General features: G+C 49.6%; 10 protein-coding genes, 1 long non-coding RNA gene and 1 other non-coding gene across 12 annotated transcripts; 5 read left to right on the forward strand and 7 right to left on the reverse strand.

The window, feature by feature from the left end:
- The first annotated feature begins 5,213 nt into the window (after window positions 1-5,213).
- On the forward strand, window positions 5,214-27,372 carry LOC135813035 (nose resistant to fluoxetine protein 6-like). The gene is made up of 13 exons (XM_065326255.1): window positions 5,214-6,124; window positions 7,626-7,792; window positions 9,366-9,450; window positions 10,431-10,539; window positions 11,945-12,408; window positions 13,029-13,211; window positions 16,511-16,604; window positions 17,209-17,301; window positions 18,242-18,413; window positions 18,883-18,962; window positions 22,125-22,591; window positions 24,923-25,065; window positions 26,466-27,372. Exons 1-13 carry the CDS (start codon window positions 5,710-5,712, stop codon window positions 26,643-26,645), a joined length of 2,652 nt encoding a protein of 883 aa, XP_065182327.1. The 5' UTR covers window positions 5,214-5,709; the 3' UTR covers window positions 26,646-27,372.
- A 1,419-nt stretch (window positions 27,373-28,791) lies between these two features.
- On the reverse strand, window positions 28,792-32,550 carry LOC135813040 (glycerol-3-phosphate dehydrogenase, mitochondrial-like). The gene has a single exon (XM_065326261.1). It carries the CDS (start codon window positions 32,316-32,318, stop codon window positions 30,171-30,173), a length of 2,148 nt encoding a protein of 715 aa, XP_065182333.1. The 5' UTR covers window positions 32,319-32,550; the 3' UTR covers window positions 28,792-30,170.
- Window positions 32,551-34,277: 1,727 nt separating this feature from the next.
- Window positions 34,278-36,152, reverse strand: LOC135813048 (protein N-lysine methyltransferase METTL21D-like). The gene has a single exon (XM_065326270.1). It carries the CDS (start codon window positions 35,858-35,860, stop codon window positions 35,150-35,152), a length of 711 nt encoding a protein of 236 aa, XP_065182342.1. The 5' UTR covers window positions 35,861-36,152; the 3' UTR covers window positions 34,278-35,149.
- Window positions 36,153-45,828: 9,676 nt separating this feature from the next.
- Window positions 45,829-60,568, forward strand: LOC135813058 (protocadherin Fat 4-like). Its single transcript, XM_065326280.1, has 4 exons — window positions 45,829-50,201; window positions 51,353-52,749; window positions 53,418-53,985; window positions 55,004-60,568. Exons 1-4 carry the CDS (start codon window positions 47,067-47,069, stop codon window positions 60,035-60,037), a joined length of 10,134 nt encoding a protein of 3,377 aa, XP_065182352.1. The 5' UTR covers window positions 45,829-47,066; the 3' UTR covers window positions 60,038-60,568.
- A 1,254-nt stretch (window positions 60,569-61,822) lies between these two features.
- LOC135813068 (uncharacterized) lies at window positions 61,823-75,288 on the reverse strand. The gene is made up of 10 exons (XM_065326287.1): window positions 74,672-75,288; window positions 71,073-71,178; window positions 70,362-70,532; window positions 68,940-69,110; window positions 68,363-68,436; window positions 66,441-66,641; window positions 65,056-65,283; window positions 64,411-64,491; window positions 64,010-64,069; window positions 61,823-63,254 (listed from the first exon to the last, which is right to left on the reverse strand). Exons 1-10 carry the CDS (start codon window positions 74,966-74,968, stop codon window positions 63,132-63,134), a joined length of 1,512 nt encoding a protein of 503 aa, XP_065182359.1. The 5' UTR covers window positions 74,969-75,288; the 3' UTR covers window positions 61,823-63,131.
- Window positions 75,289-76,219: 931 nt separating this feature from the next.
- Window positions 76,220-83,956, reverse strand: LOC135813073 (uncharacterized). The gene is made up of 13 exons (XM_065326292.1): window positions 83,800-83,956; window positions 83,052-83,126; window positions 82,307-82,360; window positions 82,029-82,107; window positions 81,672-81,717; window positions 81,260-81,383; window positions 80,634-80,739; window positions 80,177-80,245; window positions 79,808-79,909; window positions 79,258-79,293; window positions 78,009-78,123; window positions 77,437-77,523; window positions 76,220-76,845 (listed from the first exon to the last, which is right to left on the reverse strand). Exons 1-13 carry the CDS (start codon window positions 83,925-83,927, stop codon window positions 76,721-76,723), a joined length of 1,146 nt encoding a protein of 381 aa, XP_065182364.1. The 5' UTR covers window positions 83,928-83,956; the 3' UTR covers window positions 76,220-76,720.
- Window positions 83,957-85,096: 1,140 nt separating this feature from the next.
- Window positions 85,097-87,363, reverse strand: LOC135813081 (uncharacterized). Its single transcript, XR_010552985.1, has 2 exons — window positions 87,166-87,363; window positions 85,097-85,701 (listed from the first exon to the last, which is right to left on the reverse strand). It is a non-coding gene; the product is annotated as an uncharacterized LOC135813081 (long non-coding RNA).
- Window positions 87,364-87,735: 372 nt separating this feature from the next.
- On the forward strand, window positions 87,736-88,221 carry LOC135810684 (ethylmalonyl-CoA/methylmalonyl-CoA epimerase-like). Its single transcript, XM_065324197.1, has one exon. The coding sequence runs from the start codon at window positions 87,736-87,738 to the stop codon at window positions 88,219-88,221; it is 486 nt and encodes a 161-aa protein (XP_065180269.1).
- A 58-nt stretch (window positions 88,222-88,279) lies between these two features.
- Window positions 88,280-90,743, reverse strand: LOC135813087 (V-type proton ATPase 16 kDa proteolipid subunit c). Its single transcript, XM_065326305.1, has 4 exons — window positions 90,552-90,743; window positions 90,231-90,389; window positions 89,782-89,809; window positions 88,280-89,169 (listed from the first exon to the last, which is right to left on the reverse strand). The coding sequence occupies exons 1-4, from the start codon at window positions 90,619-90,621 to the stop codon at window positions 88,959-88,961; spliced, it is 468 nt and encodes a 155-aa protein (XP_065182377.1). The 5' UTR covers window positions 90,622-90,743; the 3' UTR covers window positions 88,280-88,958.
- A 255-nt stretch (window positions 90,744-90,998) lies between these two features.
- LOC135813090 (probable phosphoglycerate kinase) lies at window positions 90,999-102,224 on the forward strand. The gene is made up of 10 exons (XM_065326309.1): window positions 90,999-91,197; window positions 91,292-91,342; window positions 93,889-94,041; window positions 94,852-94,919; window positions 95,448-95,524; window positions 96,776-97,249; window positions 97,990-98,034; window positions 99,845-100,022; window positions 100,988-101,086; window positions 101,893-102,224. Exons 1-10 carry the CDS (start codon window positions 91,136-91,138, stop codon window positions 101,931-101,933), a joined length of 1,248 nt encoding a protein of 415 aa, XP_065182381.1. The 5' UTR covers window positions 90,999-91,135; the 3' UTR covers window positions 101,934-102,224.
- Window positions 101,342-101,413, forward strand: Trnaw-cca (transfer RNA tryptophan (anticodon CCA)). The gene has a single exon. It is a non-coding gene; the product is annotated as a tRNA-Trp (tRNA).
- Window positions 102,225-103,268: 1,044 nt separating the features above from the next.
- Window positions 103,269-119,132, reverse strand: LOC135813096 (uncharacterized). The gene is made up of 18 exons (XM_065326317.1): window positions 118,430-119,132; window positions 117,294-117,342; window positions 116,381-116,556; window positions 115,135-115,258; window positions 113,694-113,804; window positions 113,178-113,263; window positions 112,736-112,792; window positions 112,257-112,347; window positions 111,662-111,960; window positions 111,030-111,110; window positions 110,281-110,383; window positions 108,347-108,964; window positions 107,674-107,900; window positions 107,174-107,302; window positions 106,059-106,273; window positions 105,185-105,225; window positions 104,554-104,656; window positions 103,269-104,058 (listed from the first exon to the last, which is right to left on the reverse strand). The coding sequence occupies exons 1-18, from the start codon at window positions 118,682-118,684 to the stop codon at window positions 103,656-103,658; spliced, it is 3,168 nt and encodes a 1,055-aa protein (XP_065182389.1). The 5' UTR covers window positions 118,685-119,132; the 3' UTR covers window positions 103,269-103,655.
- Window positions 119,133-132,384: the final 13,252 nt, after the last annotated feature.

Raw genomic sequence — 132,384 nt, forward strand, 5'->3', positions numbered from 1 at the left:
GTTGTGATAGTAGATCTTTAAACTGACCAATAGAAGAACAAGTTTTCAGACCGTATGGTAATGATAACCAATGAGAGTAGCCGGACAAACCTGCAAGAAAGCACCACTAGCACTCCCTGCTCAATACACAGTGTTTCTGGGAATTCACCCCTCATCAGTTGAGCTTGAGTAGGCTGAGGAAGATTGTGCCTGTAAAAAACCCAACTTATAAGTTATAATATACTGCTCTCCAGGCCAAACCATCACCAGGGATACAAACTTACAGAGACGCTTTGTTTCCAGCGCGACAAACACCTCGTGATGCCCAAGGTAGCAGCGTGAGTCAGAGTCGCTAATGATGAGTTGTGCTAAACAGACGTTGAGAGCCAGTATAAACAATAGCTATTCACAACGCTGTCACATCCAACAACTAGTCGCACGTCCGCGTGAGGGACAACTGTTAAACATTACGAACTTAGAAGTTGCGATTTCGGCGGTAATAGTCATGAAGTTGATTGTTCAAAGTTAGGAACACACGCTTCATACATGGCACGTGCTTGTTGCCAGGTGACGGCCAATGGGCGACCAGAATAAGCAGTCAAGATCAGGCGATCCTGACCGCTTAGCCGGTCAAGAACTTCAGTCAGCCGGTCAAGAACTTCAGTCAGCCGGTCAAGATCTGGAGTAAAACTTGCCCAACTAACTTGACTGACTCACGACTGCCATCCGGAGCACACGAGGAGCACGTCGCACCTTCCACTCGGCAAACCTGCAAGAAAGCACCACTCCCTGCTCAATACACAGTGTTTCTGGGAATTCACCCCTCATTAGGGTCCAGCGGATAATGCCGGCATTATATTCGGCATTATGAGACTATCAGAGCATCAGAGCTTTATGGAGCATTAGGAAGGAACAAGACGAGCTTTATGTGAGGTTTGAGCGGCATAACGAGTTTTATAGTGGATATAAATGTCGGGAAATATAAGGTTTTTGGCAACAATCGGCTAAAGCCGTGAGGTGCAACGCCATTTTACCTGACTATGTATGTACATTGTATGTATGTACATGTATGTATGTATAACTCATAATCACAAGGTGATCGTAGAGGCATTAATCAGCGAGAGAATTGTGAATGATGTCTCTGAATCCAACTCTATCGTGTGCTGCATGAGAGAGAGCATGCAAGGGAAGACCCGCCCAACTTTTAATGTTAGAAATCCATGATGTCGCGGGCCTTCCTCTCGGTCGAGATCCAGGAGTTGATCCTTGCAGGAAGGGCTTGGAGAAAACGTGATGTCTCGTAACATGGCCAAACCACATCAACTTAAATTTCTTGACTTCGTTCGCTAGCCGCATCCTTGCTCTGATGATGTCATTGATTTCTTCCAGGATAGATTGGTTGGTACGCCGGTCGTGGTATGTTACTCCTAAGAGTCGGCGGAAGCATTTCATCTCGAAGGATGAAATTCTTCTCATTGATGAGGCAGATAATGTCCAAGATTGGCATCCGTATAAAACAGTCGCTAGCACAATAGACCTAACAAAACGAAATTTAGTAGGCAAAGAAAGTGATGGCGATTTCCAAATGAATTGAAGCTCAATGATCTTTTGCTTCCCTAGTGCTAAGCGTCTTCTTATCTCCACATCGGACTTGCCATCCGACGTGATTACGGCACCTAAGTATTTAAACTGGGATACCTCTTCTATTCGCTCATTGCCTACTTGAATGCACCCCAGATCACCACCGCCTTCCGGTGCTGCCATTGACTTGGTCTTGGAAGCATTGATCTGCATGCCTAGTCTTGTTGCACTCGTATCCACGTGCTCGGTCAGGTCCATCAGCTCTTCCACAGACGATGCGATTAGATCTATATCATCCGCAAAACGTAGGTTGGTCACGCACATGCCGCCGATACATACTGACCCATCAAACTCCTCCAAAGCGTCAGACATGATGTACTCCAGGAATACGTTGAACAGACAAGGCGAGAGTAAACAGCCCTGCCTGACACCCACTGACGTGGTGAACCAATCGGTGATAGTGGATCCAACAACGATGGCAGCTTCAGTAGTAGCGTAAAGCGCTTCAATCAGGTCCACAGTTCTTGCTTCGATGCCATGCGCTCTCATAATCTTGAATAGTGCTTTGTGCCAAACCCTATCAAAGGCCTTACGGAAATCGATGAAGCAATGATACACAGCCTGCTGATGGTCACGGTACTTTTCAATTAACATTCTGAGGTTGAAGATTTGGTCCACTGTGCTTCTTCCCTTCCGGAACCCTGCTTGCTCATCCGCCAGCAAACCCTCCACTTGCAGCTGCAGGCGCTTCAGCAAGATCCTCAGTAGCACTTTGCTCGGATGACTGATGAGGCTCACTGTCCTATAGTTTTGGCACTGCCGAAGGTCTCCAGACTTACGGATGGGAACAAGAATGGACCTTGTCCATGATGTTGGCCATCTACCATTCATCCATGCGAGGTCACAAATCCTGTGCATAACAGCCACCAACGTATCTCCACCATGTCGCAAAAGCTCGCCAGGAATGTTATCGAACCCCGCTGATGTGTTGTTCTTGAGGGAGTTGATAGCGTATTCGACTTCGGTCCTCAGAATGGGATTGTTGTTGGCATTATCTGACATGGCTGGAGTAACGATTACGTTAAGGACTTTATCATCTACGTTCAGGTCCACGTTTTACAAAGATGCACCGTACTCACACCACCGCTGAGCTACTTCTTCCTTTTTCGTTAAAGTGGATCCGTCCGCTGCTTTGATCACCTGCATTGCTGATCCTGATTTCTTGCTGCATAGACTCTTCAGAGTTTGGTATGCTCCGTGGGGGTTGTGGTTGGCGATGTCATCTTCAATTGACTTGCATTTATTTTGTAGCCAATTCTCTTTGTCTCGTCGGATTAACCGCTTGGTCTCCCGATTCGCCACACGATACTCTTCCTGTGCCGCAGCAGAACCAAAGCGGCTCCCTCTCAATTGTCGGCGAGTATCACACTGCCTTTAAACGTCTCTAGGGCTGAACAAACGAAGCAATTGCCTTGGCGGTGCCCATATCCTCTCCAAGGCCTAACAAACGTGGAGCTAAAAAACTTCCAACCGCTCTGCTCCGCAGTACTACGAACCCTGACTACATACATGGTAGTGCCATTGCTACATAAGGTCATAAAGTCTTTATGTAGCAATGTAGTCAGGTAAATGTAGATCTACAGGTGATGAAGCATGCCCAATACACACAATGATTGTCGCAACTGAGGCTGTTACACAAAATCCGTAACGCTGATTTACGAGGAGTTCTTTTTTAGAAATCATGGAGAGCCATGGAGGAGACTAGACGTCCGCGAAGTGAATATCAAAGAGACGAAGAGGAGTTTTCCTGTTCAGTGATGCCATAGGCTCTGGCCATAGCATCTCTAGCGATACTGAAGAAAACACTGATCTATCATAGTGATAAATTTGGACCTGTATGAAGGAGCGGCTATAAACAGAAAAAGCTTGTTCCAAATACTGTAACTGCCTTTGCCGAGTCCAGCTCAGCAGGCTCGAAAAGAACTAGAATTTCTCATGGAGGCAGTACCAAGTCGATTTGAGTGCTCAGGAGCGCGTGTCTTTCCTGGTGAAGCACGTACAGTTCGTCGTGGACGATTGTAATGCAAGGCCTACAGTCAAGTGCTATCAGAAAAGAGGAGAGGATTGTGGCCAACCATTTGTCTCCACGCAACCTCAGGAGAAGAAGACAGCGCAACTTGCGGCAGAGGATGTAGAGCGGCAAAATAACTTCTGACCACGTCTTTTCAGGATTTCCGCACATGGGAGGGATCTCGATCTGAGATCGTCTCTCGACTGGCCTCACGTGAGCTGTTTCAGATGAAGACTGGCATTTTCACAGTGTGGAAACAGTGTCAGCTTGTCTGCAGGCAGGAATACCACTTCCCATGATATGCTTCCAGCATCCAAATGATCACCAGCAATAATGGTTTCACCTCTCACTACATGGCCCCATGATAAGCAAGGGAAAAGATTCGATACACCCACTATTCAGCCACAGCCCTTCATCAAAGTTGCAATGGAGAGCAGACAATGGAGAAGTGGTGGAGCTCGTGAGAGATATTGTAGCAGCTTAAGAGGCAGATCGACTAAATGCATCCTTTCCTGGAAGTTTGACAATGTACAGCCTTTCTTCCATTTTTGTTCCAAACCAAGAGCATTATAGCTAGCCTTGTTGAAGCATTATAATCAGCTCCACCACTTCTCCATTGTCGGCTCTTCGTCTCTTTGATATGCACTTCGCGGACGTTTGGTCTCCTCCATGGCTCTCCATGATTTCTAAAAAAGAACTCCTCGTAAATCAGCGTTACGGATTTTGTGTAACAGCCTCAGTTGCAACATTGGGCATGCTACATCACCTCATTTACCTGACTACATTGCTACATAGCCTGGTCATAAAGACTTTATGTAGCAATGGCATTACATGTATGTAGTCAGGTAAAATGGCGTTGCACCTCCTGGCTTTTAATAATAGCCGATTGTTGCCAAAAACCTTATATTTCCCGACATTTATATCCACTATAAAACTCGTTATGCCGCTCAAAGCTCACATAATGCTCGTCTTGTTCCTTCCTAGTGCTCCATAATGCTCTGATGCTCGGGTAGTCTCATAATGCCGAATATAATGCCGGCATTATCCGCTGGACCCTACCCAAGAGCCACTTAAAAAATAAAGCCCTCTTTGTGGTGCTCCTCCCCCCCCCCCCCCCCCTGCGCCCCAGCTTCAACCAAGCGCATGTGCAAGTTTGGTGTTATTTTGCTAACGTTCTTGTCCATGTCATTGCACTGGTTGTTTCAGGATCAAAATTGCAGTTCTTGTTGCTGAATAGTGCCCCCGCCCCCCCCCCCCCCCCATCTGTGATGGACATAATCGTCATTGAAAAAATTGTAACTTCTCGTATACCGGTATAACCGGTATATGAGCAACATCACTTGCTGGATCATGGATGATGTGTTGCTATGTAATTGTTGGGTGTTCGACTGTTCGTGAATCGCGATTATTTGCTTTTACAAGTACCCTTGTGATCACAGAAGTAGTTGATGTAATTAGTTGAGAAATGACGTAATGTCACGGGCTTTTTGATCTTGTAAATCACGCGATTCGTGATTTGTGGCATTTTGTCACATTTACGTACATATCGTCGCGTGCGTATGCACGTGAACGATGGGAACTCGTACGAGCGGGAAGTCTTTTGTTTTGTACTGAACATGAATGAGAGTTTGAATCTCCGAAAGTCCAATGTATGGCAGTTCGGAGGTAACTGGAGGCAGCTGCAGGTTGATCTACATCGTAGTTGGTCCATTGCATTGTGCCGCGTGTCCTGTCCGAAGCCAACAGACGACTCAAGTCAAGGCCACCACCCTTGCAGAGGCTTCTCCCGCTAGAGCTTAGTTCAAGTAAGTAACAGTAAGTTGCTAGCAGTTCATGGCTCGTGGCCGTGCTACGATGTCAAATGCTACGAAATTACCACATACCACTGAAGACTAAAGTGTTTCTTTCACTGATCGAAATACATTCTACACTCTATGTGCTAGCTAGAGGGATAGAGCTCTCTACGACGTGACTCCGAATAATTTGTAATCCGTAGCCAGCTAATAGTGAACTCAACTAACTCCCAGGCAGCGTCTGAGCCCGCACGCGCAGAGCTCACTGCACAGTACTACTCAGTTATGATGACGATGTCACGAGCACAGGTGACCACCTTTCTGGTTCAGGTTTTACTGCCACTGCTGGTAGTGCTACTGCTAGGGCCCATTCACTGCAGGGCTGATGTTAGTGCACAGCCTACTCCGCCGTCCGGCACAGCAGTACCTGACTATGCCAAGGCAGCGGCCCAGTATCAATCCACCCAGGACATTGTGAATCGAGTATGGCCTAAGCTGAGCCCGGAGGTCCGTAGTTACCTGGATGTGCAGCTGAGGCCCCGTTCGCAAGTGCGGCCCATGGTCACTGCGCCCGGCAGTGTGGGTATATCTGCTGCCGCTGCCAACGCGGCTACACAGGATGAGATCTCTGGTCGGTGCGTGCTGGGACTGCGGCGCATGATCAGCTTGGCCAACCTGACCAGCCCGGCTACACTGGCGTGTGAGTATGTGTGTACTGCTGCCGCCGCCGCTGCTGCTGCCGCCGCTGCTGCTGTGACCGAGGTTGCTCCTGCTGCTGCTGCCGCCGCCGCTGCTGCTGTGACCGAGGTTGCTCCTGCTGCTGCTGCTGTGACCGAGGTTGCTCCTGCTGCTGCTGCCGCTGCTGCTGCTGTGACCGAGGTTGCTCCTGCTGCTGCTGTTACTTCTACTGTTGCTTCTACTGTTGCTGTGCTGCTGCCATGGCAACGGCATGGCTGCTGCCACTGTGCATGGTGCAGCATACTGTAAGCCGACAAATTTTCGGCCCATTCGAATTTCGGCCTCCCACGGCTAAAACACATTTCGGCTGCAACAAATTGTCAGCCTGTACTGCTGCCGCCTGCATACACTGTCGCACTGAACCTTGCAAAACAAAATTTCGGCTGCAACAAATCTTCGGGCAGATATGATCAGGCCGAAAATAGGCGAAAATAAATATGCGCCGAATATTTGTTGACTCACAGTACACATGCTCTCATTGTCTTGATGGGTTGGATCAGGTACTGGTTGGTTCACTCTCATCATGGGCGTGTGTACTTGTGATAAAACCGGGGGGGGGGGGGGGGGGGGGTGCAGGGGGCATGGATCCCATTCGTACACTTCCACAGCACACGTTTGGTTCATTCGTATCATCATCCAGGGTGAATTTATTAGTGCTGAGACGGGTAGCGTTTTCTTCGGGTCCGGGTAGGTTTCCACGGGTAGCACGGGTACCCGATCGGGTAATGTTTCCATGGTAATACCACACTGCACCCCTTCCCTTACACACTGGGTGGACGAGCGGGGTATTACATGAACTTGTACACATGCACCGCACATGATGTCGTCTGCGACTTCGGGTTTCGGGTACTATTCTTCGCCCGACTACCCAAGGTCCTCACGGGTAGCGCGGGTACCCGACTACCCGTGCACACCACTAGAATTTATGCAGGGCTACCACCATTTGCCAGTATGACGAGGGCCCGCGTTGAAGCCTATGTATTCTAACTGAAGTAGCGTGGCTTGCGGTTCACTGCATAGAAACTACAAGAAGGCAACCAACACATAGCCCCACACTATGGTCAAATGGATTTCTTAAAGTTTTCTTTGAAATGAATGGTAGTATCACGAGAGTCTTGTATCCATAAAAGTGGATCATATCTCTCTCTCTCTCTCTCTTTCACGAGACACGGATAAGCAGTGCACACGGAACATTACTAGATGCCTAAGTTAGCCACCGAGTACATGTACAGTCAACTTCGCTATAATAACGACTGCGGATATAACGACAATTCGCGAATAACGACAGAATTTCCATGCCCAGAGCAAAGTCCCATCTACCTGTATACATATAATGAGACTCGGGTATAAGGACACTTCGCGAGTGAGGACACTTTTCTGATGCCCCCCCCCCCCCCCCCGATTGTCTTTATATGCAAAGTTGCCTGCATGTTGCCTCTTCTTTCACGGTTGTGTTTTGGCAGCTGCGGATGCGGCCGGTAAGCCTGCTAGCGGTCTGCTGGCATTCAACACCAAGTTCTGGGGCGACTACGGGGAATGCGAGATCTACTCCAACGTGTCCAGGTACTGCCTGGTATCGGCCAGCCTGTACGTGTTCAGTGCATTGGTGCCTGTCACGCAGTACCTTGGTGTAAGTCTGTGGGTGGGGAGGGGGGAGTGTGTGTAGGTGTGTGTGTGTGGGGGGGAGTGTGTGTGTGAGTGTGTGTGCATGTGTGTGTGTGTGTGCATGTGTGTGTGTGTGCATGTGTGTGTGTGCATGTGTGTGTGTATGTGTGAAACCAGTACATGTGCTACACAGTTTTTCTCTTTCATCTGGGACAGACTCGTGAAGCAGAACAGTTGTTTTTCTAGCACCCACACACATTTTAAAAATTATGTAGATGCACTGGTATTACAGTGCGTTACAAAAATATACACGTGGTTTCAAAAAACCGTTCGGCCAGCATCTGTACCACATAAAATCTGTGGTCACTTTGTGCACAAAAATTCCGAAATTGGGCGTTTGTTGTCCGATCGCTTAAAAAATCTATATCAGAGTAATTGGGGGAAGGACCTGAGTAATATTCCGAAAAAATTCTCAAAAACTCCAGCCAAATTTGAAATATTTCAAAAAATACCAGGCGTGTATATTTTTGAAATGCACTGTGATGTTGTCTCTGTTGTGTGCATGGTTGTGTAAGCTTGAAATGGGGGGGGGGGGGGCTCTATTTAATAGTATTTTATCCTGTCCGTGGTGTCGTGAGCAGCGTACACCCCCTAGTGTGAGTGTGTATGTTTATGGGTGTTTATGTGCCCATGTGTGTGTGTGTCTGTGTGTGTATGTGTGTTTGTGTGTGTGTGTCTGTGTCTGTGTGTGTGTGTGTGTGTGTGTGTGTGTGTCTGTGTGTGTGTGTCTGTCTGTGTGTGTGTCTGTGTGTGTGTGTGTTTGTTGCTGTGTGTGTGTGTGTGTGTGTGTGTGTACGACTCTGAGCATTGGCTCATGGAATGTTTGCTCTGTTGTGGAGAGTGATGGACCAGTTCGAGCGGCCGCCGTGAGAGGAATCGTTTCCGACGATAAGAAAATCTTTCAAATAGTTGAACATCTTGACAATGTGTGTGTTCTCTGCTCTGGTGGAGAACGGTTGTACTTTTTCGGGCTCTTGTTTCTGGCCTCCGTCCGTGCTTGTTCTCGCCGTTGTGGACGGCCTGGGGTGTCCCCAGCCGTCCAGGCCAACAGTGCCTGAGGTGGGGTATTCACCGACAGGAGACTTGGTCGGATAGTTACGATGCCGACACTCTCCTCGTCGCCCCCACCTCGGAGTCCTTCGCGAGGCTTTGCAAGCCCGCGAGTGGAGCAAACTACCGCACGAAGACGACAACTTGGAACGACTCTGAGCGTTGGCTCATGGAATGTTCGCTCTGTTGTGGAGAGTGATGGACCAGTTCTAGCGGCAGCAGTGAGAGGAATCGTTTCCGATGATAAGCCAGATCCATAGCTGCTGGAGATGGCTCTCTCGAACATGGTCCCGCTCGTCGTTCTATATTGTCGGCCCCGTAAGGGGACACGTGACCGTAATGGCAGTGTTTACCAGGACCAGGTGTGTGTGTGTGTGTGTGTGTGTGTGTCTGTGTGTCTGTGTGTGTGTGTGTGTGTGTGTGTGTGTTGCTGTGTACACGCGTGTATGTGTGCATGTATTGGTGCATGTGCCTGGTCTGCTGTTCAGTATCAGCCACATCAGTGGGGTTTCTGCGTGCCCAAGGAGTGCACAGAGCACGACGTGTCACTACTCTTTACGTACGGCACCTTCAGTAAGTCCACGATGCGGGTATGAATCCAAGTCCTGTATGCTACTCACTGTACTGTTCTCTAACTTACCAGCTGAGAGATGTAGCACCCAGTTCAGCTGGTCAGGCCATGACCGGACCTTATATCGAAAAAAGTTGACCCACGCTATTAGTGGAAACCTGGGTTTTTGTGAATACTGTTGTCCCTCTTTAGTGCAGCAGTTTATAACCGGCACCCTCTATAAACCAGCATAATTTTCAGCAACCGAAATGTCCTTTTGATGCACAGTGCAGCAGTGGATCAGATTTTCTAATCCAGCACCCTAGGCTAATCCAGCAGAATTTCCGTAGCACAACTGGTGGCGGATGACCAAGGGGCCACTGTACTGTTCATTTCAGGACCGCCGCAAGCAGTTTTTGATTGGTCCGGTAGTATCGTGGCCTTTCATACAGTTTGTGTGTGATATGGCGGGTCTACATAACCTCCACAGTACTAAGCGCATGTTGGTGGCCAAAATGTTGGTCCGGTAATAACCTGACCAACCGGACCCGTTCCGGCGGGCCTGCGTTTCTGGTGAAGTATCCCATTTGGTCGGACCACCTGAAGTCCCAGCGCTACGACCCTGACTGGTCCAATGAATCAACATTTCACTGGTCTACTGTTCTCAGTGGAAATGAATCCATTGCACATGCACCACCCACTGGTACACCAGACACTGCTCTGGCCATGTGATGCCGGACTTCCAGAATTAAAAAAATTATACCGGTAATAATACATTAATATTACGGGTCCGCTAGCAGGGCAGGTGAAGAACCACCTTTCTGGTCCAGAATGGTGTTTTCTGATAGGAAGAAGCTCTATTCTGTAAGCCGAAAAGTGCTGAAGTGACCCACATACAACTGCACAGTGCAGATTCTGTACGAAGTTGTACGCGATGGCTCTCAAGCTCGCTCGTGTGTGTGTGTGTGTGTGTATGTGCATGTGTGTAATCATGTACTCGCAGACGGGACATCGATCCCTCTGAAGGACCTGTACCGCATCCAACCCAACACTTCCGTGAGCGCGGACTGCACACTGGAGATAGAATACGAAGCCCGTCACATCGCGTCCATGTACGTACACGTAGCTCGGATACCGTCATCAATGCTGGGGCTTGTATGTATTGCATTTAGTAGTTTGTCTCTCTTTTTGTTGCATTTGATAGTATGTACTGTTGAGGCAATGAACTGAAATACTGTAATTTCACAAATTTTCGGTGTACTTAAATTTTCGGTACTTTCGGTGCGTCTGTTTCATACCTAAAATTTCAATACACCGAACAAACACTAACACACATAATCCAATAGGGAACTGCTTCTCTGTACCGAAAATCTCTGTTCACCTAACCTGGCCTGTTGCCCTCATACCGAAAATATTGAGCACCGGAAATTTCTGAAATTCGAGTACTACTAGTAAAACCAAAACCAAGTGAAACATAGTACCGACTGCATTCTTCAGTATCATGTGGTGAATTGCCCAAGGGGTTTTATTTTTTAAAAATGTCACGAAGTGCAGCCGCTACAGCTACAAGATACCGGCATTTTCTTTGAGAAAGTACGGCGCATGTAGTGTCTGTGGAGCTCGTGAGTTCCCACTTGAGGCCAGCGCAGATCTTCCGGGATAATTATGTGAGTCCAGTACTCTCTGGGTATAGTATAACTTACGTCACCCTTTGCATTGGACAAAGTACTGTACATGTATATTAATTAAAGCAGAAATATTTGTCTGGAATTTAATTTCATCCAAGGAGCTTTTGGACTAAATTAAATGCTGGACTAATGTTGATTTGTCCAGCTTTTCATTGCACTATTATGATCCATGGACGAAATTTGCAACCGGACGAACTCCCTTTCCTTGGAGTTGGACGAAATTATTGACCGACGAAATTTTCTGCCTCTGCAGTACAGTGAAACCTATCTAAGACGACCGCTCAAGGTACCTTCAAAACGTGGTCTCTGTTACCAGGTGATCTCCGTATCCAGGGTCATTTGACTGGAAATAGCATCCCTTGATCCTGGTTTCGGTGGTCTTCTAGGACAGGTGGTCGCCCTATCCAAGTGGTTGCCTTGACAGGTTTTACTCTACAGTAAAACCTGTCTGTACAGTAAAACCTGGTGTAAGCGACCTGTGGGCTTAGCGACCACCTGCTCTTAACGACCGTTTTTCCATGCACCGACAGTTCTGCACAGACACTGTGGGACCTGGTTCAAAAGGCCACCTGGCTTTAGCGACCGATTTTGCCTGCACGGCGTGGGGTGGTCGCTTAAACCAGGTTTTACTGTACTTTGTTTGTGGACGCTGTGTATCATTGTCCAGTCCTTTATCTGTAGGTATACAGTCTGCATTGGCTATACAGTACAGATTTGTATGTTCCCTGAAGGCACAGCTGAAGTTTCTTTGTACATAGTAGTGATAGTGCTGAATCTTACTGCACCTATTCTGCCTGCCTTGTGCTCGTTCGTTTTCCTTCCAAAACAGCTTCATCTGCGCTGCCCTGGGTCTGTTTGTCTTGCTCGGCACGACGATCGACTGGTTGGACGAGTCGTTAAAGGCTCCCACGCCAGAGGAGCAGGACGGGCCAGCGATAGCGTACACTCCGCCGCCCGGCGCGCCTCTCAATGCTCCTGTAGCGACTCCCACCTCCAACACCAGCACATCGACAGGCGCTCTCACAGGCTCGCGTGTGATTACAGAGTCTGGTGCCGGTAGAGAGAATCGTCACGCCAACGGTGATGTCCTGGTGGAACGTGGCACCAGTGATGGCGATGACAGGCTGTTGTTTTCCGCTGACGATGCACCAGGCGACGATGTGCCCCTGCTCAAGAGGCAAAGTGGTGATCTGATGACATACACTCCGCTGGCGGCGGCAGGGATGGTTACGAGTGGCGGGGCCTCGTCTCCGCTTGCTATCTCCATGGTGACTAGCCAGCAAACCATGCTTAGTAAGCAGTGTCATGCATGCATTGTACGTAAACATATTATATGTCCTTGTCGAATTCACATCTTTGTTCTCACGATAGCCAGTGGCAGTGGTCAATAAGAGATTGGTGTTGGTGTTGGTGGTGTTGTTGTTGTTGTTGTTGTTGCTGCTGCTGCTGTTGCTGTTGCTGTTGTTGCTGCTGCTGCTGCTGCTGCTGTTGTTGCTGCTGTTGTTGCTGCTGCTGCTGCTGCTGCTGTTGTTGCTGCTGCCGAATGTTGCTGTTGCTGTTCTCTGCCACAACATTGCCAGCGGTGTACTGTAAACCGTGAAATTATTGTGATGGTCTAATTTCTGCGAAATTCGCGACCGCGTGGAAATCGCGAAATTTAGACAGCGCGAAAAGGAGATCCATAGAAGGTGTAGCATGAATGCCACAGTAGCAAATTCTGCAATCGCAAAATTAAAACCTCGCAAACCGGCCGGATTCCGAAAACGCGAACGAAAAACCCCGCGAAAATTTCACGCTTTACAGTAAAGAAAATTACCTAGCGTGAGGGTATTGAAAAGGGAAAAATAAGAAAACAACATTTATGGCAACTTAGACTACAACCCACTGTCTTTGCTTACCACTGTGCATCACAGGTCAGGTGATGGACAATCCCCTTGCCCGCTTTCTTCTCTGCTTCTCCTTGCTGCGCAACGCACGGCGCCTGCTGGACACCAACGTGCCCAAGGGAGCCATCACCTGCATCAACGGCATACGCGTGCTCAGCATCACCTGGGTCATCCTCGGCCATACGTTTCTCATGTGTAGTAACTATCTCAGTGAGTACAGTGCCGCTCAATCTACTGTATAGCACGAAATTTTCGGACGGAATTTATTTTCGTACGATTTCGTACACGGCCTCTTTTGTACTAAAATTAATTCCGTACTAAAATTTGTTCATGTGAAATTATGTACACTATACATGCGTACTGCTTGCGAACACGTGCATTTAGCATGCAGCACTGTACGAAAATATAATCCGTACGAAAGGTCGAAATGTGGCTTTGTCCGAAAATATTTCCGTCCGAAAAATTTCCTGCTATACAGTAATTGGTCATGCAAATCCACCGACACAGTACAGAGCACATATTTGATTACGGATGTGTTTTCACACGACTGATCGGTTTCACCAAAAAAATGGATCATCAGAGTGAGGAGTGTGAATCAAAAGAACACAATTTATAGCGGACCATTTCTGGTCCATTATTTACTATACAAGCTGGTGCTAAAACGCTAGTACAGTAGCACCAAGAGAGGCTTGTGGTAAAAAATATTGTGTAATGTTGTAATCTAGTGTATACTATATTGTTGACCTGTAGGAATAAACCACATGGATGTGAGTATTATCCTAGAGTTGTAGTCTCGAGCAGGGCGCGAGATAAATACAAATATAAAAAGAGGTCAAGTAGCAATTGCGGACTCTAGTCGCGTGAGTCAAGTTTGCGCCTTGCATCATTTCGCAGCCCACTGTTCGCAGGTCTAGGACTGTGCAACGCCCGGCGTGTACTTGAGTGACGCTGTGACTGGATTTCATAGAGCAACACTGTAGTAACGTAACAGATGTGTGCAATGTGCACGCTACAAAGTACAGCTGCTCTGGGTGAAATCCGACCCAAAGTGCATATTTGGCACCCTCGACGTGCACGGCTCTTGAGTGGACACCCTGGAAGTGGTACGAATGCGGCTGGACGTGCACAGCTCTTGAGTGGCCACCCTGGAAGCGGTACGAATGCGGCTGGACGTACACATGATCCAAGTACGGTGATGTAATCCGAACTGGTCTAGGGCGTCGTCAGTTTTCCACATTGGGTCGGATTTCACCAAGCTCAACTGTACACGGTTTGTCTTATTCGGACGTTGATGCTTTGAGCTGATTTAAAAAATGCTTTGTTGTTCGCTAGACGTTGTTACGATCGGTTCAGCGAGTCACTCCGAGCTCCGCTCTTTAGACCTATGAACAGGATCGACACAGCTAGTGTGTTGCCCAGACCTTGCTTGGAGATCAGATCTACTTTCTCCCGGAGAATCTAGCATATTTTGTGGATAAGGGGTCGTCCGTAATTTTCGAAAAATACAAAAATCCGTCCTCATGCAAAATGTTCTCTGACCCCCCCCCCCCCCCCCCCCACACACACACACACATTTTCCCCTACTATTTTGATTTTTTCCAGTCAGCCGACACCAGGGAGTCTTAAAATACCGGTATTTTACGACTCCCTGGCCGACACCTATTATTCAGCCGTGAAACACGCTTTTTTATTTTTTACTGAAGACACCCAACTTCTTGTTAGAAGTAACGGGACAGTACAACGATGGAGAGCCTGAGTAGGGGCTCCAAGAAGGAACCTGTGCTGGTGAGGCAAGCACATTTACATAGGTACAATCCGCAAATTGGTTTAGACTTGTGCAGGTCTTCACAGTATTAAACCGGACAACGGCACAGCACTAGCATGAACGCAGACTTGCTGAACGCAGACTTGCTGAATGCCAATGAACGACAACAGCACACAGTACAGATGATCAAGGACTATCAGCACAAAAAAACCCATAACTATAACGTGAATACTGTCTCGGATCGCGATGCCGAATGATACCATTGAACTGACAACATGGCCCAGGCCACTGACTGCTTGGAACCTTCTTCTTGCGGCCCCTGCTGCACTTGTGGCCCGTTTCTTTTTTGTGGCGATTCAGCTGGTACACAGTGGCGAACTTCTTCCCACAGCCGTCAAAGTTGCAAACATGGTCCGGACGGGGGTCATCAGGAGCACGGCGCTTCTCTGACCTCTTGTCATGGACAAGCAGCAGATGTCGGGACTTGTCAGCCTCTGACCGAAACACATAGCGGTGACATGCTGAGCAGATGAAGTCCTCAGGCAGTTTGCCCGATAGCGATGGCACTGTGATATCCAGGACTTCCTCAGTAGCAGTGCCAGCTGTGCTGTCAACATACGTGCGGAAGAGGCCACCGTGCGTTCTAGACACAGCAGGCGTTGGAAGGTGGCCACCCATCCTCTGCTGCAGAAGAGTTGCAGCTTCAGCTGAAACAGGTCTCTTCGAGCAATGTTCGCAGGTGGGCGACTTGCACTTTACAAAGGACAAAGAGTAGCAGGTGCGCGCGCAGTGTTGCATCAGAAACTGCAATTCTGCTCTCAATGTGATCGGGTGCTCTTCCTCACGAATTCGTGTGATACCTGTGCACGAGACACCAAAACGAATACACCACATAGCACTGATAGCAGTGAAAGAAGGTAAAATAATCGAGACGATTCAGGAACACGCCATTTTGTGTATGCCATACACCCTTCTTCAGAAGTCCAAGAGTCTTTTGCAGCCTTTTCTTGACATGCAAAAGCACCTCTACACCAAACTATCAACTGCCCAGAATGCAATAAATTACCAATACGGACAATAGACATCGTCTGGACACCATTGTGGAAGAAAAGGAAAACATTCAAGCATAGATATGCCACTATTAAAACAAAAGGATGTCCTGACACAGGACCTTTGGATAAGGCCACCTATTGCACCGTCGGACAATGTACATGTATGTAGGATGTACGCAAGCATCTTCTGGAAAAACCTGAAATGTTATTATGCCTTGGCCATGTAAAATATATTGATTGTTTATCGTCAGATTTTCCCGAGAAATCGGGGCGGACGGGAGGTTTTTATTTTTATTTTTTATCATGCATTTATGGCTGTAGGGCAGGTGTTCGCAACCCCAGAGGATAATGGAAAGTGGAACAACCAACGTTACGCAGAAAAACCGAAGAAAATCAGGCAGATTATGATCAGTTTCACTTTTCAAGCCCATGGCAACTAAGTTATGGTTCAGTCTGTGGACTTGACCTTCGAAAATCTACGGCCATGCCGATTAGAGGCTGTAGACCGCAGTACATACAGTACATTTACCAGTACTAAAAAATAAAATAATTCGGCGGGGAGGGTGAAAATTTGGGGCGGGCGCGGACGATAAACAATCAATTTTTTTACTTGGCCTTAAGTACAGTGCATGCATCACTCGACATGCAGAGTGAGTTGGCTCTCCCATGGTTTTGTTTTCACCCACGCACAGCCAATCCCTACCGAGAGATGCAGATTCTGGAGCGCTTCACTTTCCAGACGGTGTCCAACGCGTTCTTCGCCGTTGACACCTTCTTCTTCCTGAGGTGAGTGCAGGACAGACAGCACGCCACAGTGAAGTGCAGTCCAGTGCAATAGTGAAACTAGTGATATGATGAAATTTAATTTTTGCCAGAGAATAATAATATCCCATGTAACTTTAGATGTGCCAATGCTGAATACTAGTAGCTGTAGCTGGTCAAATTATCCGCTTTTTTCTTGAAATAATCTACTAGTAGCCCGTGATGCTTATTATGCCTTGTCCAGAAGCTCTAGAAGGTTCAGACACTCTAGCTGTTCCAGACGCTATAGCTGATCCAGAAGCTATAGCTAGTTCAAGCACTCTAGCTGTTCCAGACGCTATAGCTGATCCAGAAGCTCTAGCTGGTCCAGAAGCTATAGCTAGACCAGACGCTCTAGTTGGTCCAGAAGCTATAGCTGGTCCAAGTTCTCCAGCTAGTCCGGATGCTCTGGTTGGTCCAGAAGCTATAGCCAATCCAGAAGCTATAGCTAGTCCAGGTCAGGGTGACCTTGTATGACACATGCTATGCACACTGTGGACCAGATAGTATGCCTGGGTAGTGTGGCGCTTCCAACTTGTGGAGCCTTCTATTCTGCTGTTCAGCTTGGTTGTGCTGTGTGTTGTTGCAGTGGACTGCTGGTCATGTACTTGTCTTTGAAGCAGCTGGACAATCATCACGGAAAGATGCCCTGGTTCAAGTTCTACTTCCATCGCGTCTGGAGGTAAGCACAGAGCCCTGAAACGGCTGAAAAGGAACTGACTGTGCATGCGTGTAACTCTAGTGTGATGATTGCCCAGTGCGTGACACTTTCAAGTTACACTGAAACAGTCGGCTGTCCCTTGTGGTTCTGAAACTCTAACCTATTTAGCTATTATGAGCTTGGCAAGCAGGGTGCTCCGTCGCTCAATGTGTGTTACGCCCTGCTTCCCAGTGCGCTTGAAAACACGAAACTTGCAGTTGCGATGAACCTTACTCTCCCTGCGGTGTATCAACTCAAGTGTAACTGTTGTACACCGTGTGTCGGCGTTCTGGAAATCTCTATTGTGCATGTGGCTTCTCTGAGAAACACATACGTCTTGAGTTCCTTGGCTCAGTTGGTGGTTATCACAGCCATCCTTACGTCGTGTGCTTCATCTCGGTGCCAGCAGTATGCACGAACAGGGGAACCTGTCTAAGGCGACCGCTCAAGGGACCTTCAACATGTGGCAGCTGTGTACAGGTGGTCTTGGGTCATTTGACTGGAAATGACATCCCTATGTCCTATGTACAGTCAAACCTCTTTAGGACGAACACCAAGGGACCGATGGTATTTGTTCGTAGTAACGGGAGTTCTTCTTATCCCTATTTTATACCCAGTGAATACACAGTGATTTATCCAATAGAGCTATGAACACTAGTTTTTCTAAAGCGAAAGTTTGTCTTATCGGTGTTCTTCTTAACGAGGTTTCACTGTAGTTAACGTGGTCCTCTAGGACAGGTGGTCCTCTAGGACAGGTGGTCCTCTAGGACAGGTGGTCCTCTAGGACAGGTGGTCCTCTAGGACAGGTGGTCGCCTTGACAGGTTTTACTGTACATAATTGCACACTGTACAAGTACATGCATACGTACGAGTTGTAGCTCCCGAACTGAGAAACCCTTGCCCTGCTTTCTCGGTGTTTCAGACTCACTCCAGCGTACATGATCGCCCTGATGATTCTGTACAACGTCTTGCCGTTCTTCGGCACGGGGCCGACCTGGCCTGGCACCGTCACCTTCGCCGACCAGTGTAAGAAGTACTGGTGGACCAACCTGCTCTACATCAACAACTTCTACCCGAAGAACTTTAACGACCAGGTACTGACCAGTTGATGTGCAGAGCACAGAGGAGTTGTTAGCGTGTGTCGGCCAGACAGCTTGCCACACCGTTCACCAAGAGTTTTAAAAAAAGAAGTGAAAACTGCAGATCAACGCTTTAATTCTTCAGAGACAATCGTCGCGTGCATGCCAACATATTGCACAATTTTTGTCAACTGTCAGCGCACGATTTGGATAATGGATATAGTATGTTGGAGGTGTTTTTCTGTCCTCGTCTTTGCTACAAGTACGCTGGAGCCTCCGTTACAGGCATTTCCTTTTGCATGTCATTGGACATGACTTCATCGTGACCTGATGGTGTTGGGTTACCAGAGAAGTATTGTAGAGGAGTTGTTGGCTTTACACGACCCTTGTTCAGTCAATGCCGACGCGTCTCTGGAGATACAGTATGGCGTTAAAGCGCACTACAATAGACACTTGTTGTTTTTTTGTGTTGCTGGTTATGCAGTGCTTCAGCTGGGCATGGTATCTGGCGAATGACATGCAGTTCTACATCATCAGCCCTCTCTTCCTCATACTCATGTACAGGTGAGGCACAAGAGTGACAAGACACACCGATACATGTACAATGCTGCTCAATTAAATCCGATTGAGTCACTCACGTACGCGCCGGACGCTGCGCAGCCCTAGACCTGCGAACACCGGGCTGTGAAATGGTGCAGGGCGCAAACTTGACTCGCGCAATTGGATTTCATTGAGCAGCACCGGACTTGTTGTACTACGGTGCTGCTCAATGAAATCCAGTCGCGTCACTCATGTACTCGCCGGGCGTTGCGCAGCCCTAGACCTGCGAGCCCTGGGATTCGAAACGGTGCAAGGCGCAAACTTCAGCGCCGCGACTAGATTTCATTGAGCAGCACTGTATATAATTATGTTTTGTTTCTTTGTTTTTTTTTTACTAGCTGTGCCGGCTATTATCCCGTGTCACGTGACTGATCACGCGAGCGATCGAGAGCTGCATTGCATGTATGGGCAGCGCAGAAAAAGCGAAGGCATACCACGTCTTGCACAAACAGCACAGCTTACTTGGTCAGCATGCGTGTTACTCAAACTGGTGGAAACGTCTTTGCAGTACGGATAGCAGGCACATATGATAGTGTATTGTACTAAAGGCCGTTTCCATCAGTTTAAAAACACACGTCGTGACTAAGGTAAAGAGACACCAAGCTTAGCGAGGTTCCTCAGCTGGCTGCATTCTCGTTGTATTTGAACTCCAGATTTTTCATTGATGCCCCGTGATGGAGTACCGTATTTTCCAGGGTATAAGCCGCACTGGAGTATACTGTACAACATGTAAATTTCGGTGTATTCAAATTTCGGTATCAGGGACCTGGTAGGTTTCAGGTGTAACTTAGAGTTAGGTGGCGAACATTCCCTTCACATACAGCACATAATATTGTGCCATTTGGATGTAATCTAAATTTAGGTGCCTTGTATTTCTACAGAAGTCACCGAATTAAAGTTACGCCGAAATCCCCCTCCCTCTCTCTCTCTCTCTCTCTCTCTCTAAGACTGTCAGGGACCTACGTAAGCTGAAGCTTGATCAACCTATATTATTTGCATTTGTTTTTTTCTGATCTTCTCTTTCTCACTTCTGTTGCATTCTCAGATGCTCTCATAAGTCTATCATTCTAGACTGTGAGCCAAGTGCATGAATTCATGATTTTCGTTCCCACTTTGGGTGTACCGCGATTTTGTTCTTTTAGCATGTGGAGAGACCTAATAGAAGATCATTTTTGATTGTTGTCAGTTTGGGAAGCTTGCAGGGAAGTCAAAATAAGCAATTACCTTAACATACCCCGTTTCCATAGCAACTACATAGCAACTGACATAGCAACATGCTATTTTGAAGGTGTTTCTTACTTTTTTCAGCAGGCAACGGCACTGGACGAAGAAATGTATATCAAGCGTCATTGCAGCTGGGTTAAAATAACTATACGAGCCAAAAATTATAGAATTACGCATAAGTGCATTGTATAAAGTACGTGCACATTTTAAATATTACTCGAAGTGACGATGCACTGGTAGGTAAGTGCACATGAAATGGTGCCGACAACCACGAAATGCATTTCAGGAATGATAATGTACAGAACAAACAGGTGGCATTCAATATACAAAGCCCAGCAGCAGCGAATTCTCCAGACAACGGTTGGAAAAGACCATCAACAACAGCCAGGAGAATCTGGTTTAATCCGGTGCAATGCTCATTTCACCCTCTACATCTCTATAATATATACATGTACAGTATGGCAGAACAATGTTAAAGAAGTTGCTGGATACAGGATTTGTATATTTGCACTCATATAACTGATCAATGTAACGTTACTTCGTAAGTACTGCTGTATTGCTTCCTAACTTATAAGTGCAAAGGGTAGAGCAATGACCGTAACCAGTAACGTTAGAGGACCACAGGGGTATACCGGCAGATACAGATCTGTAGTTTATTTGAACTATAATAATTATTATTTTGAAACATTACCCATTGTATGTACAGAACACAAGCGGAAAGATACATGCATATTCATGTTAATCATAGTCTGAAGCACTTCAGTATAAAAGATCGAAACAGTTATTAGCTCTCCGGAGATAAGGTACATTGTACGTTCTACATGTATTTCTGCTCCAACACTGATTACAAAAACCTTTAGTTTAGCTTGACTGATCAGCAGCAAGCATGCTAGCACACTGATATGATGGACATGATGATGTTCGTACTGCCACTGCGCTGCACTAGCACTGCACACAATACTATAGTCGTATAGAAACCACGAAAAAACATCGTCATGATGCGGCTGGGTTTGCACCACCGTACATTTTTGCGAGGTCAGTGGTGCAACAGAAGTCCGCTCCAGCTCTTGTGACCTTGGTTCTTGTCGATGGCGGCTATTGATTTGGCCAAAGTAGTTTCTCCCTTCTATTTGGGCATGTTCGTGCCTGATTTGGAAGTGACAACAAGCTGAATTCGTATCTAGTCGAGTAGATGAAACGAACTGGGGAAAAAAATTGCGGTACGCTCAAGGTCGGAACGAAAAAAAATTCTAACAGGATTTTTGGTGCCTGGCTCACATGCACAGTCTATTCATGGTATACCCCCTTGGCCCGCACAATCCATGTCGATTCCGAGACCGAAATGGTCGGAGGAGTGCACTGCGTCTGACCAGCACAGCTCTTGTAGCACCTACTACTCCTTTGTTGTCTTTGTCTTTGTCTCTTTTATTACCCCTATTACTTTGTAGGGATGTGCACACAGTATATAAAAAATAATAATAATAACTTGTTTTACAGTAAGCCGCCCCCAGATTTTTGTCATGGCATACAGACCTGTATTTCACGGTTCAGTTCACCATCGTAGTATAAGCCGCACTGACTTTTTGGGGGGGGGGGGGGGGGGTGAATTGCGCGTGTTTAAAGTGCGGCTTATGCACTGGAAAATCCGGTACTCTGGCAAGATTGTATTGCCTACCGCATTGCCGGAGTATAGGCCGCACTTTGAACACACAAAATTCACCCCAAACGATGATAAAATAAACGGTGATAAATAGGGTAGATGTCTGTATTTCGTGGCCCAAAAATGGGGAGTGCGGCTTAAATTCCTGAAAATATGGTATCATGTAACTGCACTCGGTATACGTGTCTAACATACTGTGTTGTGTTGTTTCACTCCGTGCACACACACACACACACGCACAGGTCCAAGCTGGCCGGCACGGTATCGATGGCGCTGACCATGATCGTCTCGTGGGTGGTGACCGCCGCCCTGTGCGCGCACTACAACTTTGCCATGGGCACCCTGGCAAAGGCGCCACCGCCGGGCCACAACACCGACTACACGTCCATCGTGTACGAGAAGCCGTACTGCCGCATCTCGCCGTACCTGGTCGGCCTCTTCCTCGGCGCCGTGCTGCGACGCGGCGACGAGTTCCCGTTCGTGCGCAGCTTCAAGCAGCTGCCTCGCGGCACCCGGCTGATTATTGCCACTGCGGGCTGGCTTTTCTCCGGTGTCTTGTTTCTGTCGACGCTCTTTGGCCTGTACCATCAGGCGCACCACAATGAGTTTCTCAGCAAGGAGGCCATGATCTTGTACGTGACGTTTGCGCGGCCTGCGTGGTCGCTGGGCCTCGCCTGGATGGTCTGGGCGTGCCACTCCGGCTACGGAAGTAAGTCCTGAGTATGTGTGACGGTATGTGTGTTGGGGGGGGGGGGGGGGGGGGTGCGTGTGTCGCTGTGTGTGTGTGTATGCATGTATGTAATATTGTGGGTGTGGATGTTTGGGGTGGGGGGTTGGGTGCGTATGGTGCATGGTACATGTTGTACATGTGTGCTGTCATGATGCACTGCAGAGTCACTGAGTGCCCTGTGACATCATGAGTTGCCAGAAATGAGAAGCCTGGCTACTGTGCTGTGCCGACGTTGTGCCCGTACACTAGAGTATCCAGTCTAGCAGTAGGCATCACAAGCTAGTAGAGTAAAACCCGTGACTAACGACCACCCATTGGGGCCAGAGAAAGCGGTCATTAGTGGCAGGTGGTCGTTGGTTAGAGGTTTGCACCGCACAACCATATATGAATTGTGAGACCGTCCGTGCCTGACGAAGTGGTCTGTAGTAGCAGGCTGGTCGCTAGTCACGGTGGTCTGTAGTAGCAGGCTGGTCGCTAGTCACGGTGGTCTGTAGTAGCAGGCTGGTCGCTAGTCACGGTGGTCTGTAGTAGCAGGCTGGTCGCTAGTCACGGTGGTCTGTAGTAGCAGGCTGGTCGCTAGTCACGGTGGTCTGTAGTAGCAGGCTGGTCGCTAGTCACGGTGGTCTGTAGTAGCAGGCTGGTCGCTAGTCACGGTGGTCTGTAGTAGCAGGCTGGTCGCTAGTCACGGTGGTCTGTAGTAGCAGGCTGGTCGCTAGTCACGGTGGTCTGTAGTAGCAGGCTGGTCGCTAGTCACGGTGGTCTGTAGTAGCAGGCTGGTCGCTAGTCACGGTGGTCTGTAGTAGCAGGCTGGTCGCTAGTCACGGTGGTCTGTAGTAGCAGGCTGGTCGCTAGTCACGGTGGTCTGTAGTAGCAGGCTGGTCGCTAGTCACGGTGGTCTGTAGTAGCAGGCTGGTCGCTAGTCACGGTGGTCTGTAGTAGCAGGCTGGTCGCTAGTCACGGTGGTCTGTAGTAGCAGGCTGGTCGCTAGTCACGGTGGTCTGTAGTAGCAGGCTGGTCGCTAGGCACGGTGGTCTGTAGTCACAGGTTTTACTGTACATGCATTGTACATAAACTTGTACCGTAAAGTACCGCCAGAGCGCCCCACCTTGATGTTACAGCCAAGGGAAGAAAATCGTATGGCAGAGTACTACTAAGTTTGTACGGTGTGAGAACCTTAGTGTACTAAGGTCACAATTGGCATGTTTTTATGTGGCGCTCGCATCCGATTGAAGGTAAACTGGGTACGGGATTGACTGCACAACGTGCAATGTGTGTACAAGGTCCGTGCCGTATGCCCTACAGACAGGAAACCACGTCCGCAAGTTGACGACGAAAGGACGAGATGGTGGGGCGCTCTGGCGGTACTTTACGCTACATGCATTGTACATGCATTGTACATGAAGCGAAAAGGTAACCCAAGTCCATTTTCCTGTAGTGCTTTGTCACACGAAACGCAACATACTGGTGCAGCGCACACTCGGAACGATCCATTTGTAGGCGCAGTTTTTGTTGTGTGAACTGAAAACACAAGAATCGAAAGAATGAGCAGAGGGTGCGCTGTCAGAGTGAGGGGGGGGGGGGGGCTGTTAGTCTGTCCTTATATCGCTACACAGCAGTCCACTGCACGTTGACGTTTCTCTTTGACTTTGCTGGTCGAATCACAAGATGACACGAACAGTCACGTACTGTAAGTCAACAAATATTCGGCGCATATTTATTTTCGCCTATTTTCGGCCAGGGCATTTTGGCTGAAAAATTGTTGCGGCTGAAATTGGTTTTGCAAGGTTCAGTGTGACAGTGTAGACCGGCAGCAGCAGTACATGCCGAAATTTTAAGGCGGCCGCAGTGCGTTCTGGCCCAGGGAGGCCGAAAACATAAAGGGTTAAAGGCGCCGAAGCCAGGGCTGAGAGGTTCCTCTGTTCTTCAGAAGGCCAAAAATACATGATATCCTAAATGACGCTAACTTAGTTGGCATGTGGAACAAGGCTAAACGTGTATTGTTACTCTGGCGTTTCATGCCCATTAGGCCAATTATCAGACGACGAATTTTCAGCCTTGTTTCATTGCAAACGCGTGTGTCACTTGGCTCTGCCTTCACGGTATCAAGCACTTGACAAGGAATAAGCAACTTAGCTTATGATGTCTATACAGTATTTCCCTGGCTAAAAATCACGTCTACTTCGAAGTAATTAGTACCTTCCACTGCTTGTGTTTATGTGTGTGCACATGTGTGTGTGTGTGTGTGTGTGTGTGTGTGTGTGTGTGTGTGTGTGTGTGTGTGTGTGTGTGTGTGTGTGTGCACGTGTGCAGATATCATTAACAGCTTGCTGTCCATGTCGTTCTGGATACCGCTGAGTCGGCTGACGTACAGCGTCTACCTTGTCCACTTCATGGCCATCCTGGTCGGGTATGGTTCTCTGCTGAAGCCATTCGCCTACACCGACACATTCATGGTATGTGTACACACGGAACCCACACACTATCACAGATGTCTGAAATCCTCAGGCTGTGTACAAGGCGAGAGTATAGTGCTTTATGTCCAGTGGACAGAGCCAGGAGTACAATACGTGCACAGCCATGACACAACCTTCGTCAGAGCCACAACACCGGGTTTTCAGGTGGTCCAGCCACTGAATGGGATACTGCACCGGAAATGAGACTTTAAATATTGCGAAAACTCAGTTTTGCACGAGTTGGGTGGGTTGGCTTTTCCAAAACGAGGTCTGGCCATGCAGGGCCGTAGCAGGCGGTCCGACAGGTCCGGCAGCTGCCGGACCACTATTCGGCCAAAAAAATGTGGGGGGGGGGGGGGGGGGGCTCACCCATGTGAGCAGCTCAGGATGTCCACCCATGATGATGATGTGTGCAATAAGTAGTATAGAGGTAGTACATAGTAGTACCGGTAGTAGACCTACAATGTACATGTCATCAGGAGTATGACCCTGCTGAAGGTCATGTGGACAGTCATGCCCGTGAATGTTCCCACTCTGTACTTCCTGAAACGTGTTCGGATTCTTTTCTTCCTCCAATTCTTTCTAGATAGGGTTTGTACCAAAGATATTCCATTGCAATATCCTTTCGCCTCCTCCAAAGGTACATTTTGGTTCTTTTATCACATGCATTTAGATACTGTTGCTATGCCTTCACAGGCTTCAACAAGTTCTGTTTGGACGGACACAACATGCTGATGCCCTTTTTCCTGACTCATGCAGAACGTCCTTCTTCCTTTTCTCGCCCTATGTCACTATGCATGGTCACGATTACATGCATGTACATGTACATGAACAATGTATGTACAATCATGTACATTTTGTACATGTACCGGCATATGTATGAGTGGGGAGGGGGGGGGGGGGGGGGGGGGAGCATCAAAGTCGGATCTTGCCGGACCAACCAAAATGGGGCTGCTACGGGCCTGCCATGTCCTGACAGCCGAACCGGGTGCTACGGCCCTGTTCTTAATCCCTTGATCGCTCTTCCTGTTTCCCTACTACGTATCAGAAACATTTGCTGTACGTTCACGCAAAGAAATCACATGACACATGTACAGGGAATTTCCCGTTCCTAATTTGGCAGTTTTCTCCCGAGTTTGAATGATGCGCAGCAGATACGCACATGCTCTTGCTCATTGTCTTTGTGTGTCCTACAACATGGAGAACCCCGTCTCCACGTAGAAGCCTGGAGCGAAAAGTCGAAAACACACGAAGCCGGTAGACTCTAACCCAGACACCGGTCTTGTTCTCTACGTGATTTCTCTACATTTCACGTGGAGCAAAACCTCTCTAATATCGGAGGCCACTCAGAATTTTCATTCTCCTCTGTACGTATTTTTGTGGTGTTCTCCTGTTTTCAGATTTTCTTCTTTCTCGGCTACGTGTTCATGTCCTTCCTGGTGGCGGCCGCCTTGTACTTAGCTGCCGAAGCTCCATTCCTCGAGCTGGAGAAGATCTTCTTCCACACTCACCGCTCGGCCACGCCACCGCGTCCAGCCACCTCTAGTCCTACTACGGCGACGCGGGTCGTGAACCAGTGAGTCTGACTGGTCGTTGCCACGGTGAAGCTGGCGATGTCCGGTAAAAGAGTTTAAAAAACGGGAATTTCCCTGATTCACTCATTGGCGACTGGCCTACATCTCAATAAGCACTGCAGTTCACACATCATCAAGTAAATATTTCTCAGAATTTTGAAGGGAATTTCCATGACCATCTATACTAATGCACAGCTGGACTGTGAGCAACCATAGCAACGGAATGTCTAGTAGTGGTATGCCCACGCGCATTTTTTTTTAAATTCTCGCGCCCATGTGTAAGCCACCGCAGCCGCTCTTGGCCTAGAACTCCTTTGGTGCTGGTGATAATGCACTGTTACTCTTAAGTCTCTTCTCCCTATTTCCCTTTCTACTCACTGAAACTGATGAGTATTCTTCCGAACTACTTTCTTTTTTAATTAAGGATAATTTATTGTCAAACAATTTTTTGAGGAAACCTTGCTAGCCATCGCCGTAAGCCTGCAGCTGCCGGCGCGGGATGTGTTTGAGTTGCTGCTGGCGAGCGTCTGCTCAAGTGCCAACCATCCAGCGTGGGCCGTCGCCGCAGAATTAACGGTGACGCTATGCTCACTCAGTTTCGCGCGTGCGTTTGATTTGCACATGATAATTATTTATTTCTTCTGAACATGGTATGAATACAGCGCTGCCAAGGACTCAGCCGCCGACTTTGGTAGTGGCTGAACGAATAATAAAATGGCAGCGGGTGATTTTATTCACTGTTTTCGTTTCTCAATGCAGTCTTGTAGTCTGACCCCGTACGGGATGTTTTCTATTTTTACAATTTGTTCTTGACAAGAAGCCCAGTGGAGATAAGACCATTTTTTTTATTGAGGGGGGGGGGGTGAGCAAGGTGAAATCGCTAACATGGAGTCTCAACACCCTGTTATGGTGAAGTGTTGGGATGTCATGGGTTTTATTTTTGGCATGTCACGATTTTTTGACTGGTCACTAATACTCACTATGACTGCCGTCGGACTGGCCGAGGCGGCGCGGCGATGCATACAGATAGGTGGAGAACCTGATCGAGATGAAGTACATGGTACCTTTCAACAGGCTCCTTGAAGCTGGAGCACATTCCAGATCATCAATCAATCAAAAGAAAAATAATCATCGCCAGGAATGCAATGATCGTGATTTTGATGTCAAATCCCCCTCGTACTTGGGTAATATCCTACATGTACATATGTATACTTATAAGAGCAAGCCGAGTGGTAAAATGTCCAAATATGGGCTAAGTGCATACAGAAACCCATATATAGAGACTTTTTGATAGCGGCAAACATACTTTGTGACGAGTATTGAATTCATGAAAGGGGTTAATATTATACTCTTGATATCATCAGGTGGGCAGAGACAAGGACGGAATGGCGTGACATTGTTGCCACAGCAACCGGAATGGGTTAAAAAAATCAGCAGCAGCAGGTATTACCATAATTCTTCATTGGAGAGGTTCTGCAAAACGAAAATGCGTACATACTTTCGTTCTACATCATGAAGTGAGAAACTTCGCATGAAATCTCGCAACTTTAGATGCGAAACTTGCAGGAAATACAAAAATGAACTGTCGTGAGATTGGAAGTGGTCGACGGGTTCCCCAGGTGCAAACTGCGAAAATATGCAGAATTCAAAGTTTTATAATAGCAATAAAAAGAACAAATTCGAATTTGTTCTTTTTATTGCTATTATAAAATTGTTGTCTCCACGTCGATTAATTCAAAGTTTGTGCAAAAATTCACACACATTATCGTAAGGCCCTTCGCGAAATTTCGTGCTCATTTTCGCTGGCAGAACCTCTGTATTACTGTACAGGATACATGACAGTTTCGAGGTTAGCACCACGCAATGCCTCAGCTCAGAGGACCTTACACAAATGTGACAATGCACACACAGACACACACCTACACGTCTGTAGACATACACATAGTCATATGCATGTGCATGCACACAATCATACACCCCACACATGCACCTACACCTACACCCCCCACCCACTCACATCCAAAAAACAGCCACAAGCAACACGCAATGCCTCAGACGAGCATACACAGAACACACGCAACTAAAGTTACCCCCCCCCCCCCCCAACCCACACATACACCCCCACACACTCACATCCAAAAACAGCCACAAGCTTATTCGAATACAGTGCGTGCTCGTATACACAAGTATCAAGGACTCGACCTCAATCTTGTCATGAAAAATCCGGTGCAGTAAAAACCAGCAATAGTTGCGAGAGGTACGGGGCTCATGGGGGCAAAAAGTAATTGAACGGTTTCGCAGTAGAAAATAAGTAAGCAAAGACGACAACGCGGAGAAGCAAACATGTTACCGTTGGCTTGCATGGGACATACAACTGTACTATGATGAGGTTACGTACACACGAGCGTATATAAATAGAGCGTGTGCATTTTGTCTGTGTGTCGATGCTAGCACGGGCACGGGATTTAATTAACCAGAGGATGAGACGGAGAGAAACTAATCCACAATACGCTCATCACAGATGAGCATACGACGTTGCCAAGGAAACATGAGTGTTAACCTACAGTGCAGCAGGGCGCACCGAAAAGCAAATAACACAAAAATAATAATAACAAAAGCGACAAAATAATATCGCAGCATGTGTGAGTGAAACATGAACAACACGTAAACGCAAACATCGACAAATACGGACAAATATGGACAGACACGGATGGACTAGCAGAGCGTTCAAGTATCAGCGGCGGTGGACATGGCGGTTTCGTGCGTCAACATTTTTACGGCACAGCGGCGGTGTAATGGCACGGTGTGTAGTGTGGTGCAAGTGTGCGTACATGCACAACGCAGCACGGAGATGTGTGTGTGTGTGTGTGATAAAATACAGCAATACAGCTGCCTATGGATACACGTGGACATATAAGGCGGTTCGGCGTGTGCAGAGGGCAGGCGCAGTAGCAGCAAGCAGAATGGGATCCACTAACTACGCTACTCTACTAAATAAGGAGTCTTCACGGCCAACAAGGCGACAATAAACTATGATTAAAACAAACAGTGTACTCACAGGACGGTATATGGGCGCAGCGAGGAACATAAGCCCCATTCCGGCCACCTGAAACTGTAACACAGACGAGTTGAACTTGAAGTCACGAATTGCTTCGAGAAGACAGTAAACCGACGGAGAGCCCTCCGTTTCAATATATAAAGTGGGATTCCTAGTATTGACCAGTAACGGAGGTGGGTGACGAAGGTGAGATAAATCTTGATCGTGCTTCTTGCCTTGGTTCGTACCCAAGGACTTCGGACATAGAGCCGGTGAAAGAGAACAAACTATAGAGACCAGATACGAAACAGAATAGAGTCGGAGTGCTGGTGACATGAGTTGAGAAGGCACTGCCATACTCGTACTATGCACTGGCCGCAGTGCAAACTCAGCAAGCGCTGGCTTGTCAGAAGCTACGGCCACCATTACCACTCCTGCTGCTACGGTTACAGTGCAGTGGGGGTGTCCTGTGTCGTGTCCGGCAGGCCGTCTAGTCAGAAGCTGCCACCGCTGCGCTCCACCTCGATGCGGCGGTACTGCTTGACGATCTGCGCCAGGCGGTTGTTGGCCACGGCACCGGTCTTGTGCGCGCTCATCAGCGCCAGGAACTCGTCAAACTCGATCAGGCTGTTGCAGTTCGTGTCGACCTCGGCGATGAGCTCGCGCAGCTGCGTGTCGCTCACCTCCTCGCCGATGTCGGCCAGCACCTTGCGCAGGTCCACGATGCTGATGTGGCCGTCGCCGTCCGTGTCCACTCGCTTGAAGATCTTCTCGTAGGCGGTGATCTCCTCGGGGCTGAAGTTGATGGGCACCTCGCGGATCTCCTTGCGCGCCTTGCCGCCCATGCTCATCAGGAAGGTCTGCGCGGACTCGAGCTGCGCCTGCTTCTGCGCCTTGTTCCACTTCAGCTCCTCGGCCATCAGGTCGACGACGCGCGGCAGCACCTCCTGCGCGGCCTGGACGTTCAGGAAGGCGATGCGCAGGCGGTTGGCGATGACGTCGATCGCGGTGAGCGCCATCTCCTGCCGCACGGCGTAGCGCACCTCGGCCTCGATGTACGGGAACTCGTTGACAAGACGCCGACCGACCACTGGCCACCGGCAGCCAGTGAGGGACGCGAGCTTGGCCACCTCCAGTGCGCGGTCGCCGTAAGACTCGCACAAGTGCTCCGACACCTCTCCGTCGAGTCCGTAGTCCTGAGCAAGACAGATGCTGAGCAGCGGCGTGTAGCCATGTCCTCCGTGCAGCGTCATGCCGTCCGTGGCGCTCTCCCGCTTCGGCTTCAGGTCCTTGCAGACCTTGACGGCACGGTCCACCGTGTCCTTGGCCATGGAGCGGTATGTGGTCCACTTGCCGCCGGCGATGGTGATGAGGCGCGAGTCGCTGACGTCGATGACGTGATTCCTGGACAGGGACGCGGTGTTCTTCGACGACGGGTCCGATACCAGCGGTCGCAGGCCGGACCAGGCGGCCAGCACATCGCCGCGACGAACATTGACGTCCGGGCTCAGGTAGTGGCGGATCTCGTTCAGAATGAACTGGATGTCCTCCTCGGCGGGCTGCGGACGGTCCGTGATCGCAGTCGCAGAGTCGGTGGTGCCGGCGATCGTCCTCCCCTGCCACGGCAGGAAGAAGATGACACGGCCGTCGCTGGTGGAGGGATCCAGGAGGCCGGTGGACGCCGGACTATAGTACGCCGGCAGGACTATGTGCACGCCGGCGGACGGCTGGCAGATCGGCGCGCGCTCCTGGTCGTCCATGCGGCGGATACTGTCGGTGAACGGGCCGGTGGCGTTCACGACGCACTTGGCGCGAATGGTGAACTCCTCGCCGGTCATTCGGTCGACGACCTGGACACCGCGGATCACCTCTTTCCCACCGTCCGTTTCGCTCTTCTCCTTGATCAGTCCATTCACTTCAACATAGTTGGCCAGTGTAGCTCCCTCGCGAGCGGCCGACAGCGCTATCGCCAAGCACATGCGCGAGTCGTTCTGCTGCCCGTCGTAATACACGATGGCGCCGCACAGCTTGTCCTTCTTCAGCATGGGGAACTTCTCCAGGGCTTTGTTCTTGCTGAGGAAATAGCTGCGCTTGATGCACTGTCTGCCTGCCACAAAATCGTACATCTTGATACCAGCGTAGTAGTATGGCACCTGCCACCATCTGTAAACAGGCAGCATAATGGGCAAGGGCTGGGACAAATGCGGGGCGATGCGCAGCAAATTCGCGCGTTCGTGCAGCGCCTCCTTCACAAGGCCATACTGCTCACGGTCCAGCTTCATGATAGCATTCTGCAAGTACCGAACGCCGCCATGGATGAGCTTCGTGCTCCTAGCTGACGTACCGGAGGCAAAGTCCTCTCGTTCCACCAGCGCAGTTTTCAAACCTCGCGACGCACAGTCCAGAGCCACACCACTGCCCGTGGCACCGCCACCGATGATCACAACATCGTACTCGTCCTTGCCGTTCAAAGCGGACAGCTCCTCAACGCGGCTTCTCGTCCGCCATGTCAACGGGTCAGGACTGACGGGGCTCGTCTGAGCCTGCGACTGCGGAGACAGCAGTCTATTCCTGTCGGAGCACAGTGTCACTCCCGCTGCCGCTGCTCCAGCCAAAGCACAGCTTGTACGGAGACCGAACATACTGAATTATTACCAATTCAGCAGACTTCTGAACATCAAGAAAAGAACCAGTGACAACACCTCGTGTCCTCATAAGATGCGGAAAAAGCAGAACAAAGAGCTAGATCTAGGCAGCGCTCCTTCGAACTGAGGAAAACCAAGAGCCAAACAGGGACACGCAGGTATTACTAGTATGGGCACAAAGGCAGCAAGACCATGCATGCACGAAGAAGGCACGAACACTTTGTCGTTTGGAAGAGCTTTCGCATTTGACCGAAGTGCCAGCTCAGCTGATCAGATCGACATGCATATCGGGCATGGTTTCGCACGTGCGGCGAACGCCAAAAGCTGCATGCATGCCATGCCATGCTTGCACGCGTGCACGTATGCGCGCGATGCATCGCGCGCTAGCTGGGGCATGCATGCCTACACGGATGTGTCTTTTGCACGTGCACCAGAAATGTTGGATACTCTTGACTCTTGTATTGTACAAAATTAATATTAAAATAAAAATTTTAAAATAGTATATACCGCGGGGTTTCCCCTGTCATGGCTGCAAGTACAGTACCGTACTAGTATTTCCTTCGGATGGAAGAAATTCCGAGAGCATTTGGAGAAATGTTCTTCCTCCGTGATCAGTGGTACTTGTCATGTCCTACACAGGCGCTAGGCTACAATAGGTTGGTTCACGTGAAGAGAACAGTCAGACATGACAGTCTAGTCTTCCAAGCATGCCAGCGCGCATGCAGCTAGCTGAGCTGAGAACAAAGAAAAGATGACAGGACAGCAGGTCTATCTCTCTAGTCTAGGCCTTGCCACGAAGGTTGTCTTGTGATTCTTGTTGTGAATCATGTTCTCCTGTTGAGTATGACCTATTTCGTCATAATCCACGGTGTTCAGCCTTGGGATTGGCGAATTTTGGCATTTTAAAATGCCACATATCATTGGGACTTTGAATTCATGAAGTGTATACGAGTAGTATTCCTGTTTTCATTCTTCTCTTTTCTTTATTTTGTGTTGAAGCTTCATAATCTTGGATTCGCATTTGACATTATTCTGTTGTAGCCACCTAAACTCAACTTCTTCGTTGTCCGGTTGGCCAAAGTAGCGGTCGCAGGGCCCGACGTAAAACCCTATACTGTCCCCACATGCTATTTTCCGCGTTATTGGCTTTCATCCGCTTTTTTGAGAAATTTTGCATAAAACCCGCGTTATCCATGGGAACTTTGATGTACAAGAAAATAGTACATGATGTTGAAAATGTACTACAAAGTCGTACCCACCCATGAGTGTGTACGACAAAGTTGTATACTTGCATGAAAATGTACGCTAAAGACTAAAGTTGTACCATGTACCAATGACAGATAACTCGTGTATAATGACCGTATATTTGCCCCACAATCCCGCATTTAAATGGCCTATTTTATTAAAGAAAAATGCACAACTGCAGACAGCTACAGCAGAGCACAGCTAGCTGAGTTTGAGTGTGATACTCGTGCCGGTATGTCGCAGCTCCGCCGCCATGTGCGTGCAACGGACCAGTGACGATGTCCTGCTGTGCTTTCCTTGGGATGAAAGATGCAAGAGGGCACATACATAATACTGGTAAGAGCAGTTGCGAATGATGGCACGAGTCACTCCCAATTCGACGAGTAAGCACCCACGATAAAGACTGACCCAGAGAGCCCTATTGGTCCCACCTACAGCACTACTTGAACAATCAGGATGCTCCGCATTCAAAGCTACCGGCCATGAGTCCACCTTCGAAGACTGGAAAAGGTCCGGGGAAAACCGAACTAAAAAGGGGTACTTATATTTGTAGTAGTAAACTTACAGCCGGGGTTTAACCGCCATTGAACCAGGGGATTGAGGCCCCAAGCAGGGGGGGGGGGGGGCAACTCAACACCATTCATGAACACTGCAGCAAAAGAGCCTGGGTCAGCGCAGCGCACCACCAGCGCCACCCGAAAACACAGCAAGGAAGCCTACAACAAATCAACTCTTTAAAACGTGACCAGAGAAGTGCTGGATCTTGTGTCACATAAGTTAGCAGACAGATACTGATTTTTTTAAACATTCGCAAATAACTGTGGGAATGCTGCACTTATATTCCTTTAAAGAAAGAAATAAGAACATGACTTCGACTATTACAAGTCACTGATAAAAAATAAATTGACGTAAATTGACTTGTAGAGTTGTGCACTGCTTGTGATGTCTGACAGCGGCGTCGGTAAAAGCCTAAAACGACTTTGATCCGTGCTGTGTATTGCCAGCGGCCTTCAATAGCACAGAAGTGACCGGAGAAGAGCGGGGTGTGCACTCTTGGCAGAACACGTGATCACCAACAAACATCTTAGTAGCAGCAACACCCTTCTTGAATGACTCGGACCCATAGAGAACACGTCCATAGTCAGATTCGCTCCGGTCCGGGAGCGCTGTGCCATGCGTTTGGTTTGATAAGACAGACGCTACTTCCAGCAAGATAAAGTGGTCCAGGCCACGTAGCAGCTTCTGCATATTGCGCTTGTAGAAAGAGTTACCTCAACGCTCAGCCAGTTACTGAGTGCAGGCATACACACGCCACCAGTGACATGCCAGCCTGCATGTGTCGATTTCATCTCAGAGCCACCGGGTAGTCCAGGAATAACGCTGGTGGGTGGTAGGATATTATTCGGTTCTGTCAGTCGAGTACCGCTTCACTGATCTCCCCACGCAGAGCAGGCTGCCTGAACTTCTAAGCCGTACTTGGGCACGAATACAGGCCACCAGCAAACGCAGTTGCTATGTCACTAGACTGTTCTCAATTGCAGGGGCACAATGCTCCAGCTCTCCATTTAAACCTCTGCTGCCGCTCACGTAGCTACATCACGCAGCTTCATCGCAACAACGTGGATCTCCGCGCAACGGTAGTCCTCTGGTGCTACCTCGAGCGGCAGCTCCTCGACGAGGAAATGCTGTTTGGCCCGCCGAAAGAACTGCTCCTTGAGCTCTACCTTATTCCCAGTTGTTCTATCCTCGTAGCACATTACTATCTGCGTATTCTGCGTGCACAGAGCATGCAGTGTTTCCAGTAACGGCCCAATGGACGCGTCATAGTAGATTACGTCTGCCATCAGGACAAGATCGATGTGTCGACGCGAACAAGTAGACTCCACGAACTGCGCTACATCACCACCCCAAGCCAGCACAGCCGCTCTGGCTGAGCCGCGGAGCTTGGACTTGTTCGCGGCACAGTTCAACTGCATTAGCTCCATGCACTCCGGTAAGTCGGTGAGGACGACCTCACATCCCAGCCGTGCAGCGGCCAATCCAACCAGGCCCGTTCCCGATCCGAGCTCCACGACAAATGTATCGCACCACGTGACGTCTTGAAAGGCTTCGGATCTAGTCAGAACCTGGCTGAGCACAATAGCAGCATCCCAAACGACGCATCCAACATCTCCGACCGACATTTGATGGATGTCCAAGCTGGCTGCCTCCAGATCACTGGCCTCCGCCAAATCCTCATCACAAAGCGCCACACGTCTTACAAACGTTTGGTCCAATAATTCTTGACTACCCATTTTTATCTTTACGTGTCTCTTCCTCGCCTACCAGGCTTCAGTGCTACATGTACAGTGATGGAGAAACCCAGGGCTCCCTGGACAAACCTAACAAATAAGCGTGTTGACCGATCGTAGATCTACGTCAACAACATACACGATAAACAACAAAAAGGAGAAGAGAATAACAATCATGGAAATTTGAATTTCGAATATTTCGTCATCGAAGATTTCCTGTGCATACTCGGGAGCACGGCCGCAGGGCGTCAGCAGGATCAGGACACGCTGTACCAATGGTCGGCGGACGGGTTGGCGTCAGCTTTTCAACTGTCTCCTTCCTTTGCGTCACTAGAAAATCCTCCGCCTTCAGGTCAGCACTGATTCTTCAGGCTATGCCTTTACATGTACCGGTACTTGTGTCATGTACTTGTGTTAGGTATTAGCAAGAGTACATAAACCACGACTCTTGGTAAGTATAATTATACTCTTGGTATTACTTCAGTAGCAAGAGTCCATATTCCCCAGGGGAATTATGGACTCTTGCTACATGTACATGACTGTACCGGTAATAGTAATTCGACTCCCTGTCTGAGGGTCCACGTTGTACTTATGACTTATGTCACAATAAACACCAAGAGGACTACTGTACTGCATAACTAATATTACTTACACCATAACTCATAAGCTACTGTAGATGCAGCCGTCGCCAAAGAAATCCGACCAATGGGCCGAAAGCAGCGTCGCGCTTCCATTTCAATTACATCATGCATGATCCAAAAAAAAACATCTGAGAACCGGCCGCACGAGCCTTGGCGCTGGTTTCGGCACGCGAGTCGCGGATGTCTTTGGCCACACCACTGTAGATGGGATGGTCAGGAGAGCAATGCCAATGCAGGGCCGTCGCAAGGTGTGTCAGGGATGGTACGGTTAGCCATTATTGTAGGTACCGGGTCGGGTGCCATTCCGAGGTCCTCCGCTCAAGTTTAGAGCCAGGGAGTCGTAAAATACCGGTATTTTACGACTCCCTGTTTAGAGCCAAAGATGATTGTCCTCAATACCGTACAAGGTACTTGTGTAGAATTGATATCAGGGAGTCGTAATTTTACGACTCCCTGATTGAAATGTAGTGAACGTAGCATGTCCGACGCCTCCGAACGTGTAGATGGCGATGCAGCTTCTGAATTGCTGCATGGCGGAGAGCTCTGGTGGAACATCTCAAACATTGAAGTCAATTTTTTTATCAAAAGACCGATAATAATTATGTGTCTTGTGTTGGATCATGGAGTCCACGGCTGGCCAGGTCAATTCTCTGTATATTTGTAGCCTCCCCCCCCCCCCCCTCTCTTGCCGGGGGGGGGGGGGGGGGGTTGTAAACGTAGTACAGTCAACCCACCCAGTATAACGATATTTAATAAAGGCCCTGTAACAACACTACCCTTGCAAGGGCACTCAGTTTTACTGTCAAACCAAATCACTCCATTGATTTTTGTGCTATACAATGTGCTACCTCTATACTGATACAGCAGGGCAGAGCTATTGGTCGGCCAATAGCTCTGAGCTCTGCTGATGAGATGGAATAAGTCGGAAGCAGGCAGCTGCCCGGAGATCGAGTAATGATATTACTATAACGATATTTCATCGCCCCTTATAGTGATACAAATGGGCTGACCAATCCACATTTTCCTATTTTATAACTATCATTAACAGTAGCCCACAAGTTATCCGTTTTCAGTGTCCAACACTAACGATTAGTGTTGGACAAAACGGATAACTTGTAAACTTATGATCCTCTTTTTTTAATTTTAACCAAGGGCCTTGGTCTCTATCTGAGTTTAGCAGTAGCCCTTGGCGGGTAATGCCGGCAGAAAATTGGCAGGATTTGGTACTTAATTAATCTGGTATGCTTCATGACTGCTTGGTATGTGGATAAAGAAATGGAGCAAAAGTTCAAGGAAGTGTCTGCCATACTTTTTTTGAAGGTTTGTATAGTTCTGCCAATTCCACTGCTTTTCGAGCAGAATCTGCCTATCGAGCATTATCCATCAAGGGTATTTGTCCCAGTCCTCTACTTTAGTCCTCTTTGTGCTCAGTCAATATAACTATTATAATAACCTACAATTCCGTGCTGCAGTATAAAGAGTGTGATAAAGCAGTAGTAAAGTAGAGTACAGTAGTTCCAGTAAGATACCCATATATAGACGGCGTAGGTGGGCTATCTTGCATGGAGTATACTCAGTATAGTGTAGAGTTCACTGAATCACTGTCCAGGAAGGTCATGCTTTGCAAGATAAGTTGCTGGGAAATGACGAAATGCAGTGAGGCGGGCAACAGTGATGATGCGGCCTTCCTGTTTCGTACGCAATGTGCATAGAATACACGTCACATGATTGTACGGTGAGCCCGTCTACCGGTACTGCATGTACTGTGCACCAGTCAAATGATATCTACAGTCGACCTACCCGTATAACGATAACCTCTATAACGACATTACCCTTATAACGATATTTTTCTGCCAAACCAAATCACTCCATTGACTTTTGTATACAATGCCCTACCCTTATAACAATATTGCTGTAACGATATTACCCCTATAACGATATCAAATGGGCTGACCAATCAATCCATTTTATAACAATATCTAGCAGGGAAGATGTAGAGCCCACTATCCAGGCAGGGCAAGCTTCACTTGCCGATAAGTCGCTGGGACATGACGAAATGCAATGGGGGCACCAGCAGGCACCTTGCTGTGTACATGATGTGCATGTATGTCAGTTTTTTATGCTATGAAGAGTGTAAAAAAATTAAACAAAATCCATGCATTATGACGTATGTGTATGAAATGAACCAGTTACCCCTATAACAATATTTCTTGGTCTGACGCAAATATCGTTATAAGGGTAGGTCGACTGTAGCTACTTTGTAGTGTCTGGATTCTGGATTTACATGTACGTCACGTGTTGACTCTTGTCACTACTGCATGGAATCAGGCCACTGATTCTACACCTCAGACAATACGAATATGTCGAGCGAACATGATGTTGGCTGCACCACCCCCTTCAGCTGGGACCCTAACTCGTAACACTTCGAACCCTATACGGCTATAGCTCTAAACCAGGCTTTCCACAACCTTGCATGTGGAGGTGAGGGCAAGTAACAGTTTCGCTTGATATCGCTGGGTCAAATTGTTTCAGTTGTGTGGTCATTATGTGAGTGCACAGAACTGGGGTCGGATTTCAAATGCCAGTAACCACTCTCACGTCCATGCCACTCTCTTACAGTGCACATGTGCAAATCACAGTGTATAGAGGACACGGGCAGTGTAAGGTTGACTTCAAGAGCGGCCATTGAACATCTGGCAACCATCTGAAACTTGAGTCTAACGACTGGAGAATGGGAGCGATATATGATATATCAGATGCCTGAGGCTTTGCGTTCTCTGGACAAGTATGTAATTGGGTTTCGTGCTATAGCAGATCAAGCCTGTCTGCGGACAGCGTACACTGCCGCACTGTCTCTTACACAGCACTGCATGTATGAAATCCGAAGTCTATGTGCAGCTGGGCTTTGAGTTATTCCCGGATGCTGCACATTCCACGCAAGGGACTCTGTGCTACTTCAGCATTGCTGGTAATCGGGCTAATGTATTAGTATGGTCTGGGGGAAGTTGAGAGGTTCTGAAGTGGGTGGCACATTCCGGCTGGACACAATTGGCATGATTTCCAACAGTGCAGGTACACCATCATACAAGCCATCAAGAGTGTTTTGACCATTGGAAGAGCAACCCAAGACTGAATCCACTCACTCACGCATCCTGGCGGGGTGTCACTGACTCAGCAATCTAGTCGTGGGACATTCCTCAACCGTCAGAGTCTACATGCACAGAACAGCAAAGATATTCAGGCCAAGTTAGTGCCGGTCAAGTGCTAACGAAACAAAACTTGTATTGGTGCAGGTAGTACATATGCCCTTGTGAGTTATTAATATTAGTTGAGCTTTTGCGGCGTGGCACACTGTGGCCCTTGTACACCAAGTATCCATATACTGTGTGGTTCCCATGTAACGTAACAACCCAAAACAACAACAACAACAACAACAACAACCACAGCAGCAGCATTGAACTGTAGCTATTCCGCAAGTCTTCAATGTTCCTGGAAGGGGTGCATACCAGTGGGGGACAAATACGGATGGTTCCAAAAGTACACAACTATTAAGCCCTTACTCTTCCCTATTTGCACGGCTGGGCATATACAGTAACATGCATCTGCAAGATAGTAAGCATGACTGTGATTATGCAGCAATCCGGACTACCCGGCCATTGTCTCCTATTGTCCGTAGCACCAAGTCGGCAATCTGCCATCATCCGCCTCTTCAATACTACAGTAGTCCCACAACCCACACTGGACAGCACTGTGGCTACATGTACATGTACATGCACATGGCTGTAGTGCATTATGCCTACTACAGTATAGCCTATCCACTGTCCACCAGTGAATGTACACTACATGCACTGGTATTATCTTTGCCAATCTCTGCATAATCACTTCTTTGTCCCGGTCTATGCATCTGAGCTCTACTGTAAATATACAAAATTTCGGCGCTGCAAAATTTCGGCACTTCACGATTTTTGACATTTCGACAGCGATTTATTTTCGGCGTGGGGTAGAGGGCATGGTATAGTGCGACAGATGCTGTGAAAAATTTCATCGGCATTTTAATTTAGGCGTTTTGGATCGGTGCCGAATATAGCCGAAATTAAATAGCTGCCGAAAATTTGTATATTTACAGTATCTATCTAGCTCTCGGCCTGAGCTCTCTGAAAAGTATGGGTGTTGGTGACGACGGTGATCTGCCATGTACGAGATGTGTGCTGCATGTTGAAGCTCACGTAGTGTCTAGGTTTTAAGGAGGTATGGTACATGGACCTGGTACATGATACCGTCAACTTTCCATCCATGCTGTGTGAGCTTTCCTCTCTCCCGGGCAATCACCTAGTGGCACACGTGGGTGCTAAATGGCATGAAACTGCATCGAATACTAGTGCTTGCACTGCAAGTGTGCAGTAACCATGGACCCTGAGTACAGTACTAGTAATACATGTACATGCATAGCTCCCACACTGGCCGGCACTGTATACTGGCATGCACCTTTTACAGTAAAACCTGGTGTAAGCGACCTCTGTGTTTAGCGACCACCTACTCTTAACTTAACGACCGTTTTTCCATGCACCGACAGCTCTACACAGACACTGTGGGACCTGGATCTAAAGACCACCTGGCTTTAACGACCGAGTTTGCCTGCACGGCGTGGGGTGGTCGCTTAAACCAGGTTTTACTGTACACTGGCAAGAATAAATACTGTAAACCGTGAAATTATTGCCATGGTCTAATTTCTGCGAAATTCGCGACCGCGTGGAAATCGCGAAATTTAGACAGCGCGAAAAGGAGATCCATGAAAGGTTTAGCAAGAATACCACAGGTTTACTGCAAGAATGCCATTCTGCAATCGCAAAATTAAAACCTCGCAAACCTGTCCGGATTCTGAAAACGCGAACTAAAAACGCCGCGAAAATTTCACGCTTTACAGTACAACCCCAGGACCGTTGTATCCCTGCATTTTAGAAAGTGGCATGCATGCAGGAATCAGTGCAGACTGTTTTTAGTGCTTGCATTTGGTACCAATGTTATAAAGTTAGTTACTGCTTGAGCCTTGACTACTACATTACATGTACATGTACATGCACTGTAGTAAAGTGCTAACCTGTACCCTACACACATGTGCTTGGCTGTAAGCAGGGAATAGCCGTGTGCTTATGCATTGTCACAGAGACCAAAGAACCGTTGAAAGGATATCATGCAGTCTACACTGTACTGAACATGAACATGACTTGTACATGTATCTGGAATCCTCCATGGAGCTGACCATTTCGCTTCTCTGGTTGCGTCTGGTCTTGGTGCTAGCGCTGATAGGCCAAACACGAAAACATTTTACAGTTTTGTACGACGTACATATCACGACATGCATGATTTAAAAAAAAGTTGTTTCCTCATGCATGTACAGATGTAGAATGACAAGACATGAGCTTCATCATTTCCCTATCGTTATTTAAAAATAATTTATGTCAAGCGCAATCAGTATTGTCATCTAAATGTACATCTATCGGACTCCCACCTGCTGGTTATCGTGACTGGAACTACATGTAACCTAATGAGTGATGTTACTACAAACAGCAACGGATGTAGAAATACTACACTACAGTGCTGGCAACTGAAATCCAGGGGGTCGGATTTCAGTTGCCAGCACCGTGCTGACAATAATTACAGGCTGTAATTATTGTTTCAGGACACTGTGACCTCGGACAGTCAGAGCGCATGCAGCCACAGCAAGTGCTCAAAAAGGACTCACCTTGTTCTTTGCCATTGTCCGATGATGCACAGCTCGCTGACGTGACCCTGGGCCTCCATACCCGTCGCGCCGGCACTTTGAGCCAATCAGAAACTACAGAACCGAATATCTGCATTCCGATCATTCCACAATGTGGCCCGTGTCCACAATTCCCGAACGCTTCAAAATGCCTTGCAAGAGGACAGATAATTGCCCCCTCAGGCACTCAGGAATGCTGCGGCCGCGGAGTGACGGCTGACTACAATGTACATTATGTACGCGACGTTTCAGGACCATTACAAGCACAATCTCGCGATGTTACTTTTGCTAGCACCGCAAAGACCGCTGGTGACGTGTTGTAGATCTACCTGTCGCCCCCACCTCGCACAGGGAGTGGTATTTAGGCAGTGGTAAGACTCGCAGTCGACGGTGACCGTGACAAGAGGCTAGCTCGTTGATATAATAGTACGGTGGCTGAGCTGCTAGTAGAACTGTTCAGAAGTTATTAGTTCAGAAATGTTCTCCGACCATCCCCCTCCTAACTCAACTCAAGTGCCCTATTACACCTGCACTTACACATTGCTAAAATCTGTTTTGAGTGTTCATCGCGACAAGCCGCAGACATTCTTCAACTAAACGAGATGCAGTTCTCGACTGTCTCTAAAATATTTTGGTTTGTAGATTTTACGGGTACATACAGATTACAGAACGCACTAGTAGTAGTATTGCTCTGTTGCACTTGCAGTACAGTATGTATCTAATATTGAGTACGATCGTACGACTCGAGGTCAATAGGAAATAAAAGCCGAGTATTTAAAAAAACCGAGGCGAAGCCGAGGTCTTTTACGAGGTCTTTTATTTCCTATACTGACCAAGTACGAAGTCAATATTAGATTTATCACGACTGACCAAAGCATGTGTTCAATCGCTAAAAAGGGGTCAAATATAAGCGGTCAATATAGCCCTAAGGAGTGAAATATGCAGGAATATTTGACTGCTTAGGTATGGGAAAAACCTATGTGAGTCAATAGACTCAATACTAAGGGAGTAATATGAGGTTTTGCAACACGATATGACGCGATACAGGCTTGGAATAACAGCGATGAGAGACTTGGTCGTGTGCGACTACATTTTGTTGTAGATCTTCCTGTAATGAGCCAGGTCTCCTGTGGACTGTAGATCTTCTGGCTGGGACAGCCTGCCGGAGCGACACCTGTGCAATGCTGCTGGCCCTGGGCCAGTGCTGGCACATACACTATGCAGTAACATTACAACGACATTCTACAAGTGCACGAAGAGTTCGTGTCTGTCGTTCGGCCAAACCAAACGACAACCCATGCTGAGTCTGAGCCAGGTCTGACACGCATGGTGCCAAGGGACAAGCGGTCGGCAGACGTTCTAAAAAAGCTTGTATCAAGAATGGATCTGACATGCTGTCACCAGCAGTAGATTCACAAACCCGCCGAAAAACTCGGAAGATCGCGTGGCTGCAATTATGTCATTGCTCTAACTACTAAACTATCGTCTCTTCCTTGTGACACCTCCCCTCCACAGTCCACGCGCACAAAACCACCACGTGGAGGCTTTGACGGGCGATCTGCCACGATCGACCACAGACATGTGGAGAATGCCTACTTGCAACGACTTTTATCACAGCGAGAACACGAGTGGAGTCACCCTGTGCACCACTCCCGGCCCTGGTGGAAAGACCATGAAGGCTTCCAAGACTGAAGTCACTAGCTGTTTGTTGTGTTGACGATAGTTCGCGCTCAAGCAGGAACTGAGCTGAACGGAGCCAGGACACACATGTACACTCGTATATTATTGTCATTCAGCCTCGGCAAACGGGAAGGAAATGCCTAGGACAGGAAAAGGACAAAAACGAGATAAAAACCTGCCTGTTCCGTGCCGTGTTCATGGTGATGATGCATTCGCATCCCTAGCCCTGTAGCCTGTAGGAGTTGACGTTTGCTTCGAAGTAGTTGTCTGTCGTTGGGGTAAAAGACTAAGTGCTCCCTGCACGTGCGCGATGCGGCTTGAGTTGGCATGAACCGTCCTCGGGGAGTGGTTTAAATACGACTCATTACGTATGCAAGGTCACATTCATCTATTGTAGTCCTGTCGATGTTGCAGGACTTGTAGTCTGTACAGCTCGCTGCTCTGACCGCCCTTTCCAGTTCCCATGGCCATATGCCCTGGCCGAATACCCTGAGTCCAAGTGAAGATTACCCACACGGCCACAGCAACAAACACGCCAGAGTAGTATTCAGCTGAGCAACATGAGTTTGGCCTGCTTCCACTTTCACAATCAACAAGAAACTGCTCATGCTCAAGTGAACGAGTTGCTATTTCGGTCGCCTTTAGCCGAGGCCACAACGAGATACGTACGCATGACCATGACCTGACGACCGTGCAAAGAAACAAGTTAGTTCCGTTCGGGCTGCAGCCTAGAGTGATCCTCCTGAGTCGCTCCCCAGTAATGTTTCCAGCCAAGCTGCCTTCACTTCACTCTTTTCACTCAGTTCAACCTTCCAAAAAATAATAGACATCCCTCCACTCCAGCCTACCACCCCCCCCCCCCCCCCACACACACACACTGCGCGTGTACATGCACACCTACAATGTACATAGGAGATCAAACATACAAGGATTACCGATCATCAGTCAGCAACTGATCGGAAACATAGTAAGACAGTAAGTACACTGTTCAAGTGCACCAACACAGGTACATGTACATGCAGACCAGTGCCAGTGGTAGCCTCTTGAACTTGAAGGTCACACAGACTAACAGCTAGGCACACAACACGCAACAGGATACGGATATGGTCAATATCCATGTCCTTCCGTCATCCGCCCAGTGGCCATAGCGGTACCTAGCTAGTGGCAGCAGTGGTTCTGGTACTTGTACTAGTACAGTGGGTAGTGATCATAAGATCTGGACCTTCATTCTCAGGCGCGCGCACTATGAAAACCCCATGGACACAGACGAATAAAAACCGTACCTACCTCTACCTCGCCATGAATGATTGTTCTTGCTGTATAATTATGCAGGGCAGGTTTTGGAGTGGAACTGGCCGTGTACTACTACTACTAGTACTAGACCATAATCATTATTGTCGATACAACTGCGCGAGCAGAACATTGACAGCAAGAGTCAATTCCTGCCACAAGTGACGCTTCCTAATTGAGCACCACTTACGCACCAATCGAACGCGCTTTCTGCCTGCAAAAGCTTCTTTGCACTGTCGTATTCTACGTTCGTGGGCAGGCCTAGCCTAGCGCTTAGCAGCTGTTTGTCCGCTCAGTTTCTACTACTACTTACAGCGATCCTTCTAGCTAGCTAGTAACGCACCCAATCGTAGTTCCGTGCTACTGCTAGCTCTCTCAAGACGCAAGCGCGAGTGGTTCTACTCTGCGGTATTTACGCTGCAGGCGATGGCTCGTCAGCAACTCGCCAGCTGAGCACAAATTTTTGATGGATGATCGACCGCTTGACCATTCAAACGTAATGACATCGGTCGGAACACAGGACGTCAAAACTCTGCGTCAGCGCAAACTGCGAGCCATCCAGCCTGGGGATCTTCAAAACTATTTTCCCCCACTTGAGTTGAGCGTGCAGTATACCACCTCCCGCTGGTCCGCGGCACGAATTTTACATTTACGTTACGACTTTCCACAGTGAATACGAGTGGTTATCTGTGAGAGGTCCTCGGTCCAGTAGCTCAGCTTTGCCCACCAGGCTGACTCCTCACGACGGCGGACAGCCATAGTACACCGCCGGATCACGGGTCGTTCAACGAGCAGACTGCTGGGAGGAACTGAAGACATTGAAGTTACGCGGGTCGGGACGCTGGGGCTCCACCGAATAGCACTGCGGCCAGCTGTGGAGCAGGAAAGCATCTTTTGTGCCACTGACATGAACGAGAAGTGAAAACGTGGTATTGCACGGCTTGCAGAGGTCTAGGGAAGAAGATCAGATCAGTTTCAGCTGGTAGCCACTGCCACTGCACACAGCTAGCGTCAGACGACACCTTGCCCGCCGACCCTGCTAACCTAAGTCCTTTTCGCACATTCGTCTCGAAGACGCTGCTACGTCGTTCCACGGTCCACCCGGATCCACCGCAGAAAGACATTTTCTGGTGAAAAGGGGTCAAGTGACGACGTCATTTCTAGGCTTTTGTAGTGACGGCACTGGAGCATCACCGAAATCAGTTGAAAGAGAGGTGAAAGTAAATTGGCAACGATAGGTCACATCGTGCCGAGTACGGATTGGCAGGGAGTAGAAACGCTGCTCAAAGAGTTCTCCCATTTGTGAAGTGGTCCGCGCAGTTGAGCATCGCAATCGGTGGTCATCAGGCACCGCCGTTTCAAAGCGCGTGGCACAGTACTCTGTCAGTGGCGTGACCGGGTTTCGAGGCTTTCAGGCGTGTTGGAAAACTGCGTCGTTCGCTTGGCGAAGTCGCTCGGGCGCAACCGTGATAGCTCTCTGCCCAAGTGTGCTGCTGTTGCTGATGCCAGCGGTGGTGGTGGTGGAGGAGGTGGTGCCCTGATACGGCTACTGCTGCAGATGCTGGAGCCTGGAGGCGAAGAAAAAAGTGCGCAAACCTTGTCACTGCCGATGCTGTTCCTTGGGCAGAATCCAGGGTGCCTCGGGCTGATGTTACTGCTGTCCTAGCGTGTGCTGCTGGTTTGTCAAGTCTCACGCTAGCTGACTACAGCTAGTGCTACGAATCAGACGAACGGTAGACTAGCACTGCCTGCCGACGGGCGCTGTAAGGGGAACTTCTCATCTGCCAGGCGTGGGCAGTCAGTCACACGTCCTCTGGACCCGACGGCCAACTCGGGCATGTTGCTGCTGCCCATCGTGGCCAGGACTCGAAGGTGGAAGGAAAAATGCTCGGGACGACGGACAACGGAAGCCGCGCGATGTACTGGCGCTGAGCTGGAGAGAGGGTACTGCTGTAGACAGGAGCGGAGGGCACGTGTATCAATGAACTTCCGTAGTAGTACTGGTAGTGGTTGCAGTAGCAGAATGGCTGCCTCATTAGCAGCAAACTGTGTTTTACTGGCAATGGTTATGACCTGTTTACTGCAGGGCGCGCATGCACAGACACAGGTCCTGTTCAGCGTCAACGAAACGGCCGTGCCAGGAGAGTGTGTGCACGACCTGACCGGTCCACAGGGCAACCTACCACTGGGCACCATCTGCCTGCAGCCACCGCAGAACATCCCGTTTGCCATTGACGCGACCAGCCTGTGCTTTGAGGTGGCGCAGGGTCGCGACCTGGACTACGAATCCCTACCGGACGGCAACAATCAGATCACGTTTCAGGCGGTGTGCACACTGCCGTCGGCCATACCGCTGGTCCTGTCCATCACCGTGACGATACTTGACGTGAACGACAACGCGCCGAGGTTCTCGCCGTCGAGCATCAACATCACGCTGAACGAGGGCTCGGTGGCGGGGACGCTGGTCACCGGGCTGAACGCCGTGGATCCGGACTCCGGCACGCTGGGCCAGGCGGGCATCGTGTACAAGCTGGACCCATTGTCCAACGTGGATAATATATTCCAGATCATCGGCTCGAGCGGCACGTCGCAGCTGGTTGTGCGGGGACCGCTGGATCACGAGGGCCCGCAGCCGAACTACACGGTCACCGTGCTGGCGGAGGACGGCGGCGGCCGGACCGGCCGCCTGACGGTGCACATCAAGGTCGGCGACGTCAACGACAATGCGCCCGTGTTTGTGCAGCGCGACTACTCGGCCTCGGTCAACGAGAGCCTGCGACTGCACACGCCGGTGCTGACGGTGCGTGCCGACGACGACGACAGCGGGCCCAACGCCAACGTCCAGTACTCCATCAGCATGAGCTCGGCGACCGACGGCAACGGCTCTCTGCTGACCATCGATCCGCACAGCGGCGCCATCAGCACCACCAGGCGTCCGCTCACGCTTGGCGTGCACACGTTCGCGCTGACGGCCACAGACGGCGCGTTCGCGGACACGGCCACTCTGACGCTGACGGTGCAGGACGTCAACGACAACCGCCCCACCTTGACGCGCAGCTGTGCACACACGCTGGTCTTCGAAGAGCCTGGTCCGGCGGTCGGCACCACGCTGTGCCAGTTCTACGTGACCGATACCGACCTGGCGCTGAACGGACTCGTCAACATTTCGCTGGCCGGCAGCAACGGCATTTTCGTGCTCAGTCTGCCGACGAGCGAGCTTGTGTCCCCGCCGGTGACTGTGCCAGTGCAGTTGGCGGCCGCGTTGGACTACGAGACGGCCACTCAGCACACCATCCAGCTGACCGTCGCGGATAACGGCAGTCCGTCGCTGAGCAGCACTCTGGACGTGCTGGTGCTGGTCAACGACTCCAACGAGTTCCCGCCGCGCTTCCAGGCCGACGGCTACCGTCTTGTGCTGGAAGAGGACACGGCCACCGACGTACCAGTGCTGACGGTATCGGCCACGGACCCGGACCGCTCCAGCAGCTCCATCACGTACAGCATCGAGTCAGTGACGAGCCTGGTTGCCGGCGGCTGGTTCCGCATGGACGCTCTCACCGGCGTCATCTACACGACGAGCACCGTGGACCGAGAGATCCTGCCCGTGTTCAACTTGACGGTGGGCGCACGCGATACCGGCCTTCAGGGCGGCGTTGCCGTCTCACTGCTTTCCACCGTCATCGTGGAGGGTTTCCTGCTGGACGTCAACGACAACGCGCCCATGTTCTTCTCGCCGAGCTACTCGGGCCGTGTGCTGGAGAACAGCACCGCTGGCACATCGGTCGCCAAAGTCGTGGCCAACGATCAGGACGACGGCGACAACGGAACGGTGGTCTTCGCGCTGCTAAACGCCGACGGCACGCCGAGCGCCGACTTCAGCGTCGACTCGTTCGGCGAGGTGACGGTGTCCGCTGGAAGCGCGCTGGATCGCGAGACGCGCGACTCGTTCAGCCTGACGTGTGTGGCGAGCGATCTCGGTCAGCCGCCGCTGAGAGCTCAAGTGCCGATCAATATAACCGTCGTCGACGTCAACGATCACCCGCCCGTACTGTACCCTCTCGTGTATCATTGTAACATACGGGAAAACATGGCGGCAGGGCAGCTATGCACGACCATCTCGGCCACTGATGACGACCTGGGGGAGAATGCCCGGGTCACGTACCGGATTCTGGGGGGCAACACTGGCAGCAGGTTCACGGTGGACGGGTCGTCGGGCGAGCTGACCAATGCATCTCCTCTGGACGCCGACACAGTTAACACGTACACACTTACAGTACAAGCCGTCGATGCAGCCGGACTGGTGTCCCTGGTCAACGCAGTGGTCAACATCAGCGTTCTGAACGAGCGCGACGTACCTCCGGCGTTCATCAATCCCGAGTATTCCTTCTCCGTTGCTGAAAACGCCACACTCGCCACCATCGTCGGCTCCGTGATGGCCGCAAGCCAAGAAGTCGGAACAAGCTCCGGTGCGATCCTGTACTCAATAGCCAGCGGCGACCCAAGCAATGAGTTCACGGTGAACCGAACAAGCGGCATCATCACCACAAACATGCCGCTCGACCGAGAACGTCAGGACTTCTACGAGCTGCAGCTGGAGGCGGAGGAGGTCGGTAGCCCGCCACTTTACACGCTGGTGACGGTCAACATCAGCATTGTCGATGTCAATGACAACCCACCGTCGTTCGGCAAGGACATGGATGCGGCGTACGTCCGAGAGTGCCACCCGGTGAACGCCGACGCAATCTACACGGCCAACGCCACCGACAGCGACTTTCACAAGGCCGGTCGCGTGCGCTACAGTCTCCTCAATACGAGCGACTCCGGCTTCGCCATCGACAAGCTGAGCGGCGAGCTAACGCTGACACAGAGCCTGGACTTTGAACAGGCACGCTACGAGACCGTGCTGATCAAGGCGGCCGATCGCGGTGCCGTGCGTCTCACAAGTACACTAACCCTGTCCATTAATGTCTTGGTAAGTTTACACACACGTCCTCCCTCTCTTACATACACCTCTTCCCTCTCTTACATACACCTCTTCCCTCTCTTTTACATACACCTCTTCCCTCTCTTTTACATACACCTCTTCCCTCTCTCTTACATACGCCTCTTCCCTCTCTTTTACATACACCTCTTCCCTCTCTCTTACATACGCCTCTTCCCTCTCTTACATACGCCTCTTCCCTCTCTTACATACACCTCTTCCCTCTCTTACACACACCTCTTCCCTCTCTTACATACGCCTCTTCCCTCTCTTACATACACCTCTTCTCTCTCTTACATACACCTCTTCCCTCTCTTACATACGCATCTTCCCTCTCTTACATACACCTCTTCTCTCTCTTACATACACCTCTTCCCTCTCTTACATACGCATCTTCCCTCTCTTACATACACCTCTTCCCTCTCTCTTACATACGCCTCTTCCCTCTCTTACATACGCCTCTTCCCTCTCTTACATACACCTCTTCCCTCTCTCTTACATACGCCTCTTCCCTCTCTTACATACGCCTCTTCCCTCTCTTACATACGCCTCTTCCCTCTCTTACATACACCTCTTCCCTCTCTCTTACATACACCTCTTCCCTCTCTCTTACATACACCTCTTCCCTCTCTTACATACACCTCTTCCTCTCTTACATACACCGCTTCCCTCTCTTACATACACCTCTTCCCTCTCTTACATACACCTCTTCCCTCTCTCTTACATACACCTCTTCCCTCTCTTCGCTACCTTATTATTGTGAAGAACCTCTCGTTTAGATTTGCGAAATGCCTCTATTCCAAATCTCAAATCAGTCCATTCATCTCTTATTAGCCTCTGGCTATTGTGAGAATATAGGTGTAAAATGACCAAGATTTCTGTACGGCTCAACACAACAATCAGGATTATGTGCCATTGGCCCGTCTTGAAAATCAAGCTTTTTTTCAAACGCGACAGGCGTATAATAATGTCCACGCACATTGCGAAATTCAGCCGCAATTTGTCGCGCAGTAAAATGTACAATACCATTTTTGCACACGTGTTTGATGCCTCGAATGAGTCGTCGAAAATGTTAACCAGTGGTATCAAGCATTGGTGTGATCTATACATATGTACTTCTTCCTGCTCTATGTTCTCTGCAGGACTGCAATGACATTGCACCTGTATTCACGCAGTCCCTTTTCACAGGCTCCGTCAACGAGGCCGAATCGCCGCCGATGAACGTGCTGAGGGTCTCGGCAACCGACGATGACTTCGCCGGCAACACAACGCTGACCTACTCGCTTCTAAGTCCGGGCAAGGTTCCGTTCGGCATCATGCCCAAGTCCGGCTACATTTACGTCAGTCAGCCGTTGGATCGGGAAAACACGTCTGTGTATAGATTCACAGTGGTCGTGTCCGATGGTCTCCTGCGGAACCAGTCCACAGTCGAGATCAGCATCACGGACACCAACGACAATGCCCCGGTGTTCAGCACGCGCAGGTACGTGTTCAGCACGCCCGAGTTCGACTACAGCCGCAATCTGCCCGCGCTGCCGGCGTACGTAGGCACGGTTAACGCCACAGACACGGACCTGGGATCCAATGCAGCCGTGCGCTACTCGCTAGCCACAAACACGTCGGATTTCACCATCGACTCCAAGTCGGGCGAGATATCGGTTCTCTCGCAGCTGGACAGAGAAGCAGAGGACATGTACTGGCTGGAGGTGGTAGCCAGGGATAAGGGCAACCCGTCACTGAACAGCACGAGCATGGTGCAGATCATCGTGACGGACGTGAACGACCACGCTCCCGTGTTCGTGCAGCCGCCGCCGTCCATGAAGGCGCTGGTCAAGATTGACGAGACGGCGCCAATCGGCATGGTCCTCTTCACCGTCAAGGCGCAGGACGCCGACGACGGCGAGAACGCTCGCGTCACGTTCCGCTGGGGCGGCCACCCGCCCGCACTGTTCTCGCTCAACGAGACGTCGGGCGTCATCAGCACCATCGCGCCGCTCGACTACGAATCCAGCCAGCTGATAACCCTGAGCATTAATGCCACCGACGGCGGGAGCCCGCAGCTGTCCAGCTTTGCGAAGATCGACATTCAGATTCGCGACATCAACGACGAGCCGCCCGTCTTCGTCAACACTAGCGGCCTGACGCTGAGCTTCGTCGAGGACCACCCGGTCAACACGGAGCTGACGCGGATCATCGCCGTCGACCGCGAGGACATGACCAACGGCAATGGCCGTGTGAGATACTCGCTGGTCAGTCAGGACGCAGCCATCACCAGTATGTTCACCGTGGATGTGAACACCGGAGCAATCTACCTGCGCCGCGCGTTCAACTACTCGTCCGTCCGCCAGTTCACGCTCATCATTCAAGCCAGCGATCAGCCGACGATCGGCACGCAGATGTCGTCGACGTACACGCTCAACCTGGACGTCCTGCAGGACAAGGACACCGGGCCGTACTTCCCCAAGCCGATCAGCACCGTCGACGTCCTGGAGAATGTCACTGTCGGGACGCGCTTCCTGAGAGTGCTTGCGTTGGACAGGTATGTAGCACCACACCGCATTCCCACATTCCACTACGTGCTTGCACTGAACTCCGCCTTCCCACATTCCATATCTGCTTGCGCTGATGCAGTCCAGTACTGTATTTTCCGGAGTGTAGGCTGCGTTTTAAACGCTAATACTATGCCCAAAAGAAGTCGGTGCGGCTTATACCACGGTGGTCAAATAAAGTACAGGGCAGATGTCTGTATTTCGCAAATCAAAAATCTGGGTGCGGCATACACTCCAGTGTGGCGTATACTCCAGCGTGGCATATACTCCAGTGCGGCTTAAACTCCGGAAAGTACTGTACTACTTGCTTTCAGTTGGTCCTTCAGAGCTCACTGCAAATAATGGATCTTTCGCTGCCATGAAAAATTAAAATGAAGTTCACATTGAAACTATGCTGGCTTGCAGCGAAGACATCACTTGCGTTTGTGACGGTGTAGGGTTTGCCAGTGCAGTGGAGCTTGTACATCTTAGAGGAGTACAAATAGGTCCATGTTTCATTGCTACTCCAGTCTTCTATGCATGCATGGGCTTTTGACGTACATGTGTGTGTGTTGCCAGAAACATTGCTGCAATCATTCGGCTAGTTAACATACGAAGTACATAATACTCTGATGAGTGTTCGTGTTGTTGTGCATTCATTCTGCTATCCTGCTTACAGAGATGCCGGTTCCAATGGCAAACTCCAATACAGGATCTTGTCGCAGGTGCCGGAGCGCCAAGTGGGCGCCGCCAGCACTCTGGCTCACTTCGCCATCAACAACTCCACCGGCTGGCTGTCCACGGTGCTTCCGCTGGACTTTGAGAGCGTGCAGCGCTTCTACCTGGACATCCAGGCCACGGATATGTCGGCCAGCATGCGCAGCGCCAACGCCTCGCTCACCATCCAGGTGGTGAACCAGAATGAGCACTCGCCCGTGTTCCCGCCCGACCAGCTGCTGCGCCTGTTCGAGGACGAGCGCCTCGACCGCGTGGTGTTCACGGCCACGGCTCAGGACCAGGACGACGGCGTCTTCGGGCAGATCGTCTACGCGTTCCGCCTGAGTGACGGGTCGCTGGCGCTGCAGGACGGCCCGTTCTCCATCAACGCCACGACCGGCCAGGTGTGGCTTAAGAGCGGTCTGGACTACGAGAGACGACGCTACTACGTCCTGCAGATTCGCGGTAGTGACACTCTCGGAGACCCCAGCGGCAAGTACAGCGAGCTCATGCTTAACGTATCTGTGCAGGTGAGTAGCACGTGTGACCGTAGTACAGTTGGTCTATGTCATTGTGCACAGACCTTTAAGCCCATTGCGCATTGCCGGTCAAAATATGGAAAGTATGGGTGATGCGTGTGAGTACACTGGGATCAGGTGTGTGTGTGTGTGTGTTTGTGTGTGTGTGTGTGTGTGTGCGCGTGTGTGTGTGCGCGTGCAAGTGTGTGTGTGTGTGCGCGTGTGTGTGTGCGCGTGCAAGTGTGTGTGTGTGTGTGTGCCGTGTGTGTGTGTGTGCATGTGTGTGCGCGTGCGCGTGTGTGTGTGTGTGTGTGTGTGGTGTGTGTGTGTGCCAGCTAGTTCACTTGGTGGATGCACTTATGCCAGATAGTGACTTGGGTCTGGTGCCATCAGGCTCGACTACTTGTCGTACCTGCCACCTTTGTTGGTTCAGTGTCCATATATTTTCTATTCGAAGTATACAATACCTGTTGATCAATGAGCTACTTCTGGCAAGATTAGGTATTATGCACTCAATGGTGCTAGTGATGTCTAAATCAGATCCACTCTGATTTAGCCACCCAAACTAGTGGCACGTATTACCTTCACTGGGGCCAGGGGTAACTGCAGCGGCAGATCCAGCGATCTCTACAGGGGGGTTCCAGTTTAGTCAAAACTGAATAGCTGATACGTGTACATACATATGGCCTCCAGTAGTACATATGCAAAAATTTAGAGGGTTCCGCGGAACGCCTGGAACCCCTCCTGGATCCGCCCCTGAACTGAGGTTGGACCCCGGGACGGATACTTTGATGGTGCCAATCCCTTTTTAAGTGAGATCATTTCCGAGTCCACCCAGCATTTGGGGGTTTCAGGGTAGTCGGCCAGAGTTGCATCTAATTTGTGGTTGTGTTTGTGAATGTGCGTGTGTGTGTGTGTGTGTGTGTGTGTGTGTGTGTGTGTGTGTGTGTGTATTCTCCCGTGCGCATGAACACGTGTGTGTCTGTTTACATGTGTGCGTGTGCACGCCTCGATTTGTCTGGCTACACAGGATGTGAACGACAACCCTCCCAAGTTCATGAACTCCATGTACCTGGTGGAGGTGGACGAGAACGAGCCCGCGGGCCACATCCTGCTGGCCGTCAAGGCAACGGACAGCGACTCTGGCAACAACAGCCGCATCACGTACACGCTGCCGCCCGGCGAGGGCATGGGCAAGTTCACGGTGGACGCGCAGACCGGCGTCGTGCGCACCACGGTGCCGCTGGACCGCGAGTCCGGCGTGGAGCGCTACGTGCTGACCATCATAGCACGTGACGCCGGCAGTCCCGTCATGACAGCCAGCGTGGACCTGATCATCACTGTCAACGACGTCAACGACTGCACGCCAAAGTTCTTCGTGCCCTCCATTCTCTACTTCATCCAGGAGAACCAGCAGAAGAAGACGATCGACACGCTGCTCGTTCGAGACTGCGATAAGGGTCCCAACGCTCGTCTTTCCTACTCCATCATCAGTGGCAACGAAGGCAACCAGTTTGATATCTCGAGCAGGGGCGGCCTGTTCGTGATCCAGAACGCACTGGATCGCGAGAATCAGACGTTCCATCAGCTGGTCATCCAGGCGTGCGACTCGCCGGTCAACAAGAGCGAGATGCGCTGCGGCGTGGCCATGATCAACATCTCCGTCACCGACGACAACGACAACTCGCCCGTCTTCGTTCAGGCGTCGTACAGCGGGGCTGTGAAGGAGAACGCCACCATTGGCCAGAGCGTGCTGCGAGTGAACGCAACGGACGACGATAGTCCTCTCTACGGACTGCTGCGTTACGAGATGACGGACCCGACCGGGCATTTTGTCATCAACTCCACATCGGGCGTGATAAGCGTCGCCAAGGAACTCAACCATGAAGACCTCTCCGTTTACACGCTCACCGTCGAAGCGGCCGACAACGACCCGCACGGCGCGCGGCGTAGCTCAGTGACCGTCACCATAGCGATCCTGGACGTGAACGACTTCACGCCCACGTTCACGCACTCGGCGTACGCCATCAACGTGTCCGACTCCATTGCCGTGGCAGCGCCCGTCTTCAACCTGACCGCGTTTGACATCGACTCTGGCGAAAACGGCCGCATCACGTATCGCCTCTCCAGGATAAGCTCGGACTTCAACATCGCGGCCAGCAGCGGGCTCGTCACTACCCGCACCGCTCTCAGCGTGGCCAAGTCCCCGTACACAATCTCCGTGATAGCGACCGACGCCGGTGTGCCGTCGCGAAGCGGCAACACAACGCTGACGGTCAATGTGCTTCCGGCGGTGCAGGCTCCGCCGCGCTTCCTGGAGGACGTCACGACCGTTCTGTACAAGGTGGGCACTATCCGCGCCACGGAGCGCATAGCCGAGGTCAGTGCCATCACCGACGACCCGACCGCCACGCTGTCGTACAGCATCGTGTCCACGCTGCCGCCGTCGTACCGCGACTCCTTTGCGCTCTCCGCCGGCACCGGGGTGCTGACGGCCGTCAAGGACGTCGCGCTCATGTCCAGCAATCGCGTGCAGGTGCTGGTGCAGGCACGCAACACAGCCACGGGCACGGTGGCAAGCAGCACGGTGCAGCTGCAGCGCGACCTGCTGCAGCACACCTTCCTCTACTTCATCTCGTCGCCGCTCGCCGACATCCCGGAGACGGCGCCGAAAGGCACGCTGGTGACGACCGTGGTGGCCAAGAGTGCGTTCATACAGAGCGTGCCTCAGTACTCCATCATCGCCGGCAACACACAGCAGGTGTTCACGATCGACGGCCAGTCCGGCTCCATACACACGCAGAAGGAGCTGGACTACGAGATGACGACGTCGTACACCATCTCCGTCATGGCAACCGACGTGGCCAACTTCTCGCGGCCGGCCATCGCCGTGATTCAAGTGGACGTGCGCAACGCCAACGACAACCCTCCGGCGTGGAGAACTCTGCCCACCGCTCCCGTCGTCATCTCGGAGAACTGGCCGCCGCACCAGTACCTGACCACTGTCCAGGCCGTGGATGTGGACATGTCGCCACTAACGTATCGCATCGTCAATCAGCCGCCGTCCCTGTTCACCGTCAGCCCTAAGGGCGAGATTCTCCTGGGCACCGTCGGCGTGGACTACGAGGCTAGCGCAAGGTACGTGCTGAATGTCACGTGCACAGACGGAATCAGCACAATCTCGGCACTGGTCGTTGTGGACGTCACTGACGACAACGACAACGCGCCCGTCTTCTTTCCCAAGCAGCTTAACAAGGTCATCGCCGAGAACGAGCCACCAGGTTTGGTCATCGCGCGCGTGCGCGCAACCGACCGAGACAGCGGCGTGAACAGCGAAGTGACGTTCCACCTACTGGACAACATCAACAACTCGCTGGCCATCAACAGCAGCACCGGTGAGGTGACACTGCTGAAGTCGATTCCGTTCAAGCGCCACGCCAACAAGTACTTTGTGACGATCGTGGCGCGCGACGGTGGCACGCCGCAGATGAACTCCACGCTGATCCTGATCCTGGACATCTCCGACATCAACGATCACAGCCCGGTGTTCGAGCAGCCAGCCGGGTACGTGTTCAACATCTCGGAGAACACTGCCACGCAGAACCTGGTGGGCAGCGTGCACGCTACTGACGACGACTCACAGAAGAACGCGCTCATCTCCTACAACCTGGTTGCGGCCAGCAAGTACTTCAGCATCAACCAGGGCAACGGCGACATCTACCTGCTGCGCACGGTCGATCACGAGGTCGACACCGACTTCACGCTCAACGTGAGCGCCAGCGACGACGGCAACAGCATCCAGCATGTCACCTACGTCCTGGTGACCATCCGCGTGCTGGACGCCAACGACAACGCGCCGCACTTCGAGAAACCCGAGTACGTGGTGCGCATGCCCATCGACCAGCCGCTGAACGTCGAGCTTGTCCGCGTCAAGGCCACAGACGCCGACGAGGGCTTCAACGCCAAGGTGTCGTACTCGATCAAGAGCGGCGACGAGAACAACATCTTCTACTTGGACTTCAACACCGGCAGCTTGTTCCTGCACCGCAATCCGCGCGACCAGATCAGCCCTGGCCAGGCCATCTCACTGGGCATACAGGCCACGGACGGCTCCTTCCTGGCCACCGCCAAGGTGACCATCATCGTCTTCTCGAGCAGCCAGACCGACCCGTTGTTCACCAGCCAACGCTACCAGGCCAGCGTGCCGGAGAACGCGCCCAAGGGGAAATCCCTGCTTCAGATCCAGGCCTTGCATCCGAACCCGCAGCTCGACATCAACTACTACTTTGCACTGAACACGTCGGCGAGCGTGCGGAGAATATTCATGCTGGACGAGATGACCGGCGAGCTTACCATCAAGGCCGCCAACGCTCTGGACTACGAGACCAACAGGAGCTACGCGTTCTGGGTGCAGGGCCGCGACCCGGACACGGCCGAGATCTCTGCGTACACGCAGGTCATCATCAATGTCACCAACATCAACGAGTACAAGCCGAGGTTTGCGCAGCGCAGCTACGAGTTCGACGAGACGCTCCCGCTGCCGGTGGGCAGCCGGGTGGGCAACGTGATCGCGACCGATGATGATCACGACCCGGTTCAGTACTACTTCAATCGGCTGAACAACAGCCAGATCGAGGACGGCCTGCTTCGCATTGACGTCGACACCGGCCTCATCACCCTGGGCAAGGAACTCTCCAAGGACGAGGTCATAGAGGCACAGGTGATAGCGTTCGACGGCCAAGGCACGGCCGTAACCAATGTCACCGTTAATCTCCAGTACGGCAACACCGGCGCCAGCGAATCCGGATCCTCCAACACCTCCACCGTGCTCATCGTGGCCGTGGTCATCGTCGTGCTGCTCCTGCTCTTCGTTCTGATCGTGGTGATCCTGGTGCTCAGAAAGCGCTCCAACCACAGCAAGGAGCTGCACCGGCTCGACTCAAACTACGGGTACGCGCCGTCGTCGTCGGGTTCCGGCGGTGGCGGGACTGCCGTGCGTCAGGACAGCCAGCGCGCACTGCTCAACAGCACGTCGACGTCCATGTCGGCGCCGGGGGAGATCGGCTCGGACTCGCCGACCGGTATGGCGGACGAGATCACCCTGCAGCGCATCAACAGCGGCACTAACAGCACGTACCTGACCAGCGCCAACGGCACGCCGTACCCAGGGCCAGGCGCGGGTTACGGTATGCCTGGCGGCGGCATCGCAGCTGCTGGCGGTTTCCCCATGATGGGCAATCATCACGAGCAGCTGCACGAGTTTGGCGAGGAGGGAGCAGGTGAGGCCTGGGGTGGTCTGGGCGGCGGCGGAGCCATGGATATGAACACAATGATCTATTCGCGCCTGGCCGAGATCGAAGCGGACGAGCACGAAGCCATCATGGACGGAGTGCGCGCGTTCAACGCCGACACGCTGTCCTACGCCGGTTCCATCGGGTCGGTGGCGCGGCTGGTGGACGAGGTGCGCGGCAACACTGGCCAGCAGCAGCCGTCACCCAACCTCCGACAACTGGCCAAGGAGCTGGGTGCACTGTCGGGCACGCCGCCCAAGCCCGTGGCGTCACCGCGTGCACAGGGCAAGCGCGTCGCGGCAAGCACGGCTCAGAAACAAACCGTCACCGCCGTCGGACCTAGTACTGTCGCTGACAACAACTTGTACACCGCGTCGCCGTCCTGGTCCGGCTCACCTGCATCACAGCTCTCCGAAGTTCTCGACCACGACCAGCAGCAGCAGCCAGCCGACAGCAATGCCAGCAGCGTGGAACCCAGACTGCATATATCCATGACGGATCTCGGCGCGCCGGAAGAGATCATACTCTCGCCCGGCAAGCCGCCCAAATCGCCGTCCAAAGGATACTGGTCGACGGGCAGCAACGAGCAGATACCAGAGAACGCCGTGGCAGCGGCGGAACCGGCCAAGAACAACGAGCAACTGGAGCAGCGGCAAGACGCCCTGGACCAGATGATCGACTTTGGCGACGATGAAGAGGACGAGCGCAGCGTGATGACCGAGGACCTGACCGACGAGATGCGCTTCAGCGACTACGAGTGCGAGGAGGTGTGAGCCGGTGCAGTGCCGTCTCCGACAGCAGCAGCACATGCGCGGTCGATGCCTGGCTGTGGGAACAGCAAGACAAGATGCTCAACAATTCCGTTCAACGATCTTGACTAGAAACAACATTTTTAAACAGTTTTCTAAATTAAAATGTTCAGTCTGCGAAATTCAGCAATGGAGCCAGCCACACTGACTTGATAAAATTGACTTTTTTGTTTAGACATGCAAGCATCTCTGTCATAGACCCCACCTGAGCATTAGAACCAACACACAGACACACACATACACACACGCACACACACGCGCGCGCGCGCGCGCACACACACATACACTTAACTAAGCAGCTTCATTGCATTTAGCGATTCTGATGTTGCAACTAACCAAATCTACTGCATCGTCCCAGTACGATCCTCTGGCTTGAGCTGACAAGAAAAAGCCCCCGCCACCCCCTTTCAGTTCCTTCCCATTCCAGGACTATTTATTTCCAAAAAACACAGTTCTCTAAGAATAATGAATAAACGAACGCAAGTATGCCATGTATCGTCATCTGTTATTACCTGGAGCGTGTGTGTGTGCATGTGTGTGTGCATGCGTGTGTGTGTGTGTGTAAGGTCACCGATCTAGTCGGCGTTCAGAGGTATTCCACTCACATGGTCCACATCCACACACCTTGAACCTTGAACGCCCATTGCCGTAGCAATGATAGCGATGGCTTCCTCACGCTGAGGCTCTAAACTCGAAATCTGCAGTATGGCGCATGCCGCTTGAGGTCACCAGGACGACGGAACACTCTGTCACAGCGGTAGTTGGGGCACGGGATGTCTGGGGCTTCCTTCTCGACCCTCTGTCGACAACACTGAAACCAGGTGGATCTCTCCTGCGCTGTGTCATACCAGTCCGCTTCAGGTAAACCGATGACAGCAAAGTCCGAGGACACAACATCCCGCCAGCGCTTCTTGGGACCATGTTGCGGGCGTTTGCAGGGCAGTTCGCCGAACAGCATCTGCTTGGGCAGCCGGGTCTCCTTCATCCGTGCAACATGACCAAGCCACCGCAAGCGGTGCTTCCTGATCACATCGGCCATGTCGACGTCCACCCCTGCCAGCTCACTCAGCGATGCTGACGACAATCCACACACACACACACACACACACACACACACACACACACACACACACACACACACACACACAGCAGCCCACTTGTTCACATTCCGAACACGACGGTACTGCAGAGCTGTACACTGCATAGCCATAGGTCGACAACTTACTTGTCAGTACAGAGCAAGGTTTAGATACCAGTACATGCACAATGCACAGAGCCCATGGCCTGGGCGCAGCAGGTACGGCCATAACCAACAGCAAACCAGAAGCACATGTACCATAAAGTACCGCCAGAGCGCCCCACCATCTCGTCCTTGCGTGGGCGTATTGTGGAGGTGGTGTCCTGTCTGTATAGTGTAGGTCATACAACACGAACTATTGTACACACATTGCACGTTGTGGAGTCAATCCGCACTCAATTTATCTTCTAGCGGACACAAGCTCCACACAAAAACCTGCTAAGTGTGACCTGGTGTACTAAGGTTCTCGCACCGTACACACTTCGCTGCACTCTGCCATACAATTTTCATTTTCCTGGCCGTGAAATCAAGGTGGGGCGCTCTGGCGATGCTTTACGGTATATGAATGATTATGTCTTTAATAATCCAGACTAGTGTGCAGTGTACGCATGCATCAGACTCAGAGGTATCTCGCACAACCAGCCAAGAAGACACAGTCATCTGTATTGAACGCTTTCGTTCCCTTCTTAACAACATACTACAGGAATTGGAATGATGAAATTACTCAGGAGACCACAACTATAAAGGTTGAGTATAATATGTCAGACAAGTTTGTTCGATGAGAAGCGCAAAGAGAGCGGAAAGAAAAGGAAAGGGATCTGACAGGGCGACACACCAGCGGTTGCAAGAAGAGAGAGAGGGAGAGAGAGAGAGAGAGAGAGAGAGAGAGAGAGAGAGAGAGAGAGAGAGAGAGAGAGAGAGAGAGAGAGAGAGAGAGAGAGAGACAGAGAGAGAGAGACAGAGAGAGATACTGTCTTGTCAAACAGATTGCAAGATCAGAATAAAAGTACACAGCAAGTATTTCTAAGTCTAAGGCTTCGATGAGTGCATCGTGCCCACTGACCATGGTGCCAGGTCAGGCTTACGTAGAACTCTGCGAGAGAAGAAGAATATAATTGATATCTGGAATAATGAAGTACACGAAGACAAAGGCACCTGACGAGCATCAGCAGAGGCGATATCCGTAGGAGCAAAGGAGCTTGGGGAAACGTTGAAGTGCACGGGGACTAGTCAGACGGTGGAGAAGCAAACGCACTGGGCGAGAAAACAAAAACAAGACTGCTGGAGGCAAACATACAGTGCCTGTAAACCGGTGGTGAATAAATCTAAGGGAAGTGTTCGTTGGTGGTCATTAATCTGGGTAATCTCGATAGCGGACAGAGTCATTGGTTTGGTGAACGAAGGCCGACGATTTGCGCACGGCCAGGAAAGAGTACAGTACAGAATGGAGGTCGGGCGCCTGGCAGATTCTCAGTGCCCGTCGGGAGAGGCGTTCACGCGGGATGACTGCGGAGACGCACGCTCGGCGCTCCTTTGTGCTGGCACTGTAGTGTGGTGGCAGTAATACTAATACATGTACATGGTACTACTAACGCTACACCGGATACATGTACAGGAAATTACTACACGGGATTCACGTACAGGATACTAAGGATACTTACAGTACAGGGTATGGTGTTAGAACATGCTGTCAACCACACAACATGTACAGGATCCTATATACACAGAACTATGTACACCGCAAGTCTCACGGATGGGAAGGAAAGTTGGATAAACGGACGGAAAATAAACGGACGGAAAATAAGCGGCCAGTCAATGACCCCAACCTAGTGTTACAACACGCATAAGTACAGCGAAGAGCTGCCCGTCTAAAGTTGGACAGCCACTGCCATATCCAAACCTTGTACGCACGCTTTACCGCACGCTCAAGGTTGGGGCGAAGAGCAGCTCGAGGACTACGCGAACGAGGGCACGGCGCGACTACGAGCCATTCAGCGTCCAGTCGTAGGCCAAATACGATACCTTGGGGTTCGCCGCCATGACTGTATCAAACTCTTGCTTGAGATCACAGGATCCCATGTTGTTGCCTACAAACTGAAGAATCTACAGTGCAAGAAAGAAAGAAAGGAAGAAAAAAAGGAAGAAGAAACATTGTTAGCGACTCACTATTTACAATTGTTAGAATCACATTTCCTGACGATCACATAGTGTAATACTCGAATTGCAAGAAAAGCTTTGTTCTGCTTTCTTCGCACTGACACCCGACTGAGTGAGAAAGGTGGTGAGGGGGTGAGAGGCAATAAAATAAACAGGGCTTGAGAGTTCTACGTCACAGCCAGGTCTGAGCCACAACAGCGCTGACGTTTGGATCCACTTGAATCTAGTTCTTGTGTGGATCCATGCATGCTTCGGTGGCATTCCTTCACAAAACAGTGGGACCTACCCGCCGCCCTCCTGGTCAGGTCTCATTTCTGGTGCAGGAAAAGTCACACCTGGATGTGACAAGAGGGACCTGCCTACCATGATCTACTGTGTTATGGTCAGAGACTCTGAGTGGATCGAACTTGACCCAGAAGTCAGTACTTGTTGCAGTCTGACATAGCTATCAATCCCTATTTCTTGCGCAGTCAAGGACCGATGGTCAGCAGGGAATGCGCTCACCGGCATACTAGTACGTGACCCTCTGCCTCTGGTATCAACAATGCATGCATCATCACACGATGTAGTCCCAAACTCCAGGGCTACAGCTCCACACCGGGCTTCACGAAAAATAAATAGCATTCGGCAGAACGCAGGGCAATGGGCGCAAAGAAAATAGTGAGCGCAACAGATCGACGCAGAGCAAAGGATCAACATACCTCCTTGGTGTTGCTGCCAAAGTCAGACTTGTACCAGGCCAGTATACGGTTCAGGCTGATCTACACGGCAACAGAACCCAGCAGACACAGACAAAATGGTGTTTAAAGGGACGTACGCATCAATTTCCCGCCACTAGGTTTTGCGGGGCAAGTCTACTACAACTGTACACACTCTGATACCAACTCTGCATAAAAGATCATAAACTTTATACGGTCTACATACTCAATCTGCAGACAGCATATAAATGTGCTAAAACGGGTTGTACATTCCAATTATCGGACAACTTGCCCCGCACAAAGGTGACGGCCATCTTCGATGCATACCTCCCACTAAATAAGCAAAGCAGTGCTGCCATCCACATAGAGCCAACGCAAACGGACATCGAACATCGGCAGCTCACCTCGTTTTTCTCGACAGAGACCTGGACCCCTCCATCTTGTAAGAAAGAGTTGGCAGCCAAAGAGAGTTCCTCGTCAAGACCCTGAACCAAAACAAGACAAAGAAGAACAGAGGCAATACATTGGACAAAGACACATGTCTGCTGTATAACAGTGCATTTATGTAGTTACATTTGACCAAAAGAATGTCACGGTTCGCATCAGCCTCGGGTAGAGGCTGAGTTTTCCGCATCCGTAGGAACGCCACCACCCTTCAAGGATCAAGGCGCAGATGCAGCTCCTTTTAAAAGCGGTGTGGGGGGGGGGGGGTAGATCAGACCCACCAAAGTAGTCGAAGACCGAGAATCCCATTCGTTGCATCCATGCTTTCCTCCAAAACCCATCATGTGTAAAGGCTTAGCACACTTGTTGCGCGACCGGTTTGGCCAATCACCGTAAGCTTTGCTGTAGAGACCTAACAAGGCCATGCACGCTAGCTGTCCGGGGATTGGGTATTTCGCTCCCTCGCCTTGTGTCCGGTTTCGGCCTTAGCGATTCGCATAGGAAAAGTTGAACTGAAATGCCACCAACAGCATCACGATCAGATTCCCAAAGGAAAAGTTGAAATGAAAATGCCAACATCAACACCACCATCATTGTCTGCTTACCAGTGCCGTGTAGGTCTTGATCGGTGGGCAGCTCTTGGCACCGCACACCAGCGCAAAGTGAATGCGATAGTCCGGCTGTTCCACGATGCTGATGCGGCGCGGGTCGGTCTTGCCGAACGGCTTTCTCAGCGCGCCCACTCCCTTCTTGTTGCCCCGGAGAATGCCGTTCTCAATGTCCTGCAGCGAGTAAACGTGACCTCCGATCGTGTAACAGCTGGTGTTGAAAAACTGCAGACAACACACAAAAAAACAGCATAAACTCTGGTGCTGAAAAACTGCAAACGCACGAAGCAGAGCACAAGCAGAGCACAAACTCAACAGTGTTGCAGTCAACTTGATGTACATGTAGAAGAGAGATGACCGGAAAATAGAACGCTGCATGGCTCATGCAGTGTGTGTGTGTGTGTGTGTGTGTGTGTGTGTGTGTGTGTGTGTGTGTGTGTGTGTGTGTGTGTGTGTGTGTGTGTGTGTGTGTGTGTGTGTGGGTGGGTGCAACTGTGCTTGAAGGGGACGGTTGCACTTTTTGTAGCTCCGTTTTATCTGAGTTTTCAGTCGTTCCTCTTACTAGTCTTAGGCCACGGGGTGGCTCTGGGTCCACCAGAGTCGCCCCTGGCGTGTTTCTGAATTTGCTGGAGCGAGAGTTCCGCGATGCGGTCGCCAGGGCAGTATCTTTTCTGTCACGACCGTTGTCGTCCTCGTCTCTCCATTCGTGGTGGTGTAGCTGACCCCCGAATGGTTTCAAACTGCAAAGCTCGGAGTACAGTGGCAGAGGCATGAGCTGTGAGTGGAGACGGTTGCTGGAGATGGATGGTGATGCATGGAGAAGAGTTACGCTGCCTGACGACGCGTGGGAAATTGTTTGATCCTGCAATTTCAGTTCGAGCGCGGTGGACTTCTAGACGATGTGTCCCCATGGCTGTTTTTCAATGCTTGACCTATTGCTGATATCCCTGCGTGGGATGTTCTTCCAGTGGAGTCCAGGTGAGACTTCGGGTGCCCACACTCCATCACCTGGTTGATTGTTTCGGAACTGCAATAATACAGGTTCAAATAATTATTGTTTCCTTTTTGTGCGTATCTCTAGCTCTTGTCATCTCTCTTTCTATACGTCGCACACCAGATGTACTACTATCGCTGTCTTTCTCCTGCTATCTCTCTCTGCTTGCTGTTTTTTTTTTTTTTTTGTTGCCACTGTCCCTCATCATACCCATGCTTGGGTGGAGGGCGGCGTGACCCGTTAGGGTAGCTGTCAATACAGTACAGTACAGTGTGTGTGTGTGTGTGTGTGTGTGTGTGCGTGCGTGCGTGCGCGTCTTCTCTCATCATTATGTAGTGGGAGATGATTGTCATCATGTGCACGACGACTGAAGCGATCTTGAACTTACTTTCTGCCTGTCCCAGGCACTCTTGGGAGGGCCACGCTCCACATTTGCGTGGATGACAAGCGCATTGTAGACGTTGATGAAGAAGGCGATCTTCTCGGCGTTGTCCGTCAGCTTGCCAATGTCCAGCCGCAGTAGCTCGGCGGTCAGCTGCTCGTACTGCGAGAACAGCTTGCTTGAAGCCAGCGATGTGTAGTCGACGTGCTACACGCACAAAACAATGGAAAATAGCATACTGCTTGCCTGCACCTTTGAAGCCATGGCTTTATAAGTTAATTTATAACTGAGAGACTGACTTTACAACCGAATATACCGTCATGGCTTTATTTATTTTATTCCAAGCAATACATGGCTGGGGTAGCCAATGACCACTTTGCGTGGCGATTGCAGGGTTTTTATAGCCAACCACGGCTAACAAGGAAAAGAGTAGGAAGTCAAAAAGAAGAGAAAAAGAAAGAAGCAAATATGGACTAAAATTGTGGTCTACTGGGGGGGGGGGGGGGGGGGGGGTGTCTTTAAAGGTGAGGACATACGCAGGGGCGTCGGAAGGTATTCCACATTGATGCGGCAGCATGAGTAGGTGGGGGTCCTTCCCCATGAAAATTTTAAGGGAAATTGGACCCAAATAGCCCATATTTCATTGCTTCAAAAGTCACGAGATGAAATTATTGGTGCGGCTTTGGCCGGACCTGCCGCACCGGTTCCGACGCCCCTGATACAGTACCAGTTTCATGCTTCACATTTTCCCCAAAACCGCTGTAAGTGCATTGCCTCTGTGAGATCAAGGGCATCAGATTCCCCTCCCCGCGGTGGCTAGCTAAGGTGAGTAGAGATCCGACACGCCACCAGACGTCAGTGAATCCACAAGGAGGACGATGTGTGCGGTTACATGCTGGTAGCACAGTGCTGGTAGCACAGTGCTGGTAGCACAGTGCTGGTAGCACAGTCCTGGCTCCAATTCCAAGCGTGCTCTGAATACTGTAAAGCGACAAACTTTCGCGGGGCGCGAAATTAGCGTTTTCATAAATTGAGCTGGTTCACGATGAGAAACTTTTGCGATTCTATCTCTTCAGTCGGATCTTGTACTGTCTACAATCAACGTATAGAGAGGTTTGCGGCGGTTTACATTCGCGAATGTGTGAAGGTCGCGAAAATAGCGAAATTTAATCTCAAGCGAAAGTCGCTCACTTTACAGTACGGAAACTGTGAAATTATTGCGATGGTCTAATTTCTGCGAAATTCGCGACAGCGTGGAAATCGCGAAATTTAGACAGCGCGAAAAGGAGATCCATGAAAGGTTTAGCAAGAATGCCACAGGTTTAGCAAGAATGCCATTCTGCAGTCGCAAAATTAAAACCTCGCAAACCTGTCCAGATTCTGAAAACGCGAACTAAAAACGCCGCGAAAATTTCACCCTTTACAGTAGTGCATCCATACAGTTGCGCTCGGTGAAATCCAACCCAAAGTGCAACGCTTGCGCCCTGGACCAGTTACGATTACATCATCGTATTTGTACATCATGTGTACGTCCAGCCGGATGCGTGGCGCTTCCAGGGCGTCAAGGGCCGCGCAAGTTGAGGGCGCCAAATACGCACTCCGGGTCGGATTCCACCGAGCGCAACTGTACATGCATGCGTACCAACAAAAGCAGCACGGAAGCCATATTGTTTCGACTAGGCCTTTCGTAGAATTACTTTTCAAGTCGAATACAGCGGTGATACGGTACGAAAGGCCTACCAGTAATCGAAACTATAATGGCCTCTGTGCTGCGTGTGTTGGTCTGCTTCCGTCCAACCAAGAATTTATTCCTACATACATACTGAATCTGCGGACAGAACTGTTTCGTCCTTTGTGTGTGTACATACATACATACATGTACAGCACACGGCATGCACCGCGTGTAGTGAGCTCACTGCGACACTTACCCGTCCATCGATTGAGAGATAGTCGTTGTAGAGCAGCACAATGGAGCTGCGCAGGACTTCGGCTACTTCCGTGGCTGTGGGTTTAAGGGTATGCACACATACAGGTACATGTACATAGTCGGTGACAAACCGAGAAACAGACAGACAGACAGACAGACAGGCAGACACACACACACACACACACACACACACACACACGTGCACATTCCAGCTTGATAAACGGCTGCAGGTAGAGACCAGGCACCAGCAGGTCTCAATCTCATGTACGTGAGTTAGAATCAAATCACGTACTATGAAAAGATCTACGATATGCGTGGCTGCTGTGATATGCCCACCCCCAGTGTATGGTCCACGTCCCATACGATCATACTGTAAGACCAGTAATGTTAACTGAAGGCCGAGTTTTCCGTATCCGTAGGAACGCCACCACCCTCTATGGATCAAGGCGCAGATGCAGCTCCTAAGCGGTGCACGCAAACACGGCCAGCAAAACGAGGGCCAATGAGAACAAGCTCTCTCCTTGAAAAAGACATCACAAACAATAGGACTTGATGAGAAAATATCGGGCTCAACGTACCAGACTGAGGTTCACACTCTGAGTGGTGCTTGGTGTTGAGTGAGTTGCTCTCGTCGTCGTCCAGTAGCCGGTAGAAGAAGTAGCCGTCCTTGAAGTCGTGGTCGTTGCACACGTGATGGCCAAACTTGCGGCTGATGAGCTTCACGCCAATCTCCAGGGCCTCGCTGCGCTCTACATAGCAAGCCCACAAGCAAAGCAAGACACGTTATCAGCCATTAACCCCTTGCACCAGCAACAGCAGCAGAAAGGACAAAAAGTACAACATTTGCTTATCGCTTCCGCTCTTTTTCTCCTTTGTTTTAGCTGTTCTATACGGGTGCCCTGCGTTCTCTTTCTACAAAGCTTTTAACACTTTGTCTGCATGTTTTCTTTGTGCTGGATGTGCTACAGATAATTATGAAGATTCCGGATAAATCAGCGAAATACAGTTGTAGCGTATCAAATTACCACTCTGAGCGAACTGATGCGTTTTTAGAAAAAAATTGATCGCCTGGCAAACAACTTGAACAACGATGTGGGCATTTGTTTGCTACATGTTCAATACCCGTGTCTCCTACTACAGTCCATTCAGAAAAAGATGGACTTCTAGCTTTTGGCCATAAATGGGTCAAACTTTGAGTTTTTTTAGAATTTTTTTCTGCAATCCCCTATGGAATCCTCTTCCAATTATGTTTCTGAAGTCTATTTGTCCAAAAAGCAAGCCATAACAAGAATAGGATATCGGCCAGGTTTTGCCCCAGAAGCATTGAATTGGAAAAAGCCATCAAAATCCAGGCCGTTTGACCCTGCCTGCAACAGTGCATTGTGGGGTTCGAACCCCAGTTCAGGTACCCTTTTTGGACTCTTTTTCAACTTTTTCAAAGTTCAAATTTCGCAGCACTGCACTGTGTACAATGAAATCACGAAAAATCGCCAAATACGGGAGCTCGCCAGAGCCAGAGCCCATCTTTTTCTGAATGGACTGTAATCGTGGCGTTTCGACCGGGTTTGAGCCAGATTGGGATACCACTGAGCACGCAACCCCAATCCAATTGTGTGGGAGAGATCGTGAATAGCAACTGAATAGAGCGATTGTCATTTGACAACCCCCCTTTCTTTCTATAATGCAGTTTCGTGATGTCCATAAATTTCTTACTGAACTAATCAACACCTGAGAAGTGTATCGAGCAGCTAATACAGACTAAAATCTGCCACGTCTTAGGGGTCGTCCATAAATATCGAACTTTTTTCACAAAACGAAATAATTTCGTTATGGGGTGGGAGGGGGTTGACCAGTTTCGTTTCAGAAAACATTGATTCATGTACATGGCCGTTGTATGTCAACATTTTTTACGTTCTGAGGGGGAGGGAGGGAGGGGTTGGGTCTAAACTAAAATAATTCGTTTGGTGAAAAAAGTTCGATATTTACGGACGGCCCCTTACCGATCTCTTTTGTAGTACAGAGCCAGTCGACAAGTTCTCTGCCGACGAAGCACTGCTTGTAGAGACGCAGGTGATAGTAGCGGTCGGCGATCAGATCCGATTTGCGGATCTCACGAACCAGCAGCGCGTACTCGTCCTGCTCGCATTGAAACTGAAAATCGGTGTAATCGTCTGCATCGTACGAGAAGCATCCATGCGCACACACGCACACTCGCACACACACACACACACGCACACACGCACACACACCGGATACTCAAAACCAGAGGGGGGGGGGGGGGGGGGGAGGGGACTACCTAAGTGCACATAGGTGTGGTGAGAAACTGCAGCTGGTGGCCAAATCAAGTAGCAAGGTGGTGTAACATGGTTCAATACTCTTCCGCAGCCTTTGGTCAATCCTTAAAAAATCAATCAGCTTTCACTTGCCAGAAGCCGAATACACACAGTCACTGGACACTTGCCCACTAATCAACAATCCATTAAAGAAATTCACAGTTTGCTTGAGACTCAGACTGAGTTTTCAGCATCCGTAGGAACGCCGCCAACCTGCAAAGATCTAAGGTGCAATCCTTAAAATGAAAATCAATCAATCAGTCTTCCCTTGCCAGGAGCCGAATACACGCAATCACTACGCACTTGTCTAGCAAACAACAATGCTAAAGAGGAACACCAATGGCCCGTGCAAGTCTATGAAGCGGGGGTCTAGCTTACCGAGAACGTCGAACTCCCGCTCCTGCCGTGGCACCTTGGGTGCAGTGTCCGGCGCCCTGTTCTCCAAGACCTCTTGCAGGAAGTCGTCGATGGACTCATTTGATATCTGCCAGCGGAAATGCATGCAAAAAGGCCACAAATCCAGATGAACCTATGGTTGCATTGTTAACTCAACTCAACGCAATGATATCTGAAGTAGACAATCATAGAGTTCTGGCAGGACTTTATGGCTGAATCAAGGCCGAGTGCATACGGCCAAGGGCGCAGGCCAAGGCGCGTAGCGCCGAGGCCTGCGCCCGCGGCCGTGCGCACGAGGCCTTGATGAAGGTGGAAAGTCCTGCCAGAACTCTATGATCGTGTTTCAGGTTTCCACTTACATCCTTTGAGCCGCGTAGACGGTATAACTATAAGCGCGATACCACATACTGACATAGAGTGGAGGTTGGGGACGTGGTGGCTAGACCTGTTGCCTTTTTTCTTTGCTCAATGCTCAAGAACAAGTAGGTTGGTCGGGGACGTGGTGGCTACACTATCACTCCTTTGCTGACACGCGATGATCTTATCAGTTTTCGCTTACATCAGTACATGAAGGCCTCGTGCGTAGATCTACTGTGCTACGCGCCTTGGCCAGCGCCCGGGCCTTGGGCCTGCCTGGCCGTACGCTCATCGGAGTCATGGTCATGTTTTCACTGGCATTCTTTGAAACTGTATATAAGCGCGACACCACCTAGGGGTGGAGGTCGGGGACGTGGTGGACGGATCTCTTGCCATTTTTTTAGAAGAAGTAGTTGCAGAATTGCCAAAGCTCATGCGTACGGCCGCGGGCGCAGGCCTCGGCGCTACGCGCCTTGGCCTGCGCCCTTGGCCTTGATTCATGGTCAGGTTTCACTTGCGAACTGTATATAAGCGCGACACCACCTAGGGGTGGAGGTCGGGGACGTGGTGGACGGATCTCTTGCCATTTTTTTAGAAGAAGTAGTTGCAGAATTGCCAAAGCTCATGCGTACGGCCGCGGGCGCAGGCCTCGGCGCTACGCGCCTTGGCCTGCGCCCTTGGCCTTGATTCATGGTCAGGTTTCACTTGCGAACTGTATATAAGCGCGACACCACCTAGGGGTGGAGGTCGGGGACGTGGTGGACGGATCTCTTGCCATTTTTTCCAATTATTTACTCCTCAGGTTAAGTCGTCCTTTGATGCTCGTACTCGTAGACTGTATATAAGCGCGATATCACCTAGGGGTGGAGGTCGGGGACGTGGTGGCAAGAACTCTTGCCATTTTTCCCTTGGCCTTGAAGAAGAAGAATGTTTTGAATTGTTTTCAGGTTGTAGCTGTTTAGTTTTGTCACTCCTTTACTGACACGCGTACAAACCTGTTGTCAACATCGCCATTAGCTTGTAGAATACTGGATTGCTTACTACATGTAGCCACCTTTGCTACCTTACATCATAGTACTTGTATGTTTATTACATCAATGAACAGAACTGGGCATGAGGTCATGTCTACAGGCATGCCCAATCTACACGATTGTAGACCTGGTTTCAACCATGTACTTACTCTACTCTCCTCCAAAGCCAAGGACGGCAAGGTCCTGAGATGAACTGAGATGGCAACGGAAAACTGACGCAGACCCCTGCACTGTAGAGCTAGGCTGACAGCGTGCGGGCCTTTATCGGCTCATCAAGGCCACCGCGGGAACGTCGCTCATTGGCTACAACCATGGAAACGGCACTGTAAAAACCTGAATATGACAATCGCTACACTGTCATTCCGTACGGGTGTGTGTGTGTAATGTGCGTGCGTGCGTGCGTGCATGTGTGTGTGTGTGTGTGTGTGTGCGTGTGCGTGTGCTTATATCAGATCCACTCTGATTTAGCCACCCACACTAGTACTAGTAGTAGCAAGTATTACCTTCACTGGGGCAGGGGTAACTGCAGTTGGATCCCGGGATGGATACCTTGATGCCGTCACTCCTTTTTCTGCACCTTGTCCTCACCCACATATTGAGGTGTGGTGAGCCCATAAGTGGGATCATTTTCAAGTCCACCCAGAGTTTTTTTGGGGGGGGGGGGGGGCGTTGGGCGGTTCCACAGCCAATTGAGTTATCTTTCCAAGATTCCTTTTGAGTCTCTCTCCCCTCTCCCGGGGAGATCCACGTGACCAGTTTTGGCAGTGAGCAACAAGTACAAGTACAAGTGTGTGTGTGTGTGTGTGTGTGTGTGTGTGTGTGTGTGTGTGTGTTTGTGTGTGTGTGTGTGTTTGTGTGTGTGTGTGTGTGTGTGTGTGTGTGTGTGTGTGTGTGGCCATTTGTGTGTGTGTATGCAAGAAGGCCACAAATCCAGGTGAACTTACATTCCTTTACGGATGCGTTGTTCATCTAACGCAACACAATAATTATCTGAAAATGAAAACCGTTAAACTGCCCTTCCGTACAGGTGTGTGCAGCTATGAGTAAAAACTCTCAAACACAAGATCTCATTCAGGACCAGACATGTCGTTTGAGTTATTGATGAATATGAAATAGCACAATGTACATGCACTGCTTTAGGTCGAATTTCACCCGGCACAGCCGTAAATGTGTTGTTACAGAAGCTACATGCATGCACAGTAAACCTGAGAAGACGACCGCTCTGATAGCCCGACCACCTGTCCCAGAGGATCACTACAACTAGGACCAAGGCATGTCATTTCCAGTCAAATGACCGTGGATAGGACGGCCACCTGTACACGGGGACCACATTTGCAAGGTCCATTGAGCAGTCACCTCAGACAGGTTTCTCTGTAGATGTTTTTCTCCTCAAGTCAAGTCTCCACATACCGTAGTGTCTTGTATAAAAGCCTGTCCCGTATAGAAGCCTGTTTTGAATAGTAGCCTGATTTTGAAGATACACTGTCGGCACATAAGCCTGGTTTTAGTATAGACATACATAGAGATACGTGGTTCGAATAGAAGCCTGACTTGAATAGAAGCCTAGCACTGACATCGGCTTCTGCAGGAATAAGCCTGGCGTTTATACGCGACATTACGGTATCCTCCGCACTACCGCTAGCCCAGTAACTGTCGTCTGGAACGCCTTTCCTATAAAAAGCGGTCTGTGAGATTGCTGAGCACAATACTACGTGTAGTACACAGTAGAGTGCCGAATATCCAAACGATCAATTATACGAAACGCCTAGTCAAACCGGTTGTTGGAGGGGGGGGGGGGGGGGGGAGGGGGGCAAAGGGGAATTTTCCAGTGCTTTCCAACCCACGATATTATGATGCTGGTGCACACAGGTAGCCAGACAGCTGGCGTTGTCGAAACTTATCTCATTGCCAGGAGTCGGAGTGTTTATTTTGTCCTGCGTTTAAATACTGCCAAAAGGGAATGAGAAATACTGAAGGTCATAAGTGAATGAGCATGTTTGTTTTTTAGATGTGTGCATGCCCGCTCCCTTATCCAAACATATTATACTCCTCATGCGAACCCAATGGAATCGGCCTGCGCCCCAAGGGGTGCGGACAAGCGACACTCAACTGTAATTGAACACGGTAAAGGTTGTTTGTGACATGCGCTGCATCCATACATGTCGTAGTCATCAGAAAGTTCGAGACACTAACCGCAGCTTCCAGTGCCTCAAAGCCACCAAGATGCTTGTCGTTGAAGAATATCTGCGGTACAGATGTCTTTCCGCCTGTCATGTCCAACATCTCCTGTCGGTGAGTGTTCGGCACATCGTCAAGATTGATGATGATAAAGGGCAAGCCCAGAGAAGACAGCCTGGACACCGCTCGACGGCAGTACGGGCAGCCTGATATGGTGTAGACAACAATGCGACCTCGGATAGGCTTGGTGGTGCAGTCAACATCCGATAAAGTACTGGAACTACATTTAGAAGGCTTCACCGCGGAGGACATCGTGACCAAAACACAGGAACACTGATTCGAAAATTAGAGGCTCGTATCCATCAACTAGTTTCTCCTTCTGGGAGACTGAGAGTACTCAACAGACGATAACTCTCCCAAATCACTAAGGTTAGGAGTGTGTGGACGAAATGAGAAACTGTTCCACGTCAAAAGTCAAAAGGGAAATTCAAAATCATACACTGAACCACCATCTGTTACTGCTCTGCCAGTTCTGGCTTCGTCTTGCTTTGTTGTTTCTCTTCTCTTCAGTTCAACCAGGTTGGAAATTATTATTTTCATTTCGAAATTTTGTAGATCTACCGTACGGTATACAGTATGCATTTTTTTAGATCTACCGCTTTTGAGTTTTGTAGACCAGTCGCGTATGGACTACCCGGTACTACTCGCTGTAGACCATCCATAACCATGATGACCAGTCAGATAACCACACAGGTCAAGGAGGTGCAAGAGTCACAGACTCGCACTGTAACTCTTGACTTGAGATTGTAACTCTTCACTCGTGTCTTGTAGGACTACAAGACACGAGTGAAGAGTTACAATCTCAAGTCAAGAGTTACAGTGCACAGTGCGAGTCTGTGACTCTTGCACCTCCTTGACCTGTGTGGTTATCTGACTGGTTATCATCAGGGAGTCGTAAAATATATTTACGACTCCCTGGTTATCATGGTCATGGATGGTCTACGAAACTACAGCGAGTAAAAAAAACTGACTATGCAATATTTGGCCAAAAAACATACCGTTTGTCAGAACGATAAATCAGCCCCCACATATGTACATAAACGTTTTTACTCTGCAGCTTCAACGCTATTTGGGTGATCAAGGTACGAGTACAGTAAAAATAGCGTTACCGGTGTTTGCTAAAAGGGTGTCTACTACCAGGGAGTAGTAAAATACTTTAATATTTTACTACTCCCTGCTACTACTAACTGACTAAAGTACACTACAACACGTAACCAGTCACACCTCCTCGATCAAATCAAAGAAGATTCTCTGGCAGCACCACCTTGATCCTTGATCTGCCCGGCGCAACAAACAAAAACCCTGGGCCAGCAACGCATGGCACTTTCTACAGTGCCGCACAATGAAACCCGAGGGCGTGAGCCAACTCGTGGCGGCCACTGTGCAGCCCTAGACCTGCAAACACTCCTCCGAGCTGTGCTCTGGTGGTGGGCGCTGACTTATTCACACAAACAAACACCCACACACGCAGACACGTAGCACAGACAACCCGACGTCACAATGTAGTGAAGAAGACAGAAACTGTGTTGCTTTCACCAAGTAGAGAAACGGTGGCGGCATTAGCAACTATCTCATTCAGACGCTGCTGTACAACAGGTACCTCACAGCAGAGAACCTGAGAACAGGGACATGAGCACAGCAACACATCCTCAACGAGAGGAAAGTCAAAGAATGAGATCTAAAAGCGAACAACTCCTACTACTACTGCCAAGGAAAGAATTCGAAGAGTACAAAATCAGTTCCTAGGATAAGTTACAACCAGCCAGTACAGCGGCGTGCTCCGTCAGTACACACCTCGGCTGGAATAAATACGTCTGCGTGTATCATTGGCGATGTTCCAGAGTCGAAACAGACAGAATTCGCCACCAGAACGGTGACATAAGCAGCCCAATGAGCATAGTTGCTAGGCGAACACACCCTCCAGCTGCTATGCCCTAGGTCAGGGCTGCGGTGGTGGTGGTGATAGTGGTGAGGACTACAATGGTGTTGATGACGGTAGAGCAGTTAGGAGAAGTTGGGCACCTCGGGGTATGTGCAGCCACTCCTCTGGATGATCAGGTTGGCAGCATAGTGTGCACAGCGTACACACTCGCTAGTCTCGGATCCGCGCACAAGCTCGGAGAGGTATCCTGGAGAACAAGAATGGCAGCAGAAAACATGCTGTCTAGTTTCAGGTACATCGCCCAAATTTCAACAACGTATTGAAAACACACCACACGACTTGACTGTCTACAGCACTGTCGAGCACTGGTATCGAAAACGGGCAGGCTGGAGTTTCAACAGAGCTAAAGGAACGTGCAAGCCTCGGGTCACACTGGGGCCACACAACTAATAAGAATATCTCCTGGCTGGAGCGATGCACCCCACGTGTTTCGGGGTCCGGCAGCGTGATAGCAAAGAAACCCTGCTGAGCATTGCTGCGCATTGAGACGAGAACACTGCGACACCTGTACACGTCCAAAGTTAGCGGCGGCAAAATAGAACCGAGGACACGTCGCACCAGTTACGCTAGCATAGTGTAGCAACCAAGCCCAGTGTATGTGAGTGGAATAGCAATGAATTGAATGAATCCCGGAATCATCGCCACACATCATCAAAGTCACAAGGGGTTTCGATGACCTGCGACGATGACAGTGGCATCCATTCTATTCAATGCTATCGTCTCCACGTCGTCAACTCGTTGCATACTTGAGCAAAGCAAAAGCAAACAGTTGTCTCACCTCCAACGAAAGCATCACCCGCACCGTTGGTGTCCACGATATCGTCAGCAGCGATCTCAATGACTGCATACTCCTGCACACTGTCACCTGTCAGGCACATCAGCAGCAAAGAGAGGAGATACAAATAATAATAATCAGACGCACCGCTACATGCATTAGTGTAGCCATGATAGCAGAGGGTATTGTCAGGAGCCACCGCTACGCCAGGGTTGTGAACACTATGTCTATGAATGCAGTGAGTATGGGACTAGGGGCACACATTGGCTGGTGCTACAGTACTACTCAATGAAATCCAGTCGAGTTTCTCAAGTACGTGCCGAGCGGTGTGCACCCCTAGACCTGCCAACACTGCGTTGCGGAAAGGTGCACGGCGCCAGCTTGAGTCTCGCGACTGGATTTCATCAAGCAGCACTGTAGTTGTTTCCAGTGTATAGGATGCACAATCGTACGTGGTTTTGGACAGCGCCATTCGCTACTCCATGACTTTCCCCATACATTCTGACTGCTATCAGCAGGCCAGTTCGTCTATCCCATCCACATGCACATGTGCACTTGTGCACACACACACATACCTTGAACAACGATGGTGGGCTTGTCACCCTGGGTGATGACGACCTTGCGTGGCACGTCACCGTTCTCCTTGGCAAGTGCGCTGATCTTGCGGCCGATTTCCTTCAGGTCCTCAGTCTACACCCAGACAAAGGAAAAAAAGAAGAAAAAACCCACGGTGATCATCCAAGTGTTCAGCACACTGAACAACACACGGCTGTGCTTCAGCGGGCCGCATACCACATGCTAAAATAGAGTGGTTTCACAGCTGTCGCATGACCATACACAGCCGCCATGCTAGTTCCAACTCCACTCAATCCCTGCATCTACGGTTCACATGACGTCGGCCATATTGGTTCCACTGTCCACATCACATGATCACTTTCTGCACAACTTTAGTCACACGACCAGCATCTGAAACCACGCTATCGACAAGCACAACAAGAGCGCTGAAGGAAACACATGGATATTGGCCTAGCAGAAGTGTCTCAGACTCCCAGTACACCGCCCGGTACACATCATCGCACAGCAGAAAAGAAATCAACAGGGCTCATCAACACCTAGACCCAATACAGTTGAGTAATTCCAGAAATTTGAGGTGCTGAATATTTCGGTATAAGAGCAAAAGGACAGGTTAGGTGAACAGAAATTTGAGGTACAGAGAAGCAGTTCCCTATTGGATTAGGGGTGTTATAGGGGATTCACACACACGGGTAAACCTGAGGTCACGGGACAAGGTAAAAGTTAGTTCAGACCTTCGGTCAACGGAGTGGGGCCGTTCACACCCGTGGTCGGTTTTGCCTTGGCCGCACGTTTGGCCATGAACTTGTGGCGGGGCAACTAAAAAAATAATCTGTACTGCATTTTTGTAGTACATTCTGTACTGTATCTTGCATTCGCCATGCACGATTTTCCGATGGGCACTGTCTGAAAATGCAAGTTGCGATGCACTCGTACAACTAGGGTTCAGAGTTCTCGCCAAAGACAAGATCTACGCATGCGCGTCTTATAGCCATGGGATTTTTCCCTTGACAAACGCCCCGAGGCCCACGGCCACGGCTTTGCCAATTTTTTTCCCGAGAGGTTCTTCCTTTCCCCCAGTACCATAGTTTCCATAACAACTTTCCCATAACCGTGGTTTTACCCGTGTGTGTGAATCCCCTATTAGTGTTTGGTCGGTGTATTGAAATTTTAGGCATGAAACAGATGCACCGAAGTACCGAAGTTTTGTGAAATTACAGTGTGCTTTTAAATTCAGAGAAGATGACTTACACCAAAGTCCTGGGCCTTGCCGAAAGCAGCCATTTCCTATGGGAAGAGAACAGAAAGCAATACACGATCAGCATTACAAAAAATTCTCCCGAGGAGCGCGCACACAATGTGCTGATGCATAGTCCTTAGCTACGTGCATGATCGAGGAGTGTGCACATGCCAAGCCAATGTAGAATAACACAGAGCGTCAGTGAAACACTGCCATTTGTGTACAAAGCACACTGTATTTAAGTATCTAGGCAAGAGTATTCCTTCTGCTAGATCTGGGATGGGGTTGTGGGACGGCGTAATCCGCGATGTACGTCATTTTTTTGGGTCGGATTTGTGTAATTCCGTAGACGCGGTCCACCACGGAAACACACTTCCCCTACTCATGATGTCACACTATGATGTGCGACACGGATTTCGCCGTCCCAGATCTGATCAGTGAAGTTACGCACTCTGGGGGATTATGGACTCTTGCTGTCAGAGGTACCACAAGCCATTGGGGCATATGCACAAGGAAAGTGTGTGTAAGGCACAAAGTAGCAGCAGCCAGTTGCCTACTCACAGTTTCGTTTCCGAAGAGGATGTCGACGTAGGGCATGACCTTCATCATGGGCTCCAAGAAGAACTGGGACAGGAACGGTGCGGACAGGTTCATGCTGAACGTCTGCAGAACAGCACGGGAGCAAGTACAAAGACAAACACAATAGCGGCAAAGCTGCTTACAGGATCTCTTCAGCAAGGTGGATAGAAACGTCAGGAGCGGATGAATAAAATGCTAGCAATAGACATCTGGCGATACCAGGTCAAATGTGCATGCACAAGCAGAGTCAATGGAGAAATTGTCCAACGGAACAAAAGCCGCCAGTGGCAGTACGGTACTGATTATTATTAGACACAATCTCATAGCATGTGACAAGCATAGCTAATGTACCTTCTTGTTAGCGGCGGCATGCTGGCCAACAGCGACCATGGAGTCCGGTGACACTGTCAGGAAGAATCCCTTGGAGAGATGGAACCAAACACACGTGCAGAGAGAAGAGAAGAAATTTAAATAAATTTGTGTAGAAAGTGATCATGTCATGTGGACAGTGGAGCCAACATGGCCGACATCATGTGACCCACAGATGCAGGAATTCACTGGCGTTGGAACCAAAAAAAGGTGACCCGTCTGGCCGTGTGATAGATGTCAAAACCACTGCATACTGTTTATTTCACCTGCTGGTGAGCGGAGCAAGTACACCTAAGGTACAAAGTCATACAGTGCGCCACACATGCATGTTGGAAAGCCGTAAGGGTAAAGTACGGGGAAAAATGCAGCGACTTGTGCGTTTGGAAAATTGAGTTTTCGGATAGCTCCAGTTGCAGGTAGGACAGCACCTAGTACCTACTCCAATGTAGAAGAAGTTGGCACCCTCGACGAGAGACCAGATTTCCTTCTGGTCCAGATGGTCCTTCTTGTAGCAGTTGGCAGCAGCCAGGTTGGCCACCATGCTCCTGCACAATGCACACAACACGGCACACACAGAAAGGAAGACCAGTTGCGGCAATGCTACACGTACATGTACTGCAGTCAGACTTTAAAAGTGAGTAGCAGTCTAGAGCGGCTGTAAGTGGTGACAAGCACACTCCTAGCGGCACGGTTGATGACAATCACTTATAGGCGATTTAGACTACGGCCAAAATCACATCTGAACTTGAATGTCCATGGTGATGCAGTCGTGTTTCAAAATATATATATGCACATTCGCTGATCAAACACGTCCGAGTCGTAGAAACGTGGTCACAGTTGGCCGTAGTCTGAATGAATAGCCTATTAGTCCTGTATGCAATCTACGGCGCAATAATCAATGAGGTGACCAAGTCAGGCAGTGACTATAAACAAAGATTCAATTTGATTAGTTATCAGTTTGAAAAGCAGCACAAACCAACTGTACATATACACATGCAGCAATAGATCTAGTCAGATGCAGACAACAGAGCTGATCAGGAAGTAGACTCTCAGAGAGAACTGTACCTGTTCTTGCCGGTGATCAGGACGGCGCAGGTACCAGTGGGAGTAGACTCGTCAATACGGTAGTTTGTGTTGACGCCATCACCGGACGCCTTGGAGCTCAGCTCTTTGCCGTATTTGTCATCACCTGAATACACCGACCACAGCAATGACGTGCATCTTAGGTATACAGCTGTTTGCAGTATAGTCGCCACATGGCTGCCACGACAAGAATGAGATATCCAGTGCAACCGCTATTCATAAGCCCGGATTGGGGCGGTTTGGCTACAACATAGGAGTGCAGATCAAGCATGCTCTCACCTCATAGGTATACTCAAATTGAACGAAGGTTTGAACATTATACAAGATTCAAGGTGCTAGCTCGTTTCGAGTGCCAATGCGTTCTAGCTAGACGCCAACAGACAAAGCAGCTTACCAATGCATCCAATGTACCCGGTGGCGTGCTTCTTGTGCAAGAGCCACTAAACACACACGTCACAGAAGAAGACGGTACACATTAATAAGTACATGCATGATACAGAAGTGAATGTAGTGATACTCTCATGAGACATATTTTCCACACCCGTGTGTTATTATCTTCCTAACATACCCTGGTTTCTCATCATTGTGTTGTCTTTGCCCGCAAAAGAGGCTGTTGAACGAATGTAGTTGTTCACCTGAGATTGTTTAATGTGCGGGTAAAGGATTGCTTGTACATGTACACACGCACGCACGGTGGATCAAACTGCATGCTCGCCAGGGAGGTATACCATCTAAAGGGATGAAGACATACCTGTGCTACGCGGATGCTGTTCTGAGTTGCACCGCCGGCAATGTACTCGACCTTGTGGCCATCGACCAGATCATCATAGCTGCAGAACGAGCAAGAAGGTGGAAAATGCCATCTCAAACTTGGCCGACAATCGCCACCGCATCCAAGACGATTGTAATCATCAGAAACAGTACAACCGTGTGATGGAGAATATTCGACACATGCACACAAAAATCAAGCTACTGCCCTAGGACCTGTATGCCCAACAGGAAAATAACAACTGGCGATCGTCTTCTCACATGGTCTGATGCTTGTCCTCGGCAAGGATAGCGTTGTTGGCCTCCAAGCCATACCTAGGCACAGGAAAAAGCAAGCAAAGGATGCAAGAGATTGAAGTGAAGGAACAGGATTAAAAATACTTCGGGGGAAAGCATACACTTGTTTGTTTGCAACTGGCAACATGGCTACAGTTTACATTGATATTAGCAAACACACCGCAAACACTCACTCCCCTAATTTGACTGCAACCATTGATAACACCAAATGCAGGCAAAGCAGCTTTGGAACCAGGGTTATCACAGGCTTTTAATGCATGTAGTCTTTGAAACCGGGATGACCATTGCACAGTCAGCGCATTCGTTTCCCGAGAGAAAATTCTGTACAAATAGGGTCATTGTCGAAAGCAGGTTGGTCGATGTATCCTGTTTACATGCCCTAATAACGGAAATACAGGGAGTGCTCGATAATGTTCTGCAGCCAGTGCGCTGCGTCAACCAGTCGTGCATGGAACTAGGTCTCGACTGATAGCCAAACAAAACCTTTGCGAACAAAACAACTTCTTCCAGAACATTTGGTACACGAGTGTGCATCTGTTACAGGAGCTTTCAAGCTTGCCACTTTCATCCTCCTTCTGTTTCCAAGCATTTCAATGGACCCATGTGTAGCAGCATGTCACGGAGCTGGCAGTGTCGAAACCTTTTTTTCAATTCACCGGATCGGATAGTGTAGACAATCAGCACACCCTTTGCCTAGCGGTTGACTTACTTTTCCAGAAGTGAAAGCTCAACCTCGGCGGAGATGTCCAGAAGGGGATTTCCCATTCCGAGGAGAATTCCCTCACTAAAGAGTGGGTTGATAAGGGGCACACAAATCCAACAGACGGAGAACGAGTCAAAGTGTGCCGACACGTGGGTGTGTATGAGTAAGCACTACGCGCGCGCGCGCGCACACACACACCACACACACACGCACACACATACATTTTCAAACGCATGCACAGATTCAGACACGCAGGCACAGCAAATGCACCGCACACACCCACTCATGGCAGTTGCCAATGTCCATAAGTTGATAACGATGGTGCGTTCATAACATTGGAGAGACATCAAAATGTTCACGACTGCTGGCGCTAGCCAGTAACGTGCAAAACCCAACAACCAGTTCATACACAGAAGCAAACTCCATACATTGAAGTAGGTCTATGTTCACAAATTCACTGAAGTGCTTGTTCAAAGTCATGATCAAACGACTGGTTCCCATACGGGCCACAGCAAATCTAGCAAATTGCCTCAACTTTGCCACGGCAAACACTTGTATTCATGAAAGCATTCTAGTAGACTACACTGTAGGTGTCGTTCAGTCAGTCCCACTGAGCCTGGGCGTACCGGTGCGTGCAGTGAACTCTTTACAACATTGAGAAAACTCTTCCATTTTTTTTCGAAAAAGGTGCGTTTGGGCTTGCAGCACAACTCAGTAAAGCCAAGGAAAATCAAGGGGAGTGAATCCTGCTTACCGGACATCCTCCGATCTCCTTTTGGCGCTTGGCTCCGACATGATTCCGAAGGAAAATAGAAAAAAGGTTAGGAGAATGGGAAAATAATGTACGGCCACAAGGAGCAAGAGAGAGTTCCTCGTTTTCATCAAAGTCGATTTCGGCGCTTCCTTTTGTTTTTTTCGCGTTCGGCACTCGCGCACCGGTGCACCGCGCGCACGTGGCTGACAAAACTCAAAAGGGCAACTGGGAACAAGGGTCACAAGGTGACGGGGGTTCCCCTTATCAGCCTCTGTCACCAGTACTGCAGTGGTCACCAGTCTGTGGCATGGCACCAGTCTGTGCAGGGCTTGCAGGGGTCGTGAAAACTTACTTACTTGAGCCTCAGCTCAAGTCAAAGGTCCTTCAAAAATGTGGTCGCTGTGTACAGGTAGTCTCCTAATATCCAGGGTCATTTTGACTGGCAACCCTTGTATTGGTTGGCTTTTTAGTTTGTATTGGTCCTGCTGTAGACCTACTGGTTGCATGTAGTGGTCCCACTGGCATTGGACAATTGGTCGCCTCGACAGGCTTTACTGTACTACAAGGTTTTTAATAGCCGACGTTTCTGAACTATTGGACGATGAATGTGAGAGAACTCATGCTCTTCCCTTTCCACGTACTGTAAATATACAAATTTTCGGCAGCTATTTAATTTCGGCTATATTCGGCACCGACCCAAAATTAAAACGCCGATGAAATTTTTCACAGCATCTGTCGCACTATACAATGCCCTCTACCCCACGCCGAAAATAAATCGCCGCCGAGATGTCAAAAATCGTGCAGCGCCGAAATTTTGTATATTTACAGTACATGTATCCATGTTGAGACAAAACTAGGACAACGTGCAATACGACTGCCAGCTAGGCCTGTGCATGTGGCGAGTGCCCCATTCAAACTGGAGAGTAGAACTTCCCTCGACCGAGCACTAGCTGCAACTCAAGAGTCAAAACCATACATGCCAGTATGTACTGTTTGCATGCAAGAACATTTTTTATGCCAAACAATTATTATTTTGGACCGACCGACTCGGCCCATTGATCGGATGGTAAGCCAATTGCACTTCAAACATTCATGCATAAGAAGAAGAACACAATGTTACGAGCTATGACTAACGTTTTCTGGTGCCGTTTTTTCGTTGCAAAAACTAATTTTTCCTTACTCAAGGGGGTCAGAAGGGTGCCCGGCAAGGAACAGTAAAACATCCCCCCCCCCCCCCCCCCCCCCCCAGACCACCTCCAACGGCGGTGCTACGCGCCTGCAATGCCAATCAATACTGTGAGACTTTCGCCCATTTTGCAGCAAAGAGAACAAACAGTGCTCTTCACAGAAGGCAACCATTTTATCTAGGAACTACTTGTGATCTACCGTTCAATGTCCAAAAAGGAAAGGAATACAACTGTGTGATTTGGCTAGAACAAAAAAAGAAATATGGAAAGAGGTACGAAAACTCGAAAAATCAAACCCTATTTTTTAGTGAGCACTTAACTTGGAGTACGCATGGCAAGTCATACCTCCTGCTTGGACTTGCATGGCTGAACACAGCAAATACAGTGTTCGCAAGGCCTGAGGAAAGTGTTACAATAGTATGAGACTGATTGCTTTAACAGGTGCTATACAATCATGTACATAGCATTTCAATTTTCACACATGGGAGTTGACTCAAACCTAGGATTGGTCCATGCTCGTGTTCGACACCTCACATGCCGCGGGCACTACGGGCAGCGCAGTACGCCAGAAGTTGAAAGCGTTGAAAGCCGGCGGCGGCGACGGTGAAGATGATGACATGGATGTGCTTACATCAGTTGTACCAGCACTCTTGTCTTGAGCAGGTGCAGCAGAAGACGATGGCACTAGCGACGGGGTCGCCTTGTTGCTTCTTACCTGATAATAATCAATATGTGTGGGAACAAGATCCAAAATGGAGATAAAGAACAAGAGAGTCAGGCATATAGATACATGCGCACACATGACGAGATAATGAGAGTTTCTGCGCTAACAGAAAACCCCCAGACACTGACGTTCCTCATTCCTTGCAGGGGCAAACTCACAGACCTACCTTGAAAGCAGAAGCCAAGCAGTTTGGGAACATATCAAAAGGAAAGGCGCACCAAATACATACCTGCCAGCCTTCCTGATTTGGCCGGGACTGTCCCGTTATCGAGGGCGGTAATAGGCACCCAAAAAGGAAATTGTTCCATGCCTCACAGGTACATTTGTACATAATTTCATACCTAGGTCCCGTCCCGATGGTCCCAATCTCAGGTATGCAAACATGGCCTCGCGTGAATCAGGAACGCTCAACATCGAAACTGTCAAGGCATCCAGTAAAACATATTTTTGAAATGACTTCCTTGCCTTACTGTAGTACCGTGTTGTACAGAGGCAGCAGGTGGTCTGACCCCATGAATAACGAAGCGGAGGTACTTTCACTGCACAGCTAGCTCCATGTCTATGTTGCCTAGGACTGTGTGGCCACTATTATAATTACTGACACAGTGCTTCACTTGCCTCCACTGCCCCCCCCCCCCCCCCCCACACACACACCCTCTCACCCCCAAGCATTGCTAATATAGAACAATAATTATGCTAAAGCGATTACAGTTACAGTGAAACTTCAGTATAACATACCACCAAGGGAGGTACTTTTATATTAGTGATGTTCTGCTCTACGCGAAATGTAGGGAAATCAGGTAGAGACCAGGTGACTGGTTTCGGGGCCAGATGGATGCGGGGAGATGAGGTTCTCTATGTTGCGCACACGCAAAGAAAATGCGTGCAGATCTGGTGAGCATCGTTCAAATTACCAAAAAAATTGCCACACTTGGAGCGGGAAATTCTCAGAACACATTCCATGTGACTTCTTTACTTGAACGTAGAGCACAACAGGTTTCTTATACGTTACGGGAATGAGACGTGTTGCCGGGATTCTTCGCATCGCGTTTCCATAGCGTGGAGCAGAACATCGCTATCCAGGTGAAAAGACTGGAAAGGATATGCAGAGTCTTTAATGTGTGTTTAATATGTACAGGGTATTTGATAGTCTATACTGAAGTTTCACTGTAGAAGTACACAGTACAGACTGATTATCCTAGCTTTACAGTACTATTGGTCTTCATTTCGCTGATAGGTCACGGGTGCATGCACGTGTACTTACAGGGCTTACATTCTCGTTCCCGGCACATTCTCGTTCCGCTGCTTTCTCTCTCTTCGAAGAGGCAACACCATCATCATCATCCGCTACATAATGCTTCCGCTTTTTACACAAGGAACTCAGAGGTATTCCTTTCAGTTCATCATCCCGGATCACAGATTCGGTCCAGGGTGAAATGTTGGGCAAATGCTTACAGTTGTTTCGGCCATCTTGTGTTGGACGTGGCGACGACTTGCAGGTGCACAGTCGCTTCAGGCCTTTGGCTTTGGAAGTGCCTAGATCAGGAGAAGTGTCAGGCTCCCAGCGACGCTTCATTCATATCACAAACAAGGAAGAGGAAAGGCACCACGCATACGACAATGAAAACGGGGAAAATGATTTGGACTTGGCCATATTTCATGCATGCACTCGTATTTTTTTTATTCGAGTCTTTTCAAATAATTTTTTAATTCATAATCGTGAAAAGTACGTCATTTCCTGTCTATTTATGATGCCATGCCAAACCTCAAAGAAACAAGGTTGTTTTTCAAACTACTGTACACAACTACATGACACTTATTATCACATTTCGGGGATGATCCCAATCTTTGGCTGTCCTCTCATCACTGCTCATGATCTTGTCGGAGCTTGAAGGATTTTTATTCTTTGGGTAGTAGTGGCGAAGTTGCTGTTGGGAATTGGTGCACACGAAGGATTTATCTCCTTCTCTGTAACCAACAGACATTAGTTGCTATTCGTAATAGTAGATCCAGGGCGACAGAAGCATGGCTTTTCGGCTGGCGAGCAATCGCTTGCTGAGAATTGCTGTACCAACAACCCGATTCGCCAGTGATAAGGCAGCGCCCTGGAGGCTTGGACGACTGAACCACGTTGCTGTTGCTGTACCTGACTTGCAAAAGGCAACGGCTTTCTACAGAGATGTTCTTGGTGCTAATGTGAGCGATGCTGTACCTCTACCAGAGCACGGTGTGACCACAGTATTTGTGGAGTTGGATAACACGAAAATTGAACTGCTGTATCCTCTGGGCGAGAAGAGTCCTATTGCTGGATTCCTCAAGAACAAACCAGACGGTGGAATGCATCATATTTGCATGGAAGTGGACGATATTCAGGCGGCAGTCGAAAGCGTGCGTGCTGCCAACGTCCGAACCCTGGGCGCCGAGCCGAAGATCGGTGCCCACGGCAAGCCAGTCATGTTTCTCCATCCGAAAGACTGTGATGGTGTGTTAGTTGAACTTGAGCAGGCATAGTTGCCACCACAATCCCAGCACTCGTATTTCAACAGATAGGAGACATTGCAGCGGTGGCTAGTTTTAGTTATTTTTCAACTTTTTATTGATAAAAATATTGACTGCAAGTGCTAAATTATAAACGCACCATGATTATTACAGAAATAAACATTACCTTCTGAATACAAAGCAGGTCTGAAAAGTATTCTAATAGCATAGGCAGTGAGCACAGATTGAGAGAAAGCTATGCAACCGGTATTAAAACACACACACACACACACTACACCAGCATAGAGAAGAGACAATTTGCTGCGGAAATATAGACGAGAAGTGGAACACAAGGCCGGGAAAAGGAGAATAGGGTAGCGGCATCTAAGTGATTACTGATTACATCAGCCAAGCAATGGATAATAGCGCTCACGCAAACTGTCAAGTCAGAGCGTGCGTGGAGATTGTTTGCGTACGTACGGCCAGAGACTATGCGGCGTGTGCACGCTCACAGGCAGAGGGAGAGACGTGCACACACAAGCTCTCTCTAAAGGGAAAACAATGCGGAACCACTATCTGCGCAAGCACGGATAGGAGAAGCACTACGTTTGTGTGACAAAAGCACTTCAGTCAGAATGAGAAGAAGACTCAAAGATCAAGAGCAGAGATAGACAGAGAGAAACAGATCAGCGGAAAATCAGCAAGAGAGAAAGGAGATGAAACAGAGATAACAGAATTAGAAAATGAGAAGAACGTATCAAATAGCAGGCTTACTTGCCCTTGGTGGACAAGATCAGAGCGACAATGAGACCGTACAGACCCAAGACTTCGGCGAAAATGAGAATGAGGATCATACCGACGAAGAGTCTGGGCTGCTGTGCAGTGCCACGCACGCCAGAGTCGCCAACGATTCCAATAGCAAATCCAGCTGCAAGTCCACTGAGACCGACGCTGAGGCCAGCTCCCAAATCCGTGAAGCTCCTGTAGAATGCAACAAGTAAACGAGAAAGCCACACATTGATCAGCAAGAGGGCACCGCCATATGAAGATCCAGTCAACAATACGTCGTTTACGGAGACAGTGGAATGCTGCGGGAGTACTGAACAACAAGCTGTCGCCCCATTGGCTGAGATAATAGGTAATTGGAAATGCAGGTATGTCTCGCTTGAATTAGAGCCTGCAAAAGGTTAATTTCTTGCGAGGGAGATGAATAGTCACCCATAAAGAATGTCTAAGAGAGAATAAGAGCCGACACGAAGTCGAGAGAAGCCATAGCAACCTGCAAGCCTTTTCGTAACAGCCCCCAGAAGTCTAGATACCATAACGTCAAGTATAAAAGCCAGGCATAATCCTGTAGAAGCCGATGTCAATTCCGAGTTTCTGTTCAAATGAGGCTTGTAGTAAAACGCGCAGTTCCTATGCATATCAACACTGAAACCAGACGTATGTGACGATGTTCCATATTGAAAATAGGCTTGCACCCAAAACAGGCCTCTATTCGAGACAGACTTTTATACAAGGCAGTACGGTAACATGATTCTCCCAAGAAGATAAAGGCTCAATGTGGAAATGGAAAGAGAGCTAGCAGCTTACTTGAACAGACTGTAGTCGGTGGCACTCACTGCAATGGGTAAACCAAGAACACATAGACAGTGAAGAAAATCAGAACCCACAATGTTCAGAAGCATGCTAAAACACAGGTGCACCAGTGCAAAAGGAGAGGTCAATTAGTTAGAACCAGTTTTCAGCATCAGTAGACCATGATTATATCCTTATATGCTAATCAAAACCCTAAAGCCAATAGTGTACAATCATTTATAGTGGTATTAAGCGTCCCGATAACCCGTGGTATGCATACCACATCTGGTTCGAATTTCAAGGATGAAACTAGTCACTTCCCTCAAATAACTGGCATTACATGCACTACGTCATTGCAATCATGGTAGTGAACCGTTTGTATACAACGGACTGTTTCATAACTGAGTTGCCTTTCGCATGCATTTTGTGTACTACTCATGTTCAGGATCACGATCAACACTTACGTCCGTTTCCAATAAGTACAGCCACCACAAGGCCATAAATTGCAATGATACCAGCCATGACAACTGGAATAATCGACTTCATGATCAGCTCAGGTCTCATCACACTCATGGCGGCGATACCCGTGCCACTCTTGGCTGTGCCATAAGCAGCTCCCAAGGCTGTGTGCAAACAAACAAATTCGAAGCAATCCAAAGAATCGCGAACAGTGAGTTGACGCCATCACCCTCCTTCATTGTTGATCACCTCAACAGCTCCCCACGCACGCACGCACGCACCACCACACGTCAAAACGACAACAACAATCGCCCCAGAACACTTACCACTGAACACCATGGCGGATGTTGCGCCCATAACGCCAAAGAATCCTGCATATGAAGGTGTCTCAGCCATGATTGCTGTTGTATTCTACCTCAAAAACACTAAACTGAGCAGATGAGAACCTCTTTGAGAATTGCCGAGGAAGTGAACTGATCAACAACCTTATCCTGACAACAGAAATGTTCCGTCGAGCGTTGCAAAGATCTTAAGAGCTACAAGTGGCTGCGTGCATTCACTGATTCAGTCAGAGAGATCACGAGGACAGTGCACTGCTTTCTTTCACGTTGATGGATGGGCCACAAAGTTACGTCATAGCCCATGATCATGACAATTTTTTACAAAGAAAAACGTCATAGATCACGTGCGTACAGGATTATACATGTAGGTGTAGAAAACGGGTTCAAACTGCATTCAAGAGTTATGAACTCTTGATTCAATGCAATAATTATTATTGCAATTGACCCCAACTCGACTCATCTCGATTTGTCTGGTTGTGTGACGAATCGACAGTGGAGCTGACGGTCACTATTAAATTTTATTTGACAGATTGATCTCCCCAGAAGTACTCATTTGTTCGTCCGACGAGATGGCTTTGAACAAACTAAGCATTGATCAGGTCGCCCTCAAGGGAAAGCGCGTGTTGATGAGGTAGATTGCATGTGCATTTGAGATTTTGAGCTCCGAGTTCAAATTTCGATCGGGCGTGTCTACTTTTCCTCAAACCTGCTTGGCTGTATTGCAGGGTAGATTTCAACGTACCTCTGAAAGGAAAGGACATCACCAACAACCAAAGGTCAGACGATTGCAACTTTGATAGTCGATTTCGATTTTACTGCTTTGCAAATTTGACTGATCTGTATTATTTTGCTGGTATGTACATGTATAGCTATTAATTTACCATGTAGCGATGGGACACGATTTACCGTGCAATAGTTGCTCGGTCTAATATAGCCTGACAGTCCATTGTAGTGAAAATTCACAATTCAGCATGTGGTATATACTCTATATCCGAGGTCAAATGACTGGACCATGGGCTCGGGAAGGGATATGCAGTGTCTTCGAACAGTACGTTATATCCGATTCAAAGAGAAACGTATGTTATATCCAGTGTGCGTAATACTGAAATTTCACTGTATTGTAAGTATGTCCAGCTATTGCTTTACTTGATATACTTCACGAACAGCTGCAGCGAATGCCTGTACAGGGGCGTAGCACCCGCTACGACTGGTACGACCATGGCCGTACCACTTTTCGAAAAGTGTGGTCCGTCCGGAACGTGCAAAACCGTAATAAAAAAATCAGGATCCATCGATGCATATGCGCATCACCGCCATCAGACTTTGACCTTTTTCTAGACTCGTACTCGTAGATCTGCCATGCATCTGTGCATGTCCATGCACGTCTCTTCTGCCCGTGAAATAATTCTATGACTTATAAACTGTGCCAGAAGTGTGCCAGAAGTTCCCAGAACGCAGGATTTTGTGTCTATTTTACAAAATTTTCCCGGGGGAGGTCCCCCGGACCCCCCTCCAAAACGGCCTTCGGCCGCGCCCACCTTTGGTCGCACCACTTCCAAAACCCCTCCTATGCCCCTGCTGTACATTGTGTAACATCCATGCCAACATCTCCTCAGTTCACTTCCTCCTTGGTGTACAGGCACAGTACATGTAGAGATCAGTTCACTTCCAGCAAGAAGCTAATGACGTAATGGATAGGGCTCCCCGTCGTGCGTGCAAGGATATTAGGGACCCACGTTATAAGTTTGAACGGTCCCACACAGTCTCTATCACACATTGGAATAGGACATTTGAAATCCAACCACCACCCCCATATACCCTCACTGGCCTGGTGCTTTTTGAATCTAGTTCTAATAGAGCCACCGTGGAGTATTTAGAATTTGACAGCAAGTGCGGTCTCCGTAGGGTACGATAGTTGCTGTTTGCATTCCTAACTCGAGCGTTTAAAAAACTGTAATTTCAAGTTTTCGTGTTTACAGCCGACGTCGCGAATAATAAGTTTTAATACCCTTGGGTGTAACAACTTGTGGATATTATTATTACATAAAGAGCACTATCTTCCGAAGTTCTGACCTAGTTATGATTGACTGCTAATTTCAAGTTTCAACCGCATGGACACACAACCACTGGCGGCTAACAATCATACAGCACTTTTCGCGTACTCAATCGAGGGTCGTTTTTCCCGCAAGGCTGACTGTTTTGTGGCTGTACTCATATGTGTTAAGTTGAGAATCTGAATTGAGTCCCATTGGGTGTTTGTACCCATGTATAGACTGTACGGTGCATGACCTGGTACCCAATATGGACTCCTGTCACTTTGCTTTACCTTGAGTCTTGACAAGAAGCCTTTAAAAGTAACATTAGTTATGTCCACATTCACATGTTGTGTAATAAACTACCCATCTTCAGGGTCGTTCACGACAGAACAAGAACCTGAAAACGCATAGGGTGTTGTGTAGGTTCTGTATATGCTGTATGTGTCCTTACTTGAACATAATGTCACCACGACTGCAATACCCGGTTTCTGTGTCCATGTGCATTGGCCACTGAGCGGGGGGGGGGGGGGGGGGAGGATACTAGTACATGTACGCTGTACATGTACGTATACTGCTTCACACTACTACGTCACTAGCGATAGCCTAACTGACCGGAAGTGCTCCCAGAGAGTCACAGTGAACCAGGGGGCCTCGGTGCAGGGTTGTAGCACTAGTAGTCAAGTGGTTTTTAAGTGACTGGCCATTGATGCAGAGCCAGCTCATGTTCTTTTGCTGTGTGTCCCATCCATTCATCAGCTTCAGAGCATGTAAATGTGACAGCTAGTCACCCGTCAATCAAATAATAATTAATTGTGTTGCCAAGCTGTGCCCTGAATATTTGAGCCTTCTGTTTTCCTGGGCTCGAGGGCCGTAGTACAGTCAGACCTCGCTTATCTGGTCCTCTTTTATCCGGATCCCTCGCCATCCGGAAGAAAATCGCCGGATACCGATTTACAGCATATGCCATGCATACATAGAGTATGTGTGTTCGATTGTCCGGTTTCCTCACCTATCCGGATATTTTTGTGGAAACGGATGTGTTCGGTTAAGAAGTGTACTTTTATTTTCCATCGGAAGCCTCAACAGTAATGAACACAACTCTATAATATGAATCCCATGTGTGCTGGAGGGGGGGGGGGGGGGGGGTAGGCAAAACTTGATCGACCACACACACACGCACACATCCACACACACATACTACCATCGCAGTCTATCACTAAGCCCTACCTTTGCGCTCATCGCTGGTGTCCTTTTCTCTGTTTTGAATCTTCACGCGCTGTGCTTAGAATTGCAGCTGCCGTCCCAAGTATCCGGTATGCACTCGACCAAGGAGCGCAGAGCGTTGTGCTCATGAGTCATCTGGGCCGCCCTGATGGACGCCCCAACGACAAGTATTCCCTGCGGCCCGTGGCCGATGAGCTCAAGAGTCTGCTTGATAGGTTCGTTTGCAATGGATAAGGGGCCGTCCATAATTTTCAATCTTTTATTTATTTATTTGTTCAACATCCTATATGGCTTCCAATGGCAGCCAAAACGGGAAGATGTGGGTGATAGCCAACACAAAAAAAAGTTTCTCTTGTGGGTGGGTCGTGGAGAGTTTCGTTGCGAAAAATGTTGATACATGTAGCTGAAACATCAATCCATTCTAGCTGTCAAGTCCATATATTTTTCGTTCAGGGGGTAGGTGGGTGGGGGGGGGGGGGGGGGGGAGGGTCAAAACTGAACTTTTTCGTTTCGTGAAAATTATCGATAATGCCGGATGGCCCCTTACGTAATTATTATACAGCCTAACCTCTTTTATCCAGCGGCATCTGTTTGGCAGATTTCTGCCCAATTACTGAGAGTGGTGGTCACTGGACCAACAATGGACATCCACAAATACGTGGCAACAGGCATGTCAACTAGTGAGATGTGTGCACAGGGGTGATTCTGACATGTTGAGTTACATCACTGAAATGTCTACTGGTGTATGCACTTGAGAGCAAATGCACTACATATCGAGATGTGGTAGTAGTCAGTCGCCCGATGTCTTACCTGCCTGTATTGTCATCTCGAAGACTGTGTGTGTCCGGTAAGGTGTGTGTTGATTACTAATGCCTGAACGAGTGGCTTGCACTGCTTCTCGAGTCTGCTGTAGAGTCAGCCTTGATCCGCTTTAGTTGATGCGTATCATTCACTCAGTGTGACATATATGTCTGTCTGTCTCGGTGTACTGATCCGGTGTTGTGTGGTGCTGTGTGCTTTCTTAGGCCGGTGCAGTTCCTGAACGACTGCGTTGGCACCGAGGTGGAAGCAGCATGTGCAGCTCCAGCAGAAGGTGAGATGCAGCCCCATTCGTATTCCTCGGCACGTCTACACACCCATGTCAAGTATTCATGGAAGCATATAGGTGTTTTAAAAAGCAGCAATGAAAGTATTATTTCCGGAGTCATCACCATATATCATCAAAGAATCCGATTTCAGTCCAGAAATAGCTACAGGAAAAGTGGTTCTGCAAACACTTGTATGTATGACTTCATTCCAGCTCTTTGAAAATTTTAGAATTTCACCCATGGAGATTGAGAAGCCCTGTCTTTCTTCATGGAAGAATGGACTGTTGGAGACTATTTTTACCCTCGTGTCACAGCTCTGTGCTTTGCTCACTGAGTACTATTCCGGCAGGTGTTGCCGCTTTCGTTGTCATAATTAATTGTGTGTATTCATAATGGCCTCTTCTGTGTGTGTGTGTGTGTGTGTGTGTGTGTGTGTGTGTGTGTGTGTGTGTGTGTGTGTGTGTGTGTGTGTGTGTGTGTGTGTGTGTGTGTGTGTGTGTGTGTGTGTGTGTGTGTGTGTGTGTGCCTCTTAGGCAGCGTCATTCTTCTGGAGAACCTTCGCTTCCACGTCGAGGAGGAGGGCAAAGGAAAGGATGACGGTGGAAACAAGGTACGGCTGCTACGTGAAAGCTTTGAATCTGTCGGGTTCTAGGTGCGGGCATCATTTCCAGGTCACTCGGCATAATTATGCTCTACGATCTGGACATCCTGTGTGATCATGGCAAGCCGTACACATCGTTCATGCCTACGAAGCTGTTGAAGCACTGTTCACGGCATGTGCTGTGTGTCGTGGCAGCAACTCATTCGAGCTGCGCTCTCTGGGTTTCATTTGCCGTACTTTCCGGAGTATAAGCCGCACTGCAGTATATGCCTTACCCAGACTTTTGTCACGAAATCCGGACATCTACCCTGCTTATCATCGTTGATTTGATCGCCATAGTAAAAGCACTTTTAAAAGTACAGTAGACTTGTACGCCCAAGAACGCGGTGTCAGAGGGCCAGCCTAGCAAAGTTCTTATTTTTCAGCGCCCCAGGCTACGTTCTTATTTCGCGTTCTTACGCGTCCAACATGACCCGTGATGCTCATGTACAATGCACTTTGCGCTACATGTACCAGTTGTACACTTTACATGCACGTGTAGTATGTAGCGCTGCACTGGGTGATGTTTTCGCGAGGACCCGACAAGAGTTTGTGGTTGCGGACTTGTTTTTCGTGTACTCGGACAGGATCATGAAGGTGCAATCCGCTTGCAAAACAAACCGGCGCTCAAATATCACGTCTCTCTCTCTCTCTCTCTCTCTCTCTCTCTCTCTCTCTCTCGCGTTCTTAAAAATCTTGGAGTTCGTTCTTAAGTCCAGGCTGGGGCGTTCTTAGATTTCCAGCCTGGACGTTCTTGGGCGACACGTTCTTGGGCGTACAAGTCTACTGTACTTTTTGGGGGTGAATTGCTGATGTTAAAGTGCGGCTTGTACTCACTCCGGAAAATACGGTACTCTTGCTTTGAAGCACTGTTCACTACATGCCTCTGCTTGCTGTGTAGCCATCATTCATTCGGTTTTGTGGTGATTACTACATCTACATGTACATGTACCTTCGAAGCACTTCACGGACGCAGGCTGGTGCATCCTGGGACCTCTCAACTTATTGTTGTTTTTGGTTAAAAGGTTTTGCCCTGATGTTGCTGTGACTGGTGAGTTTGTGGTGCAGCACTGACGCCTACGTTACTTGTGTGTGCGTGCACGCGCGTGTGTGTGCTGTGTGTGCTGTGTGTGCTGTGTGTGTGTGTGCGTGCGTGCGTGTGTGTGTGTATGCGGGCGTGTGTCTGTGTTTGCTTGTGTTTGTGCTGTGCCGTGTGTTCAGGTCACGGCCAGCCAGGAGGCGGTGGCGCAGTTCCGCCAATCCCTCTCTGCGCTCGGCGACGTCTACATCAACGACGCGTTTGGCACGGCTCACCGCGCACACAGCTCCATGGTCGGTGTGGCTCACGCCCAGCGTGCCGCCGGCTTCCTGCTCAAGAAAGAGCTGTCCTACTTCGCCAAGGCGCTGGAGTCCCCCGAGCGCCCGTTCCTGGCCATTCTCGGCGGCGCCAAGGTCTCGGATAAGATCCTGCTGATCGAGAATCTCCTTGACAAGGTCAACGAGCTGATCATCGGCGGTGGCATGGCGTATACGTTCACCAAGACGCTCAACGGCATGGAAATCGGCGGCTCGCTGTTCGACGAGCAGGGTGCCGAGGTGGTCAGCCGCATCATGGAGAAGGCCAACCGCAACAACGTCAAGATCCACTTCCCCAGCGACTTTGTCACGGCTGACAAGTTTTCAACGGACGCGGAGGTGAGTGGCCGGTAGCTGCGTGCAATATGTGCTGATCGTGTGTGAACACTTGACTTGTACCCGTGTCATTGTGTGCAAGTGTATCACTGTCATCACGTTCTATCTGGTGCGCATCTTGTATTCTTGGTACAGTACTCGATTAGTAGACGAGTACTCCTCATCGTGAACCGTAGAGCCCAATAAGGGACAGTCGGGGCAGCTTGGAAATGTGCTCACTGCTCCAAGGCGCAAAGCGGTATTTGTCATTGAACAGAAGAGCCTACGCAGCCTTGCATCAGAAAAGCATCTTTGGTACCTGCGCAGGTGTGGTTTTCCAGCATTGATGCTGCAAAGTCAATGCTCACATTTTCAGTCGTTTAGGGCTGTCATGTGGAAGTTCTTCATTGTGGATGCTGATGCTGTATTTCTAATGCAGACCATTTTCTCGGTATCATGAGGTGGTCGCACGGCGTTGGTGTCACTGAACGCAGTCATGATGTGTGGATTTGCCTGCACGTTGTTATGTCATTACTTCTCCTCTGCTCTTTGTCCTCTCTTGACACCATCCCTGCTTCTGTATTGTGCATGCCTATGTCCGTGTGTGTGTGTGTGCCTGCATATGTGTGTTTGTGTGTGTGTGTGTGTGTGTGTGTGTGTGTGTGTGTGTGTGTGTGTGTGTGTGTGTGTGTGGTGTGTGCGTGTGCCTGCATGTGTGTGTGTGTGTGTGTACGTGTACGTGTGCGTGCGTGTGTTCGTGTTAGGTCGGAAGTGCTACAGTCGAGTCGGGCATCCCTGCAGGATGGATGGTATGTGCAATGCAGGCAGCAGTGTGACTGTGATTTTACTCTATAGCAAATTCTTAAAAGGGAAGTTAAGGCAAAAATTAAAATTTCACCAGTTGTAGTCTTTGGGGTGCTGAGTCGAATGGTCTTGGTCCGAGAAAGCTGAGACGCTCCCTTCCTACTTGAATCCCAATCGAACTCGCGCACTTCCACCGAAACTGGGTGACTGCGCCCTACTAGATGGGGATTTGTATGCAAAATGTCACTAAAAGCGCCATTTCGTTCTTATAAAAGCACGGATGACTGCGATTGGCCCATTATGTTGTAGTCTTTTGGACGCTGAGTCGACTGGTTTTGGTCCGAAAAGGCTGCGATGCAGCGTTCCTCCTTTATTCCCAATCGAACATGGTTGAAGAAGCGGTCACGTGCTCCTGGGTGCCCAAATCACCTGGTCACCACGCCAGCAGGCGACAACTTTCACACCAAGGTTCAACTCGAGTTCAACTCGAGTGACAGGACTGCACCCAAAAAAGGTCAAACAGGCTAGTAAGTTGTACCCTGCGGGCACGGTGACCAGGTGACTGGTGTACGCAGCAGCACGTGACCACTTGTTCGACCATGTTCGATTGGGAATAAAGGAGGAACGCTGCATCGCAGCCTTTTCGGACCAAAACCAGTCGACTCAGCGTCCAAAAGACTACAACATATGGGCCAATCGCGGTCATCTGTGCTTTTATAAGAACGAAATGGCGCTTTTAGTGACATTTTGCATACAAATCCCCATCTAGTAGGGCGCAGTCACCCAGTTTCGGTGGAAGTGCGCGAGTTCGATTGGGATTCAAGTAGGAAGGGAGCGTCTCAGCTTCCTCGGACCACGACCATTCGACTCAGCACCCCGAAGACTACAACTGGTGAAATTTTAATTTTTGCCTTAACTTCCCCTTTAACCCTTTATGGACTGCCAAATTTGTACAGGAAAGAAGCGACATGCGAAAATCAGTAATAACTCGAAATCGGTGTACATTAGCCAATACAACACCATACATTTTCGGAAAGTAGATAGGATAAGCTGTCCAACATCATCCTCGCCGCCGCTCTCGCTACTAGCAGTATCAGCAAATCCATCAGATAAATTGTTTTCTTGAATTTCTGGGATATCATCATCACTATCACTGTCCACTTCGAACTCGTCGTCATCAGACTCGTCAAGTGGGTCGCCAGAACTGTCCTCGTCAGAGTTCCAGTTCAGAATCATGCCGATGGCATCGTCCGCATCGTCGTGCCATGACAGTACTCGTACTGCAATTTTAGTTCTGCATGCTCGCGCAAGCTCTCAATTTTTTGCGCGGCCGATTTGGTCAACATTTTGACTAGGGACCCCCGGCGAATTTAGCACCATTGGAAAGATATGGATTTCGTCTTTCGATTTGTGTAAAAATATCGCCGAAAACATGCGGTGCGCCCAGAAAAATTCGCGTTTCAAGTTTCGATCTTATTAGATCGAAACTCGTACAGTCCGTCCACAAAGGGTTAATGATTTTGGACTCGGATGGAGAGCCACGGATTAATCTATAGAAAAAAGGACCAAGGAACCAAGTTGCGCTATAATGTCCATTAACACCACCAGTTACTAACTGCATGGTGGTGTTAGTGGACATTATAGCGTAACTTGTAGTTCCTTGGTCCTTTTTTCTTATGGTTTTCGTTAGTGACGTGCATGACTGACGTGGCGCCTATTTCCGCTGAGTTTTGTGTGCTATTTTAAAAGCAGCCTACTGGAATACTTCTGCTTTACTCACTTTTTCTGCACTTGATCTCTGTGTATTGTCCACAGGGTCTGGACGTTGGCCCTCGCTCCGTGGAGCAGTTCTGCTCCGTGGTGCGCCGCGCCAAGACCATCGTCTGGAATGGTCCCCTCGGCGTCTTTGAGTACCCCAACTTCGCCAACGGTACCAAGAGCATCATGGATGCGGTTGTCGAGGTGACAACTAGCGGCGCAACTACAATCATCGGTGAGTTGGTGCCTGTGTGCGTAGACTGGTAGTTACACTGGTGGGGTATACCTGCAGCAATGCGCATGCTTGTGTCAGTGAGGACTTGTGTGTCTCTTTCGGATGTCTGTGTTGCCCGCGAGCCTTGTATTATAACTGAGGTCCTTACGAACCTGGTGTTTACTCTCAGGATAGCTTGTAGCTGTTTCGACCTTGTTAGGTCTCATCAGCTGAGCTCAGAATGACTGGCCGAACCGATCACAATGAGGTCCGGTGAACAGCACAGCATTTTTAAACCGTTTCAAAGCATCGCACTCAGAGTGCTTTAACTTCGAAAAACGCAGGTGTTTGTATAACTGAGGTTCATATAGTCGAGTTAAAACGGTGCGCTGTGCTGTGTGCAATGTCATGCTTTTGTGGTTGTTTGTGTGTGTGTATGTCTGTATGTATGTGTGTGTGTGTGTGTGTGTGTGTGTTTGTATGTGTGTGGTGTGTGTGTGTGTGTGCGTGCGTGCGTGCGTGCGTGCGTGTGTGTGTGTGTGTGTGTGTGTGTGTATGGTGCATACATGCAGTGGTATGTGCAGCGATTTCCAATCGATAGGTTGCGGGTTCGATTCCCGACGATTATGGTCACACACGTCTTTCTTCTCTTTCTCAGACTCTTCCTGACTTTTCTTTCATTCTCCTGGGTGGTTACCGACAGCCAGTGCATGCCGGAGTATGTGGTGTGATGTGTGTGCGGGAAAAAAAGTAAAAAGACCAAAAAGTAGGGATTCACTGGCCAGAAAAAGCCACTTCATAGCTGTGTTGTGTAGACCAGGCTGAATAGTGGCGGCCAATTCTTCAGCCTTGCAAGCTGTTGAATGGTGCAATCCCAGCACAAGTTGCTATGGCTTCTGCTGTAGCATCGCTATCATCGCCTCCGGCGATGGGCGTCCAATGGTGTGTGTGTGTGTGTGTATGTGTGTCTGTGTGTTGCTGTGCAGGCGGTGGTGACACAGCAACCTGTGCTAAGAAATACAACACGGAGGACAAGGTCAGCCACGTCAGCACTGGTGGTGGTGCCAGCCTGGAATTGCTGGAAGGTGAGCCACTGATTCACTTCACACAAACACACACTGTGTGTGTGCTGTTCCTTGCTATGCATGCTGTTCCTTGCTATGCATATACAAGTGCAATGGAACTTCAGCTCCTTATGTCTTCTATCAAAGCCAGATTTGTTTCTGAAGTTGGCGTTGTGCAGACCTGGCTTTCTCGTGTACAAGCTGAAAAGAAAACAAAGTTTGAGGCCAGCTAGAGCCATCAGTGATATTCATTCTCCGTCTCCGAAGACTTCAGCTGACTCCGTGGCGCAACGGTAGCGCGTCTGACTCCAGATCAGAAGGTTGCGTGTTCGAATCACGTCGGGGTCATGCAAACTTTTTTTCGTTCCCACTAGAATGTTTTCCGAAATGTGCTTCTACAAGACTTCAAGAGCGAACAACAAAGAAGTTCACCTACAACATGTGTCATGTACTTTTTTTGGTTTTATTGAACCGGGCATGGACACCATGCAGATCAGAGGTGCAATGTCTTGTGATACCACATTGTCTTGTGAGTCGTAAATTTTATGTGCCTACGACTTTTGCAATCACAACGCGGAGGCAGATTTCTGGTGCTTGGGTGATTACCTACACCTACGTGTACGAGCGAATAATGGCCGTGTCCTGGCATCGCATCCGAGCGCACAGCCACTAAATCCCCTACGTAGTGCATCAGAGGAAGCTGTAGTCACTACATTATACTGTATTTTCTAACGCATTCCTCACTCTCTATCTCTCTCTCTCTCTCTCTCTCTCTCTCTCTCTCTCTCTCTCTCTCTCTCTCTCTCTCTCTCTCTCTCTCTCTCCAGGCAAGAATCTTCCCGGCGTAGCTGCATTGTCATCTGCATGAAGCCAGTCCTGATGGAAGCAACGTTCTTCACGGTGCCATCTCTACTTCAAGATTGGGCATCACTTCCTAACACCTCGTCTTTGGAAAGCCTGTACGTAGCTGAAACATGCCCGGCGCGTTGTTTCCTATTTCTCTAACCGCTGTTTTATTGATAACCGCTGTATTCTGGGAGCCCGTTGATATTGCTTTTTTTCTACTCCTTGTCACAGAAAACTGTAGTTTTTAGTTTTCAGTATCGAAACTAAGCCCAACTGATTTGGCTATTCGCTGAGAACTTCATGTCTCATCTAACATTTCAGCTGCTTGTTGTGCTTGGAAAAGCGGCTGGGAGCCATGGACTATGGTGGTTGCCATGGACTATGGTGGTTGCCATGGACTATGGTGGTTGCCATGGACTGTGGTGGTTGCCATGGACTGTGGTGGTTGCCATGGACTATGGTGGTTGCCATGGACTATGGTGGCTGCCATGGACTATGGTGGTTGCCATGGACTATGGTGGCTGCCATGGACTATGGACGTATGGTGGTTGGCGCAGGGAAGTTTGGGAACATGCAACTCACCATGGAGCAATGACCGTGTCATGTGGCTGTGTACAGTCAACTTTGCGTATAACGACTCGGCGGGGCATCAGAAAAGTGTCCTTATTCACGAAGTGTCCTTGTACCCGTACCCGAAGTCTCATTATGTGTATTACAGTTACATGGGACTTTGCTCTGGGCATGGGAATTCTGTTGTTATTCGCGAATTGTCGTTATACCCAGTCGTTGTTAGCGAAGTTGACTGTATCTAAAGTGACGCGCTGTACACCCTCCCCGTGCAAGCAGAGATGGTCCTGTTAACAGCTGGTTGATGAGCTCGGTGTTTAGATCGTCAAAACGCCATGTGGGGATTTGGATATGTTATTTGAAATTGAAACGTGTAAAACCAGAGCAATGAACACTTTCTCCATGCTGCCTTTTCATATAAAAATCAGTTTAGGTTTGCCTTCCGTTGGAGAATTGCCGTCAACTTTGTGAGTGGCGATACCGTAAAAGCCCCTGTATACGCCCACTCGAAATAACGCCCACCCTCCGTGTACACGCCCAGTCAGGGGAAGACAACACTTTTGTTTCAAAATAGCGCCCATGCCCATGTATACGCCCAGGTATGTCGGAAACACCAGTACATGTACAGGTACTGATACCCAATACTTACTGCTATCCCTATTCCAAGTATACGCCCGGTTCCAAAATAACGCCCGTGCCCCTGTATACGCCCAGGAAATCGAGGCTGCTATTCTATACGCCCGGGGGCCTATACACGGGCTTTTACGGTATTCCGCCAGGCACAGAAAAATGCTTTGAGGCGAAAATAGTTCAATGGGAGCTCAAATAAAGCTGTCGTGATGAGTAATGGTGCCGGAAGAACTAAAGCGAGTGCTTGAAAACAGTGCAGACTGCAGAGGTATGTATCATTTCTTCTCTCAACTACAGTGCAGGCTGTGTTATGTTGTTATGAGATGGCTCCGAATAATTATCTCATCTAGTTAGCCATCAAGAACTGGAGAGAGTCTGGATGAAGTCAAGCTGGAAGTCAAGGTTTGTAAATTAGGAGCTTTAATATCAAGTGAAATAAATTGTCAGCACGGCATGGATGGCATTGCGGAATGGATGTTGCACATCAGTGTAAAGTCGTATCAGCGCTGTGCACTGATTACGTAATCAATGATGTCATTGCACTCGGCTATGTTGTCGTCTCGGTGCTGGGTCTCATGAACTCGTAGCCGTGCTCGTCCGTGTACGCCATCGCCGTGTCCTTTGGCACCAGGTACCCATCGGTGTCTCGTTCCAGCCCAGCACCTGCACCGTTGCTCTTCTCGCCGGTGGCTTTTCTCAAGTCGTACTCACGCCCAGTGCCGGTGAAGAGCCGGCGCTCCACGACCAGCGCGTCGTAGTAGTAGTTCTCGGCGGGGGCTTTCCCTCCCGCCGCTGCAGATCCGCTGATCTCCAGGCTTGAGGCGCGCACGTACATGTAGTCGCCGGCTGCGCGCGTGCTCTCCAGCAGGCGTGCCAGCATGGGCGTCAGCTGGGTGAACGTCGGTCGCCGCTCCGGCTTCCACTGCCAACACGCCGTCATGATGTCGTTCCTGAGTGATGAGCAAAGCAGATGTGCAAACATTCCAGTAGGACTAAGGAGGTTGTGATGTGAGAGAGGTTTTAAAGTACACGATGGGAGCGCACACTTCGACGAGTCCCCCTGGCTTGTGATTATGGGCTGATCGATTGATTTATTGACCAAAGGCTGTGGATGTACAGTGCTAGGTTATTAGGGGTGCACTGAAACCATTCACACTGCACCTTGTGTACTACATGTACTTGCCTGCACGTTTGCATTCTGTGCGGATGCAACACCTCTTTTTTTTTTTTTAAGTAAGTCGATTGGTCCCTGGGACAAGTCGTGCCATCTACGATCTCTGTTCCTACAGTACATCTCTGTTCCTGCGTGATTTGCACAATGAATTGCATGGGTGCACTGCAGCTCATGGGATGAGTAGAAACTGGCTGGGGTGCTCAAGCATGGGTCAGACAAACAACTCTTCAACAGTAATGAGGAAAGTACAACAGGTCGGGTTGCCACTCACAGCTCGTCCCGGCAGCCCACTGGCCTTGTATTGCGTCCGCCGTCCTTCAAGAAGTCCAGCAACTTGGAAGCGTTGTTGTCAAACTCTGGATACGGAAGATACCCTGCAGGAACCCATGAAAAGCCAAAATGCCAAACAAGAAATTGGTTTGTTGAATTCAGAGTTGAAGTTAGGTTCTGGCATGCAGCCGGGCGCAATGTAAACTTGCTGCACACATGTACACGCAGAATTCTCCTGCAACCCTACACAGGTCTACCACCGTTTAATAGTACGACATCGGTTACAAGATAAACTGCATTAGTAGGCAGTGATGAAGAATCCGCTGACGCCTGAAACACGTTCATTCACGTCCGGATATTAGATGTATGTATTGTATTCTTTATTTTACTTCGCCTAGTCAAACGGGATCATTGCCCCGTAGTATGATGCCGAAGGGTGGGGGTTGACATTACATAATAAATATATGTCGAGATAATTATGTGACCTGTACAGCGTACACTACACACAACTGTTGGAAGTATCTTCCGTAAAGCACAATGTCATTGTGTTGCAGACTTCAACATTGAGCAGCTCATCAATGCCATGCACAGTCATGTACTTGTGCTGCGCAAGAGACAAGCTGAGAACTTACCCAGGGTGCAGATTTCCCACATCAGAATGCCAAACGACCAGCTGCAGAAGAAAGAAGACGATATGGACACACACACACACACTCTCCGCATGGCTAGCTGTTTCTGCGTGATACGGGTTTGTGCTGGTAGCGGGTTTGTCACATTATTGACATAGTGCCGTCAGCCACAACATAAAAATGTGGGTGTAGTCGTAGGAATTGTGAAAATGGTCAAGGAATCGTGGAATGATCCTGTGGTGCAGAGCTGCATGCAGTGTTTCATGAAACGGTGGCATACAGATATAACGCTTCATGGTGCACTGCACTGGTTATTTCATGAATGCAGGTTTCTTTGGCAAGTGCCACATGACCTGTACATATCCCTTGATTGCCAGCCATGTCGTGTCGATAAAGACCCATGGGCCATAGCTGAACGCGCCGCCATGCTAAAGCAGTAGCAGGCACTGAACACGTGTACAGCGTTGCCGGGCACCAGAGAAACAAACAGGCTAGGATTTCTCCCAGCACAGCATGGCGATGCATACAGCGGCTCAACTGCACATAGACCGCAGTACACGAAAGATCAGAATGGCCCAGGCTGCAAAGCTGATCCCCCCCCCCCCCGCACCCGACAGCACTATAGAGGTTATGTGGTCACAGCATCAGCAGAGAATACTAGAGATGCTTTGGCAAAGCCGAGTCGCACTGGTGTACTAGCAAAAAGCGAAACCGCTGACTCACGCTGCATACTTAGGTCTCACCAGCAAATCTGCCGACTCACTTTGTATAGTTTTACTTAGCGCCCATAAACGAATTCGCTCGCTCACCACCGTAGCATCAATTACACAACATCTATAATTATGCTGTATGCTGTATTCTCTCTTCAAGCACTTACACATCACCGGCCGGCGTGTAGTAATCTCCGTTCAGGGTTTCCGGCGACATCCACTTGACGGGCACGGGCCGGTGACTGCTGCTGACGTACGCCTCGTCCGTGTACACATCCCTGGTCATGCCAAAGTCACAGATCTTCAGCAGCTTGCCGTCCGCAACCAGCACGTTCTTTGCGCGCAAGTCGCGATGGACAAAGTGCTTGGCAGCGAGGAACTCCTGAAAAAAACAAGTGTGGAAGGGGAGGTATTCCTTAGTTGAGGCTCTGTATCATTTCCCGAGAACTCGCTCTCTATCATTCTGGTTTATTGATGTTGAAGTAAAGCCTAAGATGTATGTACTGTACAGAGTTCAGAAGAAGTATCATACAGTACGCCCCTAGTCGAGTTATACCGTAAAGTACCGCGAGAGCGCCCCACCATCTTGTCCTTTTGTGGTCGCATTGTGGAGGTGGTGTCCTGATTGCAGGCCATACGACACGAACCTTGTACACGCATAGCAGTGGTCAATCCATACTCGATTTACCTTCGAGCGGACATGAGCTCCACACAAAAACCTTAGAAGTGTGACCTTAGTGCACTAAGGTTCTCACATCGTACAAACTTGGTTGCACTCTGCCATACGATTTTCCTTTCCCTGGCTGTAAAACCAAGGTGGGGTGCTCTGGCTGTACGTTACGGTACTTGGAATAACCACCCCAACCTCGCCATACTCTTCAAATTAGGATTTTGCCTCTAATAATAATAATAACTTTATTAGGATGACCCAAAGGCTGACCTGACCGCCTATCGTGGGGTCCGTCGCATTGAAGGATGATGGTACAAGAGAGTACAGATTGGGAAGGGGGGGGGGGGGGGGGACTACGATGAACATGGTAACGGCATGCCAGCGAGTAGACCTGAATACTGACAAGAATGTTTGCGCAGCTCTTTCTTGAATACATGGACAGAAGATTCCGAAGTCAATGCGGGTGGGAGACAATTCCATAAAAGGGAGGTTTCGAAAGTGATTTGGATGTTGTCAAGGCTTTCTAGTTGGTCTGCGCATCAAAGTCAAACACATGCAAATGTTGTTTTGTATGCGTGTGTTCGGGGGGGGGGGGGGGGGGGGGGTACTTACCATGCCTTTCGAGATCTGGACGGCCAGCGCGGACACCTCTGCCAGAGTGGGGTACGGTCCCTGCGGCCCTCGTTCCAAATCCACTCGCAAGCCAGGCTGTAGTGTGAGTAGTTTCCGGTAATGCTCGCTCTTCACACGCCATGCGCACAACAACAAATCACCCGAGATCAAATGAAGTGATGTCAGTATTTCAATAACATGTGCAAGCAGTTACATGTATGATGGTGACATAGTATCACAAGGCGGAAGACACACTGCTTTGAAGACAGTGTTCCGGACTGCACCCGGAAACACTAAGAGTTGGTCGAGTCAGTAGCACTGTTTTCAACGTCGTGTGTCTTCCCCCTTTAGTACCATGTGCAAGGACGGCCTGTGCAGACATGACGTGCTGGTCAGGTGTATCACTTCATGAGCTATGCAGACCGCCACATCAGTTCTTACATCGCAGTCACACGCTACACATCAACGTCCAAAACAATGCCGGGATACAATGCCCTAACCTTGTCGCCTTCGCGAGCTGCACGGATCAGTGCCAGCAGCGATCCGTATGGCATCAGCTCCATCACTAGATGCGTCAGACGGCCATGCAGTGGTTCACGTACGTAGTGTACCATGCGCACGACGTGTGGAGATGTTGAGCCATCACGCTGCAGCTCAATGAAGATCTTCACTTCGTTCTTCAGGCACTCCTCGGCATAGCGGGCACGCGAACCACCGTGTTGGTCATCTAGGCTCATGGAATAGTTACAACACATGCACACACACACACACGCATTCACGTACACGTGCACAAGCATGGACACACACGCACACGCACACACACAAACACACACAATCAGCCCAAAGTACATCCCCCCCAAGTATCACCAAAAAGGCTAATAAAAACCTCATCATGTACATGTAGTTGCATCTGAAGTTCTGTACAAATAGGATACTATAAACCGGGAAACCTTTGCGATTCGGAATCGTTTGCGATTTTCGCGATGGGCGTGAAATCGCAAAGTATACCGACACGAAACGTAGAACTGTAGTAATAAGTTCTAAAACTAATGAAATTGAATCCAATCGCAAACATTTCCAGATGCAAGTTGGTCTGTGCGAGCAAATCAGAAACCCAAACCGGCGCAAGCGTTTCCCAGTTTACAATAGGTGCATTAAGTGTTCAAATCTTACATTTGACTTCTTTCACGGCCACCATCGAAGTTTCCTCGGTCGCACCGCGCGGCAGCAGCGGCTCGAGCAGGTGGCCGAGGCACACCTTGCCAAACGCACCCTCGCCAAGCGCCACGTCCGCGCAGATGTCGATGTGCTCCAGGCTGGCCTCCCAGCGGCCACGCTTGCTCAGCTGCGAGCCGGTCGGCGATAGCAGCGTGACCGGTGACAGCGCTGGACTGGTTTTGGTCAGGGAAATCCCCACGGCCTGCGGTGGTGGCTTTATTAGCGGCAGCTCGCCGACCGCAGTCCTGTGCTCCAGCTGGGGAAAGACGTTCGGATCGGCCGGCCCGACGCACCAGGCGCTGTTCTTGCGGCGGCGCACGCCGACTACGAGCAGCACGGCGACACCGACCAGCACCAGGACTACGCCTGCTCCGGCGGCCGCCGCTGGCACAATGGTGGAGGTGAGCGCGTCACCCTCGCTGACACCACCGGCAGCAGCACCATCCGGGTCTTGAGTGCTCGTCGCAGTGCTGCCCGTCAGCGTCACTGCTGGGTCATTGCTGTTGTACAAAGTACCAGCTCCTGGACGGTTGGGGCCAGTTGCAACTGGCATTGTGCTCACTTCCTGGTCAACTGTAGAAAGCCAAACCAATGCACATCATCATCAATGTCAGTTTTTTTGTTTTTGTTTTATCTCATGTACTTCGAAGTGGTAGCATTACACATCAACGGGCATGACTCGTGGAAGGATTGATGGCATACCTTTCCCAATAGGATCACACAACCTTCAAAAGGTTCTGAACTGCATGGAGATGGTACATGTTTTGTTAATTGAGTTAGAAGTGATTTTACTGCAAACAGTGCAATGTGTACTACCCGGATGTACATCATAAACAGTGCAATGTGTACTACCAAGAGTACATAACCCCCCAGAGTGTGCAACGCCTGATCCAGCTCTGTGTAGGGTCTTGGTCGAGCGGAATCGGGTCTTTGCGTCATAATACCGTACACATCTGAGGGGAACCCGGGGAGTCGCGGGTACTCTTGGATCAAAAACAATGGTGCCCTGCCTCGAGACCGGCCTTGCGCTGGTGTGAAGTGTACGCATGACATCAGAAGATCCGATTCCGCTCGACCAAGACCCTACACAGAGCTGGATCAGGCGTTGCACACTCTGGGGGGTTATGTACTCTTGGTACTACCCGGATGTACATCATAAACAGTGCAATGTGTACTACCCGGATGTACATCATAAACAGTGCAATGTGTACTACCCGGATGTACATCATAAACAGTGCAATGTGTACTACCCGGATGTACATCATAAACAGTGCAATGTGTACTACCCGGATGTACATCATAAACAGTGCAATGTGTACTACCCGGATGTACATCATAAACAGTGCAATGTGTACTACCCGGATGTACATCATAAACAGTGCAATGTGTACTACCCGGATGTACATCATAAACAGTGCAATGTGTACTACCCGGATGTACATCTTGTAGTATAGTATGCTGACACTATGATCACCACCACCACCGTATGAGCACGTGATTCATCATAAAGTACTGCAGGCCAGAGGAAATCAACCTCATGAATAAAATAGCACGGACGTTTACACGGCCCTAGCACCGCACACACTATTCTGTGCACTCGAACACGGCGCTACTTTTTCATGAGTTGTCAAATTTTACTGGCCAGTACTTTAGGAATGACTGGACTGAAGTATAATAACATAAACAATAGCGTGGCTTCACAACCTGGTCATGTGACTAAATTTGTGTAGAAAGTGATCATGGCATGCCATGATGTGGACAATGGAGCTACTATGGTCAACACGATGTGACCCAAGGATGCGAGTGTTGAGTGGAGTTGGAACCAACATGGCTGTCCTGTATGGCCATGTGATAGATGTGAAACCAATCGCGTGCATGGTTGCCCGTACCTCTGCAGGTCGCGCCGCTGGCATTCACAACTTGCTTTCCGCCAACACGTAGCATAGAGAATTGGGTGGCCTCGTCCGGCGAGTTTCTCATCCAAACGAGCAACTACAAAATTACACACACACACACACACACACACACACACATACACACACACAGAGAAAAGCCCAGGTTATGACTCAAACGGCGCCAGGCTCCTGAATAGTGCAATAGCGATCAGTGAAATCTGACCAAATGTGCAAAACTGATTCTTTGAAACAGCTCCGATCACATCACTGTATTTGTACGTGTGTACCTTAAGCCACCGTCCATACCACTTCCAGGGTGTCGAGGGCCATGCAAGTTGTGGGCGCCAAGTATACGCCTGGGGCAGATTCGACCGAGTGCAGCTGCGCAATGCTAAGCTAGCGACAGAGAATACTCGGCACTTTGGTAATGTGAGCATTACAATCCTGTCCACCGGTGACATCCACCATGCAGCCCTTCACTACCATATTTTGGGGAACTAGCGGTGGTCTTTTATTACCGCCTGACTGAAATAAGCGCCACATCATTCCAAGGCTTTGTGTGGAAATTGTTCAATTTAGGCCGGTGACATTTTAGCACTCCCAATACTACTAAGCGCCTCGGCCAGTATTGTCGAAATATGGTATGCGGCCCTATCTGAACTGCAACTTTATTGGTGACATCTAACATGCAGCCCCTCACTATGCAGCCCCTCACTATGCAGCCCCTCACAATGCCACCCTACCTGAACGGAGTTGATGTTGATGGTCTGCAGGGAGTAGGCTCTGCTGGAGAAAGTGTGCTCAATCAACCCGTCCTGCGCAATCTGTGAGTTCCGTAGATGAACAGCAAACATGAAGTATTGACACAAGCTAAGTGCAAAGGTGCTCCGCTCCGTGAAATCATAGCCGAATCGGACAATTAAGTTTGCAATTGTACAAGGCTAACCAATTGTTTTGGGTATTCTGGAGTTTCATGGCTAGTCGGCCAATCATCAGACGACAAAGATCTGATGACTGGCCTTTTGAAGCCGTGCGCCAAGAAGAGTGTTGTGCTGATTGCAGGCCTGCCACGTTTCTATGAGTCACTGAGAAATCTGAATGGGTCAACCCCACCTGGGGGGGGGGGGGGGGGGGGGGGGGTATAAAGGAAGACAGTGCCCCATTTAGAAGCCAAAGGATATTTTAGGATTTCAAGGTCCGAAACATCAGGATAGGACATTTTGGTGACCAGTGAAACTAAAATGGTGGAGCAGAATTTAGGTTGGTTTGTCAGAACGACCTGTAAAAATCGGAGCATTTCCGAAAAATCGAAATAAGTGGCAACCTTGTGATTGCATTAATCCGTAGGATAAGCATTATCCTGTACTGATCCTACCGTCAAACGCTCCGGGTGCATCGCTAGTCGAATCGGGAGTGGCAGGCCGCTGACTTCGATGCTCAGGTGCTCGACGTACTGGATGTCCACAGACTGGGCTAGTTCGCTGGCGTTCAAGCGCACGGTGACGGAGAACTGAGAGCAACACGCCTCCTTGTCCTGGCTGAACATGCGTATACGGTCAGTGCAAGCCTGGTCCGAGCAGACACATGTCGTCGCAGAGCTGGCACGGATCGAGCGGTAGACATTGGCATTCGATCCCCGCATGCACGGCGTGGGTGTCTCGATATCGCGGCAGACTGATACACACACACACACACACACATACACACACACACACACGGTTGGGAATGTACATATAGGCACGAGAGGTTGCTCAATGCACCCAAGTCTGTCAGGTAGGGTCGGAGGTATCAAGTGATACATCTTGCCGTGTGTCCAGCAAGATGTCCTTATCTGTGTATGCGTGGAGTAAGATGCCTACATGCTGTAGTCCTATCTTTAGCTTTGTGTAGAGTAAGATGCCTAGTCCTACCTATAGCTTTGTGTAGAGTAAGCTAGGGAAGTACCCAACCAGTGGATAACAGTAACTTACAGGGAACGGCGACAGATTGGATGTTTCCAAACTGCTGTACTCTCTGAAGGATGCCACGATCAATTTCCCCAGCCGAGCTTGATGCCAGTACCTGCAGAGTACAAATTAACAATCACCGATACCATCACCGACATCATCACCGACGTGACATTGGCAGTGACTACAGTTTGGCATCTACTGTAAACCGCCCAATATTCGCGTACTAGCCGGCATCATGCTTTCAGAGACCACCAGCATTCAACAGACCGGCCATGATAGACTGGTTTCACAGTGAGTGGCTGCTGATACCAAGTTTCACATGTATGTCCATCCATCCAGTCAAGTGGGCTTGAGAGCTTGTCAAGAAGAATTGGCTGGTAACGATAAAACTTAAAAAATATCGAAAAGAGAGAGAGAGAGAGAGAGAGAGAGAGAGAGAGAGGGGGGGGGGAGGGATAGAGAGAGGGGGGGGGGGGATAGAGAGGGATCAACGGACTCACTTGTATACTGTACTGTTCACCCAGTTCAAGTCTATCCCTGTCCAGAGTTAGAGCACGCTGCAGTGACAGGAACCCAACCAAATCATAGCCTAATCAAACTGGGGATGTACAGTGTAAGTCAAGTAACGTGACGGCATACATTGGTAAATTGGTAAAGCCTTCCAAAGGAACTGTGATAAAGATGAAAGTGTTACCAGAACAGCTCCCCAACAATCACACTTAATCGGGTTACTTTGAAGTTTCAAGCATGGCACTACTCAGTACGCTTGCAGCACAGATAGCGGAACCATTGCTGTTATGTGTAAATGGTCAGTTGGGACTGAGTTCCTTGCAAGGATGATCACCTAGGACGAACATGCCAGTTATCAGCATTACTACAAAAACAGCATGCACACGGGAGGAGATTGGAGCCAGGATTATAATGTGAAGAAGCAGAACTCACCTCCGGCGACAAGAACTGAGCGACATTACCGGACTCCCTCGTCGTCATAGAGACAACGTACGTCACGTTTCGACCAACACACTTGACTGGAGAAAAAAGAAGCAGGAGAAGGAGGAGCACAAGTAGCACGAGCATGATCCCGCAAGTCAAATTAGTTAATTTATAGAAAAGAAAAAGGACCAAGGAACTACAAGTTACGCTATAATGTCCACTAACACCACCAGTTACAACACAATCAGCTCATGCGATAACATTGGTTAAATGTCACATTTTCGAATGTGCTTGCAATTAGAGCGGTGCCGGTATGTCTTTCCCTCAAACCAGTTAATAATTAGAGCGGTAAACAGACAAGAATGTGAATTTAATAGTTCACAAACTGGATGGTCGTACATCATTCATAAACCATGTCTATCTCTCTCTCTCTCTCTCTCTCTCTCTCTCTCTCTCTCTCTCTCTCTCTCTCTCTCTCTCTCTCTCTCTCTCTCTCTCTCCCCCCCCTCTCTTGATATCACTTACGCCAGTCTTCGAAAATACCGTTATCCACTGTCCAGTTGTAGTGGAAAACTGGCTGATATCCACGCAGGGCTAGTTGACCGGAAACAGCTCCACTCACCAATACTGCATCATCTACATGTACAGAACATCACAGCATAGCAGCAGAAACGCTATTGCATGGAAACTCTAGACCGAACGAACAGCAGGTAATGGAATGATTGAAGCCGATGGTCGATTCTAATTGTGAGTGTGTGTGTGTGGGGGGGGGGGGGGGGTGTTCCTTACCTATTAGAGAGGTTCCACACTACGTAAAGTTGAGCAACTTTACGTTTGGGGGCGAGAAAACCTGTGAATTCGCGAGTTTGCACTCCACTTACGGAAAGTTGTCTACGGAGAGTACGTAGATAGGGCTGTGATAACGTAGCTGGTCCGTAAGTGGATTGGGGTACAAATTTATGACTCTCTCCCCAGGTCGATCTGGTCGTACACTGCGGCGTTCGAAGTTGCCAAGGGCAGCTACGTGATTTGAAAACTCCGTATGGCGGAACACATATATGCATGCAGTTTCCGTTAGACTTTCCGTAGACCGACTATGTTTTTTTACTAACGTAATTACGTTATGCGGAACCTCTCTATTGTTTCAATTTGCTTGACACGGGGGGGGGGGGAGGGAGGGGAGGGTGTTAATCTCCTTCCTGTTTAGCCCCGTCCTGCCTCTCTCTTCTAGACTGTACAGATCAAGACATGGCTGTAGTCATCGAAAAGTCCACGCTGGCATTGCTGCAGCCTCCAGTGAACCAAACTTCAGTGATTTGCACAGCCATCTATGCACACCAGCTATGCATGGCGAAGACGGACTGCACTGGCAAAGCACCGCATCTCGAAATTGGCCCATACATCTGCGAAGGTCCCCGACTTCTTTCTCTCTGACTGGCTTGCTGTGTTTTAAGAGGAAGGGGGGGGGGGCATGTTGATCTAAAGCCTCATACTGAAATTTGTTTTTGAGCGCCCAGCATTGGATTATCCGCTATTTGGTGAGGGCATGCACCGAACGAAAGGTGACCAGAGAAAGGAAGTCTAGATAAAAAGACTGTAATAATTATAGTCTTTAACATAACCATTATCTAGGTGTTGTCTGCTAAATTGAAAATGATTAGCAGCAGCACCCGGGCTTTTGGAGCCGCGAATAAGATCAGCCGAAGAGTGCAGCGTCGGGGAATGCAATGCCATCTGCTGTCCGCCGTATTATATCCCAGAATTCTCTGTCTCCATATCAATGTGTCAACTGGTCAAGGTAGAGAATTTGGCCCAAAACAACGCCATCTGCTGTCTAGCACTAGCTGAACTCTCCCTATGATCGGTTTTTCTGGCCTCTTTGTAGTAGTACATTGTACTCACGGTTGAGCCACCGAAGTAAAATAAATTCAATACAATACTACACATTTCCTACTGGACATCTTACCCTCTAAAGGAACAAAGGGGCAGAGAGAGCAGCCTGCTGCCACGGCAATGGATAGGCGGACTGTACCGCGTATTGTTCCAGCCAGCCGTGCTATTCCTCCAGTACGTGCTTGCTCAGCGGTGATCTGACAGAGCGGATAGGAACACAGCATAGTTAGCAAGGACAGGACCTACAGTAGGGGACCCACTGGTTGGATGGATTGGGATTCGAACTTCAAAGCCTATAGATGCACTCATGCACATTCACTCTCGCGCGCACACACACACACACTGAAAACACACCGGACACGCACATGCATGCACCTCCACAGACATTGCTTAAAGGGGAAGTTAAGGCAAAAATCAAAATTTCACCAGTTGTAGTCTTGGGGGTGCTGAGTCGAATGGTCTTGGTCCGAGGAAGCTGAGACCCTCCCTTCCTACTTGAATCCCAATCGAACTCGCGCACTTCCACCGAAACTGGGTGACTGCGCCCTACGAGATGGGGATTTGTATGCAAAATGTCACTAAAAGCGCCATTTCATTCTTATAAAAGCACGGATGACCGCGATTGGCCCATATGTTGTAGTCTTTTGGACGCTGAGTCGCCTGGTTTTGGTCCGAAAAGGCTGCGATGCAGCGTTCCTCCTTTATTCCCAATCGAACATGGTTGAAGAAGCGGTCACGTGCTCCTGGGTGCCCAAATCACCTGGTCACCACGCCAGCAGGCGACAACTTTCACACCAAGGTTCAACTCGAGTTCAAATCGAGTGACAGGACTGCACCCAAAAAAGGTCAAACAGGCTAGTGAGTTGTACCCTGCAGGCACGGTGACCAGGTGACTGGTGTACGCAGGAGCACGTGACCACTTGTTCGACCATGTTCGATTGGGAATAAAGGAGGAACGCTGCATCGCAGCCTTTTCGGTCCAAAACCAGTCGACTCAGCATCCAAAAGACTACAACATATGGGCCAGCCGCGGTCATCCGTGCTTTTATAAGAACGAAATGGCGCTTTTAGTGACATTTTGCATACAAAGCCCCATCTAGTAGGGCGCAGTCACCCAGTTTCGGTGGAAGTGCGCGAGTTCGATTGGGATTCAAGTAGGAAGGGAACGTCTCAGCTTCCTCGGACCAAGACCATTCGACTCAGCACCCCGAAGACTACAACTCGTGAAATTTTAATTTTTGCCTTAACTTCCCCTTTAACATGCTCGCATTGTATAAGACAGCAGAACACAGCACCACTCCACAACACCAATAACTTACTACAATAAGGTTAGTACCGTCATCCGTACACTGGGAAATGCTGCCACGCTTGCACAGGAGAAAGTACACTTTTTCCTCGGCTGGAGGTGACGTCTGCTCTGTGAACGGTCGCCATGCCAGGTAATTCTCCGTCTTGGACTTGCGCACCACCATGGGCTTGGCTACGCGTACAAAGTCTGAATGGAAGAGAACGGCCACGTAGGTTAGAGAGAGACCTTGACGGGCTTGTGTTGCATGCACAGTAAGGCAAGCAATCACTGGTACCTTCCTCAGCCTTCTACTTCCGTCTCCGTGCAGAATCTGGCGGCCAGGCTCGGGTCTGACTATACACGGAGGCTGTCACATCTAAGCAAAGCACAAGTGTTGCCATGAAACTAACCGTACCGAATATTTCTCCACCTTGAGCCAGAACTTAGTACTTACTTGCTATATCAGAACTTTGAAGTTGAAAGTATAATGTACGGCCAAGAGTCGTAAAAATCAGTACTCTGCAGGGGCGTCGGAACCGGTGCGGCAGGTGCGGCCAAAGCCGCACCAATAATCTTCGATTTTTTGTTTTTTTTGTTTTAACATTTCAACCTTGTTGGTGGCTTGTCGACTCTTGTACAGGTACCATGTTTTACATCGACAATGCGGTGTATCATCAGCATACACATTCTTTTTATTATTCTATTTGGCTTTTTAGGCCCAATTTTCAAAAATTTTCCCGGGGGATGACCCCGGACCCCCTCTCACACTTCCGCTGCACCAATGTTAAACTCCTTCCGACGCCCCTGCTCTGTACTCTGTAGCTAAAATCAAGTGACTGGTATAGCATTATGCAGGGCGCTCAAAATAGTAATTTTCACTGCAACCTGCCACAGCATGTGCTATACTGAAGTCTCATTGTACGACACCCGGCCTGAACACTGACCGGATGTGCTGCATGTCGATATCGATGCTGCAGTCCCAAGAGTTGAACTCTATCGAGCAAGCAAAACAGGAAAAATGCACATCAGCATCATCATGCACAACAGAGAGAGAGAGAGAGAGGCAGAAACTTGAGAGTCAGCCTGCCATTTCGTCTCAAAAAGCCCCGTGACAAATTCCATTGCGATTATCAGGAAGCTTCTGCACTCCGACACTATTGCAAAGAAGGATTGGTGCTGGCAGAAGTTTCTGACATATTTTTTAAAGGTGTATTAGTAAGAGCATCATCAGTGTCCATTGATTCCCATACTGGACTATTATTGTGTTGGATGTTTCAGTGAGTTTTGTGATCAATCAGCCATTCAGCCATCAGCCTACCAAAAACTGAGAGATGTGGAGTAGTCTTAGGCTGTGCTGGCTGTACTGGCTGTACTGACTGTCATTGATGGCTGAAGAGCCTGTTTGGGCAAACACGCCACTATGTATTTCTATTTCTGGAGAGGCTCATTCATGATCCATCACCACATCACTTAGAGTTCGATGCAGAGTAGTGAAAAAGTCCGGGCAGTATCACAGAAAAGAATCAAAAGATCATTCATTTTTCACTTCTACCTCTATCTTGCCAGAAGTGGGGTCCTGTGTGTAATAATGTTGAATCAGGCTACCTATGCCATCGCTTGCCGCTTGTAGCATTGTTGATGAATCAGTTTGCACCACTGTGGTCACTAATGAGGTCTCAGAAGACGGTCAAATGCAAAGGATTCAAGCTTCCCTCTCGAAGGCGGATAGAATGACGTCGAAGCGAGAAACATGTCCCACACGCTACAACAAACAATTACAAACACGTCCTGAACCGCGGAGCCATTGCACGTCCGGTCTCTCCACTCCAGGTTGTAGTGAAGTCCATCACCATGATCACGCACACAGGAACACCGGTCTCTACGACTGGATCCTCACCGATATCGAGATTCTCCAAACAAGTTTCAGCTAACTGTCAAGGAAGTACACAAGTGAACACTAAAATACTTCAGTGCATGTACTACTCACACACAGTATACCCAAGTCCTTCGGTACACTAACACCAAGAGAAATATAAAATAAGCTTCCCGAATGCAAAATATACTCTTGGTAACACCTTACCGGTCGAAGGGTTGCTGTATCAAAAGTGCTTGTGCTGCTCACAGCGGATTTGCACTTGCTCTGCTCAGCCAGCTTCTTGCTGAACGTGTCTATGGAGAGGACGACGGAAGTTGAAAAGGTCACTGGTGGTTTGGCGCTAGTGGCAGCAGTTGTTGGACTGTCAACGGCGCGCGCGGACAGAGCGCACGTCACAGACAGGATGAACACAACGCGGAAATCCACTGCAAGACGTGCTAGAATCGACTTCCCATCCATGACAGCGATACACAAATTCCAAGTGGGATACTCCAAAACTGGCAGAGCGTTGTCGCTAGTTTTTTTCACCACAACGACAGGAGACTTGCGTGATAGAACGCTGTCGCGCGGAGCTGAGAAGCCCTGGAACGGTTGTTGGATTTACAACTGACACCTTGTAAGGAAACTCTTGTGACACATTTCACGAACGGACATGCTACTTCCGTGTCTACCGGAGCTTGCTAGAATAAATCCTCCCAGTGTCACCATCGAACGAAACTGATAGTGGCACAAAAGATTTTATCCAACACACTGCGCAGCCTACAGCGTTCTCGTACACGAACGAACATCTTGTCCATCGGACTGCGCGCGGACATATCGTATCTCCGTAGTCAAGTAACGTCGTGCGTTGTCTGACCTTTTGGAAGGCAGTCAGCTGTACCATCTTGGCCTTGACCTGCTGAAAAATCGCATACGAACCCGCGACTCTATTCACAACACCATCGATGAATACAACAGCGCTAGCCCGAGCAAGAACGAGTCCAGGGCGTAAGTCACTACCAGTAGTACTATTGACTCGACTACTTGTAAGTGCTTGGAAACACTTTTACAGCCATTCACCAGTGCCAGTCTTTCCTCAGCTCAAGTCGTCTGCACAACTCGACTGGCTTGCAAGTGCGTGGTCCGAGCTGGACTGGAAAGGCTGCATTGCTATCGGCGTTTCACGGATGTCGGACGCACCCCACAACCTTTCCGCCTACGCAATCCAGATTTCATTTTCTAACCTTTCGCATTTTCCGAAGATTCCGACCCTGGCCTAGGCTCCACTGACTGGGGATAACCACGGAACACTAAACAGGTTGTAGATTGGTAACCTAAGTCGCATTCATTGCTGGGCTGCCAGAAATAGCGTCAGCACATCAACGGGACTGTCCCATGCTGGAGACTGCAAAGTGGAATCATGTGCTTCAAAAGCAGGAGATGAGGTTTGGAAGGTGAAACTGAAAGATTGCGTTTGAGTGATCCATCGGCTAAGGCAGTAATGGCAGCTGTGAAAGCATCCTGCTAACAGTTTCAGCCATCGTAACAGAATTATCACACATTATCGCTCTGACCACCCGCGTGACAAACACCGGTAAATTACCGGCTGAAGAACATCAGCGCACCGGTGCCTTACATTTTACATACTCGCTCAGCTAGTGCTAGCATCCCACCATTACAATAAAATATGGTCAGTATTACTTGTATCATGGTCCGATTCATAGTTTAAATTTAAGATGGTAACATGGATGTAGCGCCTGGGATTTCGGTCCGAGTTCGGCGTGACTTTGTGGCATTGTGGGATGCCTGGCGGCACTCAATGCTTTCCCCACCGCAGTGCAAGCTCCATCTGTGCGTTGATCTTGTGATTGAAGGTGGTGGCACTATATATTTGGTAGCCACATCCTACATACCCCCCCATGTACCAGGGGCGTACACCGCTCGCCTCTAGGAGTGGTTCCCATGCCAACTGATCAACCAACATAATTCCACACGGCTAGTGCTCTTATACGTATCCGATGGAGTTTGTGCATAAACTGCTGGATAATGTCACTGCTACGCATATTTGATTTAAAAAGACTGAACTTTGCCAAGGCATTTTTTATGGATGTTTTGTTCAGCAGGACGATTTCATGTTATGCCGTGAAACGAGTCGCTGAAGCACATCCACACACTCAGTCTTGAGTCGGGTTATATTCTGGGGAGGACTGCGGTAAAGCTGCCCAAACTTCGAATCACCTGGAGCAAACATTACACAGGGCAAGCAGAAGCCACCATGGCACGCCGGTCAAAAGACTACCCAGGGAAACTCCTCCAACCAGGATAGTTGAAAGCGGCGCTGTTTGCCACCCGTCTGGACACGCACAGGAAACGAAATCCTTCGCCTTCAGTGCAGCTAGTGGCACACAATGATTGTCAATGACGGAAATCTTTTCCATGTATGGCAAATTTCGGAGGAATCAGGGATTCCACCGTGGAGGTACACTTTCAGAATATCCTTTCCAACACACTCCAATGTCACTGAAGTAAGTCTTGGATGATCCAGCAGCTTCCAACAACGGTCGCTCTACAGCTTCGCCGACGATTCCGTCCTCTGTGCTGCTCGTTGCAGACTCCACTTGGAAGTCAGGTGCGTCCGCAATCTCATCTATCGCTTGACCTTCGTCACTGGCTACACGCTTTGCCTCCTGCTCAAAATAGCTCTGAATAGAGCGCTGGCCCTCTGGATGTCGACTCTTCATTTTTCTTTTCCACAAAGCGAAAGCATCGTCAAAAACGTAACCAACTTTGTCGAAACAAACTGCAAAGGAAATGACTCTTGAGATCGAGGAATCGCTGTAACTCGTATGTAGAGACTTCGTTGCACCCAGTAAGTTCAGTAGATCTACGCTGTGTCACAAAAATGCCTCAGCAGCACTTTTACACCTTGCCTTGTCACCGTCCTCGGACGGTCAGGCGGACTGCAGGCGACTACGCCGCCTAGGCATGCATGCACTGCATGCACGCTGGGCCTGGATCAAAACATTCTCCGTAGATCTACCCACATCGAAATTATTTTACTGGTTCCCGGGCATCCCGGGAACCGCCCTATGTACGCCCCTGTGTACTCTTGGTCCTACTGATGTGGAAAAGGGAGGTTGTCTGATCACGACCACGAGTATCACATGAGAACAAGGAACTACATGTACTAGTACTGTTATTTTTATATAATAATCATGGCCTTATTAAATATGGGGCTAATACATGTACATGTACATGTACGTAGAAATATCTCCTGCAACTGCTATGGCTGATGCGGCAAGTGGTGGCCACGCCTTTAACTTAAAAAAGAGAGTAGTGTAAGCACAGGGATATCTACACGCACGGTATTGTTGCCTGTTTTTCGAAGCCGACGAAGGGCATGACCTTGAATCATGTATAATGCCTAATGGCTTGGGCTGAGAAATGCCACTCGCCCTAAATAATAATAATAAATTCCACACGTAAATCTTCTAATAAATCTGGATGGATGCCTACTATCCAGCTACCAATCAGAGTCAGTTGTGCTCTCTATAAGGGGTTTGTTTGTCACTCTTGAGCGATGCCCCAGAAATACTCCATGCCATCACCTTCAAGTAAATTGTGTTGCCGGCAATTACTTCATCATGTGACCGGCACAAGGGGGGGGGTACACTGGAGTTAGAAGGTCCACATGCATTCAGGGGATGTGAGCGAGTCTTCCCACTGTACAACATATAATATAGACTGCTCCATAACATTGGTGCATTGATTCGAAGCACTAGTAGTAGTAAAACTATAAGTGTAACTATAAGCCCTTTCAAGGTTATTGTGAGGGCTAGCTACATCTGCGTATGGCACTGAACACTTGAAGTTGAAGGTTGATGATCTGGATTGTAACTTTAGCTTCCTCTTAGACACCCCTTACTTAGACCCAGCCTGTGGCAAACATCAACACAAGCCAGAGAATGACCTATTTATATTATTAGAATGGGAGAATGACTGAAGAGAGAGAAACCCGAAGTGGAGGAGGGAAAAGGGCAGCAGCCAATACAGATGTGACAGTGTACAGTACTGCTGTTGCCGGTACTTCTACAAATTTAACTGAATAGTACAATGACTATGTACCGTACCGGTACATGTAGCATGATACCGATCGAGGAGACTCGGACTCGACTGGGTTTGTCAGGGCTCACACCCAAGATTGAGGGTGAGCGTCATATGATTGTGTCGATCGTGCCAGACACAGTCGCACACCTGTGGCTGAGCGTGTCCGGCGAAACGCCACCGCCGTCAGCTGCCCAGCAATGCATGGGGCATGATCTGGTGTCATACAGGTGTATCGTTGCTGTTTTATAAAAAAAATCGCCACCACAAAGGCAGAGGAGGATGGTGACAACCGGATTAAATTATAGTTGTAACGCTGCGTTTCATGCACTTAGTAAGGCTAAGGCTAAGGCAGTCCTCAGACAACTGTTGAACACACCGTCACACTGCTGCATCTTGACTTAGGCAGTTCCTGGCTTGCTTGCAGACCGATCTACTATTTTCTAAGAGTAAGGGAAAGAAGGATCAGGCTCCATGCCAGATTAGTGTGTCCTTACCACCCATGATTCGACCATAAGAAGGATCAGATCCCATGCATTTTGCAGCCTATGATTCCAGCGTCGGATGATCATACACTCTTTAAGTAACCAGGGAGTAATGAGGGGAAATGCTACTCCTTAGTTGTAACGACCATCAGAGACTGAGAGGGTTCCTCCGGATCGTAGAAGAGTGATGACCACATACATGTATGCAATGTAGTCCAAGTTCAAGAATCATGGCTGCCGGACCCCGGAGGATGAGGCTCGAACCATTTGATGCTGGCTGCTGTTCCATCGAAAATTATCACGCTTGAGAGCTCTTGAAGATCTTGGCACAGGACAGAGAAGCATGTAGAGCCCCATAGCTGTTCTAAAACAATCGGTTCGTGGAGGACAACGCCTAGCCAGAGCAAGAGAGGCCTTTCAACCTGCACGCTCATGACTCATGTGTCAAGTACATTGTACTGTGCTTCGAGTAGCCACCATGTACCAGTCCACAAAGTGAAAGCCGGTCCTACTGTACTTGAACAATGCCAAGTAGATTTGCACTGGACAATACAGGTATAATGATGTCATGTAAACAGTCATGTAGCCTATTGTATATAATTACTAGTAATGTAGTATGTAGGTTTTTGTAGTATCGTCTCCTTTTGGAAGATGAGTCATGCAATGCAGGTGACTCAGTGAATGCACAATGCCACTCTGTTTAATAATAGGAGTTGATATTGCGTTGATTACACTTCGGAGGCTCCGGCTGCGAATGTGACAGTGTGTTAGGCCTCAAATCTTCGCTTTTCAAATAATTCACAGCGATTTAAAGAGAAAATTTACACAAACTCCAACCTCGTCCCCTTGATATTCCCGCCCTTTCCCTCACTCCTTTGGCCTTTTTCTTCGCTTCAAATTGTTGCAGTTGCAGATTTATTTCTCTTTGGACGTAGCCGTATAGCCTACATACGTGTTGATTGCAGAGCCATGTCATCCGTTAGTGACCTCCCCAGTCAGGGGACGGCTGGTTCTGCGCGTCCCACGCAGCACGACCCGCTTGTGGCAAATCGTGGAGCTGCAGAGATCCAGAGTGGGAATGCTGTGCCCGAGAGGCCACCACAGCCCACTCAGCGTGATTTGCTTTCTGCCGCATCCCCCACTGTCTGCGGAAGTGGTGGGGTGCCGGCTATGCCCATGCCGCATGGAGGTTACCCGGCCTATGGGTCGTTTTATCTACCACCGCACGGGCTAGCTCCGACTGGAGAGCATCCGTTTTCGGCTGCACAGCGGGCTGTAGGGCTCTGTGTTTCCGCCGAGAACGAAGCACTGCCTGGCCCAGGGACTGAGGTCCTGGAGTCCAGCGGTGATGCAGCCAATACCGGTAGTAATATCGGAGAGCCTGCAGCCAAACGAGCGGCCAGAGCTCTGGACTTTGCACCGGCCACTGCGGTGGCGAGTCGCAAATTCCTTTTCAACGCCCCTGAGGCGGTGACGAGTTATGTTGAGAAGTATTTTCGGTCTCCGCTCTCTGACGAGCAGCGGAAGGCCATGCACGAGGACCATCCACGGCCTGACACGGCAGCAGCCTATGTGCCCAAGGTGGATGATACAGTGTTGCGCTGGGCTGGTTCCCGTTTTCCCAAGACATCCGACTCGCAGTGGGCGGCTGTTCAACGTGATGTGGCATCGCTCTCTGGTCCCGTTGCATGTATGCTCTCCGCCCTGGTCGAGGCAGAGGAAGGTGTTCCGGCAGTGGAGGAACTCTCCGTACCATCGGCGGAAGTCAAGGACGTGCTCCAGCGCACACTTGTCCTGGTCGGAGACCTGATGGCTTCGATCAATGGCATCCGCCGCCAGTCCATCATCGAGGCTGTGGACAAAGACGTGGCAAGAGTAACCAAAGGTATCCCACCGCCAGGCACTGGGAAGGAGCTGTTTGGTGAGGAATTTATCTCAGCCATCTCCACGAAAGTGAAATCCGAGGCGACGTTGAACGAGGCGCAGAGGCTGGCGCGCAAGCCACAGCCAAAGCCGGGTTTTCAGCGAAAGGGGTTCGCGTTCCAGTCATCGCGTACCCCGAAGCTGCATACCTTCTCCAGTCGCCAATACGGCAGGGATCGCCAGCAGCCGCCCCACCGAGGCTCATTTCGCCCCCACCGCGGAAGACCGCAAGGGCAGTGGACACCAGGGTCGAGGGGCAAGTCACCACCTCGCCCTCAGGCCCAGTAGTGGGCCACGCGGGGCAGCTCCGAGAATCGCCAACACCATCATCGGAGCTGCAGCTTCCCGTTCCTTGGCGATGGGAGGTACATCATCCACCTCCACCCGCTGGTCGCATTGCGGTGGCCTGGCAGAACTGGGAGCAACTGACGGCGGACCCATGGGTTCGCAGTACCGTCCGGCATGGCCTGCGTATCCCACTGCTGGCTCGCCCTCATCAGCGGCAGGCTCCCAGACAGATGCACCTGGCTCAGGCGGAGCAGGTTGCTCTGCAGGAGGCCCTGTCCAACATGGCAGCAGCGGGGGGCATCGAGCCCACTACAGTGCGAGACGCGACATTCAAGAGCACGCACTTCATGGTACCCAAGAGCGGTGGTCGATGGAGGCTAGTGTTCAACCTCAAAGCGCTGAACGAGTTTGTGGACAACTCCCATTTCAAGATGGAAACGTTGGCAGTCGTACCCGAGCTAGTTCAGCCGAACTGGTGGTTGGCGAAACTCGATCTGAAGGACGCCTTTCACTCGGTACCGGTGCACATTCACAGCCGACGCCTCCTCCAGTTCATGTGGAACGACCAGGTATGGCAGTACACTTGCCTCCCGTTCGGTCTGTCGGAGTCACCCCGCACGTTCACCAAGGTGCTTCGTCCAGTAGCAGCGTGGCTCCGTACAATGGGTCTGCTCATGGTTGTCTATCTGGACGACTGGCTGTTGATAGCACACTCCCCTGCTCTAGTGGCGCAGCAGATCCAGTTTGTGGCAGCCCTCCTAGAACGACTGGGCTTCATAGTCAACCGCCAGAAATCTATCATGGAGCCGACGCAGATCCTGACGTTTCTCGGAGTCGAAGTGAACTTGGTGCGCATGGAATTTTCCTTGCCTCGCGACAAGCTGGACAAGATTCGCTCCGAGTGCCGTCGCCTGCGCAACAAGGGATTTGCTACCCTCGCCGAACTGCGTTCACTGACAGGCAAGATGGTTGCAGCGCGCCCTGCAGTACACCTCGCTATGCTTCATGTCCGGGGACTGCAGTTCCTGCTGAACGAGGCCCTGGCACACCGTCTCGAGACCCAACAGTTGGACGAATGGGCCTGCAGCGACCTGCGTTGGTGGATAACGACGGCGGGGTGCCCGATACCCATGCACAGAGACCCACCCTCGGTCACCATGAGCTCAGATGCGTCCAATGTAGGATGGGGTGCTGCTGTGGATACGGCGCATGCCGGTGGGCCATGGTACGAGTCCGAAGCTGCGCACCACATCAACTGGAAAGAGCTGATCGCGGTATGGTTAGGTTTGAAAAGCCTGCTCCGCAACGCATCCAACCAAACCATCCGGTTGGAAATCGACAACACGACCACCGTGGCATACCTCAATCATCAGGGAGGCACTCATTCTCGGCGTCTGTGTACGCTTGCGATTCAGGTGCTGGAGTGGGCTGCAGCCCGACACCTGGAGCTGGAAGCGGTTCATGTGCCAGGAGCCCTGAATCACACAGCAGACTATCTGTCCCGTCACGTGGAGGAGACGGGCGACTGGATGCTCCCGTACCATGTGTTTACTACCATCCAACAGACATTCGGCCCGCTGAGTGTAGATCTGTTTGCGGCCCGCCACAATGCTCGCCTGCCCCGCTACCTGAGCTGGCGTCCAGATCCAGAGGCAGAAGCAGTGGATGCCTTCTCCACCCCTCCAGAGCTATGGGAGAATGCTTATGCCTTTCCGCCATTCAGCCTACTCACCCGGTGTCTTCGCTACATCCGGCAACACGACATTCGACGGGTAATCGTGGTGGCTCCAGCCTGGCAGTCACAGGCTTATTACCCTCAGCTGCTCCGAATGTCCTGCAGTGCTCCGCTACGACTAGTATCGTCAGACGTTCTGGATCCACAGGGACAAGTCCATCCACAGGCACAACGCCTACGACTGACCGTATGGAGTATCTCCGGGAAGCAGCCTCGCTGAGAGGCCTTTCGCAGGGAGCTGTCACTCTCTGGCTCTCCTCCTGGCGAACTAGCACCAACGCAACGTATCAGTCAGCATGGCGACAGTGGGTGGGCTGGTGTTGCGAACGACGTGTGGATCCCGTATCGGCGGACCCTACTCAATTAGCCAACTTTCTAGCGACACAGTATGAGGCAGGCAAGCAATACCGTACCCTGAACGTGTACCGTTCGGCGGTGTCATCCACCGTACCGCCACTCCACGATAATGTACCCGTCGGACAATCGCCTAGCGTCGTCCGGGTTATGCGTGGTATCTACAATCAACGACCGCCATTGCCTCGCTATTCACGTACGTGGGACGTGGCCACTGTTCTAGAATACATTCGGTCATTGGGCCCGAATACTGCTTTGACCCTGTCGCACCTGTCCTGGAAGCTGTGCATGCTGCTCGCACTGGCTAAGGCAGCAAGAGTAAGTGAGATCTGTCACTTGGATATCCGCGCAATGCGCTTCCTGGCAGATGGTGTCGAGTTTGAGCTGACTCACGTCACCAAAACACAACGCTCTGGCGGCCCGCGGAAGTTCTTTGTGCCAGGTCTGCCGGCTGATCCGATCCTGTGCCCAGTGGAATGCATCAAAGCCTATCTGGATGTGACTAGGTCCAGCCGCACTACACCAGCGCAGAGTGCTCTCGTTGTGTCCACTCGCCGACCCTTTCAGCCAGTCTCGACCTCAACTGTCGCCAGATGGGTGACAACACTGCTCCAAGCAGCGGGTGTTGAAAGTGACTTCTCAGCCCATTCTACGCGGAGTGCCTCCACTAGCGCTGCACGACAAGCCGGGGTGTCATTGGCGGATGTGTTGGCGACAGCTGACTGGTCACGGCCCAACACATTCATCCGCCACTATTACCGACCGCACAGCCAAGCTTCTTTTGGCCAAGCCGTCTTGACGGTTAGCACTGGGTGAGGAGTCTTCTACAAGTGCGGACTGTGGTTCCGATTTCTATGCATGGTTTCTCATAGTGATCATGCCTTGCGCGCCTGCTCCCTGATTATTTCACTATCCATGCCGTTTCTTTGCTTGTGTGGAACACTACAGTTGAATCTGTTTCATATTGATTTGAGAAAGTGTATCTGTCCTCAGCGGTTATAACATGCTGTTTCCTTCCAGCTTCTTTCTCTTGACAGAGTGTAGTGTCGATGGCAACATACATTAGCCATTAATTTCATACCTTGCTACTCATGTGAGGTCTTTTCTTTAAACATCACACTGTCACATTCGCAGCCGGAGCCTCCGAAGTGTAATTAGGAATTCCGCTAGGACCTGAAAGGTCTGACGTGGAATTCAGGTTACACTAGGAGGTGAAGGCGGAGAATGTGACAGTGTGTTCCCACCCGCGCCGCCCCTGTCTCATTCTCCGCTGTCAGACGTTGCCTTTTGCTTGTCCATAAATGAGCTCATCAAAGGCCAAAGGAGTGAGGGAAAGGGCGGGAATATCAGGGGACGAGGTTGGAGTTTGTGTAAATTTTCTCTTTAAATCGCTGTGAATTATTTGAAAAGCGAAGATTTGAGGCCTAACACACTGTCACATTCTCCGCCTTCACCTCCTAGTGTAACCTGAATTCCACGTCAGACCTTTCAGGTCCTAGCGGAATTCCTAATTTTGCGGCTTGAGTTGAAACGGTCCGGTCACTAGCTGCCAACCTTGCTCCCATAGACATTGAAACCCGTTGACGTGAGTCACGTGACGCCAAGGAAGAGGAATAATATTGTTATGTATTAAACTGGTGAGTAATGCGTGCACATGGGTCGCTAGACTCGCTACACCATGTTCTTCCAGCCTGAAGTTTTAGTTCAGTCTTGCTTTCAAGAGGCATTTCAATTATTTCAAACTCGGATGGGATCAAGAGTACATAACCCCAAGTAGGTAACTAAGGTTATGTACTGTTGATGTGATGGTAGCGACGCTTGTTTGCCGCAAACCGTCTGGGCCAGGGCCGCCGATACTACTGACCTGGCCATCAGCAGAAGATCCTTTCCTAACCAGTTACCTGTCTCGATCAGCGAGTCATCAAACCTGGCTTGTGGGTGTTGCAGTGCAGTCTCCATCCATGATTTTCGTCTAGGGCGGATCTCGTGGGACATCGCCCATCACAATCAGCCCAGGCCAGTGCGAGCAGTAACTGTTGACAGTGTTGTACTTGTAGACAAGCAAGAACTTATGTAACTACTTTGTTTACCTTCTGGCGGCTGCTGAGTGTTCATTGTAAGCGTATGACACAAGTACGTTCGATGTACATGGAGTTGCTTACCTCTCTTTCTTTCTTATCTTTTCTTTTCCGTCTTCTCTCTCTTTGGTTACCACGGCGACCCCGTGTGCTGGACTACTTTTTTCTTTTTCTTTTTTCTCTTTTACGTTTACTTTATACCAGGCGTGGGCCATCCCCTGTACATAGGTGACATCATTTTTCTTTGGTTCACTTTGTTTACTCATAGGCCATACTATCGTGAATGAGGGTGGTCATGGCCCAGCCTCGGTTCATCCTGGACCTGGGGTCATTGTGTGACTGTAATCCTACAATGCTACATGAACAACAACCTGCAACAAGCAAGATGTACCTGGGCACTGTGGCGTGGAGTGTGACTGTGTGAGGCATGCACTACAGTGTGAGCGGTGGGGCGGGCATTAGGCCCAGACAGATCCTGCCGGCAATAGATGACTTGCACAAAGATCCGAGCCGCGAGTGAGACGGGGCAAGTGCACCCTGTGCACCCAGGCTACACTGCGGGCACCCTACACCAGTGTCCACCGTCTGTAGCAGGGAGTCGTATACGACTCCCTGGTCTGTAGACTAGTGTAGTGTGTACTTTTTTTGTCAGCATGAATGAACGGTGCACGGCACTACATGTACATGTACATGATCAGTACCGGTACCGTCACTGTCTTCAGCAGCTCATGAGTCATGCATGTGCACTTGTAGGGTAAGTGGAAGCAGGTATTGTACTACTCCCTGAGTGGAAGTACACGACTGTATTATTATGTGAAGAGAAGCCAGGCGTCCAAACCAACCCAAAATACTCTTGCCTTATTCTTCGGTGAAATAGTTATAAAAAATTGTCTTACTAAACAACAGTGAGCATAGAAGCAACCTCGATGCACCCAATAATATGGCATCCGGGAACAGCAAGTGTTGCACGAGGATCCCAAGAACACGTCAAGTTCCATGCTACCCGCCGCCATCAAAAGAACAAAGGATAACTGTGCTAGCCTAGTTCATATTCAATGTAACGCCAACGGTACGGGATATAGGAGCCTGTTGGGAAGGCGTGGGTGAGCTGTAAAATCTTGTACGGTTCGCACAGCACAACATACATGCAGCAGTTATTAATAATAATAATCTTTATTTCAGGATTACCCAAAGGCTAACGCCTATCTGGAGGATCTCCTATTATTTTGATTGCGACGGTTAACGTCGACGGACGAGAGTCATAAAGCACAGTCCATGGGGGTTGACGTTTCTGGGCTTCCTTTCCGAAAGGAAAGTTTTATTTCTTCTCAAAAAAAGCAGAATCATGCTGATTATACCAGTCTGTTATGAAGACAAGGAAGCAGCCATGGACATTGTGCCATACTAAAGGAATGACAGGTAAAAGATGAAGCACTTCATCTGAAAACTCAAGGACTATCCATAAATACAGCAACGTCAGGCGAAATAGCACGTCATAGTACATTTGAGATCAGCGGGAAGAAGATGACGACGTCCACTAATTTAGTATCTGTGCACACGAATCTGCTGTGTGTGTGGCTCTGTGTGTCAGCTATGATATCATCTTCTGTGGTTCCATGCCTATAGCATGTACGTCTGAACCATCCTGCAAAGTTTGAATGACGTAGGTTGAGCGATCGCTCCGCGAAACATACTTTTTGAAATTCTCTTCATAGTATATCTTCCACCATTGAAATTTCGAATTTCTTCAAAAAAAGTGCTGAGAGGGGTGGCTTGCAACCTCGATATGGCTTGTTCCAGGCATGCTTTGGAGCCATCTTCTGTTGAAGTAGTGGCGGGGATCTGCCCTGCAACTGCTACAACAAAATTTGATTCGATCTGAGAAAGGGTGAGACCGCGAATTTCGGTTGAATATTGAGTATTTCAAGCCTTTCCACGACGAAGATGGAGTTCTTTTTGGCGATAGACGTCGCGGCAAAGGACATGGTGTCCGACTTCTGGCGTCTGGTGAAGCCAGGGATCATTTGTCCAGTCAGGTCGGCAGCCTAACCGTCGGTAAGCTTGTGTTTGGATCCCGTTCTGCTCGATGTGGTAGATCACAAACAATTTGATATCGCACAAATTGATCTCAGCATCGTGCGTACGGTATTTTATATTCAGAAAATCCCAAAGTGTCTCTGTGTGGCCGTCCTATGCCACGAGAAACTCCAATCAGGCTCCTATGTCCTCTGCCTTCATGATTGAATGTCCACTTCGTTTGAACAACGAACACAACAATCGAGGACGGCTTTGCAATGAAAAATACAGCTATACTGGAGCTGAAAAAAAGAAGAAAAAAACGTGCTCAGGATGATACTCGAGTACATGCATACTCTCCCAGCAGGTGAAACGCAAATTTTTGTGAAAAATGCGTGTCGCCGACTGACCAGTAATTTCGCCTGACGATGATAATCCTAGCCTGGTAATGTCCAACTCCGTCATGTGAGCCATTCGGTGAGTTATCATGGGAAGCATAATGTTCGAAATGCTGAAATTTGAACAGTTGCAGTTGTGTTCGTCGCCACACAATGCCATCGCCAGTTCACATTTGAAATGTAGCCATTTTTACGCTTGTGTCCCTGTACACGGCATGGAAGGCTGAGCAGTTTCAACTCTTCCATCGCTTCCTGATCTGTACAGTAGTGCGGTTGCGTTCCCGTTCCTGACACATCGGTCTCCGCTAACCAGCATCATGAGCACTCCAATGGTTCCCGCCGCTCCTTCCGTATCGTCCCAGCGCGCCCCGTCAAAATGTGAATTACTGTAGGCAACGGAGCCAGTGTATGATGAAGGCGAATGCACTGTTTGATGATGCTCCAACAAATCCTTTCTAAGACTGAGACCCAGCCGGAGCCGCATCGTCGTCATTACCAGCTAATCATGGGGAGGTATAATGTGACTTTACACCACTCCCTGATTCAATCATAGTTTGCGAGCCTGCGCCAAACTGCTTTCTCACTAGAGCCAGGCATTGGATACATAATGGCTTCAGTAAGGTTTACAATGCTATGTCTCTGGCCTAAGTCCAAGTCTAGATACAGCTGCTCAGAGTCAGGGCTGATGAAGTGTTCATATCGGAACAAGTGAGACTTCAACAGTAGCTAGTACACATCAGGCCTGAGGACTTCGCAGCGTTTCTCCAGCACACTTGTTCTCTCCTTCAACTCAGATACT

Source organism: Sycon ciliatum, chromosome 1, assembly GCF_964019385.1.
Source record: "Sycon ciliatum chromosome 1, ocSycCili1.1, whole genome shotgun sequence".
Lineage (NCBI taxonomy): Eukaryota > Metazoa > Porifera > Calcarea > Leucosolenida > Sycettidae > Sycon > Sycon ciliatum.

Excerpts from the sequence above, each read along its gene's own strand:
- LOC135813087 (XM_065326305.1), bottom strand. The coding sequence starts at position 90,621 with ATGGCTGAGACACCTTCATATGCAGGATTCTTTGGCGTTATGGGCGCA. Across the intron at positions 90,390-90,551 it reads ATCCGCCATGGTGTTCAGTG|CCTTGGGAGCTGCTTATGGC; the intron begins GTAAGTGTTCTG and ends GTTTGCACACAG. Across the intron at positions 89,170-89,781 it reads ACCGACTACAGTCTGTTCAA|GAGCTTCACGGATTTGGGAG; the intron begins GTAAGCTGCTAG and ends TGCATTCTACAG.
- LOC135813040 (XM_065326261.1), bottom strand. The coding sequence starts at position 32,318 with ATGTTCGGTCTCCGTACAAGCTGTGCTTTGGCTGGAGCAGCGGCAGCG.
- LOC135813048 (XM_065326270.1), bottom strand. The coding sequence starts at position 35,860 with ATGGGTAGTCAAGAATTATTGGACCAAACGTTTGTAAGACGTGTGGCG.
- LOC135813035 (XM_065326255.1), top strand. The coding sequence starts at position 5,710 with ATGATGACGATGTCACGAGCACAGGTGACCACCTTTCTGGTTCAGGTT. Across the intron at positions 6,125-7,625 it reads CAGCCCGGCTACACTGGCGT|CTGCGGATGCGGCCGGTAAG; the intron begins GTGAGTATGTGT and ends GTGTTTTGGCAG. Across the intron at positions 17,302-18,241 it reads TACTTCCATCGCGTCTGGAG|ACTCACTCCAGCGTACATGA; the intron begins GTAAGCACAGAG and ends TCGGTGTTTCAG.
- LOC135813096 (XM_065326317.1), bottom strand. The coding sequence starts at position 118,684 with ATGGATGGGAAGTCGATTCTAGCACGTCTTGCAGTGGATTTCCGCGTT. Across the intron at positions 112,348-112,735 it reads GTGAACAGTACAGTATACAA|GTACTGGCATCAAGCTCGGC; the intron begins GTGAGTCCGTTG and ends TGTACTCTGCAG. Across the intron at positions 104,059-104,553 it reads GTGGGCTGCCGGGACGAGCT|GAACGACATCATGACGGCGT; the intron begins GTGAGTGGCAAC and ends CTCATCACTCAG.
- LOC135813068 (XM_065326287.1), bottom strand. The coding sequence starts at position 74,968 with ATGTCCTCCGCGGTGAAGCCTTCTAAATGTAGTTCCAGTACTTTATCG. Across the intron at positions 71,179-74,671 it reads TTGAGGCACTGGAAGCTGCG|ATATCAAATGAGTCCATCGA; the intron begins GTTAGTGTCTCG and ends TTCCGCTGGCAG. Across the intron at positions 69,111-70,361 it reads CTGTACTACAAAAGAGATCG|AGCGCAGCGAGGCCCTGGAG; the intron begins GTAAGGGGCCGT and ends CTTGCTATGTAG.
- LOC135813073 (XM_065326292.1), bottom strand. The coding sequence starts at position 83,927 with ATGAAAACGAGGAACTCTCTCTTGCTCCTTGTGGCCGTACATTATTTT. Across the intron at positions 78,124-79,257 it reads GCAAGGCCCAGGACTTTGGT|ACTGAGGACCTGAAGGAAAT; the intron begins GTAAGTCATCTT and ends GTCTGGGTGTAG. Across the intron at positions 76,846-77,436 it reads GGGTGATGCTTTCGTTGGAG|GATACCTCTCCGAGCTTGTG; the intron begins GTGAGACAACTG and ends CTTGTTCTCCAG.
- LOC135813090 (XM_065326309.1), top strand. The coding sequence starts at position 91,136 with ATGGCTTTGAACAAACTAAGCATTGATCAGGTCGCCCTCAAGGGAAAG. Across the intron at positions 94,920-95,447 it reads ATGTGCAGCTCCAGCAGAAG|GCAGCGTCATTCTTCTGGAG; the intron begins GTGAGATGCAGC and ends TGTGCCTCTTAG. Across the intron at positions 97,250-97,989 it reads AGTTTTCAACGGACGCGGAG|GTCGGAAGTGCTACAGTCGA; the intron begins GTGAGTGGCCGG and ends TGTTCGTGTTAG.
- LOC135813058 (XM_065326280.1), top strand. The coding sequence starts at position 47,067 with ATGTTGCTGCTGCCCATCGTGGCCAGGACTCGAAGGTGGAAGGAAAAA. Across the intron at positions 50,202-51,352 it reads CCCTGTCCATTAATGTCTTG|GACTGCAATGACATTGCACC; the intron begins GTAAGTTTACAC and ends TGTTCTCTGCAG. Across the intron at positions 52,750-53,417 it reads AGAGTGCTTGCGTTGGACAG|AGATGCCGGTTCCAATGGCA; the intron begins GTATGTAGCACC and ends TCCTGCTTACAG.
- LOC135810684 (XM_065324197.1), top strand. The coding sequence starts at position 87,736 with ATGGCTTTTCGGCTGGCGAGCAATCGCTTGCTGAGAATTGCTGTACCA.